The sequence below is a fragment of the Micropterus salmoides genome, unplaced genomic scaffold (assembly GCF_014851395.1).
Source record: "Micropterus salmoides isolate LMB-PRFRI ecotype aquatic unplaced genomic scaffold, ASM1485139v1 Ms_hic_scaffold_11, whole genome shotgun sequence".
Taxonomy (NCBI): domain Eukaryota; kingdom Metazoa; phylum Chordata; class Actinopteri; order Centrarchiformes; family Centrarchidae; genus Micropterus; species Micropterus salmoides.
In genome coordinates this window covers 3,329,169-3,435,931 of record NW_024040152.1, presented here as the reverse complement: position 1 = coordinate 3,435,931, position 106,763 = coordinate 3,329,169, and the positions used below count along the sequence as shown (strand labels likewise).

General features: G+C 40.0%; 2 protein-coding genes across 2 annotated transcripts; both read right to left on the bottom strand.

The window, feature by feature from the left end:
- Positions 1–26,940: 26,940 nt before the first annotated feature.
- LOC119896969 (asialoglycoprotein receptor 1-like) lies at positions 26,941–34,966 on the bottom strand. Its single transcript, XM_038710470.1, has 7 exons — positions 34,593–34,966; positions 33,630–33,701; positions 33,357–33,491; positions 28,408–28,734; positions 28,144–28,307; positions 27,896–27,999; positions 26,941–27,806 (listed from the first exon to the last, which is right to left on the bottom strand). Exons 1-7 carry the CDS (start codon positions 34,654–34,656, stop codon positions 27,680–27,682), a joined length of 993 nt encoding a protein of 330 aa, XP_038566398.1. The 5' UTR covers positions 34,657–34,966; the 3' UTR covers positions 26,941–27,679.
- Positions 34,967–52,923: 17,957 nt separating this feature from the next.
- On the bottom strand, positions 52,924–83,606 carry LOC119896963 (C-type lectin domain family 4 member G-like). Its single transcript, XM_038710435.1, has 4 exons — positions 83,034–83,606; positions 82,781–82,944; positions 53,161–53,273; positions 52,924–53,084 (listed from the first exon to the last, which is right to left on the bottom strand). Exons 1-4 carry the CDS (start codon positions 83,560–83,562, stop codon positions 52,958–52,960), a joined length of 933 nt encoding a protein of 310 aa, XP_038566363.1. The 5' UTR covers positions 83,563–83,606; the 3' UTR covers positions 52,924–52,957.
- Positions 83,607–106,763: the final 23,157 nt, after the last annotated feature.

The window sequence follows — 106,763 nt, the reverse complement described above, 5'->3', positions numbered from 1 at the left end:
ACTTTTTTGTGCGTCTGGACAAGATACACGTACCACAGAAATTCGTGCACGTAGGTGAAACGTGCGGCGGGGCTGCTTCGTTAAAGGTCACTTTCTGTTGCCAGCAGGTGGCGCTATGACTGTGGGTGAATGTCGGCATGTACATGTGTTCAGGGCGGGACTCTCATCCTACATGTACAGTTTGGTCCGATGTGAGCATGTACACTGAAGTTACAACAACTTCCTGTTTCATTGCGAATCATCGACGCCACGGACACGCCCATTGACGAAAACGCGCAAATAGCACAACTTTTCATCGTCAATGCCTTTAGAAGGCACAGCAGAAATTTGAGGTCGATCCGACTAAATCCCTAGGAGGAGTTCGTTAAAGTACGAAGTGTAAATCATCCAAAAATGGCCATAAATTCAAAATGGCCGACTTCCTGTTGACTTTAGGCTATGGGTTCTTGAGGCTTTTTTGCGTCTTGATACGATACATGTCCCCAAAAATTTCGTACATGTAGGTTGAACGTGAACGAGGGGCTAATCATTTCCAATTTTCTAGTGGCGCTAGCGAGTCATTTTGCCACGCCCATGTGCGAAACTTGTAGAATACGAAATTTTTCACCGGTTCTGACATGTTTGCAAATTTTGGTGAGTTTTCGAGTATGTTTAGGCCATGTCATTTGGGCCTACTTTGCAGAAAAAAAAAAAAAAAAAAAAAAAAAAAAATTAAGCTGCAAGCAGCGTTGGGCGGGCCCTCGCACTTGTAGCGCGTCCGCGTGAGCCGGCCGAGTTGCATATTCTGGAGCTCTGCCGGTGCGGCTGTGAATTTCTACGCGGTTGACGCCGCATGAAGGTGTTATTGTCACTTCCTGTGTCCCCTATGTGGAGCTACATAGCACTTGCCGCTATGAATATAAATCGGTATTGACGTGTAGATGTCTGCGGGGTGGGAGAGTTATCAAGCACGTAAAGTTTGTTTCAGATGTGAGCATGTACACTGAACAATAATGTACCCAAACAATAAAATAAATTCCTTTTATATTTCCCTGCCTTGTTGTTTATGTGTACATACAGAGGAAGAATGTGAGAACAGCACACATTTCATCGTTACTGTGTGTTAGAGCATGGGAGAACAGTGGATACTTTTAATACAGCCCACACCCCTAATACTGTGTAACTATAACAAGTAGAGAACAGAAGAAAAAGATGTTCTTTCTTTACAACTGTCTGCATAGCTTATTCATATTGTGTAATGAATGAAAATAAATAGGCCTACTAGGCTCCTCTCTACTTTGACATTTAAGATTAGCTTGTTTGATCCACCTTCATACACATGTGACATTACTGTACAACTTGAGAAAGGTGAGTTGTTTTCTGCTCCAGCCTGCCTAAAAGAAAAGCGTTTTTGGGATTAAATGGACTTTATTAGCTGCTGCAGTGCAGGATGAACTCAGAATAGACCCATTTCTCACCTTATTATTCTAAATCATGCAACGAAGAAGAAGAAATGCATAATAAATCCTGGGACAAAATCTGTCCACAGCATGTAGTCTGATGAACAAGACTTGTGTTATAGCTGACTTGGGCAGTGAAATGTTTAATTTTTTAATTCATGTGGTCATAGTTGTCCACAACTCAAATCAGAATATAAGAAGAAATGTTTTATACCACCTCAAGAAGGCTTCCTATCAGAAAGGTAGGAAGGTATTTCAAATGTACAACTGCAGTACTTAATCTAAGTAAAGTAATTTCCCTGACATTTGTGTTACGCATGTAACAGGTTTTATACTTCCTGTGAGTATAATCCAATCAATCTTATTTTCATACTGTATATCCGTTGTGTAATTTGATAAATTGTGTTGTATGTGTGCTCGCATCGTACTACTGAGACTTCATTGCCCTCTTCAGAGAAGACTCTGACTGCAACATGCGTCTTTGTAAAGAGAGAAACGGACAGAAAAAGTCTCTAACTCTGCCTGTCAGCTCGCTCTGCTCCGTTAAAACTGAATTTACCATACAGAATTGAATACGAGTGCACTCCAGATTTAGCTGCAGCCAGCTGACCGTGTGCTTCTCCCTATACCGCAGTTCTGTGTCCATGCATGCAGCAAACTGAAAGCACTGTCTGTCGGAGCGTCTACGTGAAAAGAGAAGGAAGACATTGCTGGTAGTATTGTCTTCAGAGTTGTTAAACACCTCAGCGCACTGAAGGAAGCCATCTGACTGTGTGAGGGGCAAGATCGTTGATGTCTGCAGGCAGAGTAGGAGCTCTCCTGTCTGACTGGTCCACCAATAGCAGAGAAGATGACCCCTTGAGACACAGCCCCTCCTCATTTGCATAATGAGGCAGAAATGCATACAAAATTTAAAAAGACAGGCAGAAATAAATACCATGGGTGAAAATAAATAAGGTAAATAAATACAAAGGAAGAATAAAACAGACAAAAATATTAAAACACACACATAAATAAATACATTAAAAAAATTAGTAATAAATAAAGTTGAATAAACAAATAAGGTAATTATAACAAAGGTGAATAGTAAAGGCACTAATTAAAATATATACATTTATGTCTCCTTGTATAATTTAATTACTACCTACATTTATTTATTTACTTTATTTTTTTGTGTATTTAATTGGATGCTTATTTATTTATTGAGCATTTATTTATTTCTGTATTTATTTCTGACTGTGTCAGGATCGGTCCTCCATAACGGGTGGGAGAGTTATCAAGCACGTAAAGTTTGGTTCAGATGTGAGCATGTACACTGAAGTTACAACAACTTCCTGTGTCATGGCGAAGACTTGATCTCTGACGCCACGCCACGGACACACCCATTGACGAAAACTCGCAAATAGCACAACTTTTCATCTTCAATGCCTTTAGAAGGCACAGCACAAATTTGAAGTCGGTCGGACTAAATCCCTAGGAGGAGTTCGTTAAAGTACGAAGTGTGTAAATCATCCAAAATTTGACGTAAAATTCAAAATGGCCGACTTCCTGTTGATTTTAGGGCATCGCTCCAAGAGGCTTTTTTGTGCGTCTGGACAAGATACACGTACCACAGAAAATTCGTGCACGTAGGTAAACGTGCGGCGGGGGCTGCTTCGTTAAAAGTCACTTCCTGTTGCCAGCAGGTGGCGCTATGACTGTCTGTGAATGTCAGCATGTACATGTGTTCAGGGCGGGACTCTCATCCTACATGTACAGTTTGGTCCAGATGTGAGCATGTACACTGAAGTTACGACAACTTCCGTGTCATGGCGAAGAGTTGATCTTTGACGCCACGCCACGGACACGCCCATTGACGAAAACTTGCAAATAGCACAACTTTTCATCTTCAATGCCTTTAGAAGGCACAGCACAAATTTGAGGTCGGTCGGACTAAATCCCTAGGAGGAGTTCGTTAAAGTACGAAGTGTGTAAATCATCCAAAATTTGACGTAAAATTCAAAATGGCCGACTTCCTGTTGGGTTTAGGCTATGGCTCCAAGAGACTTTTTTGTGCGTCTGGACAAGATACACGTACCACAGAAAATTCGTGCACGTAGGTAAACGTGCGGCGGGGGCTGCTTCGTTAAAAGTCACTTCCTGTTGCCAGCAGGTGGCGCTATGACTGTGGGTGAATGTCAGCATGTACATGTGTTCAGGGCGGGACTCTCATCCTACATGTACAGTTTGGTCCAGATGTGAGCATGTACACTGAAGTTACGACAACTTCCGTGTCATGGCGAAGAGCTGATCTTTGACGCCACGCCACGGACACGCCCATTGACGAAAACTTGCAAATAGCACAACTTTTCATCTTCAATGCCTTTAGAAGGCACAGCACAAATTTGAGGTCGGTCGGACTAAATCCCTAGGAGGAGTTCGTTAAAGTACGAAGTGTGTAAATCATCCAAAATTTGACGTAAAATTCAAAATGGCCGACTTCCTGTTGGTTTAGGCTATGGCTCCAAGAGACTTTTTTGTGCGTCTGGACAAGATACACGTACCACAGAAAATTCGTGCACGTAGGTGAAACGTGCGGCGGGGGCTGCTTCGTTAAAGGTCACTTTCTGTTGCCAGCAGGTGGCGCTATGACTGTGGGTGAATGTCGGCATGTACATGTGTTCAGGGCGGGACTCTCATCCTACATGTACAGTTTGGTCCAGATGTGAGCATGTACACTGAAGTTACAACAACTTCCTGTTTCATTGCGAATCATCGACGCCACGGACACGCCCATTGACGAAAACGCGCAAATAGCACAACTTTTCATCGTCAATGCCTTTAGAAGGCACAGCAGAAATTTGACGTCGATCCGACTAAATCCCTAGGAGGAGTTCGTTAAAGTACGAAGTTGTAAATCATCCAAAAATGGCCATAAAATTCAAAATGGCCGACTTCCTGTTGACTTTAGGCTATGGGTTCTTGAGGCTTTTTTGTGCGTCTTGATACGATACATGTCCCCAGAAAATTTCGTACATGTAGGTTGAACGTGAACGAGGGGCTAATTTTCCAATTTTCTAGGTGGCGCTAGCGAGTCATTTTGCCACGCCCATGTGCGAAACTTGTAGAATACGAAATTTTTCACCGGTTCTGACATGTTTGCAAATTTTGGTGAGTTTTCGAGTATGTTTAGGCCATGTCATTTGGGCCTACTTTGCAGAAAAAAAAAAAAAAAAAAAAAAAAAAAAAATTAAAGCTGCAAGCAGCGTTGGGCGGGCCCTCGCACTTGTAGCGCGTCCGCGCGTGAGCCGGCCGAGTTGCACATTCTGGAGCTCTGCCGGTGCGGCTGTGAATTTCCTACGCGGTTCCGACGCCGCATGAAGGTGCTATATGTCACTTCCTGTGTCCCCTATGTGGAGCTACATAGCACTTGCCGCTATGAATATAAATCGGTATTGACGTGTAGATGTCTGCGGGGTGGGAGAGTTATCAAGCACGTAAAGTTTGTTTCAGATGTGAGCATGTACACTGAACAATAATGTACCCAAACAATAAAATAAATTCCTTTTATATTTCCCTGCCTTGTTGTTTATGTGTACATACAGAGGAAGAATGTGAGAACAGCACACATTTCATCGTTACTGTGTGTTAGAGCATGGGAGAACAGTGGATACTTTTAATACAGCCCACACCCCTAATACTGTGTAACTATAACAAGTAGAGAACAGAAGAAAAAGATGTTCTTTCTTTACAACTGTCTGCATAGCTTATTCATATTGTGTAATGAATGAAAATAAATAGGCCTACTAGGCTCCTCTCTACTTTGACATTTAAGATTAGCTGTTTGATCCACCTTCATACACATGTGACATTACTGTACAACTTGAGAAAGGTGAGTTGTTTTCTGCTCCAGCCTGCCTAAAAGAAAAGCGTTTTTGGGATTAAATGGACTTTATTAGCTGCTGCAGTGCAGGATGAACTCAGAATAGACCCATTTCTCACCTTATTATTCTAAATCATGCAACGAAGAAGAAGAAATGCATAATAAATCCTGGGACAAAATCTGTCCACAAATACTGTACAGCATGTAGTCTGATGAACAAGACTTGTGTTATAGCTGACTTGGGCAGTGAAATGTTTTTTTTTAATTCATGTGGTCATAGTTGTCCACAACTCAAATCAGAATATAAGAAGAAATGTTTTATACCACCTCAAGAAGGCTTCCTATCAGAAAGGTAGGAAGGTATTTCAAATGTACAACTGCAGTACTTAAATCTAAGTAAAGTAATTTCCCTGACATTTTTGTGTTACTTTACTTTTAATAGACCCATGTAAGAGGTTTTATACTTCCTGTGAGTATAATCCAATCAATCTTATTTTCATACTGTATATCCGTTGTGTAATTTGATAAATTGTGTTGTATGTCGTGCTCGCATCTCAGAGAAGACTCTGACTGCAACATGCGTCTTTGTAAAGAGAGAAACGACAGAAAAAGTCTCTAACTCTGCCTGTCAGCTCGCTCTGCTCCGTTAAAACTGAATTTACCATACAGAATTGAATACGAGTGCACTCCAGATTTAGCTGCAGCCAGCTGACCGTGTGCTTCTCCCTATACCGCAGTTCTGTGTCCATGCATGCAGCAAACTGAAAGCACTGTCTGTCGGAGCGTCTACGTGAAAAGAGAAGGAAGACATTGCTGGTAGTATTGTCTTCAGAGTTGTTAAACACCTCAGCGCACTGAAGGAAGCCATCTGACTGTGTGAGGGGCAAGATCGTTGATGTCTGCAGGCAGAGTAGGAGCTCTCCTGTCTGACTGGTCCACCAATAGCAGAGAAGATGACCCCTTGAGACACAGCCCCTCCTCATTTGCATAATGAGGCAGAAATGCATACAAAAATTTAAAAAAGACAGGCAGAAATAAATACCATGGGTGAAAATAAATAAGGTAAATAAATACAAAGGAAGAATAAAACAGACAAAAATATTAAAACACACACATAAATAAATACATTAAAAAAATTAGTAATAAATAAAGTTGAATAAACAAATAAGGTAATTATAACAAAGGTGAATAAGTAAAGGCACTAATTAAAATATATACATTTATGTCTCCTTGTATAATTTAATTACTACCTACATTTATTTATTTACTTTATTTTTTGTGTATTTAATTGGATGCTTATTTATTTATTGAGCATTTATTTATTTCTGTATTTATTTCTGACTGTGTCAGGATCGGTCCTCCATAGCGGGGTGGGAGAGTTATCAAGCACGTAAAGTTTGGTTCAGATGTGAGCATGTACACTGAAGTTACAACAACTTCCTGTGTCATGGCGAAGACTTGATCTCTGACGCCACGCCACGGACACACCCATTGACGAAAACTCGCAAATAGCACAACTTTTCATCTTCAATGCCTTTAGAAGGCACAGCACAAATTTGAAGTCGGTCGGACTAAATCCCTAGGAGGAGTTCGTTAAAGTACGAAGTGTGTAAATCATCCAAAATTTGACGTAAAATTCAAAATGGCCGACTTCCTGTTGATTTTAGGGCATCGCTCCAAGAGGCTTTTTTGTGCGTCTGGACAAGATACACGTACCACAGAAAATTCGTGCACGTAGGTAAAACGTGCGGCGGGGGCTGCTTCGTTAAAAGTCACTTCCTGTTGCCAGCAGGTGGCGCTATGACTGTCTGTGAATGTCAGCATGTACATGTGTTCAGGGCGGGACTCTCATCCTACATGTACAGTTTGGTCCAGATGTGAGCATGTACACTGAAGTTACGACAACTTCCGTGTCATGGCGAAGAGTGATCTTTGACGCCACGCCACGGACACGCCCATTGACGAAAACTTGCAAATAGCACAACTTTTCATCTTCAATGCCTTTAGAAGGCACAGCACAAATTTGAGGTCGGTCGGACTAAATCCCTAGGAGGAGTTCGTTAAAGTACGAAGTGTGTAAATCATCCAAAATTTGACGTAAAATTCAAAATGGCCGACTTCCTGTTGGGTTTAGGCTATGGCTCCAAGAGACTTTTTTGTGCGTCTGGACAAGATACACGTACCACAGAAAATTCGTGCACGTAGGTGAAACGTGCGGCGGGGGCTGCTTCGTTAAAGGTCACTTTCTGTTGCCAGCAGGTGGCGCTATGACTGTGGGTGAATGTCGGCATGTACATGTGTTCAGGGCGGGACTCTCATCCTACATGTACAGTTTGGTCCAGATGTGAGCATGTACACTGAAGTTACAACAACTTCCTGTTTCATGCGAATCATCGACGCCACGGACACGCCCATTGACGAAAACGCAAATAGCACAACTTTTCATCGTCAATGCCTTTAGAAGGCACAGCAGAAATTTGACGTCGATCCGACTAAATCCCTAGGAGGAGTTCGTTAAAGTACGAAGTGTGTAAATCATCCAAAAATGGCCATAAAATTCAAAATGGCCGACTTCCTGTTGACTTTAGGCTATGGGTTCTTGAGGCTTTTTTGTGCGTCTTGATACGATACATGTCCCCAGAAAATTTCGTACATGTAGGTTGAACGTGAACGAGGGGCTAATCATTTCCAATTTTCTAGGTGGCGCTAGCGAGTCATTTTGCCACGCCCATGTGCGAAACTTGTAGAATACGAAATTTTTCACCGGTTCTGACATGTTTGCAAATTTTGGTGAGTTTTCGAGTATGTTTAGGCCATGTCATTTGGGCCTACTTTGCAGAAAAAAAAAAAAAAAAAAAAAAAAAAAATAAGCAATTCAATAGGGTCGTGCTCGGCCCTAAAATAATCCGAGCAATTCAATAGGGACCTCGCACGGTCGTGCTCGGGCCCTAATTAAAGCTGCAAGCAGCGTTGGGCGGGCCCTCGCACTTGTAGCGCGTCCGGCGTGAGCCGGCCGAGTTGCATATTCTGGAGCTCTGCCGGTGCGGCTGTGAATTTGCTACGCGGTTCCGACGCCGCATGAAGGTGTTATATGTCACTTCCTGTGTCCCCTATGTGGAGCTACATAGCACTTGCCGCTATGAATATAAATCGGTATTGACGTGTAGATGTCTGCGGGGTGGGAGAGTTATCAAGCACGTAAAGTTTGTTTCAGATGTGAGCATGTACACTGAACAATAATGTACCCAAACAATAAAATAAATTCCTTTTATATTTCCCTGCCTTGTTGTTTATGTGTACATACAGAGGAAGAATGTGAGAACAGCACACATTTCATCGTTACTGTGTGTTAGAGCATGGAGAACAGTGGATACTTTTAATACAGCCCACACCCCTAATACTGTGTAACTATAACAAGTAGAGAACAGAAGAAAAAGATGTTCTTTCTTTACAACTGTCTGCATAGCTTATTCATATTGTGTAATGAATGAAAATAAATAGGCCTACTAGGCTCCTCTCTACTTTGACATTTAAGATTAGCTTGTTTGATCCACCTTCATACACATGTGACATTACTGTACAACTTGAGAAAGGTGAGTTGTTTTCTGCTCCAGCCTGCCTAAAAGAAAAGCGTTTTTGGGATTAAATGGACTTTATTAGCTGCTGCAGTGCAGGATGAACTCAGAACAGACCCATTTCTCACCTTATTATTCTAAATCATGCAACGAAGAAGAAGAAATGCATAATAAATCCTGGGACAAAATCTGTCCACAAATACTGTACAGCATGTAGTCTGATGAACAAGACTTGTGTTATAGCTGACTTGGGCAGTGAAATGTTTTTTTAATTCATGTGGTCATAGTTGTCCACAACTCAATCAGAATATAAGAAGAAATGTTTTATACCACCTCAAGAAGGCTTCCTATCAGAAAGGTAGGAAGGTATTTCAAATGTACAACTGCAGTACTTAAATCTAAGTAAAGTAATTTCCCTGACATTTTGTGTTACTTTACTTTTAATAGACGCATGTAACAGGTTTTATACTTCCTGTGAGTATAATCCAATCAATCTTATTTTCATACTGTATATCCGTTGTGTAATTTGATAAATTGTGTTGTATGTCGTGCTCGCATCTCAGAGAAGACTCTGACTGCAACATGCGTCTTTGTAAAGAGAGAAACGGACAGAAAAAGTCTCTAACTCTGCCTGTCAGCTCGCTCTGCTCCGTTAAAACTGAATTTACCATACAGAATTGAATACGAGTGCACTCCAGATTTAGCTGCAGCCAGCTGACCGTGTGCTTCTCCCTATACCGCAGTTCTGTGTCCATGCATGCAGCAAACTGAAAGCACTGTCTGTCGGAGCGTCTACGTGAAAAGAGAAGGAAGACATTGCTGGTAGTATTGTCTTCAGAGTTGTTAAACACCTCAGCGCACTGAAGGAAGCCATCTGACTGTGTGAGGGGCAAGATCGTTGATGTCTGCAGGCAGAGTAGGAGCTCTCCTGTCTGACTGGTCCACCAATAGCAGAGAAGATGACCCCTTGTCAAGCACGTAAAATTTGGTTCAGATGTGAGCATGTACACTGAAGTTACAACAACTTCCTGTGTCATGGCGAAGACTTGATCTCTGACGCCACGCCACGGACACACCATTGACGAAAACTCGCAAATAGCACAACTTTTCATCTTCAATGCCTTTAGAAGGCACAGCACAAATTTGAAGTCGGTCGGACTAAATCCCTAGGAGGAGTTCGTTAAAGTACGAAGTGTGTAAATCATCCAAAATTTGACGTAAAATTCAAAATGGCCGACTTCCTGTTGATTTTAGGGCATCGCTCCAAGAGGCTTTTTTGTGCGTCTGGACAAGATACACGTACCACAGAAAATTCGTGCACGTAGGTGAAACGTGCGGCGGGGGCTGCTTCGTTAAAAGTCACTTCCTGTTGCCAGCAGGTGGCGCTATGACTGTGGGTGAATGTGAGCATGTACATGTGTTCAGGGCGGGACTCTCATCCTACATGTACAGTTTGGTGCAGATGTGAGCATGTACACTGAAGTTACGACAACTTCCGTGTCATGGCGAAGAGTTGATCTTTGACGCCACGCCACGGACACGCCCATTGACGAAAACTTGCAAATAGCACAACTTTTCATCTTCAATGCCTTTAGAAGGCACAGCAGAAATTTGAGGTCGGTCGGACTAAATCCCTAGGAGGAGTTCGTTAAAGTACGAAGTGTGTAAATCATCCAAAATTTGACGTAAAATTCAAAATGGCCGACTTCCTGTTGGGTTTAGGCTATGGCTCCAAGAGACTTTTTTGTGCGTCTGGACAAGATACACGTACCACAGAAAATTCGTGCACGTAGGTGAAACGTGCGGCGGGGGCTGCTTCGTTAAAAGTCACTTCCTGTTGCCAGCAGGTGGCGCTATGACTGTGGGTGAATGTGAGCATGTACATGTGTTCAGGGCGGGACTCTCATCCTACATGTACAGTTTGGTGCAGATGTGAGCATGTACACTGAAGTTACGACAACTTCCGTGTCATGGCGAAGAGTTGATCTTTGACGCCACGCCACGGACACGCCCATTGACGAAAACTTGCAAATAGCACAACTTTTCATCTTCAATGCCTTTAGAAGGCACAGCACAAATTTGAGGTCGGTCGGACTAAATCCCTAGGAGGAGTTCGTTAAAGTACGAAGTGTGTAAATCATCCAAAATTTGACGTAAAATTCAAAATGGCCGACTTCCTGTTGGGTTTAGGCTATGGCTCCAAGAGATTTTTGTGCGTCTGGACAAGATACACGTACCACAGAAAATTCGTGCACGTAGGTGAAACATGCGGCGGGGGCTGCTTCGTTAAAGGTCATTTCTATTGCCAGCAGGTGGCGCTATGACTGTGGGTGAATGTCGGCATGTACATGTGTTCAGGGCGGGACTCATCCTAGATGTACAGTTTGGTCCAGATGTGAGCATGTACACTGAAGTTACAACAACTTCCTGTTTCATAGCGAATCATCGACGCCACGGACACGCCCATTGACGAAAACGCGCAAATAGCACAACTTTTCATCGTCAATGCCTTTAGAAGGCACAGCAGAAATTTGACGTCGATCCGACTAAATCCCTAGGAGGAGTTCGTTAAAGTACGAAGTGTGTAAATCATCCAAAAATGCCGGCCGAGTTTGCATATTCTGGAGCTCTGCCGGTGCGGCTGTGAATTTGCTACGCGGTTATGACGCCGAATGAAGGTGTTATATGTCACTTCCTGTGTCCCCTATGTGGAGCTACATAGCACTTGCCGCTATGAATTAAATCGGTGTTGGCGTGTAGATGTCTGCGGGGTGGGAGAGTTATCAAGCACGTAAAGTTTGTTTCAGATGTGAGCATGTACACTGAACAATAATGTACCCAAACATAAAATAAATTCCTTTTATATTTCCCTGCCTTGTTGTTTATGTGTACATACAGAGGAAGAATGTGAGAACAGCACACATTTCATCGTTACTGTGTGCTGTACCGCAGTTCTGTGTCCATGCATGCAGCAAACTGAAAGCACTGTCTGTCGAGCGTCTACGTGAAAGAGAAGGAAGACATTGCTGGTAGTATTGTCTTCAGAGTTGTTAAACACCTCAGCGCACTGAAGGAAGCCATCTGACTGTGTGAGGGGCAAGATCGTTGATGTCTGCAGGCAGAGTAGAGCTCTCCTGTCTGACTGGTCCACCAATAGCAGAGAAGATGACCCCTTGAGACACAGCCCCTCCTCATTTGCATAATGAGGCAGAAATGCATACAAAAATTTAAAAAAGACAGGCAGAAATAAATACCATGGGTGAAAATAAATAAGGTAAATAAATACAAAGGAAGAATAAAACAGACAAAAATATTAAAACACACACATAAATAAATACATAAAAAAATTAGTAATAAATAAAGTTGAATAATAAATAAGGTAATTATAACAAAGGTGAATAAGTAAAGCACTAATTAAAATATAACATTTATGTCTCCTTGTATAATTTAATTACTACCTACATTTATTTATTTACTTTATTTTTTGTGTATTTAATTGGATGCTTATTTATTTATTGAGCATTTATTTATTTCTGTATTTATTTCTGGCTGTGTCAGGATCGGTCCTCCATAACGGGGTGGGAGAGTTATCAAGCACGTAAAGTTTGGTTCAGATGTGAGCATGTACACTGAAGTTACAACAACTTCCTGTGTCATGGCGAAGACTTGATCTCTGACGCCACGCCACGGACACACCCATTGACGAAAACTCGCAAATAGCACAACTTTTCATCTTCAATGCCTTTAGAAGGCACAGCACAAATTTGAAGTCGGTCGGACTAAATCCCTAGGAGGAGTTCGTTAAAGTACGAAGTGTGTAAATCATCCAAAATTTGACGTAAAATTCAAAATGGCCGACTTCCTGTTGATTTTAGGGCATCGCTCCAAGAGGCTTTTTTGTGCGTCTGGACAAGATACACGTACCACAGAAAATTCGTGCACGTAGGTGAAACGTGCGGCGGGGGCTGCTTCGTTAAAAGTCACTTCCTGTTGCCAGCAGGTGGCGCTATGACTGTGGGTGAATGTCAGCATGTACATGTGTTCAGGGCGGGACTCTCATCCTACATGTACAGTTTGGTGCAGATGTGAGCATGTACACTGAAGTTACGACAACTTCCGTGTCATGGCGAAGAGTTGATCTTTGACGCCACGCCACGGACACGCCCATTGACGAAAACTTGCAAATAGCACAACTTTTCATCTTCAATGCCTTTAGAAGGCACAGCAGAAATTTGAGGTCGGTCGGACTAAATCCCTAGGAGGAGTTCGTTAAAGTACGAAGTGTGTAAATCATCCAAAATTTGACGTAAAATTCAAAATGGCCGACTTCCTGTTGGGTTTAGGCTATGGCTCCAAGAGACTTTTTTGTGCGTCTGGACAAGATACACGTACCACAGAAAATTCGTGCACGTAGGTGAAACGTGCGGCGGGGCTGCTTCGTTAAAAGTCACTTCCTGTTGCCAGCAGGTGGGCTATGACTGTGGGTGAATATCAGCATGTACATGTGTTCAGGGCGGGACTCTCATCCTACATGTACAGTTTGGTCCAGATGTGAGCATGTACACTGAAGCTACGACAACTTCCGTGTCATGGCGAAGAGTTGATCTTTGACGCCACGCCACGGACACGCCCATTGACGAAAACTTGCAAATAGCACAACTTTTCATCTTCAATGCCTTTAGAAGGCACAGCACAAATTTGAAGTCGGTCGGACTAAATCCCTAGGAGGAGTTCGTTAAAGTACGAAGTGTGTAAATCATCCAAAATTTGACGTAAAATTCAAAATGGCCGACTTCCTGTTGGGTTTAGGCTATGGCTCCAAGAGACTTTTTTGTGCGTCTGGACAAGATACACGTACCACAGAAAATTCGTGCACGTAGGTGAAACATGCGGCGGGGGCTGCTTCGTTAAAGGTCACTTTCTATTCCAGCAGGTGGCGCTATGACTGTGGGTGAATGTCGGCATGTACATGTGTTCAGGGCGGGACTCTCATCCTAGATGTACAGTTTGGTCCAGATGTGAGCATGTACACTGAAGTTACAACAACTTCCTGTTCATAGCGAATCATCGACGCCACGGACACGCCCATTGACGAAAACGCGCAAATAGCACAACTTTTCATCGTCAATGCCTTTAGAAGGCACAGCACAAATTTGACGTCGATCCGACTAAATCCCTAGGAGGAGTTCGTTAAAGTACGAAGTGTGTAAATCATCCAAAAATGGCCGTAAAATTCAAAATGGCCGACTTCCTGTTGACTTTAGGCTATGGGTTCTTGAGGCTTTTTTGTGCGTCTTGATACGATACATGTCCCCAGAAAATTTCGTACATGTAGGTTGAACGTGAACGAGGGGCTAATTTTTTCCAATTTTCTAGGTGGCGCTAGCGAGTCATTTTGCAACGCCCATGTGCGAAACTTGTAGAATACGAAATTTTTCACCGGTTCTGACATGTTTGCAAATTTTGGTGAGTTTTCGAGAATGTTTAGGCCATGTCATTTGGGCCTACTTTGCATAAAAAAAAATAATAATCCGAGCAAATTCAATAGGGACCTCACACGGTCGTGCTCGGGCCCTAATAATCCGAGCAGATTCAATAGGGACCTCGCACGGTCGTGCTCGGGCCCTAATAATCCGAGCAATTTCAATAGGGACCTCGCACGGTCGTGTTCGGGCCCTAATAATAACAAAGTGAAGTTGAAAGTCTTGTTCTTAGTCTTTCGCACCCAAGTTGGAAATCAATGCAACCAATTCTTTTGTTATAGTGTACCGAGCACCTGGCCCGTATTCTGATTCTTATCTGAATTTGCAGAGTTTTTGTCAACTTTAGTCCTTAAAACGGACAAAGTTATTATTGTAGGGTATTTTAATATTCATGTGGACGTTGAGAATGACAGCTTTAGTACTGCGTTTATCTCTCTGTTAGATTCCATTGGCTTCTCTCAGAGTGTTCATGAACCGACTCACTGTTTTAACCACACCCTCGACCTTGTTTTGGTGTATGGTATTGAAATTGAACATTTAGTGGTGTTCCCACAGAATCCCTCTTTGTCCGACCACTGTTTGATAACTTTTGAGTTTGTATTGCTGAACTACACGCCATTGGGCAAAAATTTCTATACAAGATGTCTGTCTGATAGTGCTGTAGCTAAATTTAAGGATGCGATTCCATCAGCTCTAAATACATTATCTAGTCACAAAGTAACAGAGGACTCCTATGCTAATTTCAGTCCCTCCCAAATCGATCATCTTGTTGATAGTGCTGCAGGCTCGCTGCGAATGACACTGGACTCTGTAGCCCCTCTAAAAAAGAAAATACTAAAACAAAGACGGTTAGCTCCATGGTATAATACTGAAACTCACAAATTAAAGCAAATATCGCGGAAACTTGAGAGGAATTGGCGTTCCACCAAACTGGAAAATTCTCGTTTAATTTGGCAAGATAGTCTTAAAACTTATAGGAAGGCCCTCCGTAATGCTAGAGCAGCGTACTACTCGTCATTAATAGAGGAAAATAGGAACAACCCCAGGTTTCTTTCCAGCACTGTAGCCAGGCTGACAGAGAGTCACAGCTCTATTGAGCCAAGTATTCCCATAGCTCTCAGTAGTTACGACTTCATGAGCTTCTTTAATGATAAAATTCTAACTATTAGAGACAAAATTCACCAAGACCTGCCCTCAACTGGCACCAACTTATCTCTTAACTCAGGAACCTTAGAAACAGCTGTAGAACCAGATACATGTTTAGACTGTTTTGCTTCACTCAATCTTTACCAACTAACTTCAATAATTTCTTCATCTAAACCATCAACCTGCCTCTTAGACCCCATCCCGACTAGGTTCCTTAAAGATGTTTTACCCTTAGTCAGCACTTCTATACTAGAATCTATCTCTATCAACAGGCTATGTACCACAGTACTTTAAAGTAGCTGTAATTAAACCTCTTCTGAAAAAGCCCAAACTTGATCCGGATGTTTTAGCCAACTATAGACCTATATCTAACCTTCCATTTCTCTCTAAGGTTCTGGAGAAAGCAGTTGCTAAACAGCTGTGTGACTTTCTACAGAGCAATAGTTTATTTGAGGATTTTCAGTCAGGATTTAGAGCTCATCATAGCACAGAGACAGCACTGGTGAAAATTACTAACGACCTCCTTATTGCATCAGACAAAGGACTTGTCGCTGTACTGGTTTTATTAGATCTTAGTGCTGCATTTGATACCATTGACCATCAGATCCTATTGCAGAGACTGGAATATTTCATTGGCATTAAAGGAACCGCTCTAAGCTGGTTTAAGTCCTATTTATCAGATCGATTTCAGTTTGTACATGTTAACGAGAGTCCTCCATGCATGCCAAAGTTAGTCATGGAGTTCCTCAAGGATCTGTCCTCGGACCAATCCTCTTCACTTTATATATGCTTCCTTTAGGCAATATTATCAGGAAACATTCCATAAGCTTTCATTGTTATGCAGATGATACTCAGTTATATCTATCGATCAAGCCAGATGAAAAAGTTATTGCTCTGGGGCCTAAGCACCTCCATGACGCATTATCTAAAGATATAGTTTCCCTGGATGGCATCGCCCTGGCCTCCAGCACCACTGTGAGGAATCTTGGAGTTATCTTTGATCAGGACATGTCGTTTAAGTCTCACATTAAGCAAATTTCAAGGACCGCCTTTTTTCACCTACGTAATATTGCGAAAATCACGAACATCCTGTCTAAAAATGATGCAGAAAAACTAGTCAATGCATTTGTTACTTCCAGGCTGGATTACTGCAATTCCTTATTATCAGGCTGCTCGAAAAAGTCCGTTAAGACTCTTCAGCTGATCCAGAATGCTGCAGCACGTGTTCTGACAGGAACCAGGAAAAGAGATCATATTTCTCCTGTTTTAGCTTCTTTGCATTGGCTTCCAGTAAAATCCAGAATAGAATTTAAAATCATTCTTCTTACCTACAAAGCTCTTAATGGTCAGGCACCATCTTACCTTAAAGAGCTCATAGTACCTTACTACCCCACCAGAGCACTGCGCTCCCAGAATGCAGGGTTACTTGTGGTTCCTAGAGTCTCCAAAAGTAGACTAGGAGCCAGTCAGCTATCAAGCTCCTCTCCTGTGGAACCAGGTTCCAGTTTGGGTTCAGGAGGCAGACACCATCTCCACATTTAAGAGTAGGCTTAAGACTTTCTACTAACACAACTTCTCCCCTTTCTGGTAGTCTTGTGCTTTCCCGTCCCTCTCCTCTCTCCTCCTATCACTTCCTGCAGGTTTTCTGGCTCTGGAGCTGTGGAGTCTGGATCTGTGGCTGCGGGTCACCTGCTGCCCCCGTGTTCCTGCTCGACACCCTCTGCTGCAACGTCCTATTGTTATTATTGTTATTATAATCATTAACATTACGACTGTTATCATTAACACTACTATAAATATCTGTACCATTTTTTATTTAGTCTATAGCAACATCACCTTTACTGTCTGTACCTCTGTGTGGATATTGTGTAGGCTGCCTCCCTCCCCTTTCTCTCTCCTTACATCCCTCTCTTTTTCTCTCTGTTCCTCTCTCTCTCTCTCTCGCTGTGAGATAACTGTTGTTGTGATTTGGCGCTATATAAATAAAATTGAATTGAATTGAATGTTCACTCACCCTCGTCCTCTGTTCAGTCTGCTGGCCTCGCCCAGCGGTCCTCTCCTCTCGGGCTTCCTTCCCCGGTCCCCTGCATCCCACGGCTCCCTCGCCTCACCTCCTCCACCTCGCCAGCTCCTCGGTCCTCCGTGCTCACTTTTGAGCAAACTCTGTAGCTTGTGTTTCTAACTGTTTCTTCTGTCTGTCCGCGTACATTTGTATGGTCGGTTTAGGCCACTGGGGTCCAAGAACCTCTAGGGGTCCTTGAGCGGTTTCAGGGGGTCCCCAGTAAAAAGGGAGATATTTTATTTTCACTATTATTCCATCCATAAGTAACACAGTTACAGAACATATGACTATTTTGGTCATGGGTTTTTATACTCTTTCTGTAAGAAAACATCTAAACACCAAAATCCTATCAGATGGGGAATCCTGGGACATAATCTTATCAAATGGGGGTCTGTGCTCTAATCAACTGTATAATAACAACATTGTTGTAATTTTCAGCAAAATAGAATAAGACTTTATTCTCTTAACATTTGATCAACCCACAGAATATGACTAACAAAAGCACAAAGATACAATCCTTCACGTCAGAATAAGACATTTACTTCACTGTTAGAATGTTTTCGCATACTTTTTTTAACCGCTTCCTTTTTCACTTCCCCTTTTGCCTGGAGGCAGAAAAAGAGGACCTGGACCAGCAGATCGATTGCAGAAATGTAAAACATCATGTTTTGAGGGGGAGCTGTGTGTAAGAGCTGTTCTTGATAAATTAGGTTGTTGGCAAATGTCTTGCAGACACAGTGTAAGATATGAAAACACTGAGATATACAATAACAACAAGATCATCAGTTATACCACGGATATTTGTGATCCCTGTAATATTACAAAAATATATATGTCGGAAACATCATATCTAACTGAAGAGGAAAATGTAAAAGCTATTTTATACAAAGGAGGAATCAGTGATGTGTTACATTTATTCTCTACAACAGCCTAAGTTTAGAGTTTTATGCACAGCTGAGAAGAAACAATGTGTACCAAAGTACAGTCTTTGTCTTTTTAACACCGTCTCAGCAACATTAACACCTGCAGCATCGTTTTAAAGTCAAACTGCTGTAAAGAGGCCAACGTTTGACCTGCAAGAAAGAAAGAAAGCACCTCAGTAACAGAACAGAACATATTATGATATTGGTGTCAGAGAACTGATAACTTATGTTGATTATTTATCCCAACCTAATGATTGCTTTGACATAAACAGATAACACATAACCGTCACCTGTACCTGCAAGTATTGTATTCACCAATCAGCAACAACATTGTGACCACCTGTAGGTCCCCCTTTTGCAGCCATAACAGCCCTGACCAGTCGAGGCGTGGACTCCACTACACCTCTGAAGGTGTGCTGTGGTATGTGAGACCAGGACTTTAACATCAGATCCTTTAAGTCCTGTAAGATGTGAGGTAGGGCCTCCATGCATCAGACGTGTTTGTCCACCACATCCCACAGATGCTCGATTGAGATCTGGGGAATTTGAGGCCGAGTCAACACCTTGAACTTGTTGTGATCCTCAAACCGTTCCTGAAGCATTTGTCCTTTTATGGCAGGGCACATTATCCTGCTGAAAGAGGCCACTGCTGTCAGGGAAACCTTTTCTATGAAAGGGTGTACATGGTCTGCAACAATGCTTAGGTAGGTGGTACATGGCAAAGTAACATCCACATTACAAGATGGCAAGACCCAAGGATTCCCAGCAGGACATTGGTCAAAGCATCAGACTGCCTCCGTCGGCTTGCCTTCTTCCCACAGTGCATCTGGTGCCATGTGTTCCCAGATAAGCGACTTACAAGCACCTGGCCATCAACCTAATGCAAAAGCAAATGTGATTCATCAGACCAGACCGCCTTCTTTCATTGCTCCATGGTCCAGTTCTGATTCTCAGTTGCCTATTGTAGGGCAGTGGACCAATTCAATTCAAAGAACTTTATTTATCCATTAGGAACTTCAGTCATGCTGAGCATCAATGCGTGTACGGTTCCACACACACACACACACACACACACACACACACACACACACACACACACACACGTATATATATAAAAAACAGTTCTATATAAATAAGTAAAGCTTGCAAAGTGCAATAAATACGTGATAAATAGGCAGTAAACATTAAAAAGATATAGAAATAAGAAATATATAAATAAAGAAATTAAATAAATCACAAATCCACACACACATGTTTCTAATGGACATAGTAACAAAACTTGTCATGGCTCTCTTGGTCCTGACTGTGAGTGATCTGTATCTCTGGCCTGAGGGTAGAAGACTGTAGTGGCTGTGCAGTGTGTGAGTGGTGTCTGAGGCTATTTGTGTTCCTTTTAGTTTAGTCCTCCTGTAGTAAATACTGATAAGTGGTTCCTGCACCTGTCCGATTATTTTACTGCTCATTCTTATGATTTTGTTTAGTGTGTTGCGATGGATGTTGGATAATGATCCAATCCAGGCTGATGTGTTGAAGGTTATTTCAGATTATATGAAGCATTTGCGGAAAGCTATCAGGACTGACTGATGAACCTGAAGTCTGCGGAGCTTCCTCAAGAAAAAGAGGTGCAGAAAATGTTTTCACTGTTTGGCTGGAAGGTAAGTTTGTGATCAATTATTGTCCCGAGGTCTCTATATGATTCAACCCTTTCTATCGGCCGGTTGTTGACTAACAGAGTGGGGATGATGGAAACATTTTTGCGGAAGTCAACAACCAGTTCCTTTGTTTTAGAGAGGTTGAGGTCAAGACAGTTCTGCTTGCACCACTCTGCAAAGATGTCCATCTCAGTCTGTAACCAGGGTCAGCCTGGGCACCCTGACTGGTCTGCGGCTGTACAAAATACATTGTGATGCACTGTGTGTTCGGACACCTTTTGTTTGAACTTTTTCAGCAATTTGACCTTCAGTAGCTCATCTGTTCAATCAGAACACACGGGCCAGCCTTCGCTCCCCACGCGCAACAGTGAGGCTGCCCATGATTTCCTTTTGTCGACCACTTTCAGTAGGTACTGACCACTGCAGACCGGGAAAACCCCACAAGAGCTGCAGTTTCAGAGATCCTCTGACCCTGGACAAAATGTTAAACTTTCCATGGTAACGAGATGATGAGTGCAGTTTGCTTCACCTGTCAGTGGTCATAATGTTCTGGCTGATCTGTGTGTATCAGAACACAAATAGTAACCAGACCCTGGAACATTCTCTTGATAAGAAGTACTGCAGCGCCTCCTGTTGGACAGTTAGTAAAAATGTAAACTGTCACACAGGAAACAGGAAACTGAGCAGTCTTGTTGGTCCCTTTCATCACTCTGCTGGTACACTGCATATCTAACAAAACAGAAGAAAATTACATTCAAAGTTATTAATCATTTCATTAATAAATCAGTAATTTAAATGTAACAGTTTTTCTTTAGGCCAGTGACTGAATTTTCCTAAATGCTGGTGTCAGTAGTCAGACTCACATTGCCATCATAATCCAATTTCTAACTGCACACATACCGACAGACGGCTTATGCGCTTTCATAATTGAAGGCAGCTACATAACGAAAACATCACCACGGTGCAGGATGAGAGGAGTGTGGCAGAAGTTAGCAGACAGCGATGGACTTCACATGACAGGATTCACAATTTGAACAGATCTTTATGAAAAGCTGTTTTGATTCTTTTGATGGGTGGACCCCCACAGACTAAAGGAATATAAATAATCAAGAAAGGACACATTCGGACTTAAGAGGCTTCAGAGGTAACAGCAGTCAGCACTTTTTTTCTTTTCATCTCTTGTAGGCCTACCATGCAGGTTACACCGGTAAATCTATAAGAATTAAACTTTGGGGCTCGTTGTTTCTGTTAAATGAACTGAACGACTGAACTGTGGAGAATCTAACCGATGTGTAGCATGTCCATACTGACACAATGATAAACATTAATATTTGATCTAAGCAGAAGCAGCTGAAGCAGCAGAAGCAGCGACCCTGCGGGGTTTAAGAGGTTTTATTTGTCCAAAGAACTTCTATAAAAACTAGACCAGGCGTGTCATAAGACCAAATCCAACAGTTATCACTGATGAATGTCACATCAACAATTGAGAGACAGATGTCAGATATTTAAACACTGTACTTCAATAAACACATGCAGAGATAGACATAAAATGTTCACAGTTACCTTCTCTGTTTGATCAGCTATAACAACCAAATCTAAAATCTTTCCTCTGCAGTTTTCTTGATCTTCTTTCCAGGTTTTCTGACCAGAAACATCAGCGTCATTAATCACATAGCAGCTGGACTGGGAGGGTAACCAGCCATCCTGACAAGCTTTACACCAGGGGTCGGCAAATTTTGGCATGTTTAGCTCAGTATGTACTGTGAGGGATTCCCGTTAGGAGTGACAATTACGCATCAGAAACGGCATTTTCGAACGCTAGCATGTAATACTCTGGTTCCATGAGGAGACTGAAGATAGCAAATGACTATTTCTTTAAACAATCATTTGCTCAGGAGCTGGGGAAATTAATAATTTAACACAGGATAACATTTCGGTACATATCATATATCATCTGAAGTATAAGTCAGAAGGAGCTGGAAATAAAGCATTAGTTAAAAACATTAGTTAAAAACAATTTCTGAAAAATTAAAACACTGCGAAACCAAATTATATGGAGTCTTCTTTTCAATAGCAATAACACGGCAATATAGCCACTCTAATGGAGTGGAGAGACCTGTTTAGTAACTTAACAAAGATTATTTAACTAAACAAGGTAATGCAAGGTTAGCTTTGAGGAGACAGTATTCCTTTGTGTGGACTGCGTCTGGAGTTTCTCACCAATTCACGACTGGCTGTGAGAGAATATACTTTGATGTGAGGAAATTAAACAAAGAGGAAGGTCAGTTGCCATGGCTACGTGTGTGGAGGCGTAGTTTAGGGTTTCCTGCCCTCCCTACAGTTCTGATAGGCTGAGAGAAAAAGAATTTGGGATCTCCAAATTTATTTGATATAAAATGAACAAATCCATACTGGCTGATCCACTACAAAAGCATTGCTGCAAAAAACTCTTGCGCTTTTATTTTGGAGCCACAATCACTTCCTCTTAAGTGACTGTGTTAGTTACTGTAGCTGTCATGACTGAGATCTATTTCAACACTAGCTATCAATTTATTTATATTTCTGTTAGCAATCTGGCCTGGGGCCGCCTATTGCCGACCACTGCTTTACACTGTCTGTCTGAAACAACAGAGACCAACCAATAAACAACATTACTGCATTGTTAGATTTTCTGTTTAGTTGTTATTTTTAACCTTATTAATGAAATGTGAACTTTCTCTGTTCTTTCGGGCAGTAGACAACAATGCTCCACTGAGCTCACCTGACATTGTGCTCATTCCAGTTTGTCTCCATGTAACGTTTCAGAAAGTATACTGGCAGATAAACACTACTTTACATTTTTAAAACTAATGGTCAGTTCTGTGTTCTTCTGTTCGTTCAGAAAAATAGCATGAAGTTCAATAGCAGAGCATTGTAAGAGTTTACAGTGTGCCAATTTGAAAAGTTTATCATTTTTAGTTCTGCTTTGATCACAGTAAATCCCAACACACTGCCACAGATGGAAGTCAGAGTGATAAATAAATCTCAAGCTTCACCATATTGCATTTGTGAAATGTATTGTGTTCAAAATGCACCTGAAGTGATTTTATCTAAAGTGCCTGCTGCAGCATTTTAGTCAGCTTCGTCCTCAATTACCTCTGAAAGACATACAGATCAAATGCTAATGGTTAAATGCAGAGCCACTCCCCACAGTAATAATAATACATTTTATTTGTTCTTTCTGTTTGTCATATTTATTTGTTTTATAGGTACGCAAATGCACTGTACAAGACAACAACATTGTTGAACACACTGGATAAATCATGATTCAAAAGATGTCTTATAATCAATTTCAACGTCATAAAAGCAATTCTAGCAGTCATTCAAAGCATCAGAGGAAGATGAGCATGTCATTCATTTTCAGTTTCTTAGAAAGTATCCTTCCAGCAGATAAAAAAACATAACATTTTGTACAGTGCTCAGGTGTTGTAATAAGATCAGAAGCTTCATACATTGCAAACAAAGAAAATGTAGACAAAAAAAATGTCTTACCTGCAGCTAACAGTTCAATTATTTGAAGTACCAGTTTCCTTCAGTGGTTTTCTGTTCATCTTGAACAAATGTTTAAAATCCTGCTGCAGTCCTGTGTGACGGCTTTAAGGAAAGTCTCAAGCTGCAAAGTGTCGCTGATGTTGCTCTTTAGTGTACTTCTACTTTCAGTTTTTGACAATGTTGTTTTTTCAACATAGGAGTAAATAATATGTTTTGTGAAGGGACTCTAGTGGCCTAAAATACATGTTAATACACATATGCTTGATTAATATGATCTTTTAATAGAAGTTATTTACACCAGTTTATATTTAATGTCCTCACCCAGCTTTACCCCACCCCACTTTACAACACAAAGTGACGCCCTTGCTTTCTAGTTACAGTGCTAGTAAACAGAGCTGAACGCTTTACAAGAAAGAATGACCTCCTTTAGCATCTATTAATTCATTAAGGTGTTTTTCTCCAAAATAATATACTAATGGACTGAATTCAGTAGAAAACAAATGATTTGGTCGCCCCCTTCGGAAGGCCAGCCACATTTGTATTACACATTTCTTCTTCCTTATTGCATGATTTAAAATAATACACTGAGAAACAAGTCCATTATCATCCTGCACTGCAACAGCTCTTCAGGCAGGCTGGAGTAGAAAACAAACTTGCCTTTCTCAAGTTATACAGTAATGTAATAATGTGAAATATACTGTATATGACAAACACAGCTAACCTTGAATGTAAACGGGGTACAGAGGAGCCTAGGATTTATTTTCATTCCTAACACACAATAGATGAAGCTGTGCAGACTGTTGTAAAAAACAAATCTTGCATGATGTTCTCCACCTGTTATTCTGTAGCTACACAGAAATATTATGGGTGTGGGCTTTATGAAAAGTATCCACTGTTCTCCCATGCTCTAATAACACAGACGTGTGTTAGACGTGTGGTGGATTAAAAGGTATTTATTCTGTTGTTTTGAAGTTATTTTTTCTGTTGCTCTCCTCCTCCTCCTCCTCCTCCTCCTCCTGTGAGTGATGACCACAGCATGCTGCCTTGTCTTCAGTGCTTTAGGCCACTCACTGTGACAACCAGTTCCTCCCGAGTCATACACACGATTAGGTCTTATGAACGAAACGTTCATTGAACGACACAACACTAGTCTGAGTTTCAGAGTTTCAGAGCAGAGCTGCATGACAGCGCTGCCACAAATGACGTGAGTCGCAAGCTCGCAACTGTGTAGGCGTATCTCCGCAAAGTAGGTGTTGTAAACTCAGCTCTGAACAAATAGTCTGCAATAGGAGTGCAAATGTAATGTAATGTAATAAAGTTTCACCTTTTTGAACCTCAGTTTTCAGAGTTTCAAAACTTTTTTTCACACATTCACACACCAGTTTTCAGGTTTCAAACCTGGAAAACAAACTAATTCACTGGGAGAACACTGACAAATTTGAAACTCTGATAAATTGTTCTGAAGAAGGACAATTCAAAAACAACATAATGTTTGCAGAGATTTAAAATACCCTATGCAGACCCCCGATATAACAATAACACAGTTAAAAAAGACAAAAAGAAACAATTTAACTACGTAATACTTAATCATAGCAGAAGGTCAAAAAGCTATAGCACTTATCACTAAATCAACAAAATCTAAAGATGTCAAGAAAATCAGGAAGGCAAAACCCTCTTATTCTGAAATGCTCCCTGTGGGATCTGCAGATCGGAGTGAAAGCGGATGACATAAGTCGCTTTTCCACTGCACGGTACCAGCTTGACTCGCCTCAACTTGCCTTTTATTGGTTTTCCACTGTGGAAAAGTTGTACCTGCTTCCAGGTACTTTTTTTTGGATCACCTCCTTTGAGGTAATTCCAAGCGAGTTGAGGCAAAATGTGACGTGAAAACACAGCAGATAGTTAATTAGTCAGAGAGAATCCTCACTATTCACTGCATCAGCATTGGTTTTCATACCGCTTATCTGTCTTTACATTCAGGACCGGAACTGCATATCTAGGACCCACGTTTACTTTGATACTGCCAGCTAGCTGGCTGGGTAGCTAGCTATGTTACTCTTGACAGCCCCCCGAAGCCAATAATCCTTACCCTAACCATCACCGAGTGTGTGCCTGAACATATTTTATTGATTATATGCATGTCGACCGGTTAACCCTACAGCTGCGCACATCGGCCGTGTTGCTGTGCATTACCACCACCACTCCACTAGATGGCGCTGTCGCAAAAGAACTACGGTCCTAGCACTGCAGCCTCTGGTACTGCAGCTACATAATATTGAAACCACGGCCCACACGCCGCCTGTGTGAGTCCGGGGTTATATATAGCAGCCTAAGAATTCCCATGATGCATGGCGGTGAAGGGAGTTTTTAAAAAAAATGTCTGCTTAGAATATTGAGGGTTTTTTTGGTAATTGTCATTCTCATGGAGGTTTACTATTGAAACCAGGAGTGAAGTGCCTGTTTCGTTTGATAATAATGGCTGCACTGTTTTTTGTTTGTTTGTTTTTTTATAGTGGTTAATGCCTGCATGCAATTCTCTGCTGTGATTGTGTCCACAAGCAAATGACAACACATTGGCGGCCCACGTAGCCGGGCCCCTGGGTCGGATGCCCCCATGTACGCACGCTATCTCTGCTTATGGGCCCAGCTATTAATGCCAAAAAATTATCAGTTTATCATGTTTAGTTCTGTACTGACAAGAACACTCTTTCTATCCATTTCACAGTTAGTTTATAATTTCATGCAGCTTTCTTTCCAAATCCACACATTGATCTTAATCCCTTTTTGTATCATCTCAGAAAATACATTTAACACATATACAAAAGTAGCTTTTTTATGTGGGGGAAAAAGTCCTATGGTCCTCTACAATCCTCTTTTGACCGTTCTGAAATATAACTTGCAGTCAAATAACAAATGAAAATGCCTTTAGAAAGGTTTATTTGCACAATAAAAAAACATGAAATATAGAAGAAACAACTTGTTGCATTGTTTAAAAAAAGTAATTTAAGCAAAAAAAAAAACCCAAAACAAGTTACTGATTTATAAAATGACCCAAAAACGTCAATCAATTACAATCAGTAATTTAAACAACTTCTTGGCTCAGTTTCTGTTCTCTCCCTTCGAACATGACAAAGGAGGGAAGACTAAATCCTGCCTACATGTGTGTTGCCTCAGCAGGGATGATATTACATGAGAAAAGTTGATCTCAGGAGAAACAGATCTGAAAGCAGCACAGAATGCCTGAGAGCTGCACTGACTGATGTTTTATATATTTTGAAATGTCAGCTGCCACCTGAATTTTGTGTTTCCTTTTCCATAAATAAAAACATTTCCACCATAAATTGGTGCAGAAACTTTCACCAGAATGCAGGAAATGAAGTGTTTAATGATCATAAGTTCTTGGGGAAGGTCCCTCCAGACCCCCCGCTAACTTGTCTCTGCATTGAAGTAATCTCTAAAAAATGTAGCCTGTGGCACATATTCACGTCAGCAATTAATAAAAATTCATTTATAAACCCCTGAACTTTAGCTCCTGTGTCTCAGCAAGTTTTATGTTCATGTTCTAAACTTTCTGCACATTCAAAATCTCTCCCACATATCACATATTTCAAGAATAATAATAAGTTGTAATAATTTGAGAAAAAAGTTATACTATTACAAGAATGAAATTGCAATTTTAATAGGAATAAAGTCATATTTTTATTTACCAAAATCTATCTACCCTGTACTCTGCTGTGCATTGGCATACATTTGTGTCTTTTTGATATAGTAGCATCCCCGTTAGACAGACACAGGACAGTTTGGGACTGTACTGGATGAGACAAGGAGGTGGAAAACTGAAACAACCTGAATTGTATCACTAGAGTGTCTGGTTTTTTTTTTTTTAGACACACACACAAGTTTGAAAAATTATTCACTTTGATTAATTGTTGATTGTTAATTGTTTCCTTTTTGCTTTAAAAATGACATTTATTTTTATTTTAAGTCAGTAGTATGACTGCAGTGTTTAAAGAGATAAAGCCTTCTTTTTGCAGAACCATCTGTTTCTGTCACCACAGCTCACTGATTTCCATCCTTCTCTCTCTACAGAAATTACACACTGACCGTTGGTAGCAGGTTGTTGTATCCAGGAGCTGAGGGAAGAACATGATGTTTAGATGCAGGCTGATAGATTTTATGCTTCAAAATGTTTATTCAAAATGTTTATGAATGTGTCTCTTACTTTTCAGTCAGAACACTTCCATCGAACCACTTCCATTTCCCATCTTCAGCTCTCAGGCCAATCCAGTATCCACCGGGGCTCCAACTCTTAGTTTCAATGAATGTCTGACAACAGAGAGACAGTTATCAGATATTTAAACACTATACTTAAATTAACACACTGTGGCCTACAGACTCAGTGTGTTCAGACCAACAGAGAATACATATTCAATTTATAGATTGAAAAATGTTCAGTTTACTGAAGATTACCTTCTCCGTTTGATCAGCTATAACAACCAGATCTGAAATCTTTCCTCTGCAGTTTTCTCGAGCTTCTTCCCAGGTTTTCTGACCAGAAACATCAGGGTTATTAATCCCATAGCAGCTGGACTGGGAGGGGAACCAGCCATCCTGACATGCTTTACACGTTCTGTCTGAAACAACAGAGACCAACCAATAAACAACATTACTGCGTTGTGTTATTTATTTTTATGTTATGTTATGTTTAATCTTATTAATGGGATCTGAACATACTTTGGTTCTTTGGTTTTGGGCAGTAGGCATCAATGCTCCACTGAGCTCGACTGACATTGAGCTCAATCCTCTCTGTCTTCAGCTCCTGGTTTTGTGATGTCAGGTTCTGGTTTTCTGCAGACAGGTTTGTGATGTTACTTTTTAAGACAGTATAGGCTTGTGTCAGGTTCTCCAACTGGACTGTCAGATTGTTGTGTTCCCTCCTCAAGTTTTCATTTTCTGAGCTGAGTTTGTTGTTCTGGTTTGTCAGGTTTCCATTGAGAGCCAGTAGAATCATTTGGTTTTCTTTCAGCTGGTTCGGCTCACTTTCAAGAATTAATGTAGCAACTGCAAATGGAAAATGTTCTTCTTAAGTGATAGTAATAATGAAAATTTGTCTTTGTCATTTTCCCATTTTTGGAAGCTTTGTGTTACTTCAGCTTTTCTAGCTTTTTGGGAGTGCACTCATTATGTTTCTGAAAATTATGAAATCAAAATATCCTATGAAAAAAATAAAACAATGTTTTCCATTTTACTCAAGTCCTTTGCTTCCTGCTGAAGCCTTGAATTTGACATTGCCTAAAAGAACTAGGTACTATAATTGTAAGTAGAAATGAATCAAATAGTGTATTTGTTGGGAATGCTGTTTCTAGCCGTGTGCTAGCAGGCCTTTATGGCAGCAGGACTGTATCTGTGGGAATGACTAAAAATCGACAGTGGCTGTGTTCATTGTTGTGGAGGAACATGTCAGCCAGTGCAACAGTGTGGCTCACTGAAGTGTTTTAATATTTTATAGACAACTTTGGAGCTCTATGGCACAGAGGAATAAGATCTATCAGGCTTTGATACACAGACACATTTGTTTGTAGGATCAATTCAGTGTTGGTTTGGGGCTGATCATGGAATATGTTGACAGTAATTCATTTGACTCATCCTTTAATCCCTTTTATGCATACATGTCTATTTTCCACTGATGCTGTCACCAGTCTTTCTCTGCAAAACACAAACATCACAGAGTGCTCTACAAGTTAGACTACAGGCTCGTGCAGACTACACGACTTTAAGCATCAGCTGACGGCAGTCTTGAAGTCGTGGCGTTCACACTATGTGACTGATTGATGACGGGGTCACACACACTACAGGAGCTGACAGCAGCTGTTGCACCCGACGCTGGTCTCCAAACCACTTTTTGTCAAGAAAACACAGGAGAAATGTGAAGCGGGAAATGAGCGATCCTGCACACGAAACAGCTGTTTGTTATTAATTTTAAAGACAAAGAATCTGGGTGAAAGGATGGATTAGCACATGCAGGTAGCAGGGATTGTCTGAGCTACAGAGAGAGCTGGAGGTGAGTTAAAAGGTGCAGCTCCCCGACACCCAGTTAACTCCTGACTGTGACGTCACAACTCACTGCCCAAAAAGGAGAACAACAAACGCACATGTGCACATTTTCAGCTGAGGACTGCGGCTTACTTTGGCCTCAACTCAACAATCAGTCAGGATTTCAGCTAAATGCTAAAGTTGCTGTTACTGTTACCTTGTCTGTGTCCGCTGGCAGAACACCGGCTGCTTTTTGTTCAGCTGCGGTCATGCTGTTGCCGAGGTGACATAAGTTTCGGACAGACGGTAACATTACAAAGTTGTTGTTTTCTTTAGCGTGAAATAATCCCAAACTTTGGACACTTTCTTCTTTGTCCCTGCTACTTTCTCTCTCTTCCTCCACTTTGCAAACAGCGTCGTTATATGTCGTGTTATAAGCGCGATGCAAAGAAATTGTGTCGAAGCATTTTACCATATTTAAATTACTGTGTAGAAGTTTGGGGTAACACATATCAAAATTCATTGCAATCGTTATTTATACTTAAAAAAAAAAAGAGCAATGAGAATAATTCACAACACTGGATATTTGGAACACACCAACTCATTATTTTCACAGTCTAAAACATTAAAACTATTTGATGTAGTTGAATTTCAAACAGCAGTAACAATTTATTGCCTGGCAATATACAGAAAAGGTTTTCTGAAAGAGAGGGGGGCTACAACTTAAGGGGAAAGTCAAATTGTAAAATGCCCAGTTTTCGAACTACTAGAAAGAGTTTCTGTTTATCTGTCAGTGGTGTTAAATTGTGGAATAAACTAAATAATGAATTAAAGCAATGTCCAAACATATTCCATTTTAAAAAGATGATCAAAGAAATTATATTCCAGAGGTACAGAGAAACACAGTGCTAATAATAACCGGGGTTTATATTGAATAATTTGCTGTATGTATAAATATTGTCTTGTATGGGTATATCTGTATGTGAATAGAACTTTTGAAATATATTTTCATTACAGATTTATTATCTCTGTAGACTTATTATTTGTAGTTATTTCCTTAAATATGGTAGTAAGAGTATAAAAGGGTAGGAGTACATAAGTTTTACTTCTTCCTACCTCCTTTTTGCACATGTAAATAGAGGTTTTTAAGTACTGGAAAGTATGGAGTTTTATTTTGTTGTTCATTTGTTTTTGCTACTATTTTTTGTTTCGTTGATTTTTTATTTTAATTTTATTTACATGTACAAAATAAAGATATCAATCAATTTTATTAATCGATTTTATTGATTTAATCGATGAATCGTTTCAGCCCTACTATGATGTTGACAAACTCAAGAGCTGGCTGCTCTAGTGTTTGTCCTGATGCTTTCTGAGATGCTGCACTGCACATTACAATCTTTGTTTTTGTTGTTTTTAAAAAAATCAAAACAAAAAAGCAAATTCAGTACATTGCCTTGTTTTTCATTATTACTGACAAAAGAAATTTTTAATGCTGAATAATTAGTTTTAATTGGTGGATGGGACTCAATCTATTGCTTCTACTGGCTAGTGTGTTCTATCTGTTATGTTTGTGCTACTCTTCAAAATAAAGGTTCTACAAGAAGATTTCCAATTAGGGCTAGGGTTCCTCCTCTTTGCATCAAGACGATACAGTATCTACACAAAAATATGGACTAAGTTGTCAATTTATTAGCGAAACCAAGCGAAAAGGAAAATTAATTATATTTTGCATGAGTAAGAGATTAACAGTTTATAAAAGGTGGTGATTCAACTGTATGATCATTTTGGAGCAAGTATATTGTGGTGGTCAACTGTAATGAATGAAACAAAGGTGATTCAGGTATTTAGTTTAGCCTCACAGATTAAGGCTTATTTTAGTTAAGTACTGTGGACAGTAAAGTGTTCTCAATAATTATAAAGATCAATGGCATAGAACTAATGGCAAGCACACTAAAAGGATTTACAAAAATTACCAGCCTAGTTTTATAATCAAGACTGCCTACATTTGAACAAATTCCTGAGTGAGGTTTTGGTCCTTTGTAGCCATAGATTATTATTTAGCACAGTTATATCTGTAGCTTCCATCCATAAATAACCATATCGTATTTTATTATTTAGCTTACTGCTGGTTTAGCTAAATTTGCAAATAAAACATCTGCTATATGTAAATGTAAGATATTAAAAGCAAAAAAAGAGGAGGCTTTTTGCACCTTTGCTGGTGTTTAAACAGCGTTGAAAATGTTATACTTTCTTTTTTACACATGGGCCGACCAAAGTTCGAACCCCACAACAAATTTACCTAACAAATTCACAATATATAAAACCTAAGCCAACTAACTCAACTATTTAACACTAAACAACATTTCCAGAACTGACAGCAAAATCAATTTTGAGTTAGTATTCTTCAAACTTCACTGGTGACTGTTGTATTTGGCTAAGACAGAGAGGGCTGTTTATTGTAGTTACCCTATTCTCCAGTAATTTCAGGTCAGTGAATGTGTCAATACTGTCAACATATTAAAATACAACATACTGCCATCTACTGGTCACCTGTCAGGCAAATCTTCCACGTCATATTGGAAACAAATTTATGTTCGAGCAACATATCACTAAGCTTGTCCAGTCATGTTTGTACCACCTCAGAAATATTGCAAAAATAAGATCTGTTTCTAATATTAGAGATCCATAAACTGTTTTCTCACATCTTGATTTTTGCAAAAGCCTCTTCTCTTGTCTTAATCAAAAAACCTTAAAATGACTACAGACTGTACAGAACTCAGCTGCTCTGCTTTTATACGATCACATCACACCTGTTTTAGCTTCTTTACACTGGATCCCTGTATGTTTCAGGATTAATTTTAAAATCCTGTTGATTACTTTTCAGGCTCTCCACGGCCTGGCTCTAGATTATATTTTGGATCTTTTAACTCCTTCTGAGCCTTTGCGTAACCTGAGATCCTCAGGCAGGGGTCTCCTGTCTCTACCTGTGTCCCAGAGGCTCTGGAACGACCTGCCCAAGGAAATGAGGCTGTGTGAGTCAGTGTCTTCTTGTAAATCTCTTTTACAAACAGATTTTTATCGGAACGCATTTCCTGATTTTATCTGAGCCTCCTGTTTATTTTACTAGTCTCATTTTATCTCCTCTTATATCCTATGTAGTTAAAGTTATATTTTATTGTTGTTGTTTATATTTTTATTATATTTTGCTCGCATGTATTTTATCACTGACTGTGGTATTTGATGTCATCTCTGTGTGTCGTGTGAAGCACTTTGCACGTTGTTTGATAAGTGCTCTATAAATAAAGATGGTTATTATTATTATTATTATTAATGTGCCTCCATGAACATTGAAACTGTGTTTTGTTGCTGTAATTATTCCTCCTGTTCATACGGGCAAATAAGAGATCCCTTCCTAACACCCCCAAATCTCGTTCTTTACTGGAAGCTAATATGACGTTTCAGCAGTCTGACTTTGTCAAATCACGTGTTTATCTTCCTAAGATAAGATAGTCTTTTTAGTGCAAAACATCTTTGTTATGTTATTATTGCTCCTCTGCAGCTCAGCACAGATATACTCAAACACAAAGAGCTAAGAAGAAAAAAAAAATTATTTGAACTGACATTGTAATAGAAGGATAGAAGGTACTCACAGTAGATACGAAGGGCCATGATCCCTAACAGAATCACCCAGCACACTGCCACTGGTTTCCACCAGTGGCAGTGTGCTGGGTGATTCTGTCGGATTCTGTCGGATTCTGTCGGAGTGAAGGAGAGAAACTTCTGATCTGACAGAAAAATAAAAGCATTAAAACATTCAAATTTACAACCTTCACCACTATCACATTTTTTAACATCATGGTTGATAAATAAATCTCATGCTTAAAAATATTGCATTTGTGAAAAGTATGAAGTCCATAATGCACCTGAAGTGACGGCCATTCTATCCACAGCACCTTCTGCTGCATTAACATAGTCAGCTTCTTCCTCAATTACCTCTGAAAGAGATCCAGATCAAACACAAATGTTTATATGCTTAAATTGAATATATGCAGTCACACCAAAAGTAATAATATTAATAATAATAATAATAATAATCTTTTTCAATGTAATTTAAATTTATTTAACACAATCTTTAAGCAGGTGAGACCTGTCTTTTAGAAGGGCGACCTGGCCAAGACAGCAGCATAAAAAAGGTTACAGACGACAGCAATACCACAAAAAATATATTTCCGTATCAAATAATTAAACTAACTTTAAAATAATTATGCACAGTGACAAGTACCAACCAACAAATTGACTTTTAAAAGGTAAGACAGTAACAGAAACCAGAACTCTTTCATAGAGCGCTTTACTGAAAGGCACAAAATATGTTGCACACACTGGAGAACTCAAAAGATGGATTTTATTATCATATTCGACAATGTTAATCAAATTTCTGTCAGTCATGCAAAGAATGAGAGGAAGCTGAGAATCTCAAAGTTACAGTGTATTACTTATTTAACTCCTTACTGGCTGATAAAGAAACATTACATTTTTAAAAAGGCAGCTTGTGTTTTTCTGTTTATTCTAATAAAAGCATAAAGGTCAACAGCAGACCTACACTCACTGGCCACTTTATTAGGTACACCTGTTCAATTGCTTGTTAACACAAATAGCCAATTAACCAATAACATGGCATCAAATCAATGCAAAACCAAACAATTAAATCTTTCGATTACCAATGCGTTGAGCCGAGTGCAACAATCATAATGTAAAAGATGGAATTGGAAATGAATGTGGGCATTTTAAAATCTGTTGGTGCTCGAGCGCAGGTGTTGTCAACAATTAAAAGTAAGTATATAAAATGCCTATACATAAAAAGATGTACAGTAGTAGACATGTCTTACCTGCAGACACATAAACAGAAGAATTATTTAAAGTACCAGTTGCCTTCAGTGGTTTTCTGTTCATCTTGAACTAATGTTTATATTCCTGCCGCAGTCCTGTGTGACGGCTCTCGAGCTGCAAAGTATTGCTGATGTTGTGTCTGCTGCTTAGTCTTCAGTGTACTTCTGCTTTGAGGTTTTGACAGTGTGTCTTTTTCAACAGCAGCTAATACTGGATTGTCTGCACGGTGTCTTATGATATTACCAGTGGGAGAGCAGCGTTTACACCAGTTGTTATTTAAAGCCCCTTTACATGAGGTGGCAATAGAAAGATTTCAGTTGAATTTTGTTAAACTGTGGAGGCCTTACTGATCTCTACTGATTTTCTGAAAACTGGTCAATAGTCAGACTCACAGTATCAATGATCCAAAACTGTATTACACATATATATACACACACACACACACACACAAAATACAAAAGCATCTTGGAAAAATAAAACCCCTTATACACAATATTTGAAATTAATTACAACAAACTGAAGTAGAATTTTATACATTTTCTTTTTTACAAGCCAGCTGATGTTATTGTACGTGTCATATGTGCTGGGTGATTCTGTAAGGGATCATGGCCCTTCGTATCTACTGTTAGTACCTTCTATCCTTCTATTACAATGTCAGTTCAAATCAATTTTTTACATTATGATTGTGTGCAGACTATCCAGTAATCTCTTCAGTTCTGATTACAGATCTTAAACAGATAAAGCTTTCTTCTCACAGATCCATCGATGTTTCTCATCACACTTCACAGCTTCCCATTTCTTGGAAGGTGTCCCTCCGACAGAAATCACACAATGAGCTTCACCAGAAGGTGGTTCTGTCCAGTAGCTGAGGAAAGAACGTGATGGTTAGATCCCAGCTGACACATTTTATTATTCATGGTGTTTAGAAAATCATCTTACTCTTGAGTCTTTAGAAAAGTTCCATTGATCCACGTCCAATTTCCAGCTTCAACTCTCAGGCCAATCCAGTAGCCATAACTGCCCCAGTTAAAGTTGACATATTCCTGATATTCACAGAAAGACAATATCAGTTTATCATGTTTAACCACTGTACTGACAAAACACTCTGTGGCTTTAACTGTTTCTGACTTCATGCAGCTTCTTTTCTAAACCCTCTAAATCAGCTAAATAATCCACACATTGATCTCCATCCTTTTTTCATCATATACACAGAAAATACATTTGACACATGTACTGTATATCTCTAGTGTTATCAAGGTTTGTCTGAGGTTCTCCTGTGCAGGATTAGAATGCTATACATTTAGATCAAGGGAGTTCACATTTATCATGCACATTTCAAAGTACATTTCAACGTTGTTGTTTAAGCACATTTAAGAAATCCTTTACAAAATAAATGTTAATCTAGTGTTTTCATTTCTGTTTAAATTAAATCTTTTTCAAATATAAGTAATGAGATTACATCTCAGGGGGAGAAACTTGTTATATTTCACAGAGAAGAGAATGGTTTTTAGTTCTGCTTGAAGTTGTGACAGTTGTTGTTTGGTTAGTGGTGAATGCTGAGTTGATGGCAAGTTTTCTACTTTAGTGGTTTTAAGCTACACTGTTTGTCTGCAGCATCGTCTCACACTGCTGCAGTTCACCTTTCATCAACCAACAGTAACTTTTATCATAATCAAAAAGATTTGCTGGGTTTTGAGACCCCAAAGGAAAGGTTTGCTCACCCTAAGTGCTGTTTCTGGGCAGTTCGATCGTAAAACTGGCCACCTTTGGAGCCTGATTGTTAAAATGACAAAGAAACACTAACCAGAAATTAGCTTTCTCCTGAGCAGCCTATCAGAACTCTTTTTAAGAGAGGGCAGGAGACCCTAAACTGCCCCCCCCCACACACACAAGTAACCATGGCAACTGACCTCCCTCTTTGTTTAATTACCTCACATCAAAGGATATTCTCTCCTTCACGCGTTACTTCGCAAGTTACTTAACTAGCTCTCTCCACTCCATTTGAGTAGTAATGTTACCATGTTGTTGATATTTGTTGTTGAAAAGAATCTAAAAAGAATCTAAATAAGTTAATTTTGCAGTGTTTTAATTTTCAGCAAGGATCCCTGACATTTCTTCATTTTATGTTGTAACCAAACGCTTTGGGCCCAACACTTTCTGATACTTCCTTTAGAAATTATGATAAAGAAATGTCATCGTATAGTACTCGATTAATTTTCCAGCTCGAATTAATGTTAAATCGCTAAATTCCCCAGATCCTGAGCAAAGATTGTTTTAGGATTAATCAAAGCTATCGTCATGGAACCAGAGCTAAATACAAAAAATAAGTATTACATGCCATCATCATCAAATGCCGTTTTAATGTATAAATGTCACTCTGTATTTACGTGTTCATAATCTGATGCCATTTGTGTAACTTGCTTATATTCTCTAAGTAAGAATGTAACATTCACACAAATTCATACACTGGCGGAACAGCCGCCAGGGGCAATTTGGGGTTCAGTATCTTGCCCAAGGACACTTCGACTTGCAACCTGGGGGGAGCCGGGATTGAACCGCCGCCCTTCCGATTAACATCAGCCCGGCTGACGGTGAGTGTCCTGGTTTTTTCTCCTTTTTATCAGTTATTCTGCTTTTTCCCTGGTTTTCTGTTCCCTGCCTGCCTCCCTCCCTGTGTTTTCTCCCCTGTGTGCTCTCTCTCTCTCTCTCTCTCTCTCTCTCTCTCTCTCTCTCTCTCTCCCTCTGCTCCTGAGCCCAGCCAACTACCTGCACCTGCATCCCATCAGCCACCTCGTCAGCCTGCCACACCTGCCAGTAATCACCTCATGCCTGCCTGTATTTCAACCCTGGTTCTCCACACCATCCTGGCTTGATCGTTGTAGCTCCATACCCGGTGCCACCTCCGTGTTCAGGCTATCATGTTTTTTCACATTTTCCCTGTGCTTTGTCCCCGTCACCTCTAACCCTGTCTCTCTGTCTGTTTCCCTCCTAGGGACACTCACCCTCGTCCTCCGTTCAGTCGGCTGGGCTCATCCACCGGCCCTCTCCTCCTCAGACTACCCCCACGGCGTCCTCCCTGTTCCCCCACCGCTCCTCGCTTCCTCGGTCCCAGTGTTCCCCGGCTCCTTGGCCCCCAGTCTTCCTGGTTCCCCGTGCCTGTGTTTCCCCGACATCCACCTCTCCCTCCACTCCAGTCCCTCTACCCCTTTGTAAGAGTTAATGTAAGAGAAGTTAAGTTAATTCACATTTTTGAGGTAATTTACTAAAAATATATTTACAGTGTTTATTCAGTTCACGGCATTTTTTATTTGTATCACAGTTGGTATCTAAATCATTACATTTGAATCTGTAAATCAGCTACGATATTAAGCAGAATCTACCTCTGTGTTTTCTTTGCATTTACTTCAGTCTAACTCCTGCTAGCTCCTGATTGGTTAGTTCGGTCATGTGAGAGGGAGGACGAGGAAGTGTTGTTGTTGTGACGAGGTGTGAAAAGTAAAGTGCTGCGTAAGAAAGTTATCCGTCTCCATCCTGTTGTTTTTCTCATAAAGAGTGTTCCAACCACCTAACATCGAACCCCCACGTTACATTTGGTGGCAGCGGTGGGATGATTTTGTTGGTTTTTCGCATTTGGTGAGTTTTTATTCCTCCGAACTGGGGAGATAGTCACTTTTGCTACCGGGATTTTTTTTTCACTCTTTGAGAGCACATGATGAACTGAACACTGTTAGTTGGAGATATTAAGGATTTCTGCAGTTTTTCTCGTTTTTTCATGCTTGTTGTGATTTTTGGGATTGGATTTTTCACGCTATGTCATCTGATGAAAGTGAATCTGGGCAGCCTTCCGCTTCACAACGAGTGGATGATACGAGGGCTAGTACCATCCCATTGGCCCCACATGCTGTCTCCAGTGGCCTAAAAATTGATCTTCCGCCTGCTTTTAAAGGAGATGGGACTGAATCTTTCACAAGTTGGTCTCGACGCTTCGAAGTGGCAGTACAGGCTATGACTCCACCTGATGCAGATTTTTGTACAGTAATGGCCTCCATCCTCCCCACTCGCCTAGCTGATGCTGCATTTCTGTATTGGGACAGCCTCCCTCCTTTAACTCAGAAAGACTATGACTCAGTGAAGGGGAGGCTTAGAGAAGTTTTTGGGCCTCAGTACTCCCTGCCATTCTTCCAGACACATGTGAATGCTCGCCCTCGTAAACCAGGTGAAAGTTTGGATGTGTACAGTGCAGACATCACTCGTCTTGTGCTAGAAGCTTTTCCCAACTATGACCACAACGCTATAGAAGGTGAAAAATTTGCCGTTTTGTTGCTGGATTAGATCCACTTTTACAGTCAAAAATCCATGAGATGGGTGCAGAGGACCTTGGGGACGCCGTGCGCATTGCCAGCCGCTGCGAGAGAGCACGTGCAGCACTACAACTGACTGCTGCGGGATCCATCCACGCACAACCTTCAGAACAGGTAGCCATGGTTCGTCCGAAACCTACTGATGAAAAACTTCTTCAAGCGGTTGAGCAGCTCACTCTTACTGTACACAGTTTGAAATATGAAGTAGAGCAGTTACGAGAGAAACACAGTTACCTTGCTCAGCGTGTTGACTCTAGACCTGATCGATCCTCCTCCAGTGAAGCTCGATACAGTACACGTAGTGGCTCTCCTTCACCATACCATGTCAGACAACACCCCAGAGACTATTACCCACCTGAGCAGTATTATGGTCGTGATCCCGAGTCCCGCTACGAACATTGTTCTCCTTCTCCTGTTCGTCAGAGATACAATGAGTGGAACAGCAATGACAGACGGGAACGCCAGCATTCTCCATCACGCCCATCCTACCAGTATCCTAGGTATAGTCGCCATGACGATGAGGACACTAACCAACGAAGACGCAGTCCTAGTCCAGCTCCACAGAGAAAGAGAGAGGCAAGTCCACAGACTAGGGGCACTGTCCATTTCCAGTCTCCTGAAAGACACACCCATTCTGGCGTCAACCGACAGGGAAACTTTCAGTAGCTGCTGTTGAGGGGCAAACATCGGCTACTTGTTCCCAGCCCCAGAATGATACACCACCTTTGATGCCTGAGGACACTGACTCACAACTTGATGAATCTGCTTCTTCGAACATCCTTACTATTGTTGAAGGCATTGAAGTGTGCACTTTAATCGACTCTGGCTCTTTTGTCTCCATTGTGAGTGAAGATTTCCGAAACTCCCATCCAGCTTTAAGAAAACGCCCGATGACAGCCTCTTCAGTGCCAGCTCGCTCAGTCAATGGACAGCACCTGGACATTCTTGGCAAGTTAACCGTTGGGATCAGAATTGGAAAACAGGTATGGCAGCAGGAATTTGAAGTTCTCAGAGGTGCTTATCAGCCAGTCATATTAGGTTGGGATTTTCTGGTAAAACACCGTGCTCTCCTTGACATCAAAAACAAAGTATTGCAACTGTGGGACATGAGAGTTCCTCTATTGCCCAAAGGACATGAAGTCGCCGCCTGCTGTAATGTGTCTGTGCTAGCACCCACTAAGATTCCAGCTTTGAGTGAAACCCTCATCACAGCCTGTGTGTCAGCAGCTACCCCTGCTTCTCCTATGCCAACTGGCTATTGTGGTGTTCTCATGCCCAACCCAGCCTGTGACATCATTGTGGCGCACTCTCTCAGTGAAGTTCAAAATGGCACAACTGTTGTTCGAGTTTTGAATCCCTCCAGAGACGACATTGAGCTGCATTCTGGTCAACACCTTGGTGAGTTTCATTCAGCTTCCTCTGTTGATATCATGCCAGCTGGAGAAACATGCTGTGCCATCTCACCTGCACCTGATTCAGCCCTACCCATTCAGATAAATGAAACAAACCTGTCACCTTCTCAAGCCCAGTCTCTGAAGTCACTGCTTCAGAAATACTCAGTAGTATTCAGTAAACACTCAGAAGACAGAGGTCGCACAGGAATAATCAAGCATCGTGTACGCACTGGTGATGCCACACCAATTAAACAGAGAGCCTACAGAGTGACACCAGAACAGAGAGCGGAAATACAAACTCAAGTGGAAAACCTGTTGAAGGCAGATGTCATTGAAGAAAGCTATAGTCCCTGGGCTGCACCTGTGGTTTTGGTGCGTAAGAAAAATGGCACATGGCGTTTTTGTCTAGACTATAGAAAACTCAATGTAGTGACAATCAAAGACTCCCACCCTCTTCCCAGAGTCGATGACGCGCTGGATGCTTTGTCCGGCTCGGCCTGGTTCTCCACCATGGACCTGCAACATGGCTATTGGCAAGTTGAGCTGGAAGAGGAAGACCGTGAAAAGACAGCATTTACAACAGGCAGCGGACTTTATCAGTTTAAAGTTATGCCGATGGGACTCACCAACGCTCCAGCCACATGCCAACGCCTGATGGAAATGGTACTTCGTGGCCTTCCATGGAAAACATGCCTTGTGTATTTGGATGATGTCCTCATTTACAGCCACTCTTTCAGTGAGCATCTCCAGCACCTTGAAGAAATCCTCTTCAGATTTCAGTCAAGTGGCCTGAAGCTAAATCCATCAAAATGCTGTTTTGCCAGAGATCAGGTACAATTTCTGGGCCATGTGGTATCCAAAAACGGCATTCAGCCAGACCCACGCAATGTGAAAAGTGTTCAAGACTGGCCTACTCCACGGACAGTAACAGAAGTAAGAGCATTCCTTGGACTCTGTTCATATTATCGCAAGTTCATCCGAAACTTTGCACATCACAGCGTCCCACTACATGCACTCACTGCAAAGAATGCTGCTTTCCAATGGACTTCTCAGTGTCAGGATGCATTCACTTACCTGAAGCATGCACTCACAAACCCTCCTGTGGTTGCCTTTCCTGACTTCACATCACCATTCTCCCTCTACACAGATGCTTCATGTTCTGCTATAGGTGCTGTACTGGCTCAGACACAGGGACATCAGGAAAAAGTGGTTGCATACGCTAGCCATGTTCTCACAAAAGCAGAAAGGAAGTGGTCAACTTACGATAGAGAACTCTGGGCTATCGTCTGGGCGGTACGACATTTTCGCCACTATCTTTACAAGCAGCCCTTTGTTATTATCACAGACCACAAACCTCTCTTGGGTCTCAGGAAAATACCCATTGACAATGACAGAACTGGTCGTCGTGCAAGATGGGCTCTTGAACTTGATCCTTTTGAGTGGACTGTAATTCACAAAGACGGCCACCGCCATCTTAATGCAGATGCTATGTCACGTCGCCCGGCGGACACCAGACCAACAGAGCAGAGCACCTCCTGTAAGACTCTTGCCAGTTCACACCCTAATGAGAGGCATTCAAGCCCTGTAAGGCCATCTTGTCTTGTCAGTTCTGTACATCACCATAGCCCCTGCAGTACTAATCCGAAACCAATTTCCTGTAACCAGACCACTTCACAGACTCCAGCTCCAGACTTAAAGTGTGCTCCCCAGTTGGTCTCCTCCACATTTGTGCTTCAACTCCCTGAAGAGGACCTTAAAAAGGCACAACGACAAGATGTCACACTGTCCGAGGTTATTAACTGGAAAGCTAAAGGTCAGAAGCCTCCATACTGGTACATGAAAAAACGCACGCCTGTTGAAAAAGCACTTTGGCAAGAGTATCACAGACTACCTTTCATAATGGGTTTCTCTGTCGTAAAGTGTTCGATCCACACACTAAGTCAGCACTTTATCAGGTTGTTGTTCCTCATGCCCTTAAAGACACTGTCCTACAGCTGTTGCATGGGAATCCAGTAACTGGTCATCTGTCAGCAGACAAAGTCCTGAAACGGGCTCAGCAACTGTGTTACTGGCCATTCATGTCACGTGATATTAAGATGTGGTGCAAGCAGTGTACCCCATGTGATGCGAGACGGAGTCCCACACCCCATCAGAGAGCTCCAATGCAAACTATTGTTGCTACTGAGCCATTCCAAAAGGTTGCAGCAGACATACTTGAGCTCCCCATCACCAGCCGTGGCAACAGGTATGTGCTTGTTGTTCAAGATTATTTTTCTAAGTATGTCAACCTCTATGCCATTCCAGACCAGCGCTCTACGACAGTTGCAAAATTTCTGTTTGAAAACTACATCTGTGAGCATGGGATTCCAAAAATGCTGCACACAGATCAAGGACGGCAGTTTGAGTCTGACCTAGTGAAGAACCTGTGTCAACTATTGGGTATTCAGAAAACAAGGACCAGCCCATATCATCCTCAGTGTGACGGCATGGTTGAAAGGTTCAATAGGACACTTATAGATCAGTTAGCCAAGTTACTTCTTCAACAGTCAGGTGAATGGGATGACTGTCTCAATCAAGTTGCCTTGGCCTACAATACCAGCCCTCACTCTACTACAGGCTTCACTCCGTTCTTCCTCACACATGGGCATGAAGCTAGGATGCCTGCCAACATACTGTTGCCTAACAACACACCATCTTCATCTACTCCAGGTTCTCATTCTGACTATGTCGCACAGTTAACCCAGAAACTTCAGTCTGCCTTCAGCGCTGCTTCCTGGAACAGAGACTGTGCCCACAATCGTCAGAAACGGCAGTATGACAACAGTGCCAAGCACACTCCCTATGTGCTCGGAGACCTTGTGTGGTTAAATGACCCCACTACAGCAAAACAAAAACTCGCTCCACACTGGAAGGGCCCCTTTAAATATTGGAGTGCCTTGGATCTGATGTGGATTCTCCGGGAGTGACCTACAGGATTCATTACCTCCTGGATCCGTCTAGCAAATCCCAGGTAGTCCATTACAACCGCCTCAGACCTTACAACGCACCTGTGCCTGATTGTGGACAGAGGACACCTGTTTGTGAGTCATCTTTGCAACCTCAACTCCCTTGCTTGACGGCATTGTCGGGTGCTTTGCCCTTTACATCTTCACGGTTTGCAGCATCCAAGGGCAGTACCACTCCGGGCTGCCGCAGTGCTCCCTCAGTGACCCCTCAAATCTGCCAGCCACAGACCAACTCCCACTCTCCCTTGTCCCCTACTTCTGGGACTGTTTCCCCCTCAGGCAAGTTGCTAGTTTGCCAGTCTGACACGGTCCCCTCTGCCATTCCTGGGCAAGGCTTGGGTTCTTCAGCTCGCCCAAGACGATGTCAAGTTAGACCTCCCAGATACCTGATGGACTATGTTCTAAAGTAAGACTGTTGCCTTGTTCTTCTAATAGCGGTTGCTGCTTCTCCGTATGTAATGTGAAACGGGGACGTTTCTTTTCGGGGAGGAGGAAGAAATGTAAGAGTTAATGTAAGAGTTAAGTTAATTCACATTTTTGAGGTAATTTACTATATATATATATATTTACAGTGTTTATTCAGTTCACGGCATTTTTTATTTGTATCACAGTTGGTATCTAAATCATTACATTTGAATCTGTAAATCAGCTACGATATTAAGCAGAATCTACCTCTGTGTTTTCTTTGCATTTACTTCAGTCTAACTCCTGCTAGCTCCTGATTGGTTAGTTCGGTCATGTGAGAGGGAGGACGAGGAAGTGTTGTTGTTGTGACGAGGTGTGAAAAGTAAAGTGCTGCGTAAGAAAGTTATCCGTCTCCATCCTGTTGTTTTTCTCATAAAGAGTGTTCCAACCACCTAACATCGAACCCCCACGTTACACCTTTATCCCTCAATAAACCTCCTTCCCTCAGAGTGCTGCGTTTGGGTCCTCTCTGTCCCCACACAACCCCATAACAGCCAGGCTCAGTCATTCAGCCACACTGCTGGAGCAGGCACTCAAACTTGATCTTGGTAAATACGGTTTATTAGAACAAATTTGGGGGCTTCAAATCAGTCTGGTTGTAGGATGTTGTTTTCAACCTTTACGCTAATACACAAATGTTTTTGTCTCTCTGAGCAACAGTAACTGATCAATTCATGCAAAAAAAAAGTCATGTACTGCAAGTTTGATACCTTTTGTAGCTTTTATTACACATTTCTATTCCAGATTAAGATGCAGTTAGCAGTGCCAGTCTCTTGTAACAGTGGATAATAGCAGGCTCTTGCAGTGTTAAGATGCCCATTAGATTGAGATGGGAGGTGAAGCTAAAACCTTCCCTGCATCACTGAGTACCCACACAGTGCAAGGCCTTAAAATATGAGACTGAACATTTTATTATTGTTACGATCTGTGTGGGAATTCATTCCCTTTACTCTGCAGATACTGTAGGCCAGTCTGCTGAGGTGTTTGGTGTTAAGAAGGTTATGGTGTTCTTAGAATGATCTCACACTTTGCAGGACTCCAGACTGCAACCATTTTTTGAGACAGTGCGAGCATTTTTTTACTACCAATTACATGTGCGACCTGCAAAGTTTAAAGATTCAATTAGAAAAACTTTATTAATACCCAACGGGGAAACCTGATTGCCACCAGCTCACATCACGCAACATACAATATAAACCGAAAAGACAAATTATTTTTTATTTCATGTTGAAAAACGAGGACCGACAGACAAGCGATCCACTGGTAGTAACAATGGCAACGGCTCCTGTGCACTGCTGAATCTCTGCCAGGAGCTACAACTATGTTTTCTTTATAGACTATAGAAAACAGAAGAATATATCTAGTAGAAATTACTGAAAATGAATGTGTTAATTTTGTTCTGTTTGTTTTCTGGACACCAGTAGGAGGAGTGAACATTGTACTTTTGTAGGCTATAGGAGTGCTTTTTGGACTTTTGTATCATAGGCCAACTTGCTTTCATTGTTGTAGCTTATGTTCAAGGTAAACATGTGACGTTGGTTGATACTTTTCATGTGATTGATGCTTGAATATATAGATAATCATTTGAGCAAACTCTGTAGCTTGTGTTTCTAATAGTTTTTTCTGTCTGGCCGCGTACAATTGTATGTGTTATGGTTGGTTTAGGCCAGTGGGGTCCGAGGACCTCTAGGGGTCTTTGAAGGATTTCAAGGGGGTCCCCAGCAAAAAGGGAAATTTTTTATTTTCACTATTATTCCATCCATAAGAAACACAGTTACAGAACATATGACTATTTTGGTCATGGGTTTTTATACTCTTTCTGTAAGAAAACATCTAAACACCAAAATCCTATCAGATGGGGAATCCTGGGACATAATCTTATCAAATGGGGGTCTGTGCTCGAATTTGTATCAGTTTGGGGGTCCTTGATGTGATGCAATTTTTTTTGTTGTTTTTGAATGAAACATGCAATGTCTTACAGTGTATGATGTATTTTAATAAGATCTTAAGTGAAAGTATTAACTTGTGCAACTGTATAATAACAACATTGTTGTAATTTTCAGCAAAATAGAATAAGACTTTATTCTCTTAACATTTGATCAACCCACAGAATATGACAAAAGCACAAAGATACAATCCTTCACGTCAGAATAAGACATTTACTTCACTGTTAGAATGTTTTCTCATACCTTTTTTTTTTTTTAACCACTTCCTTTTTCACTTCCCCTTTTGCCTGGAGGCAGAAAAAGAGGACCTGGGCCAGCAGATCGATTGCAGAAATGTAAAACATCATGTTTTGAGGGGGAGCTGTGTGTTAGAGCTGTTCTTGATAAATTAGGTTGTTGGCAAATGTCTTGCAGACACAGTGTAACATATGAAAACACTGAGATATACAATATCAACAAGATCATCATTTTTACCACGGATATTTGTGATCCCTGTAATATTACAAAAAATATATATGTCGGAAACATCATATCTAACTGAAGAGGAAAATGTAAAAGCTATTTTATACAAAGGAGGAATCAGTGATGTGTTACATTTATTCTCTACAACAGCCTGAGTTTAGAGTTTTATGCACAGCTGAGAAGAAACAATGTGTACCAAAGTACAGTCTTTGTCTTTTTAACACCGTCTCAGCAACATTAACACATGCAGCATCATTTTAAAGTCAAACTGCTGTAAAGAGGCCAACATTTGACCTGCAAGAAAGAAAGAAAGCACTTCAGTAACAGAACAGAACATATTATGATATTGGTGTCAGAGAACTGATAACTTATGTTGATTATTTATCCCAACCTAATGATTGCTTTGACATAAACAGATAACACATAACCGTCCCCTGTACCTGCAAGTACTGTATTCACCAATCAGCAACAACATTGTGACCACCTGTAGGTCCCCCTTTTGCAGCCATAACAGCCCTGACCAGTCGAGGCGTGGACTCCACTACACCTCTGAAGGTGTGCTGTGGTATGTGAGACCAGGACTTTAACATCAGATCCTTTAAGTCCTGTAAGATGTGAGGTAGGGCCTCCATGCATCAGACGTGTTTGTCCACCACATCCCACAGATGCTCGATTGAGATCTGGGGAATTTGAGGCCGAGTCAACACCTTGAACTTGTTGTGATCCTCATCATCCACATGCTGAGCATCAATGCGTGTACGGTTCCACACACACACACACACACACACACACGTGTATATATATAAAAAACAGTTCTATATAAATAAGTAAAGCTTGCAAAGTGCAATAAATACGTGATAAATAGGCAGTAAACATTAAAAAGATATAGAAATAAGAAATATAAATAAAGAAATTAAATAAATCACAAATCCACACACACATGTTTCTAATGGACATAGTAACAAAACTTGTCATGGCTCTCTTGGTCCTGACTGTGAGTGATCTGTATCTCTGGCCTGAGGGTAGAAGACTGTAGTGGCTGTGCAGTGTGTGAGTGGTGTCTGAGGCTATTTGTGTTCCTTTTAGTTTAGTCCTCCTGTAGTAAATACTGATAAGTGGTTCCTGCACCTGTCCGATTATTTTACTGCTCATTCTTATGATTTTGTTTAGTGTGTTGCGATGGATGTTGGATAATGATCCAATCCAGGCTGATGTGTTGAAGGTTATTTCAGATTATATGAAGCATTTGCGGAAAGCTATCAGGACTGACTGATGAACCTGAAGTCTGCGGAGCTTCCTCAAGAAAAAGAGGTGCAGAAAATGTTTTCACTGTTTGGCTGGAAGGTAAGTTTGTGATCAATTATTGTCCTGAGGTCTCTATATGATTCAACCCTTTCTATCGGCCGGTTGTTGACTAACAGAGTGGGGATGATGGAAACATTTTTGCGGAAGTCAACAACCAGTTCCTTTGTTTTAGAGAGGTTGAGGTTAAGACAGTTCTGCTTGCACCACTCTGCAAAGATGTCCATCTCAGTCTGTAACCAGGGTCAGCCTGGGCACCCTGACTGGTCTGCGGCTGTACAAAATACATTGTGATGCACTGTGTGTTCGGACACCTTTTGTTTGAACTTTTTCAGCAATTTGACCTTCAGTAGCTCATCTGTTCGATCAGAACACACGGGCCAGCCTTCGCTCCCCACGCGCATCAGTGAGGCTGCCCATGATTTCCTTTTGTCGACCACTTTCAGTAGGTACTGACCACTGCAGACCAGGAAAACCCCACAAGAGCTGCAGTTTCAGAGATCCTCTGACCCTGGACAAAATGTTAAACTTGCTGCCTAATATATCCCACCCACTGACAGGCGCCATGGTAATGAGATGATGAGTGCAGTTCACTTCACCTGTCAGTGGTCATAATGTTCTGGCTGATCTGTGTGTATCAGAACACAAATAGTAACCAGACCCTGGAACATTCTCTTGATAAGAAGTTCTGCAGCGCCTCCTGTTGGACACTTAGTAAAAATGTAAACTGTCACACAGGAAACAGGAAACTGAGCAGTCTTGTTGGTCCCTTTCATCAACCTGCTGGTACACTGCATATCTAACAAAACAGAAGAAAATTACATTCAAAGTTATTAATCATTTCATTAATAAATCAGTAATTTAAATGTAACAGTTTTTCTTTAGGCCAGTGACTGTATTTTCCTAAATGCTGGTGTCAGTAGTCAGACTCACATTGCCATCATAATCCAATTTCTAACTGCACACATACCGACAGACGACTTGTGCGCTTTCATAATTGAAGGCAGCTACATAACGAAAACATCACCACGGTGCAGGATGAGAGGAGTGTGGCAGAAGTTAGCAGACAGCGATGGACTTCACATGACAGGATTCACAATTTGAACAGATCTTTATGAAAAGCTGTTTTGATTCTTTTGATGGGTGGACCCCCACAGACTAAAGGAATATAAATAATCAAGAAAGGACACATTTGGACTTAAGAGGCTTCAGAGGTAACAGCAGTCAGCACTTTTTTTCTTTTCATCTCTTGTAGGCCTACCATGCAGGTTACACCAGTAAATCTATAAGTATTAAATGTTGGGGCTCGTTGTTTCTGTTAAATGAACTGAACGACTGAACTGTGGAGAATCTAACCGATGTGTAGCATGTCCATACTGACACAATGATAAACATTAATATTTGATCTAAGCAGAAGCAGCTGAAGCAGCAGAAGCAGCGACCCTGCGGGGTTTAAGAGGTTTTATTTGTCCAAAGAACTTCTATAAAAACTAGACCAGGCGTGTCATAAGACCAAATCCCACAGTTATCACTGATGAATGTCACATCAACAATTGAGAGACAGATGTCAGATATTTAAACACTGTACTTCAATAAACGCATGCAGAGATAGACATAAAATGTTCACAACGAACTATGAGCAGTTCTCCTCTGTATTTACACATAAACAACAAGACGTGTGGTGGATTAAAAGGTATTTCATCTGTTGTTTTGAAGTTATTTTTTCTGTTGCTCTCCTCCTCCTCCTCCTCCTCCTCCTCCTCCTCCTTCTTTTCGTCCACCTGTGAGTGATGACCACAGCATGCTGCCTTGTCTTCAGTGCTTTAGGCCACTCACTGTGACAACCAGTTCCTCCCGAGTCATACACACGATTAGGTCTTATGAACGAAACGTTCATTGAACGACACAACACTAGTCTGAGTTTCAGAGTTTCAGAGCAGAGCTGCATGACAGCGCTGCCACAAATGACGTGAGTCGCAAGCTCGCAACTGTGTAGGCGTATCTCCGCAAAGTAGGTGTTGTAAACTCAGCTCTGAAAAAATAGTCTGCAATAGGAGTGCAAATGTAATGTAATGTAATAAAGTTTCACCTTTTTGAACCTCAGTTTTCAGAGTTTCAAAACTTTTTTCACACATTCACACACCAGTTTTCAGGTTTCAAACCTGGAAAACAAACTAATTCACTGGGAGAACACTGACAAATTTGAAACTCTGATAAATTGTTCTGAAGAAGGACAATTCAAAAACAACATAATGTTTGCAGAGATTTTTTCATTTTTTTACATTTTGCAAGCTTGCAAATTTTGGTTTTCAATCTTACAAAACTTTTTTTTTAAGATTTTGAGTTTTCAAACACTTAGTTTCAACCTTTCAGAACTTCATTTTCAGTTTTGAATCAAGGCAGGATATTAATCCCATAACGTTGCTACTTTCAAAATAAAATACCCTATGCAGACCCCCGATCAACAATAAACACAGTTAAAAAAGACAAAAAAGAAACAATTTAACTACGTAATACTTAATCATAGCAGAAGGTCAAAAAGCTATAGCACTTATCACTAAATCAACAAAATCTAAAGATGTCAAGAAAATCAGGAAGGCAAAACCCTCTTATTCTGAAATGCTCCCTGTGGGATCTGCAGATCGGAGTGAAAGCGGATGACATAAGTCGCTTTTCCACTGCACGGTACCAGCTTGACTCGCCTCAACTTGCCTTTTATTGGTTTTCCACTGTGGAAAAGTTGTACCTGCTTCCAGGTACTTTTTTTTGGATCACCTCCTTTGAGGTAATTCCAAGCGAGTTGAGGCAAAATGTGACGTGAAAACACAGCAGATAGTTAATTAGTCAGAGAGAATCCTCACTATTCACTGCATCAACATTGGTTTTCATACCGCTTATCTGTCTTTACATTCTGAGGAATGTTGATACGTTTTAACTTAAATCCAGAGACAGCTGTTTGCGGGTTGCTGGTATGTGTGTCGCATTGAATATTACATCGCGGCAGTTGTGTGTGGCGTCTGGGTACTATCTGTAATGGGAAACAGCCAAATCGAGGCGAGGCGAGTTGAGCTGGTACTGGTAATGGAAAATGGCTATAGAGCTGTGAATAATGTAGCAGAAGCACAAAAAGGTCATGTTAAATCGTTAAATCGTTATCGTCGGGCAGGCTGCACGCTCCGCTGCTGAAACACTAGGCTTCCAGTGGAAGTTGAGGAAGGAACTAAACCACGGAGTAGTATGAGGTTGCAGTTTCAGGATCGCAATCCTAGGACCGGAACTGCATATCTAGGACCCTTGTTTACTTTGATACTGCCAGCTAGCTGGCTGGGTAGCTAGCTATGTTACTCTTGACAGCCCCCCGAAGCCAATAATCCTTACCCTAACCATCACCGAGTGTGTGCCTGAACATATTTTATTGATTATATGCATGTCGACCGGTTAACCCTACAGCTGCGCACATCGGCCGTGTTGCTGTGCATTACCACCACCACTCCACTAGATGGCGCTGTCGCAAAAGAACTACGGTCCTAGCACTGCAGCCTCTGGTACTGCAGCTACATAATATTGAAACCACGGCCCACACGCCGCCTGTGTGAGTCCGGGGTTATATATAGCAGCCTAAGAATTCCCATGATGCATGGCGGTGAAGGGAGTTTTTAAAAAAAATGTCTGCTTAGAATATTGAGGGTTTTTTTGGTAATTGTCATTCTCATGGAGGTTTACTATTGAAACCAGGAGTGAAGTGCCTGTTTCGTTTGATAATAATGGCTGCACTGTTTTTTGTTTGTTTGTTTTTTTATAGTGGTTAATGCCTGCATGCAATTCTCTGCTGTGATTGTGTCCACAAGCAAATGACAACACATTGGCGGCCCACGTAGCCGGGCCCCTGGGTCGGATGCCCCCATGTACGCACGCTATCTCTGCTTATGGGCCCAGCTATTAATGCCAAAAAATTATCAGTTTATCATGTTTAGTTCTGTACTGATAAGAACACTCTTTCTATCCATTTCACAGTTAGTTTATAATTTCATGCAGCTTTCTTTTCCAAATCCACACATTGATCTTAATCCCTTTTTGTATCATCTCAGAAAATACATTTAACACATATATACAAAAGTAGCTTTTTTATGTGGGGGAAAAAGTCCTATGGTCCTCTACAATCCTCTTTTGACCGTTCTGAAATATAACTTGCAGTCAAATAACAAATGAAAATGCCTTTAGAAAGGTTTATTTGCACAATAAAAAAACATGCAATGAAATTAAAATATAGAAGAAACAACTTGTTGCATTGTTTAAAAAAAGTAATTTAAGCAAAAAAAAAAACAACCCAAAACAAGTTACTGATTTATAAAATGACCCAAAAACGTCAATCAATTACAATCAGTAATTTAAACAACTTCTTGACTCAGTTTTCCGTTCTCTCCCTTCGAACATGACAAAGGAGGGAAGACTAAATCCTGCCTACATGTGTGTTGCCTCAGCAGGGATGATATTACATGAGAAAAGTTGATCTCAGGAGAAACAGATCTGAAAGCAGCACAGAATGCCTGAGAGCTGCACTGACTGATGTTTTATATATTTTGAAATGTCAGCTGCCACCTGAATTTTGTGTTTCCTTTTCCATAAATAAAAACATTTCCACCATAAATTGGTGCAGAAACTTTCACCAGAATGCAGGAAATGAAGTGTTTAATGATCATAAGTTCTTGGAAGGTCCCTCCAGACCCCCCGCTAACTTGTCTCTGCATTGAGGATATCTTTAAAACACTGATTAAGGAACTTTCCCTCTCGTTCTTGTGAAATTAATATCGCATTTCGTGGTGTCTCACAAGTGTCTCTCCACAGCCCTAATCTGAGCCCCTCAGTCCCCACCACTTTTCAACACAAAGTGATGCCCTTGAGATCAACTTTTCTAAGTAATCTCTAAAAAATTTAGCCTGTGGCACATATTCACGTCAACAATTAATAAAAATTCATTTATAAACCCCTGAACTTTAGCTCCTGTGTCTCAGCAAGTTTTATGTGCATTTTCTAAACTTTCTGCACATTCAAAATCTCTCCCACATATCACATATTTCAAGAATAATAATAAGTTGTAATAATTTGAGAAAAAAGTTATACTATTACAAGAATGAAATTGCAATTTAATAGGAATAAAGTCATATTTTTATTTACCAAAATCTATCTACCCTGTACTCTGCTGTGCATTGGCATACATTTGTGTCTTTTTGATATAGTAGCATCCCCGTTAGACAGACACAGGACAGTTTGGGACTGTACTGGATGAGACAAGGAGGTGGAAAACTGAAACAACCTGAATTGTATCACTAGAGTGTCTGGGTTTTTTTTTTTAGACACACACAAGTTTTTGCTTTAAAAATTACATTTATTTTTTTGTGAAGTACAAGTCAGTAGTATGACTGCAGTGTTTAAAGAGATAAAGCCTTCTTTTTGCAGATCCATCTGTTTCTGTCACCACAGCTCACTGATTTCCATCCTTCTGTCTCTACAGAAATTACACACTGACCGTTGGTAGCAGGTTGTTGTATCCAGGAGCTGAGGGAAGAACATGATGTTTAGATGCAGGCTGATAGATTTTATGCTTCAAAATGTTTATGAATGTGTCTCTTACTTTTCAGTCAGAACACTTCCATCGACCCACTTCCATTTCCCATCTTCAGCTCTCAGACCAATCCAGTATCCCTTGGTTCCTGAACTGCCCCAACTTTTATCATTGATGAATGTCTGACAACAGAGAGACAGTTATCAGATATTTAAACACTATACTTAAATTAACACACTGTGGCCTACAGACTCAGTGTGTTCAGTACTACACAAAATAAACTTTCTTTGAATATAGGCTGTCTTCTCGTTACCTTCTCCGTTTTATCAACTATAACAACCAGATCTGAAATCTTTCCTCTGCAGTCTTCTCGAGCTTCTTCCCAGGTTTTCTGACCAGAAACATCAGGGTCATTAATGTCATAGCAGCTGGACTGGGAGGGTAACCAGTCATCCTGACATGCTTTACACGTTCTGTCTGAAACAACAGAGACAAACCAATAAACAACATTACTGCGTTGTGTTATTTATTTTTATGTTATGTTATGTTTAATCTTATTAATGGGATCTGAACATACTTTGGTTCTTTGGTTTTGGGCAGTAGGCATCAATGCTCCACTGAGCTCGACTGACGTTGAGCTCATTCCACTTTGTCTCCATGTTCCGTATCTGTTCCGTTAAGTTGTTCCTCTCTGTCTCCAGCTTCATTTTTTGTGATGTCAGGTTCTGGTTTTCTGCAGACAGCTTGGTGTTTTGTGATGTCAGGTTCTGGTTTTCTGCAGACAGCTTGGTGTTTTGTGATGTCAGGTTCTGGTTTTCTGCAGACAGGTTTGTGATGTTACTTTTTAAGACAGTATAGGCTTGTGTCAGGTTGTCCAACTGGACTGTCAGATTGTTGTGTTCCCTCCTCAAGTTTTAATTTTCTGAGCTGAGTTTGTTGTTCTGGTTTGTCAGGTTTCCATTGAGAGCCAGTAGAATCGTTTGGTTTTCTTTCAGCTGGTTCAGCTCACTTTCATGAATTAATGTAACAACTGCAAATGGAAAATGTTCTTCTTAAGTGATAATAATAATGAAATTTTGTCTTTGTCATTTTCCCATTTTTGGAAGCTTTGTGTTACTTCAGCTTTTCTAGCTTTTTGGGAGTGCACTCATTATGTTTCTGAAAATTATGAAATCAAGAAATCCCATGAAAAAAATAAAACAATGTTTTCCATTTTACTCAAGCCATTTGCTTCCTGTTGAAGCCTTGAATTTGACATTGCCTAAAAGAACTAGGTACTATAATTGTAAGTAAAAATGAATCAAATAGTGTATTTGTTTCTAGCCGTGTGCTAGCAGGCCTTTATGGCAGCAGGACGATGTCCGTGGGAATGACCAAAAATCGATAGTGGTCGTATTCATTGTTGTGAAGGAACATGTCAGCCAGTGCAAAAGTCTGGTTCACTGATGTGTTTTTAATAGTTTATACAAACTTTGGAGCTCTGTGGCACGGAGGAATAAGATATATCAGGCTTTAATACAATGTGATATACTGTTAGTAGCATCAATTCATTGATGGTTTGGGTCTGATCAAATAAAAATAAATACTGACAATAAGAAAAATATAGAATACAATTTGACTCATCCTGTAATCCCTTTTATGCATACATGTCTATATTTTCCAATAATTCTGTGACCACCCTTTTTTCCCAATGTTGTCCTTGATGGTGACAAACCCAAGAGCAGGTTGCACTGTACATTACAATAGGCAGAATGTAGAATAAATGGTTGTAGTTGTTGTTGACAATAAAAATTGCATAAACAAGAACAGTCTTGTGACATATTTACTGTCTGCATACATTTCTACATTGATTATTTTGTGCAGAAATTAACTTTGTAATACATTTAGTAAACAATTAGAGGCAGAGATCTATAGGTAAAACAACCTGTTAATAGATCCTCTGGTTACGGTTATAGTAATGTTACAGAGGAAAACTGGTGCTGTTATTCTTCCAGGTGTGTCTCAAGTCTGAGGTACTGCATAGACTACCTGTTTTGTATACTTACTGTAGACACAGACTGCTATCATGCCCAACAGCAAAATGACACAAAGAATCCCCAAACAACAAGCCACCTGCTGATAGCAGCGACCTCTGCTGTTTGTTTTCATCTCTGGCAAAAGTCCTGCTGAGACTAAACAACACATATACTGTAAATATAACCAGTCTGAGTTATGAAGAAGAGATCTTTCAAAGTTACAGTATTTTCATTACAAAATTCCCTCTGTTTTATATTAAAAAGTAAGAGTAGGAGACAGGAGATGAACCACTTGATTTATCTCAGACTACCAAAGGCTCATACTAGCTTCAGATAAACTTTGAAACACATTTCTATACAGAACAAAGACTGTAATTATTTTTCTCTTACATTCAAAGCACATTACAAAGAGATCTCTTAATGGTCAGTACAAACAGGAGGAATGATTATATGAGTAGTGATCTTAAAGCAGTATTAGCAGTAGGCCTATTACTAGAAACATTACAGTAATACTGAATGTTCAGAACTTCCTGAATTTTATCTACTCTGGTTTTAAATTATGACAGAATTGTTCTTTGTGGCGATTTTAATATTCATGTTGATGACCCCAACAATGTTAATGCAACTGACTTTTTAAATATGGCCCCTTCTTTTAACTTCAAACAACATGTCAAAGGGCAAACACATAACCGTGGTCATACACTGGACTTGGTTTTTACCCTGGGTGTCTGCATTTCCTCTGTGGAATTAGTGGACATGACCACATCTGACCACAGATGTATTGTTTTTAGCTGTGATTCGCCTGTTACTCATGCCGCCTCACCAAGCTCTGTGTGTTCTCGCTTCTTTAATGAACAAAGTGTTTTAAAGTTTTGCGCATTCTTTCAGAGCCAAAGCCAACACCTGTCTGATTCCAACACCAACAATCTGGTCGATCACTTCAATCATATCTGCTTGTCATCACTAAATATTACTGCTCCTCTAAAGGTTAGGCCTACATCTAAAGCTAGTAAGCAACCCTGGATAAATGACAGCATTCGCAGCCTCAAAAGGGAATGCAGGAAAGCAGAGCGCAGAAATAATCCAGTCTCCAAGTCCATTACCTCAGTCTGAAGTAATTAACTACAATAACATGGTTAAGGATGCGAGAACACACTATTTTTCTGAACTCATTACTACACATAAACACAATCCCAGGTTTCTGTTTAAGACTGTGGATCAGCTGGTAAACCCAACCCCTCCTTGTGCCTCAGCTGGAAGTAATGATGACTGTGAATTGTTTTTATCTTATTTTACCAATAAGGTGGTGTCAATCAGAGCCTCTATTACCCCTGCAGACTCTTACTCAGAGGTTCCTCACCAGCAACAAGAGAGTTTAACCAGTTTTATCCCATCGACTTGTCTGAGCTTTTAAAAACAGTATCACAAATGAGAACTTCCTCAAGCCCACTTGATGTAATACCTACAAAGTTTTTACTGAAAGTAATAGATTCTGTTGTTTTCAACAGCTCCCTATCTACTGGTTGTGTCCCTAATTATTTTAAAACGGCTTGCGTGAACCCACTTTTAAAGAAACCTGGTTTAGATCCCTCCCCCCCACATAATTTTAGACCAATTTCAAAACTGCCTTTTATTGCAAAGATTCTAGAAAGAATTGTGTCCAAACAGCTGCTCACTGTACTGGAAAATAACAAAACTTTTGAAAAGTTTCAATCTGGCTTCAGGAAGTACCACAGCACTGAGACTGCCCTGCTTAAAGTCACCAATGACCTTTTAATGTCTGCTGATGAAGGCATGTGCTCAGTCCTTGTACTCCTGGACCTTAGCACTGCTTTTGACACCATTGATCACAACATCATGTTAGACAGACTGAGGCACTGGGTGGGGATCTCTGGTACGGCCCTAGAATGGTTTTCATCCTACCTGTCAAAGAGGAAGTTTTGCGTGTCTGTAAACAACTATGTCTCCTCGTTCTGTCCAGTTAAATATGGTGTGCCTCAGGGGTCGGTCTTAGGACCCATTTTGTTTTCCTTGTATCTGCTTCCCATTGGACATATTATCCATAAACATGGCATTTCTTCACTTAACAACTGCCTTTGTGAAGTTAAAAAATGGATGTCAAATAATTTCCTCCAGCTGAACTCAGACAAAACAGAAATCCTGGTCATCGGGTCCCAGCAGATGGCAAAACAAATACTGCCATCTGCTGGTTCCCTAGTAAATCACATTAAGCCTGTGGCAAAGAACCTTGGTGTTTGGTTTGATAGTAATTTAAATTTCGAGCAGCACACCACAAAGCTTGTTCAATCATGTTTTTATCAACTTAGAAATATAGCAAAAATTCGATCTATGTTAACTTTTAAGGACACCGAGACCATTTTACACGCCTTCATCTCATCATGCCTGGATTATTGCAACAGCCTTTTCACCTGTTTAACCCAAAAATCTATTGATCGACTCCAGACTGTCCAGAACTCAGCTGCCAGGCTTTTAACCAGAACAAAGAAATATGACCACATTACTCCTATTTTAGCTTCATTACACTGGCTCCCAGTATGTTTTAGAATTGACTTTAAAATTCTATTGATCACTTTTAAAGCTCTTCATGGCCTCTTGCCTTGTTATATTTCTGACCTTTTAGTCCCATACACACCAGCACGTACCTTGAGATCCTCAGGCAGAGGTCTGTTGTCTGTTCCAGAGTCTCGACTGAAAACTAAAGGGGACAGAGCGTTTGCTGTCAGGGCCCCGAGGCTCTGGAACAGCCTGCCCGAGGAAATCAGGTCGGCTGAGTCAGTGAACTCTTTTAAGTCCCTTCTTAAAACATACTTTTATAGGAGAGCCTTTCCCGATCTTATTTGACTTTATTTATCCCTTTTATTTTATTCTGTTTTACTAATTTTATATTTATCTTAAACGTGTATTTTAGTCTTTTCTTTTCTTTATCTTGTATTGTTTTTGTATTATTGTTTTTTGGGTATTATTGTCTTTACACTTGTTAAAGCAATTTGTAACTTGTTTTTGAAAAGTGCTCTACAAATAAATAAATCTTCATAGACATCTACAAATAAAGATTGTTATTATTATTATATTTATGTCAGCAGTCTGTTTGCTTGTTTCGCTTTGCTCCTTCACATGATCGTACACAGTTTGATCCTCCTTTTTAGCTGAAAGGTTATAAAACACAATGAGGTGCTAGCTGTTGAAGCTAAACTGCCACCACAGAGAAAGCATTATTTATTTTCTTTTATTAATTAATCAGAATTAATCAGAATTAATCATTCACAATAATCATTCAATATCATAAGGGGAGGCAGTCCAGACTAGATGAACTGAACTACAGGTGTGAAAGCTGCTGGCAGTCTGTCTGCTGTATTTTGGTTTCCCTTGCTGTTTTTCCGTAACAATTAAAATGTGAAAAAAGTTCCCACTGTACAGCAGAGCCCTTTAAAGAGAGAGTCGCGTCATCTCCGTTCACTCCAATGGACCAGTTTTTCACAGCAATGGAGGCCGGATCATGAAGCGTCTGATTAGTTCCCAGAAGTTAGCATCAAATGCTAGCAGCGCAGCGGAGCCGCAATAGAAAAATACTATAGAAAAACGAATGGGATAAAGAAAATAACTAAAGCATATCACCACAGAACTTCCCCAGTTAATGACTTACATTAAGAGTATTTTCCTCTGAAATGTGCTTTGTAAATATGCAGATTAGCTTGTTTTAGGTAATATAGAATAAATCTACAGATGCAAATAGAGGTTAGTAGGCTTAAAACCAACACCATCTAAAGGTGTATTCTTGAAGTTTTATTTCCATTAGAGTAAAAGAAGACATGGAAGCAAAATAGACCAAAGTCTCAAAATTGACCACTACATGAAAAAGTGCCTTAAAGAGTAACTTCATAGTTTTGATGGTCAGCTCCTCATCTAATAACTCTCCATTCCATTAGTTTGTTGTATACTGATAGATCCTTACATAATACAGACAGCCCTCGCTCAAATGTGAAACTAAGTCCATGTCACCATCAGTAATTAATAATAAATAATACAATAATAAAAAAAGTATTTGATCACTACATTAATGTCTTCAGGCAATTCAGTATTCTGTTGCTTGGCTGTATGAAGCTGAAGGTTATCTTTACTCATTTGGCATCTTGCTTGTGAAACAAAAAGTAAAAGTATTTAAATAACATTTATTTTAATTATGCCTGCAGCCCAATGCCACAGTTTAGTGTGAAGATTTATGTGACGTGCTATGTATTCCAATAACACCAAAAGAATTGAAACGATTTATTGTCTTGTGAAAAATAAACAAATTATTAATGAAACTAAGTCATAAATATATACTTGAAACTAGTAGCATAGAAAACATGCACATTGTGGCATAGTTTGGGGGGGGGGGGATTTGCCCCTAACACTAAAAGTAGTATACTAGCATATTATAAAAAACAATATTCATAATAAACATTAATTACATTAGAGCAGTAGACTCTGCGAGGTGGAGGAGCAGTGATGCTAAAGAGTACTGAGTGGACCATGGTGAGATAGAAAACAACACATGATTGTAAATGCCTATTATAATGTACCATTTATAAGAAATCATACCTAAAATGTTATATTATTTTCTTTCCCTTCTCTCAGTGTCTGCATCCTGTCTTAGCTTATGAGCTTATTTTCCACACAACAATTCAGGTTTATTTACCCACAATAATACATCATAGTGGCTGAATGCACCATATTGGTGAACACTCAATTCTTACTGGATTTGTTTACTCTAATTACATAATTACTTTGTACAAATTCATATCACATCGTCATCAAAGTTCCTGTGTGTGAGAACGGTTTGAAAAAATAAAACGCATTCACTAACTAACAAACTATCTACTAACTGATGCCAACATCAGCAGCAAAAGCTGTTAATAAAGTTCCAAAACTTAAAAATACATAGCATTGTCAATCAAACCTGTAGCCGTTTACAAGAAAGGTTGAATTGAGAGCAGCTGGACTTTCAACTTTTCTTGGATAACCATGACCTGGATGAATCTTTACAGATGTGTAGGTTTGTCTAACCCTTTCTCTTGTTCTCCCTCTCTCAGTACAAGAATCACAGGGGGTTCAGTGCAGCCTGAAGATGATCTGCTGTGATGTTTTTAATAAACCAAACATTAAGCCAGTGATGTGTTCTTTCTTTGTAGAAAAAACTACCTCACATATTTTTTGTTGTTAGCCTCTAGTGATTGTAAGGTTGCTCCTGTTGACCTGAGTCAATCATTTTTTCCTCCTCTCCATGTCAGCTGGGAAACCAAACATTCATACTCCTTTTTCTGACCGACTGCAGCTGCATCTCCACCCGGCACAATAAACCGTGCTGTAGACTGTTGTAAGACAGTTCAGACACAAACCACTTAACATGATGATCAATTAACCTGGCACCATGGGATTACTAAAAGGAATGCTAGAAAGGTAAATCTGATCTGAATTTTTTACGTGTTTTCAAGAGGAACACACTTTCCAATGTAAGGCTGGCCAAAAAATCTCAACAAGATAGGTGATTGTGTTACTGTCAAAAATATATGTCCTCCTTTTTAAAAAATAGTAATGTAACTACATACACGTGTCAGTGTGTTGTGCAAATATTGTAAATAAACGCATTTATTGTATAAATTACCAACAATCACTTATTTTTTGTCGTGTCTCTTGCTCATTTTCAATTTCCCACCTGGACTTCCGGGAACTATCATGCATTTTGGACCCCCGCTGACGCGACTCTCTATTTAGAGGGCTCTGCTGTACAGGGGCCCAGTAGAAGTCCTCATTGCAATGAGCCATCAGCTTTGTGTCTGATGGCAGTAGAAGCACTCCTCTAACACTAGTCTTGGGGAAATACAGAAAATTCAATGTAGCATCTTTTCACTAGCACTTCCAGTGTTTCCAAGAGTATTTAAAGTTAAATACATTAATTTGGTGCAAAATTAAGAGGCTATCTATGAAGAACTTTGTACGCTTGTAAACAATGTTGTGCTCTAATCAAATAATTTGATCATAAACCCATTGTAGAGCTATAAATGGTGATGAAACAGCAACAAAAGTCAACAAATTAATTTAATGATTTTCCAAAAACCCTAAATCAAAGAATAGAAAATAGAATAAGTCATTTCCATAACATTTATTGTTGTTGTTTTTTTTTCTTTTAATGGACACATGTAATATGTTTTATGCTTTCAGTGAATTTAATACAATTAATCTTATTTCCATCCTGTATAGACACCTTATTTTGAAAACCGGGCGTTTCCACATGTGTATCCTGGCGCTAAATTCATCAAGTCTGACGCAATTTGATAAATAATGTTGTATGTGGGTCTCGTACGGCGTAACATGAAGACTTCACAGCCTCTCTTCAGGTAGGGCTCTCATACTGCAACACTTTGTAAAGAGACAAACTGACTAGGATAAAGTCGCTGACCTGCCTGTCAGCTCGCTCTGGTCCGTTTCACTGGATTTACCTTAAAGACTTTAATACATGTGCACTCCAAATGTAGGCGCGGCTAGCTTAATCGCCTTCTCACAAACGAGTGACAGAAACAGGCCGTTAACGTTACCGTAGTTACCTCAAAAGAAAAGTGGTTGTCTCGAGTCGAATGCCAAAGCGTGCGAGCTTACAGTAGCGCAGAGCCCAGTAGGTGCAAAAGACAACGTTAGTTGTCTGAAATGTTATTATGAGATGTGTAAAAATATTTTTGGCTCATTTTGAAACTATGGCGGAGCGAATTAGACTATGGCGGGCTGCCGTGATCTCATTAATTTCTGGGGAACACTGATTTCCCGGTTTGGGACAGGGTTACATCTTTTTAAACTTCACACCCCCAGTTTAGAAGGTTTTGTTTGAAATTTGCAGCATCCAAGTTAAAACTGAAGGTTATTAACAAAGCTCCTACTGTTTTCACAGGTTCAGCAGTACTCCTCATGACTCCCCTTTTAGTTCCTTTTTAATGGTTGTAATAACGGTAAAGAAGAGGTAGCATTTTAGCACTAATTACTGGAAATATTCTCAGTTGCAGTAATACTAAATGTTGTGTACATTTTTTTTTCTTACAACTTACTATTTGTGTCAGCAGTCTTTTCGGTTGTTTGGCTTCGCACCTTGACTTCATTGTACACAGTTTCCTCCTCCTTTTTAGCTGAAAGGTTGAAGAACACAATTTCGTGGTTAATATCTGTAAAGTTCTCACATTTTAAAGGCTTATTACAATAAAAATAAAACCCCGGTGATGTTTGCTTTTGTTCCAGTATCTTCCTTTAGGATGAAAAGTTATTCAGTGTTTTTCCCTGAACTGTATTCTGTATGACATTTACTAATATTTATAATAATTATTTACCATAATTGGCAAATAACTGAAATGGACCAGTCCAGTTGGTAAAAGGACTCAAATTCTGCCAACACTGCGAAACTGATTAAGAAGACACAACTGGATCCTGAGTGAATGTCTGTCGAATATCCAACCTAAAACTAACTTCACCATGGTATTTTACTAACGAGGCCTCCAGCTGCTTCAGATGTGGGCTGGATGTGCAGGCTTTCCTTTGCTCGCTTGTTTAGAGTCTTGGGTTAGGTTTAGTGACTTGTTTAAGGCAACTCTTCTCTCATTTTCTACTTTTACAGTGCAAGAAATCACCACTGCACATGAGGATGATCACATACAGATCCTGGATGACATGATGCTGCCTCATCACCCTAAGCACCATCCGTAGAAATGTTTGAACAAAGACAGACAAAATAGAAATTTTAAAACTAAACATACCTTCAGGTGGGAAAAGCTTGTTAGTTTTGAATATAACTGAGGCATAGTTGACTTCCCCCTCGGCCATCGTTCAGGTCCTTTTGTTGAGTTCTATCTGACTTATAGATGAGAAGTGCCGCAGTTATTCAAACAGCAAACATTCAAACATCCTCTTAAGAGAACTGGTTGTTTCCTCTGTTTAGCTGAGTCTGTCACTCACGGCCTTGAAATGAACTTCTGCTTTTGTTTGAAAAGAAATTTACTTCTTTTAGTGGCTGGATATTGACTTTAAACAGTTTACAGCGTGCTCTTGTAGTAACAACTAATAAAAGGCTAAACTACAAACAGTGTTTGTTAATCTTTAACTTTGGGTGTTTCGTGGTGCAGCACAATTCACACAGTAACCAAATCAACTACCCCGGCCTTTCTGCGTGGAGTTTGCATGTTCTCCCTGTGTCTGGGTGGGTTCTCTCCGGCTGCTCCAGCTTCCTCCCACCCTCCAAAGACATGCAGGCTAGGTTAATTGGTGTCTCCAAAAAAATTGTCCTTAGGTGTGGATGTGAGTGGTTGTTTGTCTATGTGTGGGCCTGAGATGGACTGGCGACCTGTTCAGGGTGTACCCCACCTTTCAGCTGATGTAAGCTGATGTTGTGAATTAATTTGGAGCATTATAGCCTAAATTGTTATCATTTATTACTAGAGCAATGGTGGTCTACATTGTCATCATTTAAAGTGTTATCTTATAGTGTAAAGTTAGGATCACAGTGTTAAAACTCTACAGCGCTGAGTGTGTGTGCTCCTTTCTGTATCTAACTGCCCAGGCACACGTGTGTGTTATTTGGGAGAAAAGGGAGGGAGCACAGTGAGGCAGCATCAAAAACACCTGCAAAGGAAAATATAGAAGCAGATTTTGTGAAAATTGTATTACAAAACATACATCAATGTAGTCCATCACAGTAAGAATGTCCTGTTTCTAGCACGGAGCACAAACACCACCAGTTTATTCCATAAAAGTCAGGTTATGGATGAAATGGCATGATCAAGCAGAGTGCATGCAAAGGACACAGAGAGGAGGAGCAGGCAGTCAGGGAATTTCCCAGACCCAGGTGCAGTAGGAAATAGAGCCAAGAGATGATGTGAAGCCAAGAAACAGAGCTATAAAAGGAGGTCCAAAAGGAGGTGAAAGTCAGTCGTTACATGGTTTTCATGTCGACTCGGGTCTCTGTTCTGGTAACAGAATGGGGCTCTATTTTGCACCGATCTCTGACACACTCCGGTGGAACTTTTTGTATTCTAATTGGTGTCTGTTTTTGCTGATAATAAAAATGTTGGTAAAAGTTCAAGCTTTCTTATCTGGCCCAAGTCTTGAATTTTTACGCGACACTGGAATCCAGCCCCTGGATGGATGGATGGATGTTAAATGTTTCTTGTGTGTGGGGAAACCCACTGTGTCCCTGTGACTTTAGGATCTCACCAAAGGCTGGAAAAAAGTACCTGCAAAACACCAGATGTAAATTAAATTGACTATGCCAAATGACACTGAAAATGACCAAGAGGCTGCTCAATAGCAAGAACTTTGAGAAAACACACCTCACATAGAAACAGTAAGTGCAGGAAGAGTGCTAAGAGCGTTAGACTGACTGAGAGAGCCACAGAACAGGAAGACCCCTGCTCAAGAGATGGCAGACAGCACTGACAGTGTGTAAAACATAAATACAAACAGAATACAATGATTTGCAAATCCTTTTCAACCAATGGTCAATTGAACACACCACAAAGACAAGATATTTAATGTTCAAACCGATAAACTTTATTGTTTTTTGCAGATATTCACTCACTTTGAATCTGATGCCTGCAACACGTTTCAAAAAAGCAGGGACAGGGGCATGTTTACCACTGCGTTACATCACCTTTCCAAGGATTTGCAAATGCATGTATTCTGGTTTTATTTACGTTTCACACAACGTCCCAACTTCATTGGAATTGGGGTTGTATAATATACTAAGAAAATACGTTTGACATACAGTACACATATAACCCAGTGTATGCTTTACAATATAGCCTACTGTGAAGACCATGGTGTCAAAATACAGAATCAACACAAAACCAAACAATATTTATTTTTCAGTATTGTATATAAGTCTTATCAAGGTTGGTCTGAGGTTCTCCCGTCCACAAATAAAGTTTTTGATCAATACAGTTCACAGATGCATCGATGTCAGGATAAAACACAAACACATTTAACCTATGGGCAAGTTATGTTTTCTAGGTCACCTGACCTGTGTGAGTTTGGACTGTGGAAGGAAACTGAAGCTCCCAGAAACTCTTTTCTGCCCAGGAACAAAATTTAAGCCTTGTTAACAAAAGTAGCTTTTTTATGTGGGGGAAAAAGTCCTATGGTCCTCTACAATCCTCTTTTGACCGTTCTGAAATATAACTTGCAGTCAAATAACAAATGAAAATGCCTTTAGAAAGGTTTATTTGCACAATAAAAAAACATGCAATGCAATTCAAATATAGAAGAAACAAATTGTTGCATTGTTTAAAAAAAGTAAATAAGCTAAAAAAAACAACAAATAAAAACAAGTTACTGATTTATAAGATGACCCAAAAACGTTGATCAATTACAATCAGTAATTTAAACAACTTCTTGACTCAGTTTTCCGTTCTCTCCCTTCGAACATGACAAAGGAGGGAAGACTAAATCCTGCCTACATGTGTGTTGCCTCAGCAGGGATGATATTACATGAGAAAAGTTGATCTCAGGAGAAACAGATCTGAAAGCAGCACAGAATGCCTGAGAGCTGCACTGACTGATGTTTTATATATTTTGAAATGTCAGCTGCCACCTGAATTTTGTGTTTCCTTTTCCATAAATAAAAACATTTCCACCATAAATTGGTGCAGAAACTTTCACCAGAATGCAGGAAATGAAGTGTTTAATGATCATAAGTTCTTGGAAGGTCCCTCCAGACCCCCCGCTAACTTGTCTCTGCATTGAGGATATCTTTAAAACACTGATTAAGGAACTTTCCCTCTCGTTCTTGTGAAACTAATATCACGTTTTGTGGTGTCTCACAAGTGTCTCTCCACAGCCCTAATCTGAGCCCCTCAGTCCCCACCACTTTTCAACACAAAGTGATGCCTTGAGATCAACTTTTCTCATTTGATATCATCCCTGCTGAGTCAGTACATGTAGGAATAATTAGTCTTTCCTCCTCTTTTGTGTCTTTTGTTCGGGGAAGTAATCTCTAAAAAAATTAGCCTGTGGCACATATTCACGTCAACAATTAACAAAACATTCATTGATAAACCCCTGAACTTTAGCTCCTGTGTTTCAGCAAGTTTTATGTTCATGTTAAAATCTTTCTGCACATTCAAAATCTCCCATATATCTGTTCTCTGACATTTCAAGAATAAAGTTGTAATAATTTGAGAAAAAAGTTATATTACAAGAATGAAGTCGCAATCTAATGAGAATAAAGTCATAATATTTTAAGAAAATCTATCTACCCTGTACTCTGCTGTGCATTGGCATACATTTGTGTTTTTGATATAGTAACATCCCCGTTAGACAGACACAGGACAGTTTGGGACTGTACACGTTTGAAAAATTATTCACTTTGATTAAATCGTTTCCTTTTAGCTATAAAAATTACATTATTATTATTTTTTTGTGAAGTACAAGTCAGTTGTATGACTGCAGTGTTTAAAGAGATAAGCCTTCTTTTTGCAGATCCATCTGTTTCTGTCACCACAGCTCACTGATTTCCATCCTTCTGTCTCTACAGAAATTACACACTGACCGTTGGTAGCAGGTTGTTGTATCCAGGAGCTGAGGGAAGAACATGATGTTTAGATGCAGGCTGATAGATTTTATGCTTCAAAATGTTTATGAATGTGTCTCTTACTTTTCAGTCAGATCACTTCCATCGACCCACTTCCATTTCCCATCTTCAGCTCTCAGACCAATCCAGTATCCCTTGGTTCCTGAACTGCCCCAACTGTTATTACTGATGAATGTCTGACAACAGAGAGACAGTTATCAGATATTTAAACACTATACTTAAATTAACACACTACGGCCTACAGACTCACACAAAATATATTTTCATTTCATATAGGCTGTCATAAAATGATCACAGTTTTCTCATTACCTTCTCCGTTTGATCAACTATAACAACCAAATCTGAAATCTTTCCTCTGCAGTTTTCTCGAGCTTCTTCCCAGGTTTTCTGACCAGAAACATCAGGGTTATTAATCCCATAGCAGCTGGACTGGGAGGGTAACCAGCCATCCTGACAAGGTTTACACTGTCTGTCTGAAACAACAGAGACAAACCAATAAACATTGTTACTGCATTATGTTATTGTTATTGGTTATTTTTTAGTCTTAATTATGGGATCTGAACATACTTTGGTTTTGTGGTTTTGGGCAGAAGGCATCAATGCTCCACTGAGCTCGACTGACGTTGAGCTCATTCTCAATCATCCTCTCCAGCTGACAGGTTTGTGATCTTGCTTTTTAAGACAGTATGGAAAGTAGTGGAAATGTTTTTATTTTTATAAAGGGAAGGACAAAATTTAGGTGGCAGGTGACAATTCAGAATTTAAAAATATAATAGAATGTAAGGCAGTAATCAGTAGCTTTATGGGCCGATCGTTGGACCATTTTTTAAAAACAGTTTGGCTAATATAAATAGGCCTAAATACTTGTAGCCTACTGATGAGACAAGCGTGCTGCTGTTCATCAGAGGAAGAAAACCAAAACTGAAAACACTTCAGACAGAAATATCTCCACAATTCCACACAAATGTTCACTTCAGCACCTCTGATAAAGTGCAGATCACATCCGCTTTAGAGGGAATGAAGCATCCTGGAGCAGAGAGACAGTCAAACAGAGCAAAGGGTCTCTGAGCAGGACACAGAGCGTCAGGTGTCAATGTCACAGTCAGGTTTGTCTCTCACTACTTTGCGGTGACTGTTAACCGTTTGTGTAGCATATACACTGACTAGACACTGACCGAAAATGTATTGATTACAATTTTGCTGGGGACAATTCAGAAGTCGTGGGAAAACCTTGTGAGCAATGCGCTCTCTGTGTCTCTCTCTCTCTTTCTCTCTCTCCTCTCGTGATCTCTCTAAAGGCAGGCAGGAGAGTAATGGTGGGAGGTCACGTTACGTGAACTTTAAAAAAAATATAGCAATATTATTGCGAGTAGCATCCGCTCTTTGAAGAGCTGAGAGAGAGGCTGCATCATGAAGATTATTGCATATTAACATGGAAAATATTTTTGTTGCTGTTGTTGAGTTACATTCAGGGCTTCAGTCAAAACATCCAAATGACCTGGCCGATGCCCTGAAGTCTGGATAACACAGAGAACAGAGATATTTTGACTGTTACGTTTACACAGATTCAGTGCCACATCACACATTAGTCTCCCTGAGTCCAGGGTTACATGCAATATGTTTGGAATTCCCATTACAGACCACAACAATCTGACAGTCCAGTTGGACAACCTGACACAAGACTATACTGTCTTAAAAAGCAACATCACAAACCTGACCCCCCAATTTAATATTATCAGTGTTAATTATCATCAGTAGTAATTATAAAATTCATAATAATGTAGGCTATATATATAATTTACTGTTGCTTTATAGACGTACTTTGGGTAGGTGGCAATGGGGGTTGGGGGGTTAAAACATGAAAGATTTCTGTGCTGGGCTAATCCCCCAATGTTTCAAGAGCCTGGAAACGCCCCTGCTTCAGGGAAAATGTGTCTCTGTGGGATGATATGATTGACCCTATAGCTGGATAAATAACAGGCTCACTGAGCTCTCCTCACTCATTCGAGCGTGTACACGGCGTCTGTGTGTTGCTGTGAGACCTTCTGCAGAAGACTTGAATAAAACTCACAGAAAGACAAGTGTTTGCCTGAGCTACTTATTTGAACACTCTCATTCCCACCACAGGTCCCTCCTCAAGTTTTCATTTTCTGAGCTGAGTTTGTTGTTCGGGTTGTCAGGTTGTGATTGAGAGCCAGTAGAGTAGTTGGGTTTTCTTTCAGCTAGCTTAATGTAGCAACTGCAAATAGGAAATGAGCTTCTTCAGTGACAGTAATAATGCAATTTTGTCTTTGTCACTTTCCCATTTTTGGAAGCTTTGTTTTACTTCTGGTTTTCTAGCTTTTTGAGTTGTAGGCTCTTATTATGCTATGAGATCAACAAATCCCCTAAAAAGAATAAATGTTTTCTGAATTCCCAAGCCCTTTGGTTCCTACTGGACCCTTAAATATTTAACATTGCCTAAATAAGGCACTGTTAATAAGGCAATTTTAAGTAATAATTAATCAAACATTGAATAGTGTATTTGTTGGGGATTTTTCAGCTGCCAGTTGTGCACTAGCAGGACTTTGTGGCAGCAGGACTGTGTCTGTGGGACTGACTAAAAATCAGCAGTGGCTGTGTTCATTGTTGTGAAAGAACGTGTCAGCCGGTGCAACAGCGTGGCTCACTGAAGTGTTTTAATAGTTTATAGACATGTCTCATAAACTGGGTCATTGTTTGTAAAAATGTAAAATATACAATTAGCTTTTTCCATAAAGTTCACTTAAAATTGTGAAGATAATTTATGACCAACAATGATGAAAACAAAATATCTATAGTCACACTAACTAAACTATATAGATAGATGGATAAGATCAAACCTGTCACCTCTACATATACATTTATTGTTTACATCAAAATACAGATTAAAATTAAAACATTGTCTGTTATTAAAACAGACCTGGAAACATTTTGTAGAGTTTGACATCACTTCCTGTTGGTAAATCAGTATTAACAATTTAAATGTTACAATTACAAAAGACAGGTTTTTATGGAGACTCTGAACAGTTTGTAGGTTCCTCTCTTAGATCTCATCATATCCTGATATTCAACATTTCATTTTTGTGGCTTCATCAGAGTAGAAGAAATCCATATTTTATGTCACTGTATTTTTTTCTAAAAACTGGTCAATAGTCAGACTCACAGTATCAATAATCCAAAACTGTATTACACATATACACACACACACACACACACACACAACATACAAAAACATCTTGGAAAAATAAACCCCCTTATCCATAATATTTGAAATTAATTACAACAAACTGAAGTAGAGCCCGTCAGCCGGGCTGCCACCACAACAGTTACAATATCATTTCCCCAAATATATTCTTAGACATGGGCCTGTGAAACAATATTTAGAACACCAAACTTTTGGGGACTTTGACATACTGTCTTTTCATTAAAAAAGGTACATTAATAAAAGCCAAACTGTATGTCCGCTTTTATATTGCTTGTGTGTGTGTAGTTCCTCTTTATCTGAAGCAGAGGAAGTTTTAAAATGTGATTCGTCAATGAGGCCAGGCTCAGTCATAGAGCAACAGTGCTGAAGCAGGCACTCAAACTTGATCTTGGTAAATACGGTTTATTAGAACAAATTTGGGGGCTTCAAATCAGTCTGGTTGTAGGAGGTTGTTTTCAACCTTTACACTAATACACAAATGTATTTGTCTCTCTGAGCAACAGTAACTGATGCAAAAAAAAGTCATGTACTGCAAGTTACTTTGATACCTTTGTAGCTTTTATTACACATTTCTATTCCAGATTAAGATGCAGTTAGCAGTGCCAGTCTCTTGTAACAGTGGATAATAGCAGGCTCTTGCAGTGTTAAGATGCCCATTAGATGGAGATGGGAGGTGAAGCTAAAACCTTCCCTGCATCACTGAGTACCCACACAGTGCAAGGCCTTAAAATATGAGACTGAACATTTTATTATTGTTACGATCTGTGTGGGAATTCATTCCCTTTACTCTGCAGATACTGTAGGCCAGTCTGCTGAGGTGTTTGGTGTTAAGAAGGTTATGGTGTTCTTAGAATGATCTCACACTTTGCAGGACTCCAGACTGCAACCATTTTTTGAGACAGTGCGAGCATTTTTTTACTACCAATTACATGTGCGACCTGCAAAGTTTAAAGATTCAATTAGAAAAACTTTATTAATACCCAACAGGGAAACCTGATTGCCACCAGCTCACATCACGCAACATACAATATAAACAGAAAAGACAAATTATTTTTTATTTCATGTTGAAAAACGAGGACCGACAGACAAGCGATCCACTGGTAGTAACAATGGCAACGGCTGCTGAATCTCTGCCAGGAGCTACAACTATGTTTTCTTTATAGACTATAGAAAACAGAAGAATAAATCTAGTAGAAATTACTGAAAATGAATGTGTTAATTTTGTGCTGTTTGTTTTCTGGACACCAGTAGGAGGAGTGAACATTGTACTTTTGTAGGCTATAGGAGTGCTTTTTGGACTTTTGTATCATAGGCCAACTTGCTTTCATTGTTGTAGCTTATGTTCAAGGTAAACATGTGACGTTGGTTGATACTTTTCATGTGATTGATGCTTGAATATAAAGATAATCATTTGAGCAAACTCTGTAGCTTGTGTTTCTAATAGTTTTTTCTGTCTGGCCGCGTACAATTGTATGTGTTATGGTTGGTTTAGGCCAGTGGGGTCCGAGGACCTCTAGGGGTCTTTGAAGGGTTTCAAGGGGGTCCCCAGCAAAAAGGGAAATCTTTTATTTTCACTATTATTCCATCCATAAGTAACACAGTTACAGAACATATGACTATTTTGGTCATGGGTTTTTATACTCTTTCTGTAAGAAAACATCTAAACGCCAAAATCCTATCAGATGGGGAATCCTGGGACATAATCTTATCAAATGGGGTCTAATTTGTATCAGTTTGGGGGTCCTTGATGTGAAAACCACCTATTTCTTTTTAGTTTTTGAATGTAACATGCAATGTCTTATAGTGTTTGATGTATTTTAATAAGATCATGAGTTAAAGTATTAACTTGTGCAACTGTATAATAACAACATTGGTGTAATTTTCAGCAAAATAGAATAAGACATTATTCTCTTAACATTTAACATTATTTATCCCAATCTAATGATTGCTTTGACATAAACAGATAACACATAACCGTCACCTGTACCTGCAAGTATTGTATTCACCAATCAGCAACAACATTGTGACCACCTGTAGGTCCCCCTTTTGCAGCCATAACAGCCCTGACCAGTCGAGGCGTGGACTCCACTACACCTCTGAAGGTGTGCTGTGGTATCTGAGACCAGGACTTTAACATCAGATCCTTTAAGTCCTGTAAGATGTGAGGTAGGGCCTCCATGCATCAGACGTGTTTGTCCACCACATCCCACAGATGCTCGATTGAGATCTGGGGAATTTGAGGCCGAGTCAACACCTTGAACTTGTTGTGATCCTCAAACCGTTCCTGAAGCATTTGTCCTTTTATGGCAGGGCACATTATCCTGCTGAAAGAGGCCACTGCCGTCAGGGAAACCTTTTCTATGAAAGGGTGTACATGGTCTGCAACAATGCTTAGGTAGGTGGTACATGGCAAAGTAACATCCACATTACAAGATGGCAAGACCCAAGGATTCCCAGCAGGACATTGGTCAAAGATCACACTGCCTCCGTCTGCTTGCCTTCTTCCCACAGTGCATCTGGTGCCATGTGTTCCCAGATAAGCGACTTACAAGCACCTGGCCATCAACCTAATGCAAAAGCAAATGTGATTCATCAGACCAGACCGCCTTCTTTCCTTGCTCCATGGTCCAGTTCTGATTCTCAGTTGCCCATTGTAGGGCAGTGGACCAATTCAATTCAAAGAACTTTATTTATCCATTAGGAACTTCAGTCATGCTGAGCATCAATGCGTGTATGGTTCCACAAACAACACACACACACACACACACACACACACACACACACACACACACACACACACACACATCATGTATATATAAAAACAGTTCTATATAAATAAGTAAAGCTTGCAAAGTACAATAAATACATGATAAATAGGCAGTAAACATTAAAAAGATTGAATTAAAAATAGATAATAAAGAAATTAAATAAATCACAAATCCACACACACATGTTTCTAATGGACATAGTAACAAAACTTGTCATGGCTCTCTTGGTCCTGACTGTGAGTGATCTGTATCTCTGGCCTGAGGGTAGAAGACTCAAAAACCCCTTGAACTTGTTGTGATCCTCAAACCGTTCCTGAAGCATTTGTCCTTTTATGGCAGGGCACATTATCCTGCTGAAAGAGGCCACTGCCGTCAGGGAAACCTTTTCTATGAAAGGGTGTACATGGTCTGCAACAGTGCTTAGGTAGGTGGTACATGGCAAAGTAACATCCACATTACAAGATGGCAAGACCCAAGGATTCTGTTCTGATTCTCAGTTGCCCATTGAAGGGCAGTGGACCAGGGTCAGCGTGGGCACCCTGACTGGTCTGCGGCTTTACAAAATACATTGTGATGCACTGATTTCCTTTTGTCGACCACTTTCAGTAGGTACTGACCACTGCAGACCAGGAAAACCCCACAAGAGCTGCAGTTTCAGAGATCCTCTGACCCTGGACAAAATGTTAAACTTGCTGCCTAATATATCCCACCCACTGACAGGCGCCATGGTAACGAGATGATGAGTGCAGTTCACTTCACCTGTCAGTGGTCATAATGTTCTGGCTGATCTGTGTGTATCAGAACACAAATAGTAACCAGACCCTGGAACATTCTCTTGATAACAAGTACTGCAGCGCCTCCTGTTGGACAGTTAGTAAAAATGTAAACTGTCACACAGGAAACAGGAAACTGAGCAGTCTTGTTGGTCCCTTTCATCACTCTGCTGGTACACTGCATATCTAACAAAACAGAAGAAAATTACATTCAAAGTTATTAATCATTTCATTAATAAATTTATCATTTAAATGTAACAATTCTTCTTTAGGCCAGTACTGTATTTTCCTAAATGCTGGTGTCAGTAGTCAGACTCACAGTGCCATCATAATCCAATTTCCAACTACATTAGATCTGAGTGTCTGTTTTCTTTCAGTGACACTCACACAGCACATAGACAAACAGGTTTATAAAATAATTTATTCTGAATAAATTTTTCTATAATTAAAATTAGTTTTTGAAAAACAAGAAAATGAACATTATAAAGTAGTTTTCACAATTATTTATAAGCCAGTTGATATTATCTTCCATGTAATGAATCATTGCAGAGTACCCAGTAACCTTCTCAAGTATGACTGCAGTGTTTAAAGAGATAAAGCCTTCTTTTTGCAGATCCATCTGTTTCTGGCACCACAGCTCACTGATTTCCATACTGTAACACTGACCGTTGATAGGACATTGTTGTTGTATCCAGGAGCTGAATGAAGAACATGATGTTTAGATGGAGGATGATAGATTTTATGGTTCAAAATGTTTATGAATGTGTCTCTCGCTTTTCAGTCAGATCACTTCCATTTCCCATCTTCAGCTTTCAGGCCAATCCAGGATCCAAATAAGTAGTAAATAAAGGCCAGGTGTGAAAATGGGTGTTTGTATTAGGGCGTGTCTGGCCTCATCCTCTATTAGCGGGGGTGGGGTCGATCTCCAAAAGGTGAAGACAGGTGTGAAAAGGGGGGTTTGTATATGGGATGTCCGGTGTTATCCTCTAAAAGCGGATGTTTGGGAGTGGCTTTAGTAATCGGTTGTATATATAGCGGGCTAGTTTTTTGACTTACATCTGACCGAGAGCGTGGAACAGCGTGACTGAACGATTTTTTTGGTTGAATCCGTATCGGACAGAGCTATCTTCGTGCAGAACAACAACGCCATTGTGGTGTCCAAACAATAATGCTGCGATGATGTGTTGAGAAGAAATCCACTTGACACTGTTCTTGATCATAAAAGTTTATTAAATCAAAGAGTTCAGCATCAATTACAAGCTCTGCAGCAGCTTGGAGAGTGACCCAGCCCGATGACCACTCTGTCTCTCTGTACATCAAACATAGCTTATATAGGATATGTTTAGGTATCTGTAAGATACCATAGAGGGGTTTGAGTCTGCAAAATAAAGCTCCAACCCATAGAAGGGTACAACACTATTCTGAGGTAACAAAACAAGGGGTTAGAGGTCAAATTCTATAGAAGGGTTCAGTCCCTACATAACCACCAATCACTACTCTCCCCTTAGGAGATCAGTGACCCTCTGTCCTGCTGCTACAGTGCTATTTTAAACTGTTATGAGTCAAATGCACAAGCACTGTACACTACACCATCTTTGCAGCATCACAATCATGGACGTCACAGGTAATCAATTGGGAGTAATGACTCCAAAACGACGTATAATTATAGATCCTGTTGCAATGAGTATGGCTCCCAGAAAGAAGACTTCCCCCAACAACATTGGCTGATTTTCTGGACCGAAAGGCATGGGCGCCTCAGTTTGAATGGGCGGTGGAAGATTTTAAAATGTCGGGATTCTTGTTTGAGCACGGAACATTTCATCTTTATACAAGAGAGCTTGATGAAATTTTTCTTTGTGAAAGCAGGCTGCACATTAGTTTTTCAGCCAAAGACTGGAATTACTTCAGAAACAAAGTCTGTAAAGATATGAGTGCTTCAAAAGGAGTCTATACCACACAATGCTGCGGCTCGGTGCCAGGAGAGCTCTGCCGTGTAGAAACAGACCTTTAGTCTACGACCCAGAATCCTACATCTTTTTTAGATCGTGCAAGGACGATTCTATCATTTAAAAGGCAAGGCAAGCTACAAAAAGGCTACCCCATCACGTGGGAGTGGGAGACGTGGTTCAGCACCGGCTTTGTGGTCCAGTGGGGAGAATGGGATAGAACCCTTGAAAACTTCTCGCACATTGATAAATTATTCAGAGGGTATAAACCTTATGTTAGCTATGTAGGGATCAAAAGAAAACTTTTTGGTCCTGAGGACAAGCAAGATGAACAACAAACAACACCGCAGACAACCTCAAAGACCTCCACGACAGGGCTGACGGTGACATTTTTCTAATTAAAATGTTTTGTGCAGGTACGAGGACATGTGCAGCAGGTGAGGGTCTATCGAGCAGCCCTAAATATTTTCCATTACTATGGGACGATGATAACTCATGGGTGGATGACTATGGCAAAGAACTGGGGAAAAGAAATTTAACATTTCTCGTTCCTGACGAAAAAGCAGAAGAGGACAAGAGCAGGGTCAAGCCGTTTAAGGGTGCCTGTTTGGATATGCTGGACTGTTGCGACAAGGACACATCTCCTAAGACTACTGCTAGCGGTATTATACAGGTAACCGTAGCTTATTATTTATACGATATACTGCGACAAAAAGCTATACAAACGTGTATATTGTGCATATACAGACAAATGGTGCAGAAAACAACCTCACACGTGCATTGACACGCTACCCTTCTTTTATATCAAAGGACATAAGAGAGAAATTACGCAGAAGCTTTTCAACAAAAATTTCGCTGATTCTCTGTCAGAGTTTGCATCCTTTTCTTCCCACAGCCAGTACGTATTAATATTGATTCCACTAACCATTTATAGACAGTTGCAAGCGTTTGAAGGGATCGGCTATGGTGCTTCCTCACATAGGCCATATTTCAAGTTGATTGTGATTCATAAAGGGAACAAGCTTATAAGTCTGAATTTTTTTTTTTATGGCGTAAGCCATTTTGTCTTTTGGATGCACACTTTAGTGAGGTTTCTGAGCACGTTTTTATAATTGAGACCCCTGTTCTGCATCACCCACAGGCCTTTACAGCCCCCTGCTGCCATACAGGTGGAGTTTAAAACAAGAACGAAAAATAACACTAGTCTATTTCCTTATTGTTTACAACAAGTTACGGACTATTTCTTTTAACTCATCGACATCGTTGTTAAGTGCTTGGACTGTTTGTGTAACCTAAATACATGTTTAAACACAGGAGGAAATGCATTTGGTTTACTCTCTTTTCAAACGGGGGAATCCAGGGGTCACCCCGTATTGCGGGGGGTGGGCCCCCCCTTCGATCAGTGACGTCGCTACTCAGGAGGAATGCGAACAAAAAATAACCAAGCATGCATTTGAAACATTTGTTTTTTACGTATCACATCTGAAGTATTTTGTTTACTAGCTAATAATCAAGATGTTGCCAGCAAAACACTAGAGTGAGTATGTTTCTCATGGCTTCCAGCAGAATTTGAGGACCTTAGCCTATCAGCGTAAAAGGCCGTCCCTCAGACATCCCGTGAGTCATAGCACGACTGGAGCTTTGTCAAAAATTACTGAAAAACCTTCTATTTGTATGAAATACAAAAGATGCTTTGTAATTTACGTTTTCTTAAATGTTTCTGGTTAGAATATAATGTTTTTTGCCGGTAATTGTCATTCCTATGACTATTGAAACCATGAGTGAAGGGACTGTTTTATTTGACGTGGGCTGGTGACCGGACAAAACACTGACAAGTTACTGCTACAACTCTTACGGCTGATCATTCAGCCGGTCTGTGGCTGTGGCAGTGCTGGACGACGTGGCAGTGCTGGACGACGTGGCAGTGCTGGACGACGTGGCAGTGCTAGACGACGTGATGGCAGTGCTGGACGACGTGGTGGCAGTGCTAGACGACGTGGCGGTTGCCGCGGGAGGGGACACGTTCTGCTGAGGTTTCTGTAAAGTACAGTTTAAGTACAGGTTTGAGGCATCTCTTATGAACTGCACCCTGCTTATACATACATATTCTATATTGACATATAGAGTCTGAAGCGCTTCAGCAACTTTGAAGAGATGTCGTCCTCCTTCATGACAAGCCACTGTCGAACAGAGGAGAAAGCCTCCTGAGCCATCTTCCTCTCATGGTCACTCCCAGCCTGAGGGTCAGCTTGGAGGTGCTTGTGAAGGCTGTACCACTGCCACATTTCCTGGAATGTAAAGGACCTGAAGCGGCCCTGGCCATAAATGGCCCGGTCAACGTTGATCTCCAGGTGGCAGGAGACTGGAGGAGATTTGAACAGGTAATCCTTCACCCACTCATCGTTGATTCCAGCTTTCCTGTCTGGTTGACAGCTCTCTTTGATATGGCAGTCCAGGATGCTAAAATATAGAACATGATATTTAATATAAGAAAAGACAAACTGTACAAAGTTTGATTGATTGTTTAGTGAAACATACTCACTATTTAATGTATCCTACATCATTTTCCAATAATAATTAGCTGACCAAGAAACTTCTTCTCTGTCGGAGTTGCCGTGATTATCTGGCATCTCATTTTAGCTGCAGATTTAAGACATTGGAAGTGTTGTTATAACTATAAAATAACAATATAAGAATTCTATTGCACATGGACTTCAAAAAGTGTTACAACCATCCTCTATACATAAAACTAGGGACTTTCTTGATTTTAATATTTTCCAGATTGCCATATGCAGTCTGGGTCCACCAAACCCGCACTCCTGGGTTACAAGCATTAATTTGTCAGCACTGTGACCAGTACTCCCCATTCACATGTTGTACACATGTTGGCGTGTGTATCGCCACTCGACCTTTTCCATACTCGGTCTCCGCTGGTGGAGAGGGTAGAAAAGTGTATAGGCAGCTTGTGAGAAGTGCCTGTGTGCAGGAAAAAGTCCCAGTACGCCAAAGAGTAAAATATAGAAGTGCTGCTGTATCGGTGAATACTGGCCTCTTCAAGCACTGACTGTGACTCTGAATAAGATTATACACACACGCACACACACGCACACACACACACACACACCTCTTTTTAGTTAGACCTAAGGATGTACAGAGATGTTCTTTAATTAATTACATTGTAGTAGTATTTATTTAGTATATTTTTAAATAAGTTTATTCTATAGATAAATTTACATACACAGACTGGTACATACGCGTGAGTCATCAGACAAAGTCTGTTACAGCAAGAGAGAAACATTGTTCTTTGATATAACTACCAGTTTTGGAAGATTATCATATAGTATGACATCTATTTTTGATTCTTTTGTGTGATTGTTACAACCTACCCCGCTATTGGGGTAGGTTGTAACAAGGGAACACATTACATTTGACATCAACTCACGAGGTCTGTGATATCCTTGTAGAGGACTGAATTGATTCCATTTGTAGTGAACAAATGTGGGTACTTTGTATAAAAATTTGAGAACTCTAGCTACAAAATTCAGTGAGTTATAGTTACTGAAGCAAAAAGTGTTACAACCATACCCGGTCTCCCTTACAGCTTTTAATGTGATGGTGAACATGCTTTGTGTGTATTGTTTTTTCCTTCACATGTAAAAAATGAACTGTGAGGAACAGCGGTTTGTGGTGTGATCACAGATTATTATATGGACTATCCTTTATATAGCCTATTATTATATAGCCCTAATGCTGATTATTTATTATTATTGATATGGACTTTGTTTCGTTAATGTAGGCTACATTTTTATCAAGTCTACATAGAGGCAGTTTGAGTGTTTATCTGGTTTATTTAGGGTTTGTTTAACTAAAGTAAGCAGGCCGCTGGCTGTCACCTCAGCAGGTATCAGATCCGCCCGTTAGCTTATATTTTGCGTAAAATACTTTACCCTTGCTGTGTGGGTGTAAGGCGAATTGTTAGAGTCACTCCCACAGTAATAATAATACACTTTATTTGTTATTTGTGTTTGTCACATTTATTTGTTTTATAGGTACTCAAAATCACTGTACAAGACAATAACATTAAGACGTGAATACGTCGAACACACTGGATAAATTGTGATTCAAAATATGTCTTTTATAATCAATTTCAACGCAATAAAAGTCATGCAAAGCATCAGAGGAAGATTTTATTAGAAAGTATTCTTCCAGCAGATAAAGAAACATTAAATTCTGTACAGTGCTCAGGTGTTGTCAAGAATCAGAAGCATCATAAACAAAGACCAACAAAATTGACAAAATACTTAGTAATACATAGTAGTAAATGTCTTACTTGCAGGTAATAGAACAGTAGATTTATTTAAAGTTGCTTTCTGTGGTTTTCTGTTCATCCTGAACAAATGTTTAAAATCCTGCTGCAGTCCTGTGTGACGGCTCTAAGGAAAGTCTCAAGCTGCAAAGTGTCGCTGATGTTGCTCTTTAGTGTACTTCTACTTTCAGGTTTTGTCAATGATGTTGTTTCAACTTAGGAGGATAATATGTTGTTGTGAAGGGAAGTCTGGTGTTGGGCATTGCTGCCTGCGCAGTGTCTCTTATGATGCTGCCATTAGGAGAGCAAAGTCAGAAATCTGCAGATTCTAGTGGCCTATGACTAATACGATATGTTAATAGAAGTTATTTCCACCAGTTTATATTTAATGTCCTCACCCAGCTTGAGCCCCTTTACATGATGTGACGCCAGTCGCAATGTGAGGATTCCAGTATAATTTTGTCAAACTGTGGAGGCCTTATTGATCTCCAGCTGCACAATGAGCTCCACCAGAAGGTGGCTCTATCAGACTGAAACCAGAGAGAAAACAGATTGAAACTATTCAAATATGTTATTTTCCAGTGTGCAGAGCAGTTCTTTGGATACTATTTATTTAGTTAACAGGAACAATGCACAATATATGTACTGTACCAGATTTAGCTAAAAGCTAATTCCTATCTGCAGTCCCTGGGCAGGTGCCAATAGCGTGCAAAATATTACAATAAAAAAACAAGTAAAAGTAAATGAATAAACACTAATCCCAAAACCAAACCTTACATTTCTTAAATATATAGATAAATGCCAACCAATTCAAATAAGCCAAATCTAACAAACTAAAAACAAACTCAAATATACCAAACCTAAAATCCAAATTAAATAAAAAATACTGTCATTACAAGAATTTTACCATACACACAGTAAAAAACATATTGACCACATTCAGTGTCTCATAGCTCAATGACTACATACCTGATTGTCCTTCAACCATATTTTCACACTACCTTTAAAATTTTTGAATGTACTGCATTCTCTTACACTCAGTGGTAAGGAATTCCACATCCCAGCTGCCTTTACTGAAAAGCAGTTTTTTCCAAATCTCGTAGACCGAAACTTAACACAACAATCCCCTCTAGAGGAAGCTCTTGTTAACCTTGAGCCCGGTCTGCTTATTGTTTTCTAAAATCTTTGATATAAAAGGTAATTGGTCTAAATTTTTGAGGGAGGGAGGGATTCAGACCAGGCATTTTAAACACACAATTCTTAACGCAATTTTAAAATAATCAGGGACACAAAGAGCTGCTAAAAACAGAAAGTAAATTGGAAATGTTATCCACTTCAAATGTCCAGCTTCAACTCTCCTGCCAATCCAGGAGCCATAACTGTCCCAGCTATTATAACAAAAAGTATCAGTTTAAGCACTGTACTGACATCCATTTCACAGTTAGTTTATGATTTCATGCAGCTTCTTTTCTAAACCCTCTCAGTCAGCAAACAAATCCACACATTGATCTCCATCCCTTTTTCTATCATTTACAGAGAATACATTTGACATACAGTACATGTACACATAAATCAGTGTATAATTTACAAAATATTGTGAAAACCATTGAAAATGTGTCAAAATACAGAATCAACACAAAACCAAAATATACAGTTTTCAGTATTTTATATAAGTCTTATCAAGGTTTGTCTGAGGTTCTCTGTGCACAAATATCCCACAAAGATCTGGATCAATACAGTTCACAATGGATGTCAGGTTAAAACACAAGCACACAAACATATTTAACCTGTGAGCAAATTATGTTTTCTAGGTCACCTGACATGTGTGTGTTTGGACTGTGGAAGGAAACTGAAGCTCCCAGAAACTCTTGTCAGCCCAGGAACAATATGTCAGCCTTGTTAACAAAAGTAGTCTTTTTATTTACCAAGCTCTTCTTTATTTATAAAGCACTTTTCAAAAACAAGCTACAAAGTGCTGTGACAAGTGCAAAGACTATAAAAGCCATAAAATACATGATAAAAGCAAGAAAACAATTAAGATTGTTCCAGAGCCTCGGGGCCCTGACTGCGAACGCTCTGTCCCCTTTAGTTTTCAGTTGAGACTGTGGAACAGACTGCAGACTGCTGGTGTGTATGGGACTAAAAGGAGATATAGCAGGGCGAGAGCTTTAAATTAGTCTTCCTTCCTCTTTTCTGTCTTTTGTTTGGGGAAGTAATCGCTAAAAAAATTAGCATGTGGCACGTTTTCATCTCAATGATACATTAATTAATTAAATTCATTTATAAACACCTGAACTTTATTAGTTCTTGTGTTTCAGCAGGTTTTCTGTTCATGTTCAAAACTTTCTGCACATTCAAAATCTCTCCTACCTATCTTTCCTCTGGCATTTTAAAAATAAAGTTATAATACTTTCAATCTAATGAGTCATATTTTAACAGAAATCTACCTATCCTGTACTCTGCGGTGCACTGGCATACATTTTTGTTTTGTTGATGTGGTAGCATCATCAACTACTTGTGAAGAACACAATTTCGTAGTCCCCAGTAACCTTCTCAAGTATGACTGCAGTGTTTAAAGAGATAAAGCCTTCTTTTTGCAGATCCATCTGTTTCTGGCACCACAGCTCACTGATTTCCATCCTTCTCTCTGGACAGAAATTACACACTGACCGTTGGTAGCAGGTTGTTGTATCCAGGAGCTGAGGGAAGAACATGATGTTTAGATGCAGGCTGATAGATTTTATGCTTCAAAATGTTTATGAATGTGTCTCTTACTTTTCAGTCAGAACACTTCCATCGACCCACTTCCATTTCCCATCTTCAGCTCTCAGACCAATCCAGTATCCCTTGGTTCCTGAACTGCCCCAACTGTTATTACTGATGAATGTCTGACAACAGAGAGACAGTTATCAGATATTTAAACACTATACTTAAATTAACACACTGTGGCCTACAGACTCAGTGTGTTCAGACCTACAGAGAATACATATTCAATTTATAGATTGAAAAATGTTCAGTTTACTGAAGATTACCTTCTCCGTTTGATCAGCTATAACAACCAAATCTGAAATCTTTCCTCTGCAGTTTTCTCGAGCTTCTTCCCAGGTTTTCTGACCAGAAACATCAGGGTTATTAATCCCATAGCAGCTGGACTGGGAGGGTAACCAGCCATCCTGACAAGCTTTACACGTTCTGCCTGAAACAACAGAGACAAACCGATAAACAACATTACTGCATTGTGAAATTATCATTATTTTTTACTTTAATTATGGGATCTGAACATACTTTGGTTTTGTGGTTTTGGGCAGTAGGCATCAATGCTCCACTGAGCTCGACTGACGTTGAGCTCATTCCACTTTGTCTCCATGTTCCGTATCTGTTCCGTTAAATTGTTCCTCTGTGACTCCAGCTTCATTTTTTGTAATGTGACGTTCTGGTTTTCTGCAGACAGCTTGGTGTTTTGTGATGTCAGGTTCTGGTTTTCTGCAGACAGCTTGGTGTTTTGTGATGTCAGGTTCTGGTTTTCTGCAGACAGCTTGGTGTTTTGTGATGTCAGGTTCTGGTTTTCTGCAGACAGCTTGGTGTTTTGTGATGTCAGGTTCTGGTTTTCTGCAGACAGCTTGGTGTTTTGTGATGTCAGGTTCTGGTTTTCTGCAGACAGGTTTGTGATGTTACTTTTTAAGACAGTATAGGCTTGTGTCAGGTTGTCCAACTGGACTGTCAGATTGTTGTGTTCCCCCCTCAGGTTTTCATTTTCTGAGCTGAGTTTGTTGTTCTGGTTTGTCAGGTTTCCATTGAGAGCCAGTAGAATCATTTGGTTTTTTTTCAGCTGGTTCGGCTCACTTTCATGAATTAATGTAGCAACTGCAAATGGAAAATGTTCTTCTTAAGTGATAGTAATAATGAAATTTTGTCTTTGTCATTTTCCCATTTTTGGAAGCTTTGTGTTACTTTTTCTAGCTTTTTGGGAGTGCACTCATTATGTTTCTGAAAATTATGAAATCAAGAAATCCCATGAAAAAATGTTTTCCATTTTACTCAAGCCCTTTGAAGCCTTGAATTTGACATTGCCTAAAAGAACTAGGTACTATAATTGTAAGTAAAAATGAATCAAATAGTGTATTTGTTTCTAGCCGTGTGCTAGCAGGCCTTTATGGCAGCAGGACGATCGAAAGAAGATAGTGGTCGTGTTCATTGTTGTGAAGGAACATGTCAGCCAGTGCAAAAGTCTGGTTCACTGATGTGTTTTTAATAGTTTATACAAACTTTGGAGCTCTGTGGCACGGAGGAATAAGATATATCAGGCTTTAATACAATGTGATATACTGTTAGTAGCATCAATTCATTGATGGTTTGGGTCTGATCAAATAAAAATAAATACTGACAATAACAAAATATAGAATACAATTTGACTCATCCTGTAATCCCTTTTATGCATACATGTCTATATTTTCCAATAATTCTGTGACCACCCTTTTTTCCCAATGTTGTCCTTGATGGTGACAAACCCAAGAGCAGGTTGCACTGTACATTACAATAGGCAGAATGTAGAATAAATGGTTGTAGTTGTTGTTGACAATAAAAATTGCACAAACAAGAACAGTCTTGTGACTTATTTACTGTCTGCATACATTTCTACATTGATTATTTTGTGCAGAAATTAACTTTGTAATAGATTTAGAAAACAATTAGAGGCAGAGATCTATAGGTAAAACAGCCTGTTAATAGATCCTCTGGTTACGGTTATAGTGATGTTACAGAGGAAAACTGGTGCTGTTATTCTTCAAGTTCTGCCTCATGTCTGAGTCTGAGGTACTGCATAGACTACCTGTTTTGCATACTTACTGTAGACACAGACTGCTATGATGCCCAACAGCAAAATGACACAAAGAATCCCCAAACAACAAGCCACCTGCTGATAGCAGCGACCTCTGCTGTTTGTTTTCTGGTCTGGCAAAAGTCCTGCTGAGACTAAACAACACATATACTGTAAATATAACCAGTCTGAGTTATGAAGACGAGATCTTTCAAAGTTACAGTATTTTCATTACAAAAATCCTTCTGTTTTATATTAAAAAGTAAGAGTAGGAGACAGGAAATGAACCACTTGATTTATCTCAGACTACCAAAGGCTCATACTAGCTTCAGATAAACTTTGAAACACATTTCTATACAGAACAAAGACTGTAATTATTTTTCTCTTACATTCAAAGCACATTACAAAGAGATCTCTTAATGGTCAGTACAAACAGGAGGAATGATTACAGGCAGCAAAACATGGTTCAATATTCACATGGGCACCTGATTGTTGTTTTAAGATGTAAAAATTGTTGGTGGTAGTAACAGCAGTATTTATGTAGTATTATTAGTTGTAAATGAATGTTGCAGTTGAAGCACTTGTAAAACACTCGTCTTGGGGAGACACACATTTAAAAAAGAAAAACTTGTGATATAAATGTCTTATTATCCCATGATTCAATTTAAAGGGATCTTTTCACTAGAGCGTGAATGCCTGGGAAAGACTGATGTCTTATTAAACTCCACAACCCCCAGTTTGTAAGTTTTAAGTTTTAATGGACACATGTAATATGTTTTATGCTTTCAGTGAATTTAGTACAATTAATCTTATTTCCATCCTGTATAGACGCCTTATTTTGAAATCCGGGCATTGTCACATATCTATCGTATCGAACACTTGTCTTTGTAAAGAGACAAACTGACAGGATAAAGTCGCTGACCTGCCTGTCAGCTCGCTCTGGTCCGTTTCACTGGATTTACCTTAAAGGCTTTAATACATGTGCACTCCAAATGTAGGCGCGGCTAGCTTAATCGCCTTCTCACAAACGAGTGACAGAAACAGGCCTTTAACGTTACCGTAGTTACCTCAAAAGAAAAGTGGTTGTCTCGAGTCGAATGCCAAAGCATGCGAGCTTACAGTAGCACAGAGCAGTAGGTGCAAAAGACAACGTTAGTTGTCTGAAATGTTATTATGAGATGTGTAAAAAATATTTTCGGCTCATTTTGAAACTATGGCGGAGCGAATTAGACTATGGCGGGCTGCCGTGATCTCATTAATTTCTGGGGAACACTGATTTCCCGGTTTGGGACAGGGTTACATCTTTTTAAACTTCACACCCCCAGTTTAGAAGGTTTTGTTTGAAATTTGCAGCCTCCAAGTTAAAACTGAAGGTTATTAACAAAGCTCCTACTGTTTTCACAGGCTCAGCAGTACTCCTCATGACTCCCCTTTTAGTTCCCTTTTAATGGTTGTAATAACGGTAAAGGAGAGGTAGCATTTTAGCACTAATTATTAGAAATATTCTCAGCTGCAGTAATACTAAATGTTGTGTAAATTTTTTTTTTCTTACAACTTACTATTTGTGTCAGCAGTCTTTTCGGTTGTTTGGCTTCGCACCTTGACTTCATTGTACACAGTTTCCTCCTCCTTTTTAGCTGAAAGATTGAAGAACACAATTTCGTGGTTAATATCTGTAAAGTTCTCACATTTTAAATTTTTAATTACAATAAAAATAAAAACCCGGTGATGTTTGCTTTTGTTCCAGTATCTTCCTTTAGGATGAAAAGTTATTCAGTGTTTTTCCCTGAACTGTATTCTGTATGACATTTACTAATATTTATAATAATTATTTACCATAATTATCAAATAACTGAAATGGACCAGTCCAGTTGGTAAAAGGACTCAAATTCTGCCAACACTGCGAAACTGATTAAGAAGACACAACTGGATCCTGAGTGAATGTCTGTCGAATATCCAACCTAAAACTAACTTCACCGTGGTATTTTACTAACGAGGCCTCCAGCTGCTTCAGATGTGGGCTGGATGTGCAGGCTTTCCTTTGCTCGCTTGTTTAGAGTCTTGGGTTAGGTTTAGTGACTTGTTTAAGGCAACTCTTCTCTCATTTTCTACTTTTACAGTGCAAGAAATCACCACTGCACATGAGGATGATCACATACAGATCCTGGATGACATGATGCTGCCTCATCACCCTAAGCACCATCCGTAGAAATGTTTGAACAAAGACAGACAAAATAGAAATTTTAAAACTAAACATACCTTCCGGTGGGAAAAGCTTGTTAGTTTTGAATATAACTGAGGCATAGTTGACTTCCCCCTCGGCCATCGTTCAGGTCCTTCTGTGGAGTTCTATGTGACTCTTTGATGAGAAGTGCCACAGTTATTCAAACAGCGAACATCCTCTTGGTTATTTCCTCTGTTTAGCTGAGTCTGTCACTCACGGCCTTGAAATGAACTTCTGCTTTTGGTTGAAAAGAAATTTGCATCTTTTAGTGGCTGGATATGGATTTTAAACAGTTTACAGCGTGCTCTTGTATTAACAACTAATAACAGGCTATACTACAAACAATGTTTGTTGATCTTTAACTTTGGGTGTTTCGTGGTGCAGCACAATTCACACATTAACCAAATCAACTCACCCACAGTGGTGATAGAGCAGTTTTCATACTTGACTGACTGGACTTCTCTGTGTGGCAATTAGTGTCTGCAACATACAATCAAAGTCTGACTTTGCCAATAAGATTTTTTTAAACCAAAATGACTACAAGGGAAGAAATCACCCTCCATCCTGGTCCAGGGAAAGATATCTCGGACATCCCCAATGCTACTAAAATGAATATTCATGACCTCCATTCTGGAGAACTTGGGATTTTTCATCTAGTCTACTTATAGGCCAATATTTCCCCTTAGTGAACACATACAGTTCAGAGTTCATGATCTAGATTTTTTTGGGGTGACCCTCCCCTGATCTTTGCTCTGTTCCCTGTATAATGTTACATGGAACTGGAATCAAGTTACAAATAATGAATATAAGGTAACTTCATGAGTTAGGCTGCTTTGAAAGAGGAAGTAAAATATGTAAATCCTGAACTCTGTATTATTTCTTCCTCTCTTACCTGTGTTGTGAGAGTGAGAATGAGAAAAATGTGAAGAAAAGGACTTGGGGGGCCTTTATAGATACTGTTTGACTGCCTTACACATATACAAGCCATATAGTAACATGCTTTAACTCTGATGGCCTGAGTTTTATCGGCACAGTGGTGCAGCAGTTCGCCTCACAGAAAGAAGGTCACGGGTGCTCCGGCTTCCACCCACCGTCCAAAGACATGCAGGCTAGGTTAATTGGTGACGCTAAATTGTCCTTAGGTGTGAGCGTGAGTGGTTGTCTGTCTGTGTGTGGCCCTGCGATGGACTGGCGACCTGTCCAGGGTGTACCCCGCCTATCACCTGATGTCAGCTGGGATTGGCTCCAGCCCCCCGCGACCCTGTACGCAGGATAAGCGGTTGACGATGGATGGATGGCCTGTGTTTTATGATTGATAATTTTTGACTGCTTAGCTCTGATTGCAAAAGTATAAAGTTAAAGCAAGAAAGAAGGTTTGTTTGATATACTGTTTTATATTGTGTCTCTGCAGTCTCTTGTGCCCTGACCTTTGCTTGGCCTCCTGAGACCTGTGGTTGTACATGATCATATTTCAAATTAACCAATGTCCAGTAAAGAGGAATTCAAAGTCCGCTCTTGCTGGCAACTCGACCCTTTAGATAAATACCACAGATGTGTGTAACTTGCAAGTTTTCACCTTTTAAATCTACTGTATATTATTTGAGTTTAGAATATTCATTAATACATAGTTTTTTGAGATAATATTATATTTTTGAGATATTTTATGTGTATCCCCTGATGATGTCTGAATAATTGTTTTGATCAGCAAAGAAGTCACTATTTGCTAATGTGATATCAACAGTTGTGAAGAGACAGGCATCTTCATTTTGTGACTGTAGGAGCAGGGGAGGCCTTTCTCTCCTTTTGAAGTCAGAAAGAGATGAGTATAGAATAAGTGTTGACATGAATTGATTTAATGTATTCTGCATTCTGAGTGATGTATTTAAAATGGATTTTCATTTGCGCATGCATTTAAGATTATGTAAGAGAAGGGCTGTTCATTTATTTTGTTTGAAAAGTGTGGCCTACTATATTTGGCCTTTATGCGTTAAACATTTAAAGATTATATTAACGTGAGATATAGAGACCTGCATGACATGTTTTATTACCTTATTTGGAAAACTGTTTGTGAACGGAGGCAAAGGAGTGTTGCAACTACTGGACAGAAGGACCATCGACCCATAAAAGGAAAAGTAATGTAAAAACCAATAAATGTGATGATCAAGTCCTGATGAAGTTGCTGACCCTAGAGCTCTGCGCAAACTTTTTGGGGCTTCTTGAAAATAAATAAGTTTCTCTGTGGGTGGAGAAAGAAAACTACAAAGACTTTGGCGTCTCATTTTCTTCTTCCTCTTCTGGACTGGTAAGTTAGTTTTTACTTACTTTAACATCCACACTGCCAACATTAACACACACGCACGAAGATGTTGACCTATTTAAACACTAGACTTAATCAAACACACTGTGGCTTACAGACTCAGACTCATTACCTTCTCCTGTTGATCAACTGTAACAACCAAATCTAAAATCTCGAGCTTCTTCTCAGGTTTTCTGACCAGAAACACCAGCAGGGTTATTTATCACATAGCAGCTGGACTGGGAGGGTAACCAGCCATCCTGACAAGCTTTACACTGTCTGTCTGAAACAACAGAGACAAACCAATAAACATCGTTACTGCATTGTGAAATTATTCTTATTGGTTATTTTTTATCTTAATAATAGGATCTGACCATATGTTGGTTTTGTTTTGGTTAGTAGGCATCAGTGCTCCACTGAGCTTGATTGACGTTGAATTCATTCGTATTTGTCTCCATGTTTCGTATCTGTTCAGTTATGTTGTTCCTCTGTGAGTCCAGCTTTTGTGATGTCAAGTTCTGGTGTTCTGCAGACAGCCTGGCGTTTTGTGATGTTGGCATAGAGAATGGCACAATAATGTTGTGGCTGTTATTCTTCAAGTTCTGTCTCATGTCTGAGTCTGAGGTACTGCATAGACTACCTGTTTTGTATACTTACTGTAGACACAGACTGCTATGATGCCCAACAGCAAAATGACACAAAGAATCCCCAAACAACAAGCCACCTGCTGATAGCAGCGACCTCTGCTGTTTGTTTTCTTGTCTGGCAAGAGTCCTGCTGTATGGAGGACCAATCCTGACACATTAAGAAATAAATACAGAAATAAATAAATGCTCAATAAATAAATAAGCACCCAATAAAATACACAAAGTATAAAAAAAAATAAAGTAAATAAATAAATGTAGGTAGTAATTAAATTATACAAGGAGACATAAATGTATATATTTTAATTAGTGTCTTTACTTATTCACCTTTGTAATAATTACCTTATTTATTTATTGTCCGTTATAATCTTCAACTTTATTTATTAATTACTTATTTTTTAAATGTATTTATTTATGTGTGTGTTTTAATATTTTTGTCTGTTTTATTCTTCCTTTGTATTTTTTTACCTTATTTATTTTCACCCATGGTATTTATTTCTGCCTGTCCTTTTTACATTTCTGTATGCATTTCTGCCTCATTATGCAAATGAGGAGGGGCTGTGTCTCAAGGGTCAACTTCTGCCCATTGGTTGCTTAGCATTTTACTGTATTGGTCGAATCTACATGCCACTGGCCACAAAGATGGCTACCTACGATGAAAACAATGCTATAAGTATTGACTGTATTATTTTTCGTTTGGATGCTCTGACAGAACGTATGTTTCAGTTAGCAGCACACATGGACACAGATGTCGACCATGTAGTTTTTCAGAATCTGGAGGAAGCGGCCCATCTTCTTAACACGGTCGCTAACGTTAATCACACACATGGGATAGCTGGTCACCCTGCTTATATGCTGCCTGTAGATGCCGTGGAAGGACTTTTACATGCGGGTTTGCCTGTTGGTGCCATTGCAAGGTGTGACGGACCACCGTCACTACAGTTGAGTATGCGCTGTGACTGCCATACCAAGCAGCCTGGCTCTTTGGCGTTGCGGTCAAGTTGCATGTTTGGTACCCTGTAGACCTGGGTGGGGTGACTGCTCTTGCCTTTCCGTCACATATGGTGTCAGAAGTGGGATGGCTTGCCGTGAAATTGTCGGAGGCGTACGAGGGACCCCCATGGTTGGTGGACCCTGTGTGTGAGGGACCCAGACATGGGTGAAGCACTAGTGGGTGGGAGATGGGTGCAATCTACACATTGGGTGGGTACAATTGGTGGGAGTTGTGACGGACGCCTGTATGCGTGAAGCACAATGGGGCGACTCCCAAATGGGGGGGGCACCGTCACTACAGTTGAGTATGCGCTGTGACTGCCATACCATCTTTGGCGTTGCGGTCAATTTGCATATTTGGTACCCTGTAGACCCGGGTTCGAATCTGGGTGGGGTGACTGCTCTTGCCTTTCCGTCACACTATTTGGAGTCAGCGGAAGAACAGTTCATCGTCGGGTGGCAGAGAATGGCATAAGGTAACATGCCAGTAGAACCAGTGTGTGTAACGTTACCACCGAGTTGAAAAGAGACAAAGCAAAAAAAAACCACATTTCACAAGAATGACACAGGAGAAAGACAAACCCGTTCCTAGTTTGTGGTAATTTGCACAGTTATGGAACTAAACAAGAATGCATAGAAATTAGTTAACAGTTAGCTTGAAGACAGCCGGTGTGTAAGCGGAGGTTGAGGAAACGCGTTTTCACACAAACTATATATCACTCATTCATTCCGCCAAAAACTGATTGCCATCTGCTGGAGCTGTATCGCCCAGACTCTTCAATCACTTTCTGGCAAGTGAAATACAGCATTTTATGGGTTGTATTGGTAAAACGTACTTAGTGAGCTATAATCTATCAAATAACTCTTCTGAATGAAATCAAGTAATTTCAGGGCAGAAATAACCTTTCAGTCAATAAGAAGAGGCTTCAATCAATTTCTGGCAGGTGAAAAACTGCATTTTATGAGTTGTATTGCCGATTTAAAGGTATTAACAGGTAAAAAAGAGTGGATTGGTTGGTAGGCCTACATAGCAAGTAAAATAATGCAGAGTCATAAGGATAATTGCAAAAATGTTTTCATTTTATATCTAAGTCGGCAGTAAGTCATGTTAATTATATGCTGCAGTCCGTTTTCCAAATATAACGTTAACCAAAGATATTAGACTTTGGCCTACCAAACATCACTTTTCGGCATGACACCTGGTTAAAACTAATGTTCCCGGCTGAGAGGCAGATCAAATTCATGGGGCTGTAGACTAAGTTACTAACTTTAGTAGAAAGCCAGTAGTTAGCATGCTAGCAAGCTACCTAGATAAGGAACATATAAGTGTCTCCAAACATTCTAAAGCCCCGTTTCAGAATCAGCTTTATTACAATAATACAGTAACAGAATAATACAGAAATAAAATCAAACACAGGCTACAGTATAGAGAACACATATACCGGTATACACACCATCAACAAAACAGACAGACTGAGACAATAGTGCAATGAGCAGAGTGCAAAGGATGCTGGAGTTATTATTATGTACATGTCAGAGGTGGATGTGATATACAGCACATACACAAGCATACATGTACACAGTGTCATGAGTGCAAAGAATGCTTGAATAAATAAATATTATGTGCAGTGTTATGTACATGAGGTAGGTGGGTTTGGTATACAGTACATAAAATATATAGTATGACAATATGAACAGTAAGAACCGATCTGAAATAGAGAATGATGAATAAATGATAAGTGGTCGCCAAATTTCCAGTTGACGAAATTGCTTTTTTTTTTAAGGGTGTCTGACGTGCTGTTCAGCAACACTGACAATGAGGAGTTGGATGCAATAGTACGGGAGATCCTTAGATGTCATCTAATCATATAATACAGGATATAAGATGATGCTGGGCCATCTGAATGCTCAAGGAATACAAATCCAAAGTAAGAAGGCTAGTATGTGTTATTTATGGCATTAATTAACACTGTAGGCATTATGTAATATCGATGTGTCACTGATTCAACTTACAGGCTTGGTCATCATGACCACATTAGAAATGATTGTTTATCACAAGTGCAGTACAGTATGTACAATATTTTTTAAAGCAGCAATAATCATCTTAAAAATGTGGTCTCTTTTAATAAGTTGTTCTGTCAAACATATTGTGATATTTGATGTGGCCCATTGGTTAACCCAGCATTTCCATTTGTGTACTATGGACAATCAAAGTGATAGAAAGTGATATGTAATCTGTAATCTCTATTTACCTGTTTTTTAAGGAAGTCGAGTGCAAGAATCAATGAGACGTGTTGATCAGGAGGGGGTTTCTATGCGCACCTTCCAACTCCACACAGCAAGACGCAGAAAATATTCTGTTCCAGCCCCTAACAGTTTGTGGTATATCGATGGCAACCATAAACTTATAAGGTCAGAACTAGCCAATGTAAATAATACATCATAAAACAATTCAAAATAATGCAATATTGGTTTCATGTACATTTTACCATTAGCTTTTCTTTGAAGGCAGGCTCACCTGTTTTCACAATGCAATTAAAACTGGTTATTGCAATCCAAATTAAATTTATTTAATATCATTCATGCTGCCACTTTATCACTTTGAGATTGGATTTCACCAATTTCATTCATTTCCTTTTCCATTTAATGGTGTTTCTTGAAGGTTACTATGAAGTACTTTGCGTTCTTGAAATTACAATACACTTTACGATTTTTTTAAATTGCAGATGGCGATTTGTGGTTCATGGAGGCATTGACGGCTTCAGCCGTCTTATTGTGTGCTTAAAAGCCGCCACCAATAACCGTGCGTCCAAGGTCTGCAACTGCTTTCTTGAAGCAGTCAGTGTATATGGAGTGCCATCACGTGTTCACTCTGATAAAGGAGGAGAGAATGTCCAACGTGTTCTACACAACATTCTGCAACCTGGAGGCAGAAGGCCTACTCAACCCGTACAATGAGCTGTATGCACTGCACTGGGCCTTTCTTCCACAACTTGACAGACATCTGCAGTTGTTCCAAGATGGCTGGAACCACCATCGGCTGCGCACGGAGAGGAATCAGTCACCACACCTGCTATGGTCTCAAAACCAGCATGAGGGTGAAGATCCCTACCAGGTTTGTATTAGAAACAAATCTCAAGGTTTGTGTCACAAGACTCAAAGGGCCTATTTGAAAACGGTCAAAGTGTCAAACACGGTCAAAGTGCATGAACTAAAGCTATCAGGGGGTGTGTGGGAGCATTGAGCTGACCCACCAACATTTGCGTTTATCTTGGTCATGGTATTAAATTAGCTTTAGTTATACTTTAGACTTTGAACACCCTTTAAATTAGAGCCCATAACTGTATTTACAACACATATAGATCTGTGCCGGTATTTAGCTTCTCAAAGTGCCATTTTAGTCTTAAGTGCTGAGAATTTATGAAATGTACTCCTACTTTCAAACTTAAGTATAAAAGCAGGCTAAGAATCAATCTTACACTCCCTTTTATTTAAGACCGCTCCAGAGGTCTCTCAGGTGGTTAGGAGTTGACAGTAGGGGCTTGTGATGGACTGTGGAGACAGAGACATGTGCAAATATTTCAGGAGAGGAAGAATGTTTATAAATTATTTGAAGAAGAGTACTTAATTAGACGGGATCAGACAGGTATAATCTTTGTCAACAAGTTAGTGAGGGATGTCATTTCACCACTGACTTTACGAAGCAATGCGTTTTCAGCTACATTGATGGGACATCAATAGGCTAAATTGTCATGGAAACAATTATGCCACTTACAGCTCCACACACCGTCATGTGTTTGATCGAACAGCCCCTGTAATCCGACAGAAGAAAACACAATTCATGCAAAAAGCCAGCTTTGCAGAAGCAGTAGGCGCCTTTGATGGCACTCATATAAGGATCAACTTTTTATCTTTCATTTCCAATGTAGCCTATGTACATAATGTATTCTCTTAAAAATTCTTAATTGTCAAATGTCTGTTAAATGTTTACTTCTATTAGGAATTTCACCATCCAATGTGAATTCCTGTTTGCGGCACAACAAAGTGTCGAATCAGCACTAAGACTGCCACTTATGATTTAGTCCTACACTTCACTCAAATTGGGACTATGATGCTGATAACTTTTAAGCACATCTTTGAGCCAAGAATTTTTTTAATTAAGTAAGTTGAGTAAGTAAGTAAGACAAAGTTGATAAATACAGGCCCAGATTTTTAAAGCATTACATGTCCAAGAGTAAGTATGTTGAAAATGCATTAAGTGATTCTTATGTAATGTATTGATAAAGTTTTGGACAGTTATGAAGATGCTGTCCAACATACTGTGTCATACAAAACACTAGGCTGGAAAGTAATTACTATTATTATAAAATGTCATTTACTTATTCCCAAAGCCCAAGATGACATCATGAAATGTGTTGTTTTGTCTACAACCTAAAGATATTGACTTTACTGCCATGGCGAAAGAAAGAAACCAGAATTTGAAAAGAGAGCACATTTTAAATAAGCTGGAATCGGAGAAATCTTCTTTTAAAAAATGACTCAAACACATAATCACTCAGAATTAATAATCATTGCAGCACTATTACAAAGCACAATGATTAATGTTTACGTTTGTTTAAACCATTGGTTAAAATTAGTCCTTAAATTTCACTAGACTTGCACATTTTTGTTCTTGCAATTTATATGCTTTATATCCCTTAACTGAAGTGGAATTGCAAAGACTGCCAGTTCCACAAGGACCTTTTTCCAATGTTCTGAATGTTTACAGTGAGGCGATTACCACACTGAGAGACATATTTGGCGAGGCTTAAAATGTAATGTTTGACTTGTAGTATGTTCAAACATTTAAGTTGAAATTAATTGTGGATTGTTAACATTTGGTGCTAATGACCATAACTAATGGCACATTTGATTTTGTATGTGTTTCAAAACCATAGCTGAATAGAAGGGTCTTTAAAGTATAAAGCAGTTCTCATATCTGCTTAAATTATGTTACTCACATTTGAAATTGTCTCACTAATTCACTGATGACTAAGTGTGTTGAGCTCAAAAAAAGAACTGAAGTCAGTAATTCATTTGCAGAATGTTTTTATTAACAATTACGCCTTGTGAGCATGCATGCACAAGCAAGATTGCTCTGGTATCCATCAAAACATTTAGTAATCAAAGGGCTGAATTAAAAACAATGCACATCAAATGTTGGGAGTTCTGGGATTAACAAGTTTTTGTCTTAACCTATGAATATTGTGACCCTATACAACTAAATGAAGAGAATGATTTGTCTCTACCAGTGCTTTGAACAAATACAACTAAATGAGATATGAACTGTCTGTGTCGCTGTCTCTATCAGTGCTTGTGAACTAAATGAGATGTGAACTTTTGTTTCCATCAGTGCTCAAATCTGACCGAATCCAGAGTAGGAGGAGGATATGCTTGCCATCAGGTCATGATGAAAGTCTTCATAGTTTGTTGTATTCTTTGACAGCTTTAGAGTCAAAAAACAAGTTGATGACTGTGGTAGGGCACAATTGATAGTTTCCACCTCCAAGTTTGAGGAAACAACACCCCAGCCAGTCCAGAATGTGAGCAAAGTCTTTAGGACCTTACAAAAATACACATACACGGGGAAAAAAATTAATACACACACTACATAGAGCAAGTCTTACTCCAGAACAAAGGCAACGTACCATCCTCCAAATTTCCGGAGGAAGGTCATTACTGCAATGGTCCTCCAGGCTGATGATATCCTCATCAATGTCCTTGTCCCTTGGCCAGCTGATATTGTCCAGAATCATCTATCAAACATATTTAATAAATTAGTTAAAATAAATAAACTTAAATTAAATTGTGTTTCTATACCCTGATAGATTTTGACAGATACCTTATAAACTAAGATGCAACATGCACATAAATGAACAAAAAAGTAAATAAATATAACAAATGTATTTGCATTACTTGTGGCGTGATCTCTGCATTGCAGGCCCTTGGGAATAGGACTTGCACAGCATCTGGCCTTGAGCTAAAAAACTTCCAGACACCTGTGTCTTTCAGGCCTCGTCGGATTTGTTTAACCTGCTGTTTCGTCTGTCCAAGAACCTGTAAAATTAATGAACAAAATGAGTGGGGTCTACTAGGATACATTTACATGCTTTATATTCCAAAAACCCATTATTTCTCCTTATATTGTACATCTCTATTCATCCATAGTCTGAAACTGTTATCTCCTTTTGACTCCCCTACTGACTAGCTCAGTGCTACTCCCTCTGGTTTGTACTTTGGGCTTTAACTGAAAAAAGCATGCTATGGCCTCAAGAATAGGCCAAATTACAAGGACCCTAATCATAGATAGCTTACAGCATGGAGGAGTATTTTCTCCCTCAGCCACCACCTGTTGTTCAGTGTGACGTCAGGCAGGTCCCAGGGCAGTGTCACAGTGAGAATCTGGGATTTGGTTCTTCTGACAGGTCCTTGGCTCCTTCCACACCACAGGTTTTTGGAAAAACTACACTGTCTAAGTCACCGCTGCACAGGCCTAACAATAAATTCACATGTCCGTGTATTTGCAGGAATAGTACATTTTTTTCACCAATCAATCTGCAAGTTAGGGGCCTTGCCCACTCCACCCTGGGCCTCTTGTATAATGAGATGATCGCTCTGTGTCTTTCTTCGTCAGAGTCCATGAGACTCGGGGTGAATGTGAGGGGCTCCATATGTTGTTTGTTTTCAAGAGCTGCCTGTGTGAAAAGCTGGGCTGCTTCTCTGGGTCTGGTTGCGTAACCCAAGCTTAAAAAAGGGGAAATTACATTAGAAAACAGTAACTGAACCTTTATGCATGTACATTCAATCACTCACACAATTTAAAACACACAGTACATACATGAATCTTTGATTATCCTTTAAAAAGCAGCTCTGTGATGTTATATGTTTGACATCCAAACTGTTATTTCCAAGAGTTCAGTCTTGTGAAAATGCAGCATGGAGAAACCTGAACATATGGTATAAGTTCTTATAATTTGCTGTACTATGCTTTATAGCAACACACTTACAATCAGTAGTGACCTCTGTAGGTGGGATTCCAGGACCAGGTGCAATTCCTGTTGCTACTGATATAGAATGACCACCAATTACTAAGTGACATAATGTGAGCTCAAGGTTTGTCTCAAATCTCATCCTTAAGCAATTTCATAACATGCGGGGGAGGGGGGGTTAACTAAAACATACACATGCAGGACCAATGGTTTTAATGATTAGCTCCACCATGCGTTATAGCAATGTACTTACCATCAATAGTGGCCTCTGTGGGTGGGTTTCCAGTGGTACTTGCTGCTCCTGCCGAGATGGAATGACAGAAATTAGCATCTGAAAAAAACTTTATGTGACAGACAAACAGAAAATTCAGCCAACTACACTGGTAGCATTCAGAATATTTCAAAATAGTTTTTGCATTTTCACATGAAATATTTCAACTTCCAAAACAAATAAAGAACATAAAACTTCACTACTCTTTAAAAGTAGAGAAACTCTACCCTCATCCACATCTAGTCCTGGGTCATGCAAGGCTGATGCTGACGCCGAGGCACTGCCTGTCCCTGTCCCACTTTCCCTTTCCCTGTTTTGGGTCCTGTCACCCTGTAACTCACTTGAGGGGAATCATTATATCATCAGTTAGTCAGCAATGGTCATAACACACATGGCCATATAGCCATGCACAACTGCCATGCCTTTGGTTACCTAAAAAGCCATATATGCAGTTACCATATTTGTTCTGGAATGAACACAATGATGTTTTAAACTTTGGTCACAATTCTGTTTTACCAGTACTAGTATCTGAATAAATTACCACATTTCCGTTAGTGTGTAATGAACTTGAACTAATGTCACAAATATTAAATATGTATAGTAAATTGGTTTAATTCCACCTTTCTAATTTCTCTTAACGGCAGAGTAGGCCATCCTGGAGCAATCAGCAAAAGAAAGCTACATTTTAAGTAGCTACAAGTATACATGCAAAAAGAATCCCAGCCTTTTCCTTTACTCTGTTCAAGCACCTGAATGAGTGCATGGGCAGGTAAGCCATGCTATCATTTTATGATAGGAAATAAAATTTCAGATCTCAAACTTACAGCGTTCTAATTCCTCCAGTCTATTAGCAGCTTCCCTTAAGAGGTCGGACACTGAACGTCTGCCTGCAGTGTTTGACATTGCTAAACAATGCTTCTTGGCGGGGAAAAGCCATGTAGATTCCACCGATGCGGTAACATGCTAACCAACCAATGGGCAGAAGTTGACCCCTTGAGACACAGCCCCTCCTCATTTGCATAATGAGGCAGAAATGTGTACAGAAATGTAAAAAGGACAGGCAGAAATAAATACCATGGGTGAAAATAAATAGGGTAAAAAAATACAAAGGAAGAATAAAACAGACAAAAATAATAAAACACACACATAAATAAATACATTTAAAAAATAAGTAATTAATATCTGTATAATCTTCAACTTTATTTATTTAAATGTATTTATTTATATGTGTGTTTTTTACCCTTTACCCTTAATAGTAATAGCTGTTTCACAAATAAAACCTTAGCCTACGCTACTGTGGTTAAGGTTTGATTAGTGCTAATGTTTGTGTATTCACTATAATTTCAGGTCATAGTAGGCCATAGGCTACTATAGCTTACTATTAGTAGCATAATATTAATTCCAGTAGGACAAAACACTATTTTCATTTTTGTGGGTTGTTTTCATTGAATTATTGTGCAAGACAAATGCTGCACTTGGTGGTCAGTCTCTCGTTTGTTTATGCAAAGTAGCCTACTAACTCGTCAATAATAATACAACGAGTTCAGCATTTCTAAACTTTGCTTTAGTGCCTCAACCTTGTTTTAATGTCCCGCCTACAACAGGCTGTGATTGGTTGGTTCGCAAAAAGAGACTTTGATGTGCCTGATGCACACGGCTGCATGAAACGCTGTGGAGATCAGCAGGCAGGCGAGAACGGGAACAAGTGAGCGTCACGTAGTGCCCAGAAAAACTGTTCTGGAGAGAGCGGAGAGGGGAGCCGGTGCCGGTACGACAAAGAGTACAATGTAAAAGTAACAGTACCGGTGAATACCAGCAGACTTTAAGCACAAACGGTTTTTATATTGTGAGAAATAACAGGAAGTCATCTCTCCCAGTAGCGTAAGCTTCGTAGAGGAGCGTTCATGCGCAGTCAAACCAACGCAGCAGCTGGTTTATTAATCCAGGATGTGGATGAGAGGAGAGGTGACCGCTGGAAGTAAAGATGTCGTATTTAAGTTTATGTTCTGCAAAACGTCTATTAAAACACATTCTGAGAATATTTTAAACATTTTTTTTCAATACTAATCATTTTGGCACTAGTGATTTTCCTTTGGCGCTCGCTAAAACCTCTTTGGGGGGCACCAAAAATTTCTCTATGCAGGAAAAACCCTGCCAACATTGTCTTGCCAGTCAACATTTGTATCGTTATTTATCTGACATGGAGTTCACTTGAGAACAGTCGGCCTGTTTCCCCTATGTAAGCAAGAACACATGTACACAAATCAGACAGACAACGTGAACATTTGGATGGTTTATTGTCGTTTTGCAGTGTTTTGAACAGCGACACAGTCACATCCATGATCTATTATATATCTACAGTCGCTTTTCTATTACCAGTACCAGCTCAACTCGCCTCTACTCGACTCGGTTTGGCCGTGCTCTGTTTTCCATTGCAGATAGTACCCCTCAGTGTAGCTGGTCATCATAGCGACGCCACATACAACTGCCGTAACATAATTTTCAATGCGACACCCACACCAGCAATTCACAAAAAACTGTCTCTTGATTTAAGTTAAAACATTTCAACATTCCTCAGAATGTAAAGACAGATAAGCGGTATGAAAACCTTCCAGCTCCTCCCGCGGGTTGGCGCAGGCTTCCCCCGCAGCCACTTGCAGAGCTCCTCAACTATGAAAACTTTCAAGCACATTTTTGTTCTGCCATCACTTCTCGGAAAACTGTCAATATTTGAAATCTACACAGCTGATTTCTCACCCCAAAACTTCTCAGAAGTAGATTTAGCGATGAAAATTGTAAAATATAAAGTCTGCCCTAACTCTTATCAGGTTCTATGGACACTATGTGACGCTCACCTGTTGCCATTCTCAACCTGCCTTCTAATCTCACTATAGAAATAGAAGAAAGAATCTCGGGTGCTTTTCATACAGTCGTGTGCATAAAGTTGCTCATCAAAGTAACTTTTCGTGAACCAACCAATCACATCCTGGAGGCGACAAGGCAATAAAAAAAGTTTGATGCGCTACAGCAAACTTTAAAAATGTTCAATTCAGCTTTATCTATAAAGTGCCAAATCACAACAACAGTTGTTGAACTCATTGTACTGCAACAATGATTATTGATGAGTTAGTAGTACTTTACTGTACATTAGTACATTAGTAGTACATTAACTAATTAGAAACTGACCACAGAGATCAGTTTTCTTACACGGATTTAATGAATGAAAACAACCCACACAAATAAAACTGCTGTCCAACTGGAACTAATATTATACTAGTGGTAAGATAAATAGTAGGCTATCTGAAATTATAATTAATACACTAACATTTGCCCTAATACTGGCAGATACACAAGGCAACATGTAAATGGGGAGTAAATGGGCAATAAAACAATAATTATCGCAATATAATTTGACACAATATAACAAATAAATGTTTTCGTTTGAATCATAGACAAATCAGCACTTACTTTTCTATTCAGATATTTAATTTGAGGAAAAGGGACTGTAAACAGATTTTACCTAATGTTACTCGTGCATATTTGATGGAAACAGATTTTATCAGAATAGTTCTGAATGTTCTGCCCTTAGATTTGTGATGTGTTTGGCATCAAGGGTTTGTTCTGACCAGAAAGAAAAGTTAAAACCACATAATTAACAATCTGGTTTCTTCAACTTTCACTCCGGAGCAAAAATCAGCTTTTAAACTTGAAAGAAACAATGATTTGACATTTATTGTGATAATTATCGATATCCAATGATGTGAATTCTTTTATTGTGATAACATTTTCCACCATATCGCCCAGCCCTTTTTCCACTTTAAGCATTGATTAAAGGTGGTGGCAGAAAATTTTACCAGAAGGGAGGAAATGAAGTGTTTGATGCTCAAATTTTTCGGGAGGAGGACCTCCAGAACCCACATTGAATATTTTTTTGAAAACTGTGTACAATTATCTTCTCGTCTTGTTCTTGCGAACCCAGTGTCATAATTCCTCATGTCTTGTGAGCTAAGTGTACCGACACAACCCTTCTCTGTGTCTCCACCGCTTTTCACCACAGAGTTACACTCTTGCCCCCTACCCTTCATCTTTATTGTAACCCCCCAAATGCATTTCAGGCACAGAATATTTTCTTGCTTTAATCCCTGCTTTTAAACTTTGCTGGTAAGGTTTTATTCACTAATTCCATGACAAGTCCGAGTTAGTGACATCAGGTTTGCAACTTCAGTATATTACCTGCAAATTGTTTCGGAGGTGCAATGTTAAATTTATGATTACTGATCAGAAGCAATTTTGTAACACTTTACATATTGGCATTTGCATATTGAAATGCTGGAATGGAATTTACCATCAGACCAGTTCTCATACACAAATGATACTCCCAGAGGTTAGATGGTTTATGGATTTGGCTAATACTGTAGTTATTTTCAGCAATGTTCTGTGTTTCTCAGTGCAACCTTTATCTGTGTAGCTCTAGGTATTTGGTTCCTTCTTCTTGTTGACCCCAACTCCTGTGTGACCACCATGAAGACACTGCCACTGACAAAACTTGAGTCAACGTGTTTCACCTACCCTCTCATTAACCTCTCATTAATCAATGCATCCTGTAGTTGTATAATCCCAGATATGTGTATCTGTGGTTAGTTGTCCGTCAGGGTTAGATGGATGTGTGTGGGTGAATAGAACTGGAGTTTCTAACTGATTTGCAGACACTGATGGCAAGCACTTGGAGAGCACAGACCTCCACCAATATTGAGCAGTAGTCATTTATTTTACATTTCAAATATGTATATCAAGATAGCTTTCTTTTTGCCTAACTCAACCAACATGTGCTAAGGATGGCCTTAAATATCAAGACATTTATCAGATTCATTATGAGATTCATGAATGTGATTAGGCCTAAATTTACATTTACATTTACATTTATTTGGCAGAAGCTTTTATCCAAAGCGACTTACATTTGAGGAACAACAAACAAGCATCAACAGAGCATCAACTACAGATCTACAACTGACAATACATACTAGTAAGAGCAGCAATAAATACTAGTAAGAGCTCACATTATATATCACATCAATGGGGTAGATACCTAGGGAAGGAAGTAAGAGTTAACAAAAAGTGCAATCAAAACATAAAGTGCAATCAATACAAGATCATTGTAGGGGATAGAAGAAGAAGAGCACAGGAAGTGCATGTTAAAGGTTAGGCGTTAGGTTAGAGGTGTTATAAGAGGAAGTGTTCTCGGAAGAGATGAGTTTTCAAGAGCTTCTTGAAGTTAGAGAGGGACGCCCCTGCTCTGATGGCGTGTGGTAGCTCGTTCCACCATTGTGGTGTCACAGATGAGAATGCCTGGGACTGGGATTGCTTTGTGTGAAGGGATGGCAGAGCCAGGCGGCGTTCGTTGGAGGAGCGTAGCGGCCAAGAAGGAACGTAAGTTTGTATTATGGAGTTTAGGTAGATGGGTGCAGACCAAGTAGTCACTCTGTATGCAAGCATTAGTGACTTGAATTTGATTCTGGAGGCCACGGGGAGCCAGTAGAGGTCACTGAGTAATGGAGTGACATGAGTCCTTTTGGGCTGATCAGAAACCAGACGCGCTGCTGTGTTCTGAACCATTTGTAAGGGTTTCACCGCACAAGCTGGGAGACCTGCTAGGAGGGCATTGCAATAGTTGATGCGAGAGATAGCCATGGCCTGTACCAGAAGCTGGGTGGCGTACTGAGTGAGGTAGGGCCTGATTTTCCTTATGTTGTATAGAGAAAAGCGGCATGACCGAGAGACAGCAGCAACATGGTCTGAAAAGGACAGCTGGTCATCAATCATGACACCCAAGTTTCTCACCACCTTGGTTGGAGTGATGGTTGCGGAGTCAATTTGTAGTGTGATGTTATGGTGGATAGATTGCTTGGCTGGAATGACCAAGAGTTCAGTCTTAGAGAGGTTTAGTTGAAGGTGGCAAGCCTTCATCCATGCAGATATGTCTGATAGACAGTCCGAGATCTGCGCTGAGACATTGGGATCGCCTGGCGGGAAGGATAGGTAGAGTTGCGTGTCGTCTGCGTAGCAGTGGTAAAAGTCGTGCGAGCGAATGATCGGCCCCAGTGAGGTGGTGTAAATTGAGAAGAGAAGGGGCCCAAGCACTGAGCCTTGGGACACCCCTGTGGAGAGGCAGTGGGAGGAGGATAATTGTACTTGCCACAAAACATTGTAGGAACGCCCCGAGAGGTAGGATTCGAACCACAGGAGTGCTTTACTCGAGATGCCCATTGCTGAGAGAGCGGATAGCAGGATCCTGTGGTTGACTGTATCAAAGGCAGCTGATAGGTGAAGCAGGATAAGAACTGAGGATTGGGCTGCAGCTTTAGCTGACCTTAGGGCTTCTGTTACAGACAGAAGAGCCGTTTCAGTGAGTGGGCACTCTTAAAACCAGACTGATATGGATCTAGGTCATTCCCTGAGAGGAATTCTGAGACCTGTTTGAATACTGCCCGTTCAATAGTTTTGGATAAAAAAGGTAGAAGAGACACTGGTCGATAGTTCTCAACTTGAGTTGGGTCAAGTGAGGGCTTTTTGAGCAAGAGTGTAACCCGAGCCCTTTTGAAAGTGGTCGGGAAGGTTCCTGAAGCCAGAGAAGTATTTATCACGAGTGATTTTCGGGACCACAGTAGGAGATATGGTTTGGAGGAGATTCGTAAGAATCGGGTCCAGTCGGCATGTAGTTGGACGGCTATGGGTCAAGAGTTCTGATACTTCGCTCTCTGTGAGAGGAGTAAACGAGGAGAGTGAACAACCACTGACCTGGAAGGGCAGGGGAAATGATGTAGTAGGACTGCTACAATGGTTGAGTTCGAGTGTTTCAAAGAATTGGCTAGTTATAGCCTCCACTTTGCCTGTGAAGAAGGCAGCAAAGGTATCAGCAGACAGGTTTGTGGGTGGTGGAGGTGGAGGAGGATTTAGTAGCGCTTTAAAAGTGGAAAATAATTTCCTTGAGTCAGTGGCACTGCTTATTCTGCCGCAGTTTTGGCAGCACTGATGCTTGTTGAGAAGGAGGACAGGAGCAATTGGTAGCCCTTAAGGTCGGCGGGGTCTTTTCGCCATTTTCTTTCAGCCGCTCTGAGATCAGTACGGAGCCCATGGGTGGTATCAGTTAGCCAGGTGGGGCTGGTTTGGGCGAGCAGGCTTGGTGGATAGAGGACACAGGCTATCCACACAGGCTAAAAATAACATAATGCCTTGTTCTAACCATGAACAATACAATGAATAAGAACTATGGTTGACTAAGTGGAACTTGCTGTTATGTATGATCCAAATGCCAAAATAAGCAGAGATTGCATTCATTTGTTGTGCCACTTAAAGTCAAAGAAAAGGAATAAGTAGTAATGCAAAATAGATTTCTACTTTCTTCTCTGCATATTCTCATGATACTTGCAAGGACAAAAAAGCAAGAGTCAGCTTTTATAAGATGAGGTGGGTGTTATTGTAAATTGTGGCAGAATGTAGTGCTGGACTCTTGACTGTATAGCAAATAATCTGTGGTTTAATTTTTATATATTAAAATACAAATGTTTCTGCACTTGTGATGATAACAATAGGTAAAGTGCTGACAATGACAAAAATAAACATGTTATGCTGTGTGGTTTCTGAATATTTTGTGAGAGCAGTGTGCAAGTGATTGCAGGAGGATTAGATTGCTGGTGGCGCAGTGGTTAAGAGACACAAACCAATAGTTGCTCCTCTGACATAAATGGCAATTGCAAGTGAAATTTTTTATTAATTTTTATCGTAACTATCCACTGCATATAACATACAATAACCTATTGTATGTCAACACAAACCGTAAATCATGAAATATTTGGATTGTATTTACAATTTACTTTTTTGTGTTAATACTAGATATAATTTCATATACTCTGGCGATAACCACAGATGAGCTACATGACTATTTTATCCTAAAACCACGGTAAAATGTTGGTAAAAATAATGTAATATATTAGTAATCATTGCTACTTAATTTTGAATTGGAGTAGGATGTCTATTAAAAAGCTATTAAAAATGTCCATGGAAAGTCCCGTTAACGTCCCCATTAAAAAGTTATGCCAGACATAAAAAGGACGTTCTTGATACGTTTTGAAGGACCAAATGATAATGTTATTCAAGGGACCAAATGGGAACGTCCCCAGTAGCTTAGATTTACGTCCTATTAATAACGTCGCACTGGGACCAAACGAGAACTTGTTGCGGGTGTTAATAACGCCCCAATTTGGTCCCGGAGAGAACGTTGTAGTAGACGTCGTAAATGTCCTGTAAACATCCAGGGGACATCCGCTGTTTGTTGGGTACGCATCATCTCGCTATTTTTGGTATACCGAAATCTTTGACTGTTCCTAGTGGGTATACGGTGTAGGCTATACCTGCGTATCACGTAGACTACACCGCTGGATGAAACTATGTAATGTTCTGAAGACGGACCAAGCTAACCAAGATAGCAAAAAGGCAGATAGGGTACCAGTCACTAAATAATGTGCAGGATTGTCACATTGAGAATGCTTGCTCACACTCAACCTCCTGCCCACCCATAGGCGTATTTATCAACATGAATCCCAATTGTATGGAAATACAGAGTTTCCCACAGAATGACAGCGTAACTGTGCCGAGAAAAAGAGAGAGAGAGATTTTTTGATTTTCAAAACCCTTTTTAATTACAATATACACAATAACTATTACAAACTGCCAAACAACATCATTA

Bases quoted from the DNA above. Each gene is read 5' to 3' on its own strand.
- LOC119896969 (XM_038710470.1), bottom strand. From the start codon at position 34,656: ATGAACAGAAAACCACTGAAGGCAACTGGTACTTTAAATAATTCTTCT. The intron at 33,492-33,629 runs GTGCATTATGGA...TTTTTCTGTCAG, and splicing joins TAGAATGGCCGTCACTTCAG to ATCAGAAGTTTCTCTCCTTC. The intron at 27,807-27,895 runs GTAAGAGACACA...TTCTTCCCTCAG, and splicing joins GGAAGTGTTCTGACTGAAAA to CTCCTGGATACAACAACCTG.
- LOC119896963 (XM_038710435.1), bottom strand. From the start codon at position 83,562: ATGATTCTACTGGCTCTCAATGGAAACCTGACAAACCAGAACAACAAA. The intron at 53,274-82,780 runs GTAATCTTCAGT...CTCTGTTGTCAG, and splicing joins TAGCTGATCAAACGGAGAAG to ACATTCATCAATGATAAAAG. The intron at 53,085-53,160 runs GTAAGAGACACA...TTCTTCCCTCAG, and splicing joins GGAAGTGTTCTGACTGAAAA to CTCCTGGATACAACAACCTG.